This window comes from Rhodamnia argentea, chromosome 6 (genome assembly GCF_020921035.1).
Source record: "Rhodamnia argentea isolate NSW1041297 chromosome 6, ASM2092103v1, whole genome shotgun sequence".
In the NCBI taxonomy this organism is placed as follows: Eukaryota; Viridiplantae; Streptophyta; class Magnoliopsida; order Myrtales; family Myrtaceae; genus Rhodamnia; species Rhodamnia argentea.
The window spans coordinates 30468162-30604291 of NC_063155.1; the positions used below are offsets into that span (position 1 = coordinate 30468162).

At 40.3% G+C, this 136130-nt stretch overlaps 11 protein-coding genes, 3 long non-coding RNA genes and 1 pseudogene across 20 annotated transcripts; 8 read left to right on the top strand and 7 right to left on the bottom strand.

The window, feature by feature from the left end:
- The first annotated feature begins 1746 nt into the window (after window positions 1–1746).
- LOC115752266 lies at window positions 1747–4486 on the top strand. Of its 3 annotated transcripts, none has more exons than XM_030690378.2 (2): window positions 1747–2023; window positions 2663–3125. In XM_030690378.2, exons 1-2 carry the CDS (start codon window positions 1805–1807, stop codon window positions 2774–2776), a joined length of 333 nt encoding a protein of 110 aa, XP_030546238.1. In that variant the 5' UTR covers window positions 1747–1804; the 3' UTR covers window positions 2777–3125. The 3 variants fall into 3 exon arrangements, with proteins under 3 accessions (XP_030546238.1, XP_030546235.1, XP_030546236.1); XM_030690375.2 differs by lacking the exon at window positions 2663–3125 and adding an exon at window positions 4079–4486 and having other exon boundaries at window positions 1748–2023; XM_030690376.2 differs by lacking the exon at window positions 2663–3125 and adding an exon at window positions 4082–4414 and having other exon boundaries at window positions 1752–2023.
- A 3788-nt stretch (window positions 4487–8274) lies between these two features.
- Window positions 8275–9328, top strand: LOC115752200 (WUSCHEL-related homeobox 3-like). Its single transcript, XM_030690276.1, has 2 exons — window positions 8275–8800; window positions 9068–9328. The coding sequence occupies exons 1-2, from the start codon at window positions 8366–8368 to the stop codon at window positions 9326–9328; spliced, it is 696 nt and encodes a 231-aa protein (XP_030546136.1). The 5' UTR covers window positions 8275–8365.
- An 8149-nt stretch (window positions 9329–17477) lies between these two features.
- Window positions 17478–23601, top strand: LOC115752161. Of its 5 annotated transcripts, none has more exons than XR_004016693.2 (4): window positions 17478–17914; window positions 18106–22329; window positions 22845–22995; window positions 23132–23601. XR_004016693.2 is itself a non-coding variant. In XM_030690210.2 (3 exons), the coding sequence occupies exon 2, from the start codon at window positions 18214–18216 to the stop codon at window positions 22315–22317; it is 4104 nt and encodes a 1367-aa protein (XP_030546070.1). In that variant the 5' UTR covers window positions 17478–17914; window positions 18106–18213; the 3' UTR covers window positions 22318–22329; window positions 23132–23600. The 5 variants fall into 5 exon arrangements, 3 of the variants coding, with proteins under 3 accessions (XP_030546070.1, XP_030546067.1, XP_048135802.1); XR_004016694.2 differs by having other exon boundaries at window positions 22933–22995; XM_030690210.2 differs by lacking the exon at window positions 22845–22995 and having other exon boundaries at window positions 23132–23600.
- Window positions 23602–26512: 2911 nt separating this feature from the next.
- On the bottom strand, window positions 26513–33630 carry LOC115752162 (kinesin-like protein KIN-5D). The gene is made up of 23 exons (XM_030690211.2): window positions 33457–33630; window positions 32752–33000; window positions 32502–32631; window positions 31940–32095; window positions 31378–31854; window positions 31090–31187; window positions 30842–30998; window positions 30632–30701; window positions 30428–30504; window positions 30258–30311; window positions 30089–30169; window positions 29885–29996; window positions 29344–29430; window positions 29091–29266; window positions 28846–29007; window positions 28651–28758; window positions 28395–28553; window positions 28218–28301; window positions 27894–28099; window positions 27641–27742; window positions 27444–27553; window positions 27194–27345; window positions 26513–27011 (listed from the first exon to the last, which is right to left on the bottom strand). Exons 2-23 carry the CDS (start codon window positions 32922–32924, stop codon window positions 26787–26789), a joined length of 3156 nt encoding a protein of 1051 aa, XP_030546071.1. The 5' UTR covers window positions 32925–33000; window positions 33457–33630; the 3' UTR covers window positions 26513–26786.
- Window positions 33631–38511: 4881 nt separating this feature from the next.
- On the top strand, window positions 38512–40683 carry LOC115752241 (annotated as a pseudogene).
- Window positions 40684–41042: 359 nt separating this feature from the next.
- On the bottom strand, window positions 41043–48008 carry LOC115752185 (calcium-transporting ATPase 4, endoplasmic reticulum-type-like). Its single transcript, XM_048279969.1, has 10 exons — window positions 47849–48008; window positions 47574–47669; window positions 45650–47169; window positions 45258–45330; window positions 45031–45155; window positions 44024–44305; window positions 43519–43896; window positions 42894–43003; window positions 42020–42248; window positions 41043–41914 (listed from the first exon to the last, which is right to left on the bottom strand). The coding sequence occupies exons 3-10, from the start codon at window positions 47060–47062 to the stop codon at window positions 41330–41332; spliced, it is 3195 nt and encodes a 1064-aa protein (XP_048135926.1). The 5' UTR covers window positions 47063–47169; window positions 47574–47669; window positions 47849–48008; the 3' UTR covers window positions 41043–41329.
- A 27091-nt stretch (window positions 48009–75099) lies between these two features.
- Window positions 75100–76025, bottom strand: LOC115731271. Its single transcript, XM_030661922.2, has 3 exons — window positions 75859–76025; window positions 75421–75749; window positions 75100–75122 (listed from the first exon to the last, which is right to left on the bottom strand). Exons 1-3 carry the CDS (start codon window positions 75990–75992, stop codon window positions 75100–75102), a joined length of 486 nt encoding a protein of 161 aa, XP_030517782.2. The 5' UTR covers window positions 75993–76025.
- Window positions 76026–91440: 15415 nt separating this feature from the next.
- On the bottom strand, window positions 91441–99023 carry LOC125315640. Its single transcript, XR_007198911.1, has 3 exons — window positions 98883–99023; window positions 98081–98653; window positions 91441–91470 (listed from the first exon to the last, which is right to left on the bottom strand). It is a non-coding gene; the product is annotated as an uncharacterized LOC125315640 (long non-coding RNA).
- Window positions 99024–101161: 2138 nt separating this feature from the next.
- On the bottom strand, window positions 101162–101582 carry LOC125315421. The gene is made up of 2 exons (XR_007198672.1): window positions 101502–101582; window positions 101162–101363 (listed from the first exon to the last, which is right to left on the bottom strand). It is a non-coding gene; the product is annotated as an uncharacterized LOC125315421 (long non-coding RNA).
- A 5061-nt stretch (window positions 101583–106643) lies between these two features.
- On the top strand, window positions 106644–107403 carry LOC115752242. Its single transcript, XM_030690335.2, has one exon. The coding sequence runs from the start codon at window positions 106731–106733 to the stop codon at window positions 107118–107120; it is 390 nt and encodes a 129-aa protein (XP_030546195.1). The 5' UTR covers window positions 106644–106730; the 3' UTR covers window positions 107121–107403.
- Window positions 107404–110109: 2706 nt separating this feature from the next.
- Window positions 110110–113965, bottom strand: LOC115752192 (receptor-like protein kinase HERK 1). The gene is made up of 2 exons (XM_030690266.2): window positions 113875–113965; window positions 110110–113771 (listed from the first exon to the last, which is right to left on the bottom strand). Exon 2 carries the CDS (start codon window positions 113034–113036, stop codon window positions 110541–110543), a length of 2496 nt encoding a protein of 831 aa, XP_030546126.2. The 5' UTR covers window positions 113037–113771; window positions 113875–113965; the 3' UTR covers window positions 110110–110540.
- Window positions 113966–123535: 9570 nt separating this feature from the next.
- Window positions 123536–125224, top strand: LOC115752202 (uncharacterized protein At1g24485-like). Its single transcript, XM_048280778.1, has 4 exons — window positions 123536–123602; window positions 123707–124229; window positions 124384–124907; window positions 125088–125224. The coding sequence occupies exons 1-4, from the start codon at window positions 123536–123538 to the stop codon at window positions 125222–125224; spliced, it is 1251 nt and encodes a 416-aa protein (XP_048136735.1).
- A 16-nt stretch (window positions 125225–125240) lies between these two features.
- Window positions 125241–125758, top strand: LOC125315607. Its single transcript, XR_007198822.1, has 3 exons — window positions 125241–125424; window positions 125523–125594; window positions 125687–125758. It is a non-coding gene; the product is annotated as an uncharacterized LOC125315607 (long non-coding RNA).
- A 106-nt stretch (window positions 125759–125864) lies between these two features.
- On the top strand, window positions 125865–126692 carry LOC125315561 (the record flags this gene model as incomplete). Its single annotated transcript, XM_048280779.1, has 2 exons — window positions 125865–126087; window positions 126432–126692. Coding segments are annotated over 2 exons (420 nt in total), but the record flags the coding sequence as incomplete, so codon positions are not given.
- A 3257-nt stretch (window positions 126693–129949) lies between these two features.
- Window positions 129950–132010, bottom strand: LOC115752172 (cytochrome P450 76A1-like). Its single transcript, XM_030690220.2, has 2 exons — window positions 131038–132010; window positions 129950–130705 (listed from the first exon to the last, which is right to left on the bottom strand). The coding sequence occupies exons 1-2, from the start codon at window positions 131956–131958 to the stop codon at window positions 130094–130096; spliced, it is 1533 nt and encodes a 510-aa protein (XP_030546080.1). The 5' UTR covers window positions 131959–132010; the 3' UTR covers window positions 129950–130093.
- Between the last annotated feature and the right edge of the window lie 4120 nt (window positions 132011–136130).

Consider the following 136130-nt stretch of genomic DNA (forward strand, 5'->3'; position numbering starts at 1 on the left):
GGCCGATCACTTGGTTGTCGATCGTTACAGGTGGATGGTCGAACATTAGACAGTGCCGGCCGTCGATTGGTCACGGGGTAGCCAATCGTTGACCTGTTGTCAGACGCTACCGGCGAAGGAAGAAGGAAATCCGGTGATTTTCTAGAAAAAAAAATAAAAAATTGAAATTTATAACACATAATTTGTTTAATTGGATTAACTATGAAAGTGTTTTATTTATATGGGTTGGGTCGGTATTAATCACTAGATTTGTATTGCGTAAAAATGAATTAAAATTGGTTAAATCGGTCAATATAGGTAGATCATTTTTGACTTGATCCATCCGTTTGTGAGGCTTAGTTCAACGAGATGCCAAAGCCTTGCGATCACCATTGAAATCGTAGGCAAAAGACTTGTACATGGACAAAGCACATGGATATCGAATCCCCCGAGAGCATATTTTATAGCTCCAATCTCTCATATCTATAATTAAATTGGGAGAAGGGAACTATTAGGTCTAGATCGAGATAGAAGAAAATATGAGAAAAGAACAAGAAAATTCAATCAAAATAGATTAGGAAAGGATAGCTTTTAGATTTAGAACTAGATCGGAGAGTTTAAATTAAATAAAATAAATAAGAGAGGGAGGGGAGGGTGAGACTAGCTCAAATCCTCTTTATGATTGAAAGTTGAAGAAGATATGGAGAGTGAGAAGGGAGCGAGAGAAAAGGATTTCTAGCCTGTGTTAACTTTGCTACAGGTGTGTTGTGTAAAAGAGTTTTTTTTGGTCGAAGTATAAAAGAGTTTAGGGAAAATTTCAAAAAAGAATCTGAAATCCTCTCATTTTCTCAAAAAAATGCCCAAATGAGCCTTATTTCAAATGAGGGCTTGAAGTGCCCTTATTTTTTCAAACAAAAGTCCGAAGTGAACGTTGTTTCAAATAATGGCCTGAAGTTGCCATGAAATTTCAAAAAGGGCTTGATTTTGAGGGTATTTCGATCTTTTTCTATATTTATTTTTTTTCTTTTTTGTTAAAATTTTCTTTTTTTTGTTTCTTTAAAATTCAACAAAAAATTTCTTTAAAAAAAAACATACAAAGTTGGGAGGCTGCTCCTCCCGCCTCTGGCCGCCACCCCACCGCCCAAGGGGAGGGGCGGCGAAGGTCGGCGGGGTCGCCGGCGCCTCGGCAAGGGCCGGCCAAGGAGAGGGTTGGGCCCTCTCTAGGATCTAGGCGAGGGGTCGCCGGCCCTCGCATTGACCGGGGGAGGGGCGACGACCCCTACCTAGGTTAAGGCAAGGGTCGTCGATCCCCATCCCGACCTGGGCCGGGGCCGTTGGCCTTTGCCGCCCTCGCCAACCCCCCACTAATGGTGGGCCGGCTGCCATAGGCGAGAGGGGTAGCCCTCTCATCGGTATGGCTGTTTTTTCATTTTTAAAAATCAAAAAAGGAAAAAAATAAAAAAATAATCAAAGTGAGAAATAAAGAAAATGCCCTTGAGGTCAAATCATTTTTTGAAATTCTATGGTAATTTCATGCTCTTATTTAAAATATATTATTCCACTTTAGGTTTTTATTTAAAATAAGGTTCACTTGAGACCTTTATTTGAGAAAATGAGAGGACTTCATGCCTTTTTTTGGAATTTTCTCAAGAGTTATTAACGCAAAAGAAAATAGATGGTATCTTGAAAAGAAACTGCAGAAAAAATTTATGAATGACGCCGGATTGGAACGAAAAACCGGTTCTTTCGGTCCGACCGGACAAGTCAGCTTACTGGGAGTGGGATCTAAACATTATCGAAGTGGTGCTGTTGCAGAGAGAAGGCAATGGCCATGGAAGTTGCAGTCTCCACCAATTTCTGCGGATACCCCCGGCGTAATCCCTTCGTCATCCACCGTCAACGACCCACAAGTACGGTCAAGGGTTTTGGACAAAACTCCATCATTCCGAAGACGAGGATAAGGAGGTCTTGTCATGTTCTTGCTGCTAATAATCCCAAAAGTGACGATAAAGGTTCAAGCTGTGGGGATTCTTACACCTCCCAGGTTACTCTCTCTCTCTCTCTCTCTGCGAACTATATTTGCTACCGGACTTTGCAATTGCGCATAGTTTCTGAAAACTCTAGAATTTTTCTTGTCTGAAGTTGGGGGGTAAAGTGCAAGTAATGGCCAGCCAAGCTCAAAATTATCTCAGCACAGGAGATAGGAGGGCGATTGGGATTAGTAGTCACTTGAATTTGAGGTTCTAAATTCTAAATTTGAATTGCAGTTTTGTGAGGTGGGAGTTAATTTTTTGACCTGAGAGAGAGAGAGAGCAGGAAAAAATGCATTGCTATGTCCTGATCCTGATTGAAAGGTAGCTACAATTGGTTTTGGTTCAGTGCCCCAAAGAGGTGGGATTTTCAAACTCCCATCACTACCTTTAGTTTGAGAAAGAGTCCATCACTTGGTGCCGGTAAGTGTTCCCTTGTACTGCGAAACCCGGGTTCGAATTTCTATGCTCGAGTCTGAGCCCTAAAAGGATTTTCATGGCCATTTGGTGATTCCAAATTTAGCCCTTTCTCCCTAACCCTGCGACTTGATGACACTTGCATGTAGGCATGGATCAGACCGAACCCATTATCGCGTTTGTGTGAGTTATCTAGACAGGTTTGGTTACCGTTAGTTTTATTCTATTCTCCAAAGATATCTATATGTGATACTACTGTACAAATGGGTAGTGCCGCAGACCCATTATGTGGAGGAGAAAGGGGTGGTAATGGTGAAGTAAGCATTCTCATAGGAGGACAGAAGGATTAGAGATGAGTGTTCCTCTTGTAAATGAACATTCGGTAACCAATTTATTATCTTTGCATATTTATGTTAAGTAGTTAGACATTAACTGTATGTGTACACAAAACTGTTGTTGCATCGCCGCCTTCTCATAGCCTTCTCTAGTGTTAGCTAAAGAGTAACTGAACATGGTCAGTTAGAGGTTTGTCTGAGGCTCTGCGGAGCCTGTTGCCGGCCTCTGCTTCCAAAGCTCGACACAGCTTGATAGCATGGACTGCTCAGGCTTTGTCTGAAGGGAAGGACTTGGAAAGTAGTGAAGTTCTTTGTGCTGTTACATTCAAGGTTGAGCATATAGAAAACCAGAGAATCATTTTTTTTGGTTAAACTAGTCTTCCATTACATGCAGTAGATGAAGTCCGAGTCTGTGGGACGGCTATTTTTAATTCTAGGAAAGATGGCTAACATTGTAGAATTCAGATCTGGATTTGACGATATTCGACTCTTCATCAGTTAAGCTGCATTTGATTCTGATGCTATTTTAATATTTGTGGGGTTAGCAGGACGATATGACTGTGTGTACACAAGACTTTTAGTTTTATTCTAATCTCCGAAGACATCTATATGTGATACTACCATACAAATGGGTAGTGCCATAGAGCCGTTATGGGGAGGAGAAAGGGGCGGTAATGGTGAAGGAAGCATTCTCATAGGAGAACAGAAGGATTAGAGATGAGAGTTCCTTTTGTACATGAACATTCAGTAGCCAAATTTTTTATCTTTGCATATTTATGTTAGGAGTAGTTACACATTGACTGTATGTGTACACAAAACTGTTGTTGCATCGGCGCCTTCTCATAGCTTTCTCTAGTGTTAGCTAGAGAGTAACTGAGCATGGTCAGTTAGAGGTTTGTCTGAGGCTCTGCGGAGCCTGTTGCGGGCCTCTGCCCACTGTTCTCCCAAAGTTTGGCACCGCTTGATAGCATAGGCCACTCGGGCTTTCTCTGAAGGGGAGGGCTTGGAAAGTAGTGAAGTTCTTTATGCTGTTGCATCCAAAGTCGACCGTATAGAAAACCAGAGAATCGTTTTCTTTTGTTGGTAAGGTGGCTGAGCTTCTGCATTTGAGATATAATCAACTTAAAATAAGATTTGAACTAGTCTTCCATTAAATGCGGTAGATGAAGTCAGGGTCTGTGGGGCTGTTGTTAATTCTAGTAAAGATAGTGAACAACAGACATATTTCAGAATTCAGATGTGGATTTGATGATATTGGACTCTTCATCAGTTAAGCTGCAGTTGATTCTGATGCTATTTTAATATATGCGGCATTAGCAGGAGGATTTGAACTATCTCTGGAAATTAGGAGCCGGTTCTATTGCTGGTGCCGCTGTAATAAAGTATGGGAGCATCCTTTTCCCTGAGATCACAAGACCCAACATTGTTGAAGCTCTAGGAATGATATCAATTCCTGTCGTTGTAGCAGTGTTACTCTTGATCAAGCAAAGTCGGGCCGAGCGATGAACCTTGATGAGTATGTGCACTCAGGTTGCGTTTGCTTGCGTTGTGTACATTGAAATTGAGTCAGGATTCAGGGAGGCTATTTTCTGGGTTTATAAAAGATCTGCCATCCTGATTCCTGTGGATTGCCAAGACGTGCACTGAATGCTTATCAGACATGAAAAAAAAAAAAAGAGGAAAAAAAAAAACTGATAACCATGTATACTATTCCTATTCATCTAACATTTATCTTTCATAATCCAACCAATTCTGTAGGAACGGACAGTACTTTGATATGTTGAAAGGGAACGCTGTGTTCTTTCGTTTTCTTCTTCTGGTTTCCTAAACTGTGAGATTTGTTGTTAATTGTTCCAAGGAATCTCCTGAAAGCACAAAACAAAACCTTAAACATTTTTCAGCTCACTTCTCGTTGTCATTGCGTTGGGACTTAAAATTTGTCACGAGTGGAGCCATCTCCTTAGACTTAGGGTAGCATAAAACCTCAGGCTAGGCCCGACTGTTCGGGCTTGGCTTTGCTGCTATCTCAAGTCAAATCACTCTCGCATAACCACTTGCTAACGTATCTTGCTTGCTCCCCATCGCCCACCTGCCATGCATGTTCTTTGACCCGCTCTTGGTTTCTTCGAAACCTTGAAAAAACAGTGCAGTTCAGTCCAAGTATTTTCGTGGAAGAAGCATACTAGGACTCAGGAGGCAATAACACGCGAACCCCTTTTATATGGTCGCGAAATGACGTCATCCTTGGGGAAGGTACAAGTATGACTGAGGTATGTAATTACAGAGAGAGGAGAGAGAGGCAACTGATGATTTGATGCTACAAGGACATCGAGATAAATTTCAGAATAGACCACTCCTTATCCAACATGTTGATGGCTGGGTAAACAGATGACTTGGACGAGATTATAATAAAATTAAATTAATTATGGACAAAGAATGATCTATTCCTGATAAGACTTTCCAATCATTTTTGGGGTTTTGTTTCTTTTCATTTTTGTTTTTGTTTTTCCTGTGCTGCTCTCTTCCAAAGTAGCAATTAATGATGAAGTGGGACTAGACAGTTAAGCGAACAGTCGAAGTTGTACACCATATTAAGAAAATGGCAATTACAAATCCTGTCGCGTGTTCTTATCTGTGTTAGAATTCGTATCCCCTGTCGCGTCCTTTCCTATAGTACCTCAATCCTTGGCACATATATGTTGGTAAGAATGTGATTATTTTGAAAATTTGTGAGTAAATTATAGAGATGGTCCGTTTCAGGTTGGGCAAATTCCCACCCTGAAATTGGGAATAAGACTAGAAGGATTGGTTCTTCATTTGTGGAACCGGCTCACTTGATCCTAGACCCATCCAGGAACCGGTCATGTCCCAGAAATGTTTTGGCACAAGCAAGTGGGAATATCAATATTGTCTTTTTCTCCTATCAACGTGAAAAGAAAACATGTACTATCACAAAAACATGGCAAATCCATTCGTGTTCGAGCCTCCAAAATCCGTTGAATAGCAGATTCACTAGCCCTTCTTACTTCTACCGGAATATCTAAGGAGATTCCCATAACCGCTCCTAGTTCCTGGACTTTCGGAAGAAACGCGCGACTCATTAATCGACACGTCTTTTGCAACAAAATCAACGAGTTTGTAGATGAAGCGAGTGCATAATCACTCCGAGCAAACTTTGCCCAACAGCAAGAACTCATAAATTTATCTCAATTAACAAGGACATGCAAAATCCCTAATCCATTATCGTAGATAGAATAGAGAGAGATGCTTGAATCGAGAAGAGGCGTAACTGACGGTGAGTGTCGTGAGCAAAGCTTTGAGAGTAGAGAGGTGTGATTGAGAGTCTGAGAGTGAGCGTCGTGAGGGAGAAAGGCCTGAGTGAGTGACAAAGTGAGCATCATGAGTATGAGAGAGGCGTGAGTGAATATTGGGGCCATTAGGGTTTCAACGTGGGAGAGTGAAGAATGGACAATTGTTTTTAGATTTGTAATAAATTACTACCAATAATAAGAAAAAGAAAGCATGGGTGGGTGTGTCCACATCTAGAACTGGCGGTTAAAGTTGTTGTCCTACATCGCCTGATAATAAGTTATATATGCTCTTTATATTATTAAGCTTTTTGGTCGGACTTTCTAATATGGTATCATAGCAATCTCTCTTTTTTGAGTTGGACTTTCTAACATGAAATTAGAGCAATCTCTCTCTCTCTCTCTCTCTATGCATCCATTCTATTATCCATTTCGCTAAACCTAACACCGGGAACCACCCAAAACCGCCTGGTTTTGTTCATACAACTTAAGATGAATGCACTTGTATTGAGTTGTCGAAACCAAATATTTCAGAGCATCTTGAAGCGCAAAGTTTTAATTATTTTACCACTCGGTCGCTTGCTTAAAGTTGAACGCGCGCTTCACAGACATGCTATGATAATTTAAGGGCCCTTGATGTGCTGCATAACGTCTTCTACCCATCTATCGTGTACTTTTTTTTTTTTTTTTGGTCCAAATCTATCGTGTACTTGTATGTATGAAACCAAAGGACAAATTTATGTTCATCTTAATTTGATCACATGTGCTGCTGAGTTTATGATGTAGCTGTACAGATTAACAGCTACTTTGTATATTCTTGACGTGATATTCAAATTGCAACAACTAATTATCCTGCAAGAAGTTCAACATGCAATGGAGGAGAGAGAGAGAGAGAGAGAGAGAGAGAGAGAGAGAGAGAGAGGGTTTTAGCGGTAGCGGCCCCCCATCGACGTGCATGAGCGGGACCTCCCTGCAATGGTGAATCTGGTAATAGTCAGAGAGACCTTGAATTGTTAACGTCAGGACTACATAATACAGTAGTCAAAACTTGGACCCATACATGTCCCAGAGAGAGAGAGAGAGAGAGAGAGAGAGAGAGAGAGAGAGAGAGAGAGAGAGAGAGAAGGGAAAAATGGACCTGTTAAACAGTTTGGAAGCCGTAATGTAAACAGGGAATGAGATCAAACCAAATCTCAAATCATAAATAGATGGTTTTTCACTTGCCTAACTTTGTCTTTACACGCATGACATTCAAAATTTGATCCGTCCTACGCAGCAGTTGTTCACCTGTAGTTGTGGGAGACAGAGAATTAGTGATCGTCCACTTTCATTGTAACTTCATACTATGTGAAAAATCTTTTACCTTGAATGTATACGCAGCCTTTTCTTGTTCCCCCAGCAGTTTCTGAGCTTGCATTTAAGTTAATTCAATGAAAGATAATGCTGTGAGGCTCATCAATACACTAATAGGACTCCCTCTCAAATCAAGACATATTCCCCCTCATTCGCGTTTTCACACAACAGAATAGCATTATTGTCTGTTGAAGTTTTGATAGTTATGGATTGATCTCGAATAGGCTTGTACTGTGCATGAAGATCAACAACATGCTTATATGAATCTAATGTCAAGCGCTAGCTTAACTAGTTTCAGATTTGGCAATCGCAGATGTCCTCTACAACATGTTTCATCTTCGTTGTTGGAAAGAGAGGAAGAATAGTTGTGTGCGATGAGCGCATGTAAGCTCGGCGTGCGTGAGCTGCTTGATTCGGCAGGCCTGCACGAGATCCGTATGATCGATATGCTCCATGCGTCGAGCTCGCATGATTCGACTAGGTAGTAGAATTGATCATGTATGAGCTGATAGTCCCTTAAAAGAGAGGGGGGAAGGGGGAAGAAAAAGGAAACGACAGGGAGAGAATGGACTGGGAGGAGAGAGAAAGGACACTTTGTTCAAAATAGCAAACTCTACTTTTTGCTTTCCTTTTCATTTAAGTCGATACAAGCTTCTGATCCCCAACTTACTCTTTGTCTGCTTCATTCTGTGGAGAAAGTTAATGATAGGGTTATGATGATACTATCATCATTCAATTACACTTTCTCTCTCTCTGTATGGATATTGAATCTCCACAGTGAAGGCCGCTCTGAGAAGACAAGCTTATAATGCTCTCTTTTTAACCTCTCCTTTTGAGCCCCTCTTTCTCTTCAATCCTTCTTGTCCCCCTCCTGAATCCCCACAACAATTCCTCTCAAGTACCCAAAACCCCAAACAAAACCTAGGATTTTGCAAGCAATATCATGTCTCCTTCAGCTTCAACAAGGTGGTGCCCAACACCAGAGCAACTGATGATCTTGGAGGAGATGTACCGGAGTGGGGTGAGGACGCCGAATGCGGCTCAAATACAGCAGATCACAGCCCACCTCTCCTTGTATGGCAAGATAGAGGGCAAGAATGTGTTCTACTGGTTCCAGAACCACAAGGCCAGGGACAGACAGAAGCTCAGGAGGAAGCTCTCAAAGCAACTCCACCACCACCACTGCCAACTTAACACCAGCCTCCTTTGTAATCATCACCATCATCCTCACTATGATCACCAACACATGATGATGAATAACCACCACAACTATCACTTCCTGAGCTTCCTTCATCCTCAGTCCCTTCCTCCTCCTCCAGCTGCTTCTAATGACCTGCAACTTGCTTATTATAACCCTACTTCTAGCTTGATTCCCCAGGTAAACACCCTCTTGGTTTCTTCAATTCAATTGTTCAAAAACTTACCACGCGGGTTTTATCTTCTAGTGTTTCTTGCACTTTAGGCAAAGATGAAAGAAGGGTATCTAATAACATGGAAAAAGCACAAGATTGTGATGTGACTTGGTTGTTCAATTTGTGGCTGCGTATTGGTGTGCCCCTTCTCACACAAATAGGGTTATCATGTAGTTTTTTTGGCCTTTTGGGATCCAGTAGCCAAGACGGTAAACCTTTTCTCTTTCGTTTAGGGAGGATTTGGTGGTGCAACAACGCAGGTGATGAGTACTAACAAATGGACGACAGAAATGTTGGAGAAGACGACGGTGGAGATGGAGAGGCTGTCCAAGAAAATGTACGGCGACGACCACAAACCGATGACCACAGTGGCAGAAGTGGGTTCGACCCTCCCCGGCCGTCTCTCCAGACCATCCCTCAAAACTCTAGACCTCTTCCCAACCACGGCCACCAATCTCAAGGAAGAGCGGAACAACCTCGAGCTGAGCATCTAATTCCCAACCAAGGTCGCCATCGACCATCTCGTAACCGTTGAATCTGATGGATCTGACTGGACTTAACAAATGTGACCAGGCGCACGATGGGTCAGGCCGTCCTATTAACCGAAAAAAACAAAGAAGTCTCTTAAAAATTAGCTGTTCTCTCTCTCTCTCTCTCTCTGCTAGATTAATAATAGGGTAGGGTTTCCATCTGCGATGCGACTTTTCTGTTGGTTTTTTTTGTCTTGGTTTCTGTGATGTATTCTGTGAACTCTAGAATGAGAAACATCTCAATTGTCTAATGAGTAATGAATGAGTGGTGCAGTGTCCTTTTCTGTCCTGCTGCTTAACCACCACCCAATCGCTCACTCCCTCCTCTATTTCTGCCTTGGTTTTTTTACCCCTTGCATGCATGCTCTGCTTCTTTGTATCGATCATAAAAGGTTTTGTCACCATCCCGCTCGTTAAAAGCTGCTGTCAAAAGTAGAGGACTTGGTACCATTGTGGCGCTCGAGACTACACATGGTGATTCATGCATACGTTTGAGGTCTAGGTATATTAAAGATCGTATTTTGCATTGGGAAAAGGCCTTCAGAGAAGGGATCGATGAATCAATATCCCAGAACAGATTTTGGTTATGCAGATGTAGCATCTGTGTGACTACGGGCCCTAGTAAGTGATTATCATAGGATGAGAAAGATGTCGTATATCAACACAACATTTTCTTCGAGAAAATTATCAAAAAAAAGTCCTAAACCAATTACAATTGTGTTAATTTAGTTCTAAATATTTTTTTGTTGATTCAATTATAAGCCTTTGCAATAGTGTCAATTCAATCCATTCGAGAAATTTTGGGTCAGCCGACACCAAGCGTCTGGCGACTTAATATTTTTTTTTATTCATGTATTTTCTTTTCTTCCCCTCTCCTCCTTCCTCTAGCCGGAGGTAGCGGTCCATGAGGCTCGACCTCGCCCGATCTAGGTTGGCAAGGCGAGGTTTGGCCTTGCCGGCCTCTGGCGAGGTTGACCTAGCCCTCGCTAGTGGCCAACGGGGGCAAGCTTAACCTAAGGCCAACGATGTCACCTTTGGCCAGCGACCGGCCAGAGGAAGAAGAAGAAGAAGATGCAAGAAAAAAAATAAAATGAAAAAATGAAAAAGAAAATAAATAAATAATAAATTATTATATCGTCTTACGGCGGGTGTCAACATCAGCGCCAACCGGCTAAAATTGGCCGGATGGAATGAATTAACACAATTGCAAAAGGTTGAGGACTAGATAGGCAAAAAAAAAAAGTTTATGACCGAATTAACACAATTACAATAGACTTAGGGCTTTTTTGATAATTTTTCCCATTTTGGTCCGAAAGAAAAATCAATAATGGGGTCGGGCGATGGGAAATTACTATCTCAACAATGCATCTCCCTCTACATATCGGTGACAAGGGTGTGCCAATTGAGTGAGTGATGCTGGACTTAGTAAATTAGTTTTACAGAATTGGTTTATTGAGTGATGCATTAGAGTGTGAATGGCCCTTTCAACAGGTGGACCATATCACAAAGTCAATGACAGACAACAGCTCGATTTATCAATAGACCGATTTTGTAAATTGATCTTAGTAAGTCCAGAATTTTCCAGATCGTGCATCGGTTTCTTCGCTTACCGTTGATAAGTATAGATGAAGGCGATTCTTGATTTCTCCTCGAGATGGCGGTCTATATAGATGATGATTGTCGAAGAGATGTACATGGTGAGTTTAGTAGATAGGTTGTTGAGGAAACCCTAAAATAAAAGTGAATGGTCCAAATAACCTTATCATTAGTTTGAAAGTCAAAAACTCAACATAGGTGTTCTCAAAAGATCACCTCTAAATGGTCCTAAGACCAATCAAAATCGATACGTGAATGGTCTTTCCACCTATTGTGAAGTTTACAAAAGGATTGTTAAGGAACACGTTTTTCAAGCCCCTAGAGTCGAGAAGTGCATTGATATATACATTGGGGTACATACGACAATTGCCTGGCCAATTTCGAAGTGCGGGTGTAATTGTACAGTTAAAGTTGGAAAATTTTGAGTATCAAATTCCATTTTGGGTTTACACCACAAGAACGCTAAACTATACTCGTTGCAATATAAAAAAAAAATGATAAATCCTGTCTATCGTGACACCAATTCCTCAAATTTTGTGTCATTAAAATTTCCAAACTTATACTGGTTTGACGAAAACTGCCTACTAATGTTCCAGTGGACAACATTCAGGATTTCTAGTGGTAGTTTCCCTTATTTTAATTGGTAGGGAAAAAAAAAAGACTCTATTTCTATAAAAAAAAAAAATGCTTTGGTGGTCGAAAATTACAACCTCAAAATCGGTCGACTGTATACAAAAGACTACTGGGCTTGGAGATTTGGAATGGAGTGGGAAGAGATCCACCCAATGTCCACTTCTAAACGATGCTATATTTCTCTTGCCAACTTTTCTCTAGTGACAGTCAACCTAATGCAATTTCCTTATCAATGTTAAGACATCCATTTGATGTCTTTATTCGATAAATTCGTTTCGTAATTCATCAAAACTCTTAGTTTCTTATTAAGTTCTTGATTATCATATCTTTTCTTTGAAACATTAACATAAGCGTATGCAAACAAACTTACATTATGCATCAACTCATTTTTTCCCTTAAAATCTTCTTGTAATTTCTGTGGACAAGTTTTCTTATATATTTTGTAAACGGATGATTCATAAAAATATTTTATGTACTATTTACATGAAATACAATCCCACGTGATTAAAGAAGGGGATGGCTGACCGTTCAAATTAATAAAAATGTCACGTCAATATTTTTCATCGGCCAAATTCATAAAGTTAACGGGCAAACTTGATAAACCAATTTGACAAGTTTTATGACTTAATTGCACTTTTGAAAGGGTTAAGACTTTATTGCGCTTTCTAACCAGTTTTAGAATTTCTGGGGGACTTGCCCTTTTTAAAAATCTCTCGAAAACGGTTCGCCAAATCCCAAACTACTTTTTATATTTCCAAAATGGAGTTTCTTTTTACCCGCCCTTGATAGATACCGCAAATTTACACAAAAACTCTAAAGTATGCTCATTGCAACATCACTACTCAAAACATTTGTGTCATGAAAACCATAAACTCTGCCTAAGTGACACCAATACTCCAAATTTTATGTCATTAAAAATCACAAATTTGCTCCAGTGTGACCAAAATTAGCCTCCATCTACCGCCGAGTACCATAAACTATGTCTATTGGACTTTTATTGGTGTTTTTCCTTCTTTATTATTGGTAGGGATAATGACACCAATAGTCAATGAATTTTGACTCAATATGTAATATAGTCCCTAAATTTTTAATTTGACCAGATGAGTCCATAAACTTTAACTCAATGTGTAATTGTGGTCCCTGAATTTTACGATCTTTGAACTTTTAAAACATGTTCAACTTAATCCTTGAACTATATAAAGATGATCAATATAGTCTTTCCATTTATTCAAGTTCGGGGAATAAGTTGAGCATGTTCCAAAAGTTCAGGGATCATATTGGTCAAATTAAAAGTTCGGATATCACATTGCACATTAGGATAAAATTCAGGGCTATATTAGTCAAATTAAAAGTTTAAGGACTACATTGCACATTTGGTCAAAATTCAGAAACCATTTGTGCCAAAAAAAAAAAATCTATGTTTGGGTTCATGGGCCTGTGTTCGGGCTCATTGACTAGTGGCCAGAAATTACAACCTTGGGTCGGTAAAATGTATGCAAAAGACTATTGGGCTTAGAGACATGGAATGGAGTTTGGGCTTCGAAATTCCATTCACTTACATTGCCAGCGTTTTTCTGGTGACAATTAAGCTGATGTTATTTTATTATCAATTATAAGACATGTAAAAATATCTATTGTCATCCTAAAAATTATTTAGACAAAAAGAAATGGGAAAATTGCGAATTTTTTATGTCTTCATTCCTTCTATCCGCTTCTTAATTCATCAAAACTCGTAATTTCTCATTAAATTCTTGATTTTCATATTTTTGGTTTGAAACATTCAACAGAACGTATGTAAATAAAATTGCATTGTCCATGAATTAATTTTTTCTCTTAAAATCTTCTCGTCTTTTTAGTGCACGAGTTTTTTCATATATTTGTAAACAGATGAGTAAGACCATAGAGAAAGTAAATAACATTGTAATAAGATCCTCGTGCTCCACAAAAACCCAACTTGAATGGAACTTTCACCTTTCGAATCTCCGAAATATTTTCATAATAATCTTTTATGTACTGTTTACATGAGACATAATCCCACGTGATTAAAAAAGGGGTTGAACGGCTGTTCAAATTAGTAAGAAATTTTCCTTATCATGCACAATTTGAGTTAATTTTTTCCAACGGAGAATGAATTTTCAGTTCAGTATTTATTGAAGAAGCCTATTTCGAAGGATAATTATCAAAAACAATGTTTCTTAAACAGTTTACCTAATTCCAAACTAATTTTTTTTATTCCGAAAATGAAGTTTCTTTTTAACCCTCCATGTTAGATACCACACATTTACGCCCAAAACCCTAAAGTATGCCCACTTCAACATTATGACCCAGAACTTTTGTGTGTGCAACAGAAAATTCATAAATTATGTTAGTACCCCAAATTCTGTGTTGCCAAAATCTCCAAATCCATACCCGGGGAACAAAATTATAATCCGTTTACCACCAAACATCCTAAGCTATGCCTAATAGTGACAAGAGGGTAAAAATTACGATTTTCGGTGATATTTTTCATTTGGGCCTATGTCCCAGCTCGTTGACAACAAAAAAAAAAAAATGTTTTGGTGGCAGAAATTTTGACCTCGAGGTTGCTCAGCTGTGTACAAAGAAGACTACTTGGCTTAGAGATTTGGGAATGGAGTTTGGGTTGAATTACGCCCAGTATCCCCATCCACGATGGTCGCTTCCAAACAAAGCAGTACTTTGAAATTCCATTCACTTGCCTTGCCAACGTTTTTCTAGTGATAGCTTTTTTTTTTTTTTTGGGGGGGGTCAGTAGTGATAGTTAACCTAATATAATATTTATTTACACACAACGAATAGATAATCTTTAAATTTGTTTTATAGCCACTTCATTCCTTCGATCTCCTTAATTCATAAAAAAAAAGTCCTAGTTTGTTATCAAATTCTTGGTTGTTCATATCTTTGCTTTGACACATTCGACGAAACTTATGTTAATGAATAGCCGATTTTTTTTCTTTCAAATACTCTTGTCTTTTCTGTGCACGAGTTTTCTCATATATTTGTAAATAGATGAGTAAGATTGTAGAAAAAATAAAAAACACTATAATAAAATCTTGGAAAATTTTCAAATAAGAGTCCGAAGTGTCTTTATTTTCTAAAATAAGAGCTTGAAGTGGAACTTATTTCAAATAAGTTCCTAAGTACCATCATTTTCTTAAATAATAACATTGAGTGGACCTTATTTCAAATAAAGATCTAAAGTGACCATGTGTATCAAAAAAGAACTTGACCTCGTCGGCCGGTAAAGGGCATTTTCGACATTTTCTTTTTTTTTTTTTCTTTCCTTTTCATGGTGGCCGGTCTCGGGCGATGGCCGACCACCACTGTTCCATGCAAGAGGGTCGAGTGAGGCCTCCTTCAAAAGCTAAAGGTGAGGCCTGGCCTCACCTAGGCAATCCTTGCCGCCTACAAGCAAGGCCAACCTGTGCCCAAGACTTGATTTTTTGCTAATTTTATCTAATTTGACTAACAAAAAATTCTCACATTTTTTTTCAATATTTAATCTCTCTTACGTGGTGTACTATGAGGCACTAAGGTTAACTAAAGTAGTAAAACAATATCGTTTTGATTCGAATCCTAATTTTTACACAAAATCTTAATTAAATTATGTTAATAAATTCAAAAATATTTCCACAAAAAAATAAGAAAGCCAAAACTTTAAAAAAAACACAAAAATAAAAAAAATTAGCAGGAGGGCTAGGCCCTCCCCTTAGGACTGTCCACAGGCGGTGATGGCCGACAAGGTGACCTTGCTAGAATTGAGAGAGGGCATGCAAACTTTGGCCAAACTTGCCAACACCCCACCACCCCACCAGTGGCGGGTAGAGGCCATAGTCCTCCCACATGTACTTTTGTGCTTTTACTTTTATTATTCTTAATTTAATTAAATTAAAAATTATCTTTGGACAAAAATGCCCTTGATCACCTGGAATATAGAGCTAGCCGGTTAGGTCATGCCCTTATTTGAAAACAGCCATGGCCATTTCGGACCCTTATTTAAAACAAGATTCACTTTAGGCTCTTATTTAAAAAAAATGAAGGCATTTCAGGATCTTATTTATGATTTTACCCAAAATCTTTGTACTCCATGAAAGGCCAACTTGAATGGAAATTTCACCCTCTGATTCTCCAAAAAAATGTCATAAAATTCTTGTGTGTACAATTGGCTGAATGACATTTCAAATTAATTAGAAATTTTCCTTATCATGTACAATTTAAGTTAACTTTTTCCAATATAGATTGAATTTTTGGTTTAGTATTTATTAAAGAAGCTGATTGTGAAGGATAGTTTTTAAAAATAACGTCTCGAAAACAGTTTGCCAAAATCCAAACTAATTTTCTATTTTAAAAAATTTGAAGTTTCTTTTTAACCCGCCCCAATAGATACCGCAAATTTGTAGGAAAAAAAATCTAAAGTGTGCCTGTTTCAATACCACTACTCAAAGCGTCGTCGCAATGGGTAAAGTTTAGGATTTTTAGTGACATTTTTTTTATTGGTAGGAAAATTATAAAAAAAAAAACTCTATATTTGGTTTCATGGGCCTGTGTTTGAATAACCCATCCTTTGTCATCTTATAAATTATGTAGACATAAAGAAATAGATAACCTTGCATTTCATGTCTTCATCCCTTCTGTCTATTTCTTAATTCATCAAAACTGATAGTTTCTCGTTAAATTCTTGGTTCTTCATATCTTTATTTAAATGCATTCAACATAATGAATGTAAAAAAAACTTGCATTATGCATTAACTAATTTTTTTTCCTTAAAATCTTCTCGTTTTTTCTGTGCATGAGTTTTCTCTTGCATTCGTAATCAGAAGGGTAAGATCATAGCAAAAGTGAAAAAACATCATAGTAAGAACTTTGTGCTCCACAAGAAGCCAATTTGAATAGAAATTTCTTCCAATGCTCCTGAAAATTTTCATAAAATCATCTTATGTACTACTTTAGATGAAATATGGTTCCACGTTATTGAGGAGGGGATTGGATGACGGCTCAAATTAGATAGAATTTTTCTGATCATGCACAACTTAAGTAGATTTTTTTTCCTAATATCGACTCGATTTTAGAGGTGAGGGGTTTCAGATTCATTATAGGTACCATCCGAAACTTGGAACCTACCCGTCAAAATAGGTTCATCGTTTTTTTAGAACCTCAAACTTGGAACCTATGCTGTTACAGGTTCAAGGATTTACCCAGGTTTTTCTTGTATTATTAATTAAACGATTACGGTGAATCATCACATTTAATGATAACCACTTGTTGTTACAATCCACTGACCACAACCATAGCTCATATTTAAGCACGCGTATGAATATGAAATATTAACAAAGTAAACATCTCAGTCATAATAATTGCCACAAATGTAAGCTCATATTCATGGTTTCAAATTACACACTCATCATCGGAAGCTATGAAATATCGCGGGATCACACGAATACTTATACCAATAAAAACACGAAATCTTGTTACATGTTCCACGTTCTAGGTTCTATCTACCTAGAACCTATCCTAAGGAACGTGGTCTTTAATTTTTGGAACCCGAGATCTCCCCTACATATCTTAGAACATGGAACCGGACAAGTTCTCAACATGTTCGATTCTAGATTCTAAGTTCCATCCTGGAATCCTGCTCACATCAATTGAATTTTCAGTTCCGTATTCATTAAAGAAGCTTATTTTCAAGGATAATAATAAAAAAAAAAAACAAACATCTCTAAAACAGTTTGCCAAATGCCAAATTATTTGTTTTCCCCGTCTCTGTTATCCCATCACATGAAAATAGAGTTTTCTTTTCATATAGGATAACGCACAACGGCGGCAAAACGACGTAGGCTGCTACTCTCGGCTGCAAAGCGGAGATCACCCGCAACCGTGAAACGGGACTGGCTTGTCTCGCCGACTCGCCGAGTCACCTCGGTGACTCGGTGAGTCGTCTCTTCTCTCTCACCGAACCCTTTTCCACTCTCTCTCCACCTCCGAGCACACGCCTTCTCTTTCCCCTTGTTCTCTCTCTCCGTCTCCCTCCCTCTGTCGCTAGCCCTTTTCAGTCTTTTCACAACCCCAATCGCACGGCCCTCGCCTCTCCACGTCCCATCGTCTTCTTCATCCCTTTGTCATCGGACTTCATCATCGTCCTCATCGTTTCTCTCTCTGTATCCTTCTGTAGACGCATACCCACGCGTTTTATTGGGCCTCTCTCCTCTAGGGTTTGCTCACATTCTCCTCCTCTGACCCTGTTCGACGCCTCAAGCTTCAAGCTTTGGTATTCTTCTCCGTGAATTCTGCATCATCTCCAATTAGGTACTTCTTGATCGAGTTTTAGCTTTTTCGTTTTCCTTTCGTTTTCGTTGCTGGTCATAATTCCGTATTTTTTCGATGTTTATGCCATAGTCACTTTGTGTGTTCTTGATCGACTTTCGGATTTTGGTTTGTTAATTTTTACTCCCTGGAGTGGCAATTTTGAACATTGGTTTGCGTTTTTCTTGCCGCAGTCGGGGATGGTTTTGGCTCCAGATTAGCGTAGTTGAAGTGTTTTTGGAGTTTGTGGACAGTGAGTGGGATAAATCTTTGGTTTGGGCTGTTATTGGATGTGATGGGCCATGGCAATTGAGAAGAATAGTTTCAAGGTATCGCGGTTCGATTCGGATTTTTCACCTGTCAGTAGGGAGAGTATGTCGAGTGATGAGGATGAGATTCTTCATAGGAGCTCAGCTGCTGAGTCCGATGAGGATGATGAATTCGACGATGCCGATTCCGGGGCAGGGTCTGACGACTTTGATTTGTTGGAATTGGGCGAGACTGGGGCGGAGTTTTGCCAAGTCGAGAGTCAGACTTGCAGTTTTCCCTTTGAGCTGTATGATCTTCCTGGATTGGAGGATATTTTATCTGTTGATGTGTGGAACGAGTTGCTTACTGAGGATGAAAGATTAGGCCTTACAAAGTATTTGCCTGACATGGACCAAGAGACGTACATGCTTACCTTGAAAGAACTCTTCACAGGCTGCAACATTCATTTTGGTAGCCCTCTAAAAACGGTGTTTGACATGTTGAAGGGAGGTTTGTGTGAGCCAAGGGTTGCCCTTTATAGGGAAGGATTGCATTCTTTTCAGAAGCGTCAGCACTACCATCTTATAAGGAAACATCAGAACTGCATGGTTAGTAATTTATGTCAGATAAGGGATGCATGGAAAAACTGCAGGGGGTATAGTATCGAAGAGAAGTTACGGGTCCTAAACATAATGAAGACTCAGAAGAGCTTGATGTCTGAGAAAGAAGACAGGGACAGTGATCCTCCATCAGGGAGAGAAGACTTGGGTGAAGCATTGTGGAGTAAGAAGGGCAAGGACAGAAAGATATCACAGAAAATGGCTCGCAATTCTCCATACATGGCAGCTCCGACTTTTGAAACGCCCTTGCAAGAGCAGGTGGTGGCTCCTCAACGAAAAAAAAATCCTAAAGGGACACTGAAGTTGGGACGTTCAAAGACACCTTCAGCAAAAGAACTAGCAGGCGGCTTTCCTTCTAGTGACCAAGGTACTGATTATAGGGCTGGTCCATATGGTTCAGTAGTTCCTTCTCGTCTGAGTAAGGCTGCAGGGTTTGATAAAGGGGCTACCCTGAGAAAAAGAGACCAGATAAGAGGCGATGATGAAGCTGAGGACCCTATATTTGGTGCAGGTCCTCGAAGAGATCCAAGCATCTCTAGAAGTGTGTTGATAGACAAGCCTGCATTTGTAAAAGCTGAGAAGAAGAATGATTTTCTTAAAAGTGACAATTTTACTGCTGACGGTTTTGTGGGTTTGCCTCTGTCCTCCAAGGGCGATTTGCATATCTATAGGAGGAGTAAACCTATTAATCAATCTCCAGTATCGAAAACATTAGCTGTAAAGCCGCCTAATTTGAAAGTTTCGCAAGACTATGCCAAAAAATCCATCTTCCTTGAAAATATCGAGAATTTTGCTGCTGAAGATCAGAACAAGTCTGTCAAAGGCCGTGGTCGACAACTGCCGTTTAAAGGAAATCGAGCGGACTTTTCTGGTCGCAGGACTAAGGGAGAAGCTTTATCTACAGATTTGCAGTTCAATGAGGGTAATGCTAAGAGCAAGAAATGGAGTGCGGTGAGGGAATCCCCTGACATTAGTTTGAAACCTCTGACAGATTATTCACCAAGTTTCAACCATCGGTTCTTATCTTCTGATGTCAAAGGAAAGTTTTCACAGGGGAAGGGCAGAGGGAGTTCTAGAAAGAATAAGGGACTGGATTTGGCAGTATTGAGAGGCAATAGCATGGGACTCAATGGTGATGTCACGGAGTCAGACTCATCAGATCTCTCTGATGACGAAGACAGCGATCATTTGATGGGAAGTGAGTTTGCTTATCCAGGAGGTGTCATGGATGTTTCCCGTTCTGCTGGGGTGAAGTCTGTGATGTATGGTAAAAGGGAGAACCTTTTTAAGAATGACATGGAAGAAAATCCACGGCCATTTGAGGGTACCATGCATGCATATAATGACTTCGGTAATTGGGGTGAAGAGATTTATATCCCAGAGGAAGAAAGCTACACTCTGAAAGCAAAGCATAAGGGCAAAATGCAAGATAACCTTTCTGTAAAGAATTCTGCTAGAGTCATGGATAGCAGTTACAATTACGGTTCTGTTGACGATGATAGGAGAAAATTCCACGGCAAGAATGGACGAATGCAGGGCGAACCTGGTGAGAGGCACAACTTTTCGTCATCGAAGGCATACCCATCTGGGAGAAAGCAGAGAGTTGATGTGAGCCATGGTGTTTACATCGTTGAACAAGAAGATGAAGTGATAATGGAGCAACGTTTGTCACCAGATAATGAGTTGTATCAATCTGGGAATAAAGGTAAGAAAGCTGAAGCATATTTGAATGATCGTCATGAAAGATTACAGGGCACTTTCCCTGGGTCCAACTCAATGAATAAGAAGCGGAAAATAAAGGAGGATGTTGTGTACAGGGACGATCGCAATGAGAATGGTGGCTTGCAAGCTGACGTTCATCAGCAAAATGATGATGTCAGCTCTTCAAAGAGACGGATAAAAAAGAAGCCAGATGCTGATAATGGTCCTTCAGATAATGAAATTGCGGATATGCCCATCATGGAGATCGGAGTTACAGATGTAGAGTTTGAGAGCAAACCAAAGAAAAAGACATTTACTTTGATCACGCCAACGGTACATACTGGGTTCTCATTCTCCATAGTACATCTTCTTTCAGCAGTTCGAATGTCGATGATTACATTGCTTCCAGAAGACTCCATAGCCATCGGCAAACCTATGGAAGATCAGAATGGGGAACATGAAGGTGGGGACAATGAGCCGCTCTCTCAGAAGAGTATGGCTACCAGTAATTCAGAGCATGCTGCAGACGGTAATGTTCCTTCTCTTACCATCCAGGAGATTGTGAATCGTGTGAGATCAAACCCTGGGGATCCTTGTATTCTTGAGACACAGGAGCCACTTCAGGATTTGGTAAGAGGTGTTTTGAAAATCTTCTCATCGAGAACAGCACCTTTAGGGGCCAAGGGCTGGAAGGCACTAGTAGTGTTCGAGAAATCCACGAAAAGTTGGTCCTGGATTGGCCCAGTGTCCTTTAGTCCATCGGATCATGATACCATTGAGGAAGTAACTTCTCCTGAGGCTTGGGGCCTGCCACACAAAATGCTTGTCAAGCTTGTCGATTCGTTTGCAAATTGGCTTAAAAGTGGTCAAGAAACCTTGCAACAAATAGGTAGTCTTCCTCCCCCACCTTTGGTCTTGCTGCAGTTTAATTTGGATGAGAAGGATAGGTTCCGCGACCTTAGAGCCCAGAAGAGTCTCAACACTATTACTCCTAGTTCTGAGGAAGTGAGAGCTTATTTTCGTAAAGAAGAATTCTTGAGGTACTCAATTCCTGACAGAGCATTCTCTTACACAGCTGCTGATGGTAAAAAGTCTATTGTTGCTCCTTTGAGAAGGTGTGGCGGTAAGCCAACATCAAAAGCCCGTGACCATTTCATGCTCAAACGTGATCGTCCTCCGCATGTTACTATTTTGTGCCTTGTAAGAGATGCTGCTGCCAGATTGCCTGGAAGTATTGGCACCCGTGCTGATGTTTGTACTCTGATCAGAGACTCCCAGTTTGTTGTTGAGGATGTTTCTGATGCGCAGGTTAATCAGGTTGTTAGTGGAGCCCTGGATCGGTTGCATTACGAACGTGATCCTTGTGTACAGTTTGATGGCGAAAGGAAACTGTGGAAGTACTTACATAGGGAAAGGGAAGAAGAAGACTTTGAGGATGATGGTACATCATCTACTAAGAAATGGAAAAGGCCAAGAAAAGATGGCCCAGAGCAATCTGACCAAGGAACGGTGACTGTCGCTTACCATGTAGCTGATGAACAAACTGGATTTGATTTGTGTTCAGATCTTAACGCCGAGCCATTTTGTGCCGAGGATGACAAAGCGGTGGAGCCTCTGTGCGATGACATGGGACAGGATGTAGATGATGGCATATGTAATTCTACTGAGCAAGCACATATCCATCAAGGTCCGTCAATTGGATGGGAAAGTCTGGACTTCAACCCAACACAAGAAAATAAATTGCTGTGTCAAGAAAATTCTACCAATGAAGATTTTGACGATGAGAGTTTTGGGCGAGATAGGGCAGTTGAACTCTTAAGTTCTGGCTTGTTTTGAGGAATATGTCAGGTACTTTTTGTTGTCAGATTGCCTTTATCGTAGAACAATGCAATATCAGATTATATTATGTAGTTCAACTCGACGTTACTGTAACCAATTGGTTTACGTGTATATTGATTAGGAATTCCCCTTTTTGGTCCTGTTGCTTCTCTCTCTCTCTCTCTCTCTCTCTCTCTCTCTCTCTCTCTCTCTCTGATTGATCTTACTATGTCTCTCAAATTTATTCTATGAAGGCCCCAAATTGGCCTCATGTTTACAGTGTAGGTTATGAGTATGTATGTGTGTGTTAACTGAATGATGTCATTTGGAAAAAAAATGTATTTTTGGTAGAAAAGGGATAACTACAGTTGTATCAACATCTTTCAAAAAGAAAATTTTGTGATATTGCTGCTGGTGTGACCTACGAGGTCTTTCTTGTATTTCAAACCCATCGTGTTTGATTTAGCATCTTGAGGTTGAAATGGTGAACTTTTGTAGCATGGGGTCAAGAAGCAAGTGATTTACTATCCTTTCTTCATTTGCAGTCTTGCGTGGTGCCTTTGTGCTGCTAGTGTACTTGCTGTTGCTTTGGGGTTAACGTAATAAAGCAAGCAGTCCCTGATGCATTTGCAGCCTTCAGGTTCTCCTATGCGAAGAAGCATGGTCTTTGCCATTGAGGGTGATTGTTCAGTAAAGGTGCAAAACTTGCATGTTGATCTATTTTAGTTTCTGGAGTACCTGAATGCGTTGTTTGGGCTTACAGCTATCCTTATACACCTGATCTTACCAATACTTTTGCTTCTTTCTGATTTGTTTATATGATTACTTCCAGCCCACTTCCAAGTCACAAAGGTTGACATGTTGCATTCATGATGAGAGAAGCTCATGGTATTCAACCACTTGTGGAGATGGTTTACCATGTAAATATTTTTGACATCCGTAACATGAGGTCACTAGTGGGACAAGGCTTAGTTTATTATTGTTGTTGTTGTTAACATGAGGTGACCGGGCCGGGGTTATGCAGAAACCTTGAAGCTTCCAGATTCGCATGTGTAGTTTGTTAGGAGATTCTCCATGATGCACAGCAATTTGAAGGACGGAGAGACATCGTCTTGGTAAAAGGAAGATGACTGTTGGGTATATGCTAGTGGTAGTTTCAGTAAGGAAGATAACTGTTTAGACGCCTCACCTCGGCATCTCTTCGAGTTTCTTTCTGCACTCGGTTCACATCCTCAGATGTCCAGTGCCATAAGTTGCAAATATATTTTGCCTGCAAATTTTAACCAGGCAATACTGATTCTTTCTACATTGATTACGAATAGTTGTCTGTCAATAGGTTAATGAGACAACAGTGAACAAATTATTTGTCTTTTTAAGGTCGTTTTTTACCCTTTTTTGTTTTTTTGGTCGGACTTTCTTTACCATTTCAATTGGCGTGATCTTGGCGATAAAAAAAAAAAAAATTGGCGTGATCCTGTGATCATTGGAGGGACTGCCACTCTAGAGTCTGGAGTGGAATCTAATGTTGGGCTGGCTGGGAATTTATTTGTTGGGCGGGGAGGGCGGGAATTTTATGTTCATAGTGGTTAGTCGAGACTGGGGGTGTGCATGGTTTGGGCCAATCCGGTCTCGATATGGAATTGAGGAATAGGATTATTGAGGAATGGATCAATAATCTTGGTACTCAAATTTTCAGGACTGAGGATCGGACCGGAACGGATCGGACCAGGCGGTCCGGTTCGATTTCGATCCGGTCTTAATGAGACCATTAACACCAACTGCTTAAAGAAATCTAACCATTAGATCTAAATTAACAACTTTCAATATCAACCGTCCAACTTAATAAAATAAACACATGATTATCATACAATTATCGCATGAGTACTTATAATCCTAAATTAGGAAGAAAAATGCTTAAAATAATTAAAATTGGATTATGCTCGTGCATCATTCTTCTCAAAATGGAAAGAATCAAGCTCAAAATAAGATTATACTTGTACTTCACTGAATCCAAGTGCAAACAAAACAATGGGTTTGTATAATATAGTCAAGATAAAACATGATCGGAGATTGCATATTGATAAAAGCCCACTTAATTACTAAAGATTTAAGAAGTCAAAAGTTCGAGCACAAGATGGGGAAATTAGGTTAATTAGTTCTTCAAAAATTTCTAATTTTTTTTCTAATTGTTTTTGTGTGTATGTATATTCTAGATAGTCCGATTTGGGAGGTCCGGCCTGGTCCCATCCACCATGGAACCGGAGACCGGACTGCCCGATCACCGATCCCATGTATTGGGACCGGGGACCTGACCGCCCCCTTAAGGACCCGACCAACCCGACCTGTTCAATCCGGTCCGGTGCGGGTCTATCCGATCTAGTTTACTCACCTCTAGTCGAGACACTCAAAAGTATCCTAGATACCATATCATTTTGTGTTTTTTTTTTTTTTTGGTCGAATAGCTCATTTTCTTGAAAAAGGAAGAAATTTTTTGCCTTTATATTAAGGGTGTCAACAGGTCGGCTTTCGACCGGGACTGAGCAGGCCCGAGCTCGAATTACATATCCCTCAACTTTTCAGAGCCGAGTCGGGTTGGATTCTTTTTTTGTTTTTTGTTTAGAATAAAAAACACTTGACAAACTCGTCGAATGAAAGAATATAAAAAAAGAAAAAAGAAAAGAAAATAAATTAAAAAGAACATGTAGGTGTCAAAAAAATCGGAGCCGGCCCGGCTGAGCCTTATGCGGACAAGATCGAAGCCTAGCCCGAAAAGGCTCGGGCTTTTTTGATAGCCCCACTTTATATGATCTACCATGGATCAAGTGAATCATATAAATCATTAAATGTCGATCATGTGGCTGTCCCTTCTTTTTTCTTGTAAGAGTAAAGGGAATTTATCTTTCCACTCTCCAATGGGAAAACAAAATAGATTGCCCCATGAGAAAAGTCTTACGTTGCAGCGTAATTGGCCTAATACGAAAAAAAAAATTTCTACTTTAGCATCTGTCCAATTATATTCAAATTTTTTATTTTATAAAAAATCATTAATTTTTATTTTTGTTTAAATTCTATTGATAATTTTAGTATATGTCTCGATTATATTAAAAAAAAATTGTCTCATAAAAATTTTCAACTTTTACTTTTATCTCAATTCTACCACCATTAGCGTTCTGTTCATAATCACCACTAGTTAATCCCATGTAATTCAAAATTTCATGCCCAACTTACCAATGAATTTTCGGAGTTCAAAAACAGCGAGTTTCATGAACGACAAGATTTGAGATCATTTGTTCAAATAATCAAATCTTCACGTCTAATCATTCTTTGAGCTGTTGAGTGCCAGGAAGAATTTAGAACATGCTGCCTTTGAGTGTCTCTATATCTCCCCATCAATGTGTAGGGGAAGAAATAAATAAAATAGAAGTTGGGGTTTTTTTCATGTTAGTTTTGCTAAAATGTAATTCATTAATAATGCAAAAATGTCACATAAGATTAAATAACTGTGATTATGGACGGAAGGCTAATGGTGGTAGGATTAGGACAAAAGCAAAAGTTGAGTATTTTTTACAAGACACAAAAGTTAAAGTTAATATCACGAAAAATTTTAAACTAGTACACCTATGACAAATTTACCTTATACTATTTTTTTATCACGAAAAATTTCAAACTAGTGCACTTGTGACAAATTTTCTCAAATTATTTTTTTGACCACGTAAAATTCAAAAATGATATTTTCGTAACAAATTTACTCTCTGTTAGTTTCCCCGTTTAAAAAAAAAATTCCTAAATTGATACATCTTTGATAAATAAAGGGTAAAAACCTTGAATGGGTACACTCGTCAACTGTCATGTGTTATCTAACTCAACAATTTGACTGCAAAATTTAACGGAAACTAACGGATGGTAAATTTGTCACATGTGTACCGGTTTAAGATTTTTGGCGGTAAAAAAAATAGTTTCGGATAAATTTGTCACAAATATATCAATTTGAGGTTTTACGTAGTAAAAAAAAAAAATTTTGAGTAAATTTGTTACAAGTGTTAATTTGAGATTTTCGTGATATTAACCCAAAAAGTTTTGAATATAATTGGGACAAATGCTAAAATTAGAACTTTTTTTTTTGTATTGGGCAAAGCATAATTGGTAGTTGCATGGATTCTCGCTGTGTTATTTTCCTTGTCGACAATAACTCCTAAGAAGCCATGCTAGCAAATTGAAAAGAGTAATGTGAATAATCCACTAAAAAAGTCCGTGTATGCAAGAAATCCTTGCTAAGAATGACCTACCAGATACTATATATGCACAGGAACTGGAATTTCCTCGTGCATAAAAAATTGAAAGAGAACATGCTGGTACATACTCCTCCTTTTCCAAGAAGAAAAAACAAACATAGGACTAAACAATAAATGAACTTGGTCTGGGTAAAAAAATAAAGAGAATTTATATACTATATACACACAATCATCAACTTCCTCTTCCCAAGCTCTTCAGTTGATAGCTGTGAGTGGAAGTCTGGAGTCCCTCACTGATTGTGCCGACTCATTTAGACCCAGAACGTACTTTGTGTCTCCGTTTGCTTGCTTTGAAGATTTCATATCCCAGAATAATCTGAGCAGTTCCTCGAAAGCAGGAGTTCGCAGTTCTTCAATGGACGAAATGGTAGGTAAATTAAACTGTCTCCTTCTTGGTGTTGAGCAGGTCGGTTCATCCACCTGCATCACAGCCAAGTGTTTAGCTGCTGAATGAGCAAAAAGATGGCAAAAGATACCTCTTATGTGTTACAAATGCACACTGTGCAAACATGCGCAGAACAAAAATGCACACGGACTCCCACGATGTGCACAGGCCTGCGTGGGCGCCCGCATGCAGGGAGAGTGGACACTGAAACCCTTACCTCATATTCCTCGAGAAGACATTTCCCTGAATCTTCCGTGATCTCCAAAATTTTGTCGTAGTGGCCACCCTTCAATTCCCCCATATGCCCATAACAAGGGGCAATTACAGATTTGAGGTTTGCACATGCATCTTGGTCAAGCTGTAGTGAATCTGCACAGATGGACACTCATGATGAATGATTAATTATCTGGAGGGCAGAAATGGCTACACAAATAGGAGATGGTGCATTCATGAAACTGAAGACTGACCATTGATTGATGACAGTATGTCACTGTTTGCAACATCAACATCATCAAGTGTAGCAGACAAAGTAGAAGAAAATTGAGCACGTAGGTTCTGATTGACTTTGACAGCTTTCCTGAGAAGAAAAGCCCAAAAATGCCAAATAATGAATTGGGAATTTGTAAATGATTTAGAATGAAAATGTTTCTGGGAGGAAGTTTACCTAACAATGGAATCGACAGAAGCCACATTCCTCTTCTCTAGACTGATCAAAGATTCTTGGGCATTCTTCCATTGTTCTGCACCCATTTTTGTCTTCCTAAAACTGCACGGCCAATTGTCCGTTAGTGATACTTAAGAAGACACAGAAGCCAAACAGAAAAAAGAAATCACAAGGAAATGAAGATGAAAGCGAAAATACTGGAAGATATTATGCAGCACAATGCTAAAGTAGTGTTAGCTTCATTGAACCATACCAGTTCTGGAGCACTTCCTCCAGAGCCTTTTTCCCAACTTCCACAGCAGAGTTGTCCTCATTATATTGTGACTCTGTCTTTTCCATGTGCACGGTCCATTCTTCCTTCACAGTTGAAGCGGAATCTACCATAGTTGACATTTCCTCTTGCAGTTTGGCGGCTCTGCTAGTTGCACTCTCCCGAAGATTTTGCACAGCCATTTGAACCTGTCAATAGAGAATCACATGTTTGATATTTGTAGGCAAATAAGAGGTGCTGCACGTATAGCTACATAAACTTGAAGAAAACGTTGTCCCTCCAATGAATCTAATAGTCAGCTAGTACCAGCTTTTTCTTCCTTGCATTTGAACTTGCAAACAGCTCTGCTACTTTTTCTAGCATTTGCCTTTCTTCATTGGCAGCACATTCCTATAAGCACCACAACCGAAGTAATATTAGTCGTATTCAGGTGGTTCTGTTTCTTTAATACCCAAGGGACCTTGAATATAGTACATTAACCACCTCAAATTTCTTCTCAAGTTCAGACAGCTTTAGATCATTTACAGTTTGTGCATCTTCCACGATCTGGTTTAGCTTGGTCGCATGCATGTCCAGAGTCTCAAAGAAGTTGACTGTGATTTTAGAAACTGATCTTGCAGTTTCCACTGCTCTTGCATGCGCCTGTTCCATTACAATTAGAAAGAAAGATCTGTTAAGACTACGAATTTGAAATACTGAAGCTACTCGAGAGTTGAAGCATAAGCAACAAAGTAAAAACCTTGCGTTGTTGCTGTGCATTCGATATCAGCATCTCCTCTTGTTTGAGAAGACTATTATGAAGCTCATTTAGTAGTGTATCAGCATCCGAAGCAATTCCTTTGAAGAGCTGCACCGTGCACATGAAGGCTAATCAGATCACAGTAGACAATAGGAAGGTGTAATCCAAGATGGCAATTATGGAGTAGATAATTACTTCTTCAAGTCTACATGAGTGCTTAGAAACCTCAGAATTGAGACTTGAAAAAGTGGATCGAGAATTCTCATCAAGCTCCCCATCTATATTGTCCAAATTTTTTACACCAGAATCATACACCTCTCTGAGTCTTCTTAGTTGTTTTCGAAGTTGTTGAGTGACCTACAAAATATCAAATGCAATGTAACTCACTTAGGTCAGCTACAATGATGAAGAATTTATGCGCTCACCCAGCTAGATCTAACCTCTGATTTTGTGGACACGAAGGACTGCATATCTTCTTCCATGTCCTTCAGTTGCTCCTCTTGATGTGTCACAGAAGCGGCCACAGTCTTATGCAATGCTTCAAGCTGTTGACTGAGCTGGGATTGAAAATTCTGTATGAGTATTTTGTTTTCATCTTCAATTTTGTCCTTGCGTTCTGTAACAAATGTCCCCAATAAGTACAGTCTACATTACAAGACTACAGAGAATAATGAAGTTAACTTCAACACTAACCGATTTTGGCAAATAAACTGGAAACATCCGATGCGGCATTCTCCAACTCCGCACGTATCTCAAATGCGCGATCAACAAGTACTCTTTCTGAAAACATACAAGTAATAATATTTGAAATGCTACCATATAAAAATTGATCGCACTTTATCAGAGCTAGAAGCCTTCAATTGAAATTGACAACAGCAGAACTGATAAAATAGAACGAAGATAGGTTTGCTGAAGCACCTATGAAGAGGAGAGGACTTCCCTTTATTTGACTGTAGTCGTGACATACCTTGGTAAAGTAATTTTAGCAGATAAACAATTTTTCTTTGCACATTTTCCCAGTAAAGTAAGATTGACAAATATACCATTCTAGATTTATTTTAGCGTAAAAGATTGAAACTTAACTCAAATCGAAAATGGATTCTCAGTCATTTATAATCATCTAGACGAATGTATTCATCAAACGCCTCATTCAGACAAATGACGCATCTCAATGCAGATCTTCAGTTGTAAAGGTAACTTTGTACAGATAACTAATTGAAAGAGAATGCTTTACCAGATTTAAGGAGATTCAATATCAGAAATTCCTTCTCTTTTATTGTTGCATTTGCTTGTCTGTGCTTCTCCTCAAGGTCAAAAAGTGAATGTTCAGTTTCCTCGAGTTTTTTCTGTAATTGAACAAGAACATCAAAGTCTTGAACAGGTCAAAGCAATAAGGCATATATAGATTCTATGAAATAAAACATAAAATGCATGATACCTCAGTTCTTTCAAGTTTATTGCCCATCTCTGCGGCCAAAAGTAGCTGAGAATTGTAGAGCTCCTGGACCTCCATGAATTGCTGCTCAGATAACAAGACCCATATGTCTGTTCAGTGCCATCGGACTGCATTTAATGGTGGTGGAACATACCCTTCATTGAATACTAACCTTCTCTTTAGATTCTGTTTCGAGTTCCATCCGTTCTATCTTTTCAGCCATAGCCTGAGAGACATAGAGGACCAAGTTAACCACCATAAGTTTCTTAAAAACGTATAGCTTCGTAATGGAAAGCCCGCTCTACAGAATACTGGTGCAGTATTATGATGATAAGCGCAAACCTTTTTTTCAGCCTCTTCAAGAAGATAGCGGTCTCGTGGTATATAGATTCCGTTTTTCTCTCTTGCAGCATATACCTCTATATTAACATAGGAAAACATTTGTGTGGTCAAACATATTATCAGCAAGTCAATCATTTCTTATAGTATCAGTATGCCTTTAGCCAAAAAAAGGACCCTTTTTGGAAAAGCAATAAAGAAGCCTACCTTGCTTAAGACGATCGATTTCAGAGTATAAGTCCTTGATCACTGCAGATTTCATCATCTTCTGATTAACCTGACACGGAGCCCCATTCAAACAATTAAATGAGTGCAAATTATATAAAATAAAAAAAATTTAAAGCATTTTACTGTAAGACTAAAAGAATGAAGGTAATTATGAGTGACCATTTTAAATGACCATTTTAAACTACTAACCTCCGGCTTATTCTTGATATTTTTCGCTCGATGTGCATAATCCAAAGTGCTAAGTGTCTCTTCCAAGCAGTGGACGGATGGTGATATCGTAGCAATGATGCATGTCTTCGTTTTTCCTCCAAGGGAATCCCTCAACAATCTTGTTAGTTTGCTATCCCTGATATATCAATCAATGTCTTCAGTGACTTGAGCAGCTAACTTATGCAAAAAAAGGAGTTCCTCTAATACACCATATGTCTCACTCTCACCTATATGGAATGTGACCAGAGTGCTCAACCAGTGCATTAATAACTCGTCCGAGTGTGAGCAAGCTTTTGTTGATTTCCCCAGCTTCCCTAGCTCTGCCCTGCAAGAGTAAGCACCTTTACCATGCCGGATAGGTAATTTGTATTATCTTGCATGGCATACAGAGTATAGATTGCTGGATTGCTCAGCAAAGCTCAGCACTTAAATTCATAAAACGTGGACAATATTTATGTCTTCAAGTAGATCCTTTCATCTTTTGCTTTCTAGTAAGAAGTCTCCTGTATATGTACCTCTCTGGCACCAGAACGTGAAATGTTCTCAGAACCAGCTAGATCAACTAGATTTAACTTCCCGCACTTAATCATCTCCTCTCCCTCTGGAGTACATTCTTTAATATGGATTGTAATTGAAAATATGGAGTGTGAACGACTGCTTTGCTTGTTGAGAAGAGTCTCAGCTGTGCGCCGCTTGGCAGAGCCCTTCTCCAGTATCTTGTAGATCTCGTTTGCCGAATACACTATCTCTTCTTCTAAGCCTCTAACAAATACACCTCCCTTCCCATCTTCCATAAGAGCTATGGGTTTCTTAGACTTGTCGTCAGTGAACTTGGAACATTCTTCAGGAGCTAACAGATCTGTGATCTCCTCATTGTACAGCTCTAGGAATGTAACTTTCATACTGTATTCTGCATTTTGTGCTTCCAGTATATTAAATATTTGCCTGACTGCTCTAGGAATAACCCCCGCATCAACTGGGAATTCTCCATTCTACAGAGTACATGAGGAAAAATCAGAAAGAATTTAAAAAATAACCACATCTTTGTACTTTCACCAGTCATGCTCAAGGCTCAACCTTTTTTCGGGCACCTCCTTCCATTGTGTATGTTTTCCCTGTTCCTGTCTGACCATAGGCAAAAATAGTGCAGTTGTATCCCTCAAGCACTTCAAACACAGTTGGCGACACAGCTTGATCAAACAAGTCCTTTTGCTGGGATGTGGGACCAAATACCTGTGAAAGGAATTAGTCAATCTCTACACTAGGAAAATGCAGCCTCAGCGCTAGGACAGTGTACATATTCACTGTATCCTGTTCCACCATTCAGCTGCAGGTGAGAAGATTAGAGTCAAGTGCAAAAAATAGATCAGGTAAGTATTGAAGTAAAGTCAGTCTAACAATCCAGCAAATTTCAAGCTGAGGTAAATCCTCTGGATATGTCAGTAATATACCACGAGTTTCAAGTACCAAACTGAAAGCTAATGGCAATTGCATGCATGAATACACGGTTGTCTGTAACTAGGAGTGTGAACCCACATATAATCAGCGAAACAGAACCATTAGCATTTCTCTCTTTGTTTTTTCTGTTCGAACATGAAGTACACCAGAAGAACAGGAAATTTGAAGGATTTATACTAACCTTGTCAAACATGAAGGTTCTATCAATCTGCTTATTGGCTATAGTCTGGATGGCAGAAACCTCTTTCCTACCCTCATTACATGAGACCACCACGGGTGTATGTATTCTCAACTCATCATCATTCAGTGGCCTACAAAACCAAATGCAAGAATTTGCAAGACCGGTCACTGAATCGTCCACTTTGTGAGCTAATAAAGAGGTGAGAGAGAACAAAATCAAATCTAAATAATGAGAACTTGAACAAACTGACCTGCAACGCACTATAACCTGCACGTTTACACCCTTATCCTTATCATACTTGTTGCTCGAATTGGAGTCGGCTGAGCGCAGATCCCGCGCCGACTTATCACTGGACCTCGGAGTCTGTGATGGGGAAAGGGAGACCAAACCTCCCCTTCTCTGCAGGGACTGAGCAGAGTCCATACCTATAATGTCGTCCCACGTACGACTTATAACCTGGTTCCTAGCGAGTCAGCTCAAATGACCGAAAATCCTTCTCCTGAAAGTACCGAAACAAGTCAAACACCTTACATAACGCTGCTAGAGAAGGAAATAACAGCAAATAGCAGAGAGCTGAATTTAAAAGACAAACACCGAAATGAAGAAAGGCTGTGAATCAGCACAATGCGCGTAATCTAAGCACTGAATTTGAGGTCCGAAGCTATGCTAAGTTAGAATCTGGAGCTGAAACGATCCAAAAACAATGAGCATCAGCTCGCAGAGTCGATCAAAGTCTCTAATCTACGCAAATCTCCATCCGCAAACACCGTCATTGCTCCCGGACACAGCCAAAACATCGATCTACATCTCAGCAACGAAGAATGAAGCGTTCACATATCGGAGTTAGGTACGATTTGCATCGTAAGGCCAGAGATTCTCCGAAACGGACGATCGGAATCTAAGAAAACGCAAGAGCAGCAAGAAGTCAAGCAATCCAAAGACGAGAAGAACTTACTGATTATAGCAATGGCCGGACAGCGAAGAGCTGAGCTCCTGATTGGATATCGCAGAAGAAGATGGAGAGAGAGAGGAGGAGAGAGAGGGACAGTATGAGACAGTGAGGTGTATGCAAATGGTGATAGTGTAGAGAGAGAGAGAGAGAGAGAGAGAGAGCAATGGCGTTGTGCGAGTAGAGAGAGAGAGAGCTCAGGAGGAGGAGAGAGGAATGGACGGCATTTGACGGCCGGCCTTGACGGCGTTAGCGCGATTTTTATTTTCGCATCCGACCGTTGAAGAGCCACCTTGGACGAGAGAGAGAGGGCTTGTTAATCATTTTTGAAAATTTTTGAAACCCGTGTCAACTGGATAATGCCCTTGTATTTCCTCATATTTGTACTTTTGACCTCTCTTCACCGTAAAGTTTGCATTACGGTTCGTTTAATATAATGCGAAGAATGGAATCCATTAATAATGCTTGGGCAAGTGAACTCTCTGAGCCTGTGCCTTTCCTACGTATCAGGAAACGTGGGGCCCCAGCGGAACGAGTGGGGTCCAGTGGCAGCATATGAGACTGTGGTCATGTGTAGACAAAGATGTGGTCATCTGTTTGATAACTCTGTCTCAAAAACCAGGAAGACAAAATTGACCATGTCTTGAAGATATGTTTTAAGGGGGTTTGGAGTGTCTTCCAAAACTGGCGAGGATTGAATAGGTTCATCTGTGCAGGCCCATCATGGAGCAGAAGCGGTACGAGAATCATTTGAAGCTCAAGCATGGCATTTACAGAGAATTGATTACGTAACTATTTTTAAGTGACTACACGACTAACAGCCTATTTCAGATCACAAAACAAAAATTAAATTATAATTAATCAAAATTATTATGGGGCTCGCTTTTTTTAAAAACTTGTGACTCACAACATACTGTTGTTCTCACAATCACTCAAAGACTGTTATGCTAGCAAATCCTACATTAGGTCATCAAGTCCAAGAAAGTGCTCACAAGAAAGGACATAAATGCTTTGCATTTCATTGAATGCTTTCAAGTAGGATCAGAGTACTGAGGATCTTCAGTTAACATATGCTTAGTCTACAATATGTAAATGCATCTTCTGGGCTGGTGGCTTTCTGGTTGGGCAGAGGAACAGAAAAAAATTGCAGCTTGGACCCATCTTTTCTCATGTGCTGTATATAGAGCATGAGTCTTGTACCTAGAGAATTGATTGCCATCGAAACCTGAAGCGCGAGCATCGGCAATAACTAACCGAGAGACTTATGTTTAGGGGGTTGAAGCATAGGATTTCGCTAAAGATTTTGAGGTCGTTAGAAAACTCGCGTGTCTAATGATCCCACCGAAACTTGGTAGTCGAGATTAGGCGAAGCCCATGGCTGGCCCCGCTCGAGGTCCACAGGTGCAACACTTGTCAAAAAGATCTGAATTTTTTCTCACAATTGCTCTGTGTCTTTGCAAGAGTAGTTTGCAAGGAAGAAGCAATTTTTCAGGGCAAATGTCCAAAACCAAAGCAAGTGTAAAGTGGTGAGGAATTGGGTGATTGGGGGAAAAGGAGAGAACAGGTGGGGATTGAGGGGGGTGTGATGGCAAAGTTGCCCCACGTGATAAAGAGTGATGGTGAGTGAGCACATGATTTTGGAGCCTGCTCGGTGCCCTTTCTTTCCGATTTCTTTTTTTTTCTTTTCATTTTCTTGGTGTATAATTTTTTACATTTATATGATTTATTTATCAATTGGGTGTGCAAAAACTGTTTTGGCAGCCCTCACTTTTCTCTGTAATTCAACTGTCACTGCCTCATAATTCAGTAGCTTCTGGTTGAAACAAACCCAACACTCTTTGCCTTTTCACAGTCTGTGTTTTACCTTCTTCTGCCACAGACAAGCATTGGTTACCTAACAAGCAGTTGCTTCTGGCAAGATTGCGAAACTGGCAATGTGTGCTCAGGCCCCTCCGAGACTCTCGGTTAGCTCAGGCTTAACGGAAAGATGACAACTTTGCTTGCTTTTTTGTCTGAAAAACAACATAATCAGCATGTCATAGGCGAAGGGGCTCCCCCATGTACTGAATTTGTACATCGATCGAACCACTCGAAACCTGCCATGTTTTGAAGATGACAAAATAATCAAAGGCTACTAATATGTTCATTGGTTAAGTAGAACCAGGTGAAAGAAGCATAAGCCATTATGCAAATGGTGTATTAACGGAACGTTCGAAAGCTATGAGTTATCTATCAATGGTGAACAAGGCATTGGGCGTAGAGGTGTCTACAAATTTGAGGTACCTAATTAGAAGGTGAACAAGCTTAGAACGGGAAGTTCGGTAAAGCTTGGAAGGACCTTGGATAGGTAAACAACGAGGTAGAGCCGCAATTGCCAATATACTTGGAAGGACCAAAAGATGGAGCTCAAGATACTACTTCTAAATTATGCATTCTGAAGACCGATTTCTTTTATGAAGATTGTTCAGACACAGCGAAGTATTCGGATGTAGAAGACTATTTATGCTTCTGAAGTCTATTTCTCAAGATCGTTCGAAAGCTGCGAGATATATTGTTTCCAGATTTTGAAGACCCACGGCTAACATATATCCGTTGTTACTAAGATATTTATAGAAGTTTGTAATCTTTGATTGATAGGATTATTTTATAGCATAATTGATAGAATATCCTTGATTGGAAATTACCTTCTATGGGACAAGAAAACTTCTATATTTGATGAACTCCACCTATGGAAATTGAAGATTTAATTGTATGGGCGACTGAATCTGAAAGATTTGGATTTTGCACCAACGGTCACCAAATCTCCTTAGATATAGTCTCGCTAAATCAAAATTGATAACGTCCAATTAGCTATTGAAGAGCGATCCTTTGAAGATTTGTCCAACGGCTAGTTTGGAGGTGACGGAGTATAAAAGGATATCCATGGTGTTTCTACGGAACATGATAAGAATCATAAATTTCAAGGTGCTAGAGTTATTCAGATTCATATTCATCTTTGTCATCGTGAGCTTTATATGAAAATCATCGAGAGGCTTTGTAAGGATAGCGTGATTTATCAAAGAGAGTATCATCACTTGTTATAAACATCTATTGATTCATCTAGTGGAATCCAGCCAATCAACTGTTAGCGTGAGAGAGTGGACGTACGCTTGATCTAAATCGAACTACTATAATTATCGTGTGCAATATTCTCTATCTCTAAACTCTTATCATTTTGATTGATAATATTACATATTTGTGTTCATATTCTGAATCTGCATATTTAGAAATTGCATACTCTTGTTCAGAATCAAAACTGCACATAGTCAGATTCAGATTCGGATTCTATGTACATTTTGACTTGATTCTTTTAATTTCGTATTTTCTAGTCAAAATTATTTAGAATCACCTACTCACCCGCCTCTAGGTGATATTGCTAGATCTAACACCATCAATGTCAAGGACGGACAGAGGAAAACTGGCGAGGGACATCGACCCTATTAACTGCTTTGGTGTTTGATGCAATTTATGCCATATCTACATAACAAACAGTCCACAAGATTCATGAATCTGGCGCTCGGACCGGGTATGGCAACTTGGTGTTTGGAAGACATGTGCATAAAAATTTGGAAAATTTCTCACCCATCATTCTTTCCTCATGGATACTCTAGTCTAAGCTCAAGAAGCGTCACCTGGTCAGCGCCTGTCTCAAGTAGGGCGTAGACACGAAGTAGCTCTCACTTTCTGTGGCGCCACATGGGGATTGGCTTCAGGCGTACTCCATGTATTATGCGGCTTATGCTTCACTTCACTCCTGTTTTTAACTTCTCATCGCCTAACTCATAACTCGCCGAGAGATCCTTTCACTGACAATTCTTTCGACAGAGGAATCGATTCTTTCCTCTCAAAATTTGTCGTTGTTTCATCGAACTCTCGAGTCTCCTTTAGGAAGGAAAGACCACGAAGAAATATTTCCGCATTCACCCGACCGCACCCCTGCGAAACTGATGCACCCGAGCGTCAGATTTGGCAAGAGTCGCATGATCCAACGACTCATGTGAGTAATAAACGGGCGGACATTCGAGCCGAATGCGGCTAATGAGGATTGGATCAGCGAGGATTCACGTTGATTAACCCAACTTGCAGCATGAGAAATGAAAGGTACAAAAAAAAAAGAAAAGGAAGTGGTGAATCAATTAACGAACTATAAATATCCTAAAGTGATAAGGCGGGATGTAATTATGCCAGTAACGTGTGATCAATGATGATTTGACACTCGGAATGTGAAAAAGCGGTCCCAAGTAAAGAAACATGGGCCTACGCTTGTCCACCTCGGCGTCTAGATGTGGGCTATTGCGAGGACCTAATTAGATAATGGGCCAACACGTACTGTACTCTAGAAAAACAAGGGAAAAATCTTCAACATAAAAAAAGACAAAACAGAAAAAAAAATTAGCAATTTTTATTTTTACTGTCTTAGCAATCGATTCGGTCTCTTCCTGAAATTGGACAAGATCGACAATCGATTCGGTGGCCTGAGACGTTGAGATCACTATAATACTAAGGTTTTCTATCGAATTAGACTGTAATAGAAAGAAATACAATAGCGAGAACGAAAGAAATCAATACTAGTCTAGCCGTGACTTGAGAGCACAGCATGCCTAAACAACTATTAGAGCAAATGAGCGTGAGCTTGGGCATCCGACGAGGCGCTTTTTTATATATTCAAGAGTGAGTAAGTTCTTCCCAAATCTTGTTAGAGTAACTTCCTTTCACAACAACGATAAACACAATGAGGATAATCGTCTCTAACTAGATATCTTCCGATGCACCAATTGAACATCTCGTCATTTCTTCGCAAGATAAGCATACTCTTTGGACCTCGAAAACTTTCGCAGCACTTGTCTTCTTGGAGTGTCAGCAAAAGGAATGTGTGAGAACAGCTGGTTTTGCTGCCTTGACCTTGCTTAGTACGACAACATCCGGAATGAGTCATACCCCCGCAGGAAAATGTCCGGCTGTCCCGTCCAAAAACTGTCCCGGCAATTGCCGTTTCATGTCTCGACAGGATTACACATGGACTGAGCGTCCCTTCATGTTTTGGTAGGTGACACCCTTCTCGAAACATCAGGGGCAAACTACGAGCTTTTCTGTCTTCTTCGGATCCCGTCCTCGTAACCAGACTCTCGAGTCATCGATGGATATTATTGGCCAGAATATGCCGCAGAATTCGGGCGTCAAGATTCAAGATGCATTACGCTGTTGACGGACACGGACAAGAGTTAAACAGTCACGATGGACTCTGCGTCCTGTCCGGGCTTGGTTTCACGACAGCTAGTGGCCAAGGAAAGTGCTACTTCTGGACATCCCTCGGTGGCTAAAACTAAAAAGCAGCTAAACATTAATTGCCAAGGATGAAATCAGCCAACACGTTCAGGTCCCTCTTATTATATAAAGAATCTGCAGATGGCGAACTGGTGGTGAGTTCAGAGTGTACACACTACACAGAGCAAATATGGAGTTTCGCAGTGCACTCTCGAGCGCTATTTTCTCGCTCTTCCTGTACGCTACCCATGGTGAGCGAGTTTCGTGTTACTAGTTTGAACGATGTTTAATTTTAGCCGTCCCTACCATAATAAGTGAGCGCTTATGGCGACTAAAGGTGATTATTCAGATGGTTATAGCGATGAAAAAATGGTATGTCAGGCAGGGAGGGGGAGGAGAAAAAGTTGTTAATCACCGAGTAGATTCCTTACTTTTCAAGTGATGAACTTGAGCAACTGAGTTTGCATTTTAGTCTAGTGGTTTCTGCCATTTCTTTCCGGATGCTTCATTTCTCATTGAAGCTGTGATTTGCAGCCGCCAACTCCAAGCTCTTCCGCAAGTACATTGGAGCAGAATCGGGTACGATCCAACTATCTGACATCCCTGTGAACTCGGAAGTCGAATTCCACTTCATCCTCGCCTTTGCAGTCGACTACATGAGCGAACACAACCCATCTCCGACCAACGGAAAGTTCAATGTCTTCTGGGATACCAACCATCTGACCCCCTCAGCCATCACTTCTTTTAAGCAAAAACATCGGAATGTCAAGTTTGCCGTCAGCTTGGGCGGAGACAGCACAGGAAACAGCAACGCCTTCTTTGATCCAAAATGCACGAACTCCTGGGTTCAGAATGCAACATTGTCGCTGACAGGGATGATCAAGGAATACCACCTCGACGGAATCGACATCGACTACGAACACTTCAAAGCAAGTCCTAGCATTTTTGCGGATTGCATCGGGCAGCTCGTGACAAGGCTCAATAAAAGCAGGGTAATCTCATTTGCGTCAATAGCTCCGTATGAAGACATCCAAAATTATTACTTGGCTGTGTGGAAGAAATACAGGAGTTTCATCGACTACGTCAACTTCCAATTCTACGCGTACGACAGCATCGGTGTTTCGCAGTTCCAGAGTTACTACAAACAACAAGCTTCTAATTTTGAAGGGGGGGCAAGTCTTGGCCAGTTTCATGAGCAAAGGGGGAGGAGGACTCCGCCCTAGTGAAGGGTTTTTCCAAGCCTGCAATCAGCTGAGGAGCCAAGGAAAGCTTGGAGGCATGTTCGTATGGTGTGCTGATGATTCCATAGGAAACCACTTCCAATTTGAGAAGCAATCACAGCAACTGTTGGCTGCCTAACCATGGTGGTTCCTTTTTTTTTTTCCTGTTTTTTGTTGGCTTTCCTCATTTTCTTTCACGTACTTCTTGTTCGAGGCAGGTTCACCGGACACGGTCATGTGTGCGCCGAGTCTAGGCAATCATATTACTACCGTGCGCGCGAAGTCTAGGCAAGAAAAAACACCTGTTATCAGCTGTGCTTGAGCTGCATGCTGATAGTGACTGGCTATTTTTACCAGCTTGCTATTACTCAAGTAAAGTGGCAATCTAAGCATGAAGCACGAATGAAATAAATCTTCCCTTCAAGTTCAGGACAGTGGAACTGTTTCATTCCAAAACCTGAAAAGAAGATTACCTCCTGCACAGCGGATCATTTTGGAAAATAGACCCCAAGTTTGGCAACAGAGATTGAAACATGAAATCGTTGCTTCCAACCAAAACGTGGGAAAACAGGACTCAGAACCATATGTAACCGTAGATAATAGAAGCTTGGCCCCATAAAAGAAATTCGTAGATTCCAAATAAGAATGGAAGATTCATCCAGCCAACTTGGTTCGAAAAAGTCGTTTCGCATACAAGGTGAAGCCCCAAAGGGGAATGCCGTGCAAATTTTCACATTCATGTGCTTTGATGTTAAGTCTTAGATTCAAGATCTTCCTTTCACAATGGGAAAAAATCAACTCAAAAACTTCTAGAACATTTAAGTAGGACTCACAGATGATGAATACGTCGAAAACATATCGTGCCGGAACCAGATACTTCAGGGTCCGACCAACTGGCTAATGGAGACGAATGCGTAAGTCTGGTTCACTTTCAAGGCTTAATTCAGCATTTCAGGCTCAATCAAATAGAACCAAACTGAACAACAGACAGTCGTGTGTACCGAAGCCTCAATCAAGCTTCAAGAGACAGTCAAATTGATCTACCGCACAACCAAAACATGGGCAAAATAACTCAAAACAGCGCATTGAAAAAGTTTTCTTCAGCTTTGAGGAGAAGAAAAATATCCACGTATCTTAAAAACGTTGACAGATGAGATAGGGGTAACTACATGATCTAAGAAACTCCTACCGTTTAAACATATGACAATGCTGCCATTGGCAGTAAAGCACTAAACATGCAATTTAAGCTCAATGCCATACTAAAAGGGAATGGAGCCAACAGCCAGAGAAAAAGTCATTCTTAATTACGGCTGGGCAAAAATTCCACATATCCCAAGTCTTCTTTTCCACGATTCTTATTCTGCTTTATGTTTTGAAGATCTTCGTGCACCTGAATACCGCCATCTGCTCGTGCACCTTCCCACAAGCTTGAGAACCTCATCAATTAAAATCACAGGCAAAGAAACAGCCAACACCAAGAGCCACTCATTCAGGCTGAGAGGAACGATGCCAAATACTTGAGCAAGGACCGGCACGTATAATATCAAGAAGTGCAAGCCAAATGAAACAGACATAGCCAGAAGAAGCCAGGGGTTGACCCACGGCGGCATGCTCAGAAGGCTCCCATCCTCAGAGAGGGCATTAAGGGAATTGAACATCTCAATGGCAACCAAGACAGAAAGGGAGAGAGTCGAGGCTTTGATTTTTCCAGCACGGAAATATTCACATGGATCTGACTGATTGTTGTAGACATTAGACCCAGCAGTGAAAGGTGTGACCGTAAAGCCTTCCCAAGAATGGCACTGATCCCAATTAGCAAGCTGTGAGTAAGTCACGAGGCTATGGCCATCTCCACTCAAATCAATGCCCAGGAATACATCATGAGTATACCAGATGATGAATACGCCTACTGTTGCTATCCCAACATAGAGCCCAATCACCTGTGGGGCAAACAAATTGCAAGGAATATGGAGTTTATATATTAAGCTGCACTATAATATACATAAAAACAAAGGTTCAAATAATTCATAAAAAAAGGCTCATACCAGATAGCGGATCAATATCCAAGCAGTGATCAACGAGTCATCGCTTCTTCTTGGAGGCTTCTTCATTATATCATTATCTGGAGGGTTAAATCCAAGGGCTGTAGCTGGTGGTCCATCCGTAACAAGATTAACCCAGAGAAGTTGAACAGGGATCATGCCTTCAGGTATGCCCAATGCTGCAGTAAGGAAAATAGAGGCCACCTCTCCAATATTTGACGATATCATGTACCTGAAATTTTCATTTAAGCAAGAATGATAAAGTCGCACTTTCATGAAAGGATTAATTATTTCTCAGCTAATACATAATGGAGTTATAGCATTGCTCCCGTTAAAAATCTATTTCCATAGAAGACATACTAGGGATTGATTATGCGGATTTACATAAACAAGACATGTCTATGCCCCCACAAACCTCAGCTGTCTCTAACTAATTTCCCTGAAAATAGTAGCAAGACTAATTATCTAAGATGTTGGTGCATTATATTCCATATGATCAACAGCCAGTTCTACTTATTTCCTGAGGTTTTCAGGTACTGTGAAAGGTGGTTAAAAAATAATTGCAAGAAGAGAAAAGAAGAATCAACGCAATATTCTAGTCCTCTTTTGTTGTTTCTTTACTTGCAAAATCGAAAGCGTCCTGCCCATATTTTGCCTAACATGTCCATGAAGTAATTTTACTTCCACCGTTATAATCATTTGCCATGAGTAATTTTCAAGCCTCCTTTTTATATGACTGACTACCAACTCACTTATAGCTCATGTAATAAAATTGATTCTTTAAGCAGGGACTTCCACAAAAATGTGGCATCGATGCTGTTATGTTAATTGTAGAATGTAAGTTCACAACTGATACAAAACTAAAGCGAGAATAAACCTGATGAAAGCCTTCATGTTGTCGTAGATTGACCTGCCTTCACCAACGGCAGCTACAATAGTGCTGAAGTTATCATCTGCTAGAACCATATCAGAAGCTTCTTTTGCCACCTGCAGCGATTCCACACAAAGTTCTGTAAGAACTTAGAAAAACGAAGAGATACAAGACCACAAGATCGTCAACTAGTAGTTAATTGTTCTAGCTAACTGATTAGCAGAGAGTAAAGCATCAAGCAAAGTTTGCTGGGCAACAAAAACTTAACTAGACACTGCTGAGATCAGGCATTATTACAGTCCAATTCAACGTCAATATGAAACAAGAAAGGAGAATCACCCTACCAAGAGGCTGCAATCTCCATATTAAGGTCAATATAAATCGTTTTTCTTTCTTTCTTTTTTTTTTTTTTTTTTGGGGGGGGGAGGGGTTGGGTTTGTTTGAATACCATCCACAGAGTTGGTCACTCATTCTACGTTGCAGATTTACTAAGCCCTGTGCATATTACACACCATTTGTGCTTCTGCTACTCAGTAAACCACGTTAACCATCGTCTCACCCGAATGTTGTCAACCCTAGAGATATGTTCATCAAATTACATTTGAAGATGGCAAAAATATAAAAGTAGTACCTCTGTACCAGCAATGCCCATTGCAATACCAATGTCAGCCAATTTCAAGGCAGGTGCGTCATTGACACCATCACCAGTCATTGCAACAACTTCACCGTCCTCCTTGAGCAACCTCACTATTTCTTGCTTATGCCGCGGTTCAGCCCTCGAAAACAATAGCCCTCCACTTTGTCTTAGATGATTTTTCTGATCAGGATGATCCATGAACTCTCTTCCTGTTATACTCCTAGAGCTAATGCTTTCGTGTGATCCAAACACACCGATTTCACGACAAATAGCTTCAGCTGTATCCTTATTGTCTCCTGTAATTACCATCACACGTATTCCTGCTGCTTTGCAGTCCTCAATTGCTTGACGGACTTCCCTCCGAGGAGGATCCTTCGATATAAGTAATCAATTAGAGTGTCATGCTTGTGAATTCATGTAAACAGAAAATTTAGAAACTATTCACCCTAGAGCAAATAAGGAACCAAAATATGAATGAGTAGCAATGAGGCCACTTTACCCTTAGCCCAACCAAGCCAGCAAAGATGAGATTACTCTCAATTGAAGAATAGTTGTTTGGATTACGTAAAAGCTCATGAGCTGGGTGATCTTCATCACCATTGTAAGTAGCAAACGCAGGGAGGTCATCCTTGTATGCAAAGCCTAGACAACGCAGCGAGCTAGTCGACATTTCTCGGAGGCTTTCTAGAATTTGATCCTTGCCATACTGATCCAAATCTACCACAGAACCGTCCAGGAGCTGAACAAAGGAGCTTCTTTCAAGAAGATTTTCCACAGCACCCTGTCATATCTCGAAAAAATAAGTGAACCACAGAAAGAACTTGACAAACGTGAGTGTTTCAATCGTCCCCATCATTCATATAGTACATGATAGCATTCCCAACAGAGAGAGGGTAGGTGCATGAGATGAGCCTCCCTCTCTCCCTTTTACTCTCTTTTCTCCTCACCAGCTTCCCCAAAATAAACACACGACATGTGACACCAACTAAAAACCTACAATTGTTAGTCACCAAGGAAAACTAAGTAACATTGTAAGAATATGAATGCAGCAAAAATGATATTCTCCTTGACACAAAAAAATTCCATGAAATCTATTTGGCAGATCCTTGATTTGCAATAATGCTTCTATTCATCGTGTATTTTCCTTTAACCGCAGAACTTCACACAATTTCCCATTTTTCTTTTAAAACGAGATCATCTATCTCAAAGTTACTGAAAAGAGAAGTTCCAAACTAGATTTCTTACACCATACTATACATTTGGAGAACATATAAGACTTGGCATGTAGCCAGATGGTAATACTGGTACTTGGAGAATAAGTTCATCATCGTCCACGTATTTCCAAGAGAGAGGTGCAAAATTTTTGGCAGCTATAGCACAATCTAACATTATGATTTTAATGAAGGAGCGTTATTTTTTTTATTCTTCTCCCCTTTGTTGGGGGTGGAGAGGGGTGTGTCGGGGAAGGGAGGGAGGGAACTCCAAAACACAGAAAGATTGCAATACCTTCACAAGCAGCATCTTTTTTTTTGCAGAGCTTGAATTTGCAATAACCCCCATGGATTTTCGGTCACGATCAAACTCAAGAGTAGCAATCCGTTGTTCGAGTTTATTCCACAGTCGGCAACAACCTTGACAAAGGGCATTTTGTTGAAATTACAATAAGAAAAAAGAGTGTGTCAGTGCCCGTGAACAGATCAAGAAACCATCAATACAATGATGAGGAAACATACGTAGTACATCACTATCACCAGAAGATAAGCCATCCTCAATGCCTCCAGGAAATCCCATTTTCTCAACCAAAACCTGTTTTAAGATAGAACATACCAGTGAGAATGTAAAAGACAACCATACCATCTCCAGGAACTGTATTAGCTAATTCAAGCAAAGCCTGTTTCCCCATAAAACTACTAGTAATGCCTTGCTTTTTCCTATTTGGAAAAAGAACAGAGAATTTCCTTACATTTCCCATTGAAAGATGAATACCCAAATTAAAATAAATTCAAGAGTTCGCAAGTTCAAAGAGAGAAAGACATTGCCCGGTGCTTAATCCAAATCTGCTAGAACAGATTTTAAGCCAGAGAAAGAAAGCTTGAAGCAAGAATGGATTCTTCTAAAGTTTCACCTTTAATGCTGCCTCAGTGGGCATTCCACTGGCTACAAAATGATTTCCAGATTTTTCCACACCGGCATCATTGCAAACAGCAGCAACCTTTGCGATCATTTGAAGATTAGCATCCATCCGCCCCATGGGCCAGTCCTGAATTTTTCCATCACAAGGATCATAGGTCGTCCCTTCCACAGTGAATGCCCGCAGATTACCACGCAGAGATCCCATAGCAATAAGCTTTGTTGCTGACATCTGATTGGTGGTCAGAGTACCTGTTTTATCAGAGCATATGACTGTCGTACAGCCAAGAGTCTCGACGCTAGGCAACTTTCTCACAAGAGCATTCTTCTGTGCCATTTTCCGCGTGCCAAGTGCCAAACATGTTGTAATAACAGCTGGCAAACCTTCAGGAATTGCAGCCACTGCCAAGGCAACTGCTATCTCAAAGTAGTACGTGCACTTCTCGAAAGAGAACTTGAAATTTTTAGGCCACCCATCCACATATTCCCACGTGAGAAAGTATTTCACATTAATAAGCCACACGAGTCCACAGATCACTCCAATTATCAATGTTAAAGTCTCTCCAAACTCATTCAGCTTTTTCTTTAAAGGGGTATCCTCCTCACTCTGTGATGCTTCATGGATTTGTGAGTGCACCTTACCTATCTCTGTGACCATTCCTGTCTGAGTAACCAAGCAAATACAATTCCCATTCACAACAGTTGTCCCAGCAAAAACCATACACTTCTTTCCCTGAATATCTGAATTCTCTGGAACTGCTTTAGCAGTCTTGCTAACTGCTTCACTCTCTCCAGTGAGAGATCCTTGTTCAACCCTAAAGGTCGAGCTTATAAGACTCAACACCCGCATATCAGCAGGAACCTTATCGCCAACCTTCAGCTCCACAATGTCCCCTGGCAAGAGTTCCTTTGCAGGCAAGTTTGGTATCTTCTTTCCACCCCGAGTAACAGTTGCCTGCTCCGATTGGATCTCTTTCAATGCCTCCAGTGCTTTCTCTGCATTGTTCTCTTGCCAAATTCCAACAATGGCATTCACAATCAAGATCAAGAAAATTACAAGGGGCTCCACAAATGCGGTTATTTTCATCTCTCCACCTTCCTCACCATCCAGCCAAGCCAAAACAAACGACACAACAGCAGCAGCAAGTAAAATCCTAACTAAGGTGTCACTAAATTGATCCAAAATCAGTTTAAAAATCGAGACACCCTCATGCTTCTCCAACTCATTATACCCATAAGTCTGTCGTCTCTTTTCTACTTCTTCAGATGACAATCCTACGTCACGGCTAACCCCGTATTTCTCTTCACACTCTTTCGGGTCTTTAGACCATGCTGGAAAAATTTCTCGGTCGGATGACGGAATACTTGAACTTTCGCCCTTCCCATAGTTTTCGCCTCCCTTGCCCATTGCCGATCAGGTTTTTACGACTTCTTAAGAAACTTGGGCAAACCTATTTATATCCAATCTGACATGGAAATTTCACCTGGAACCAATATTATGGGAACGATCATTACCTGTCCACACACAAAGAATAACGCTCAGAATTAGCGATTGCTGGAAACATCTAGCAATCTGAGAAACGGAAATATAAGAACCCAAAAGAAAAGGCCAGTCTATCGTTCGACAGATCCAGAACACTTCTCCAGCACCTAGGTGCAATTTCTTTCTCGGTGCAGAGGATTACAAAAAAGAAAGAAAGAAAGAAACTCGCGAAAAGAACCGCTAATTATGAATAACGATGAAATGCACTAGCAAACTTAAAAAAAAAACGCAAAGTCCAAGGTACCTGATATTACATGAATGCTCCGATTAGAAGCAGAAGAAAATCGAACACAAAAATTATAACCGCTCTCAGGTGACAGCGCACTACTCGGAAGCAAAACTTGACCGGATAATTCAACCATAAAAAATGACGAACCCGAGAAAGAGACCCGAATCGAGAGAGATCTACCCACCCGATTTCCACGAGCAGAAGAGAGCGAATCAACTGGATTTCAGCTTAGGATTCCGAGATCTACTCAATCGAAGGGGATAGATGAAATTATTGGCCTTTCAGTAATAAACAATCGATCGCGAAAACGACCGCCACAGAAAGATTACCGATCGGGTGACCCCACAAGGGAAATGCGAGGAAACTCACTCACACACAGAAAAAAAAGGAAACTCTGATTCAGCGGCAACAAATCCACTCACTCCGCGGCGGGCGAGAGCTGAGAGCCTGAGACAGACCAGTCAGCGAACGGATCTGGACTGGAGGACGCCGCTCTGCGCACGGGACGGTCACTGCGGCGACGGGGGGAGCGATTCGTTTGCTTCCTCCTCGACCTCCCAGTGCTAAATATTTGTCCTCGCTCCGATAATTTTTGTGGAAGTATCTAGATATCACGCGCGCGACGGGCCAATGGGGGAGCGCCACGTGGGAAACGGTGACGCAAAGCCTCTTTTGCAGGGGGGGAGGTTGAATGCAAAAGCCTGCTTAATCGGGGGGAATTCGGAGAGTCCCTTTCGACAGGCGGCTACGAGAGTCTTAGGTCGGGTTGGGGAGGCGCGGCGGTACCACGGATTAGTCTTGGGGACGCAAGAAATGTAGAGAGACGAGAAGTGATTAAATAAGTAATTAGGAGAGATTGATTCTGATTTGGATATTAATTAAGTAATTAAGTAGTTAGACCATTCGGGCCTTTCGGAAGGTTCCTGGAAACCCCCTCGGGGGAACTTTTTGCTGGCTGTGGGCATCCCCACCGTGGGACTCTCGGCGTATTCTCTTTAACTTTACTTTATGCTCGTTCTTTTATATTTTATTTATAACATATGAATGTTATTGCTTTGACAATTATTTTGATGGATGCGTGCTAAAGGGAGGGTATCGTTGTGGAGTGGTCTGCTGGACTTATTTAAAGTGCGGATGACAACCCTTACCCTACGTTTGGAATCGAGGGAAGTATTTTCTTTTAGAAAAGAGTTATTCAAATCAATTATTTTTTTACGAAATTAATAGAGCCTTGGACTTTTTGAGAACAGTAATCTCAAACCCGAGAGAAATAACTTTTTTTTTTTTTGTGTGAAGTCGATAACATTTCATCGGTTGAGGATCTCCGGTCACAAAAGTGCTCATCCTCTCAGCGAGTCTCGATCACTTGTGAGAATTCTATTTCTGTTAATCATCCGTTTGGGTTTGGGTATGTTGAAGTATCGAAGGAAGTACCACGCGAAGTAGAAGATTCAAATCCTCGGTACACATACACCCAACTTTCCAAGAGGCCGTGAATTCTTTATTTGCCCGGCTTGTCTCGATCAGCATCGCGTGCGTACGAACAACTACTCGCCATAGGATTTTCAACAGAAAACACAAATACAAACCCCGAGTCTCCATCGAGGCTAAAACGGGAAGTGCAGCCAACATGGCTGGATCAGTACTCAGTAGCGCTCTCTCTCAGCCGGCCCTAGCTCTCTTCTTTCCCTCTTATCTCCACAAGGCTTTCTTCTACGACTTCCATGGAGGGGAGGGTTCGAACTAGATTCCTCCCTTCCCTCCTCTTCTTCTCAAGTTGTTTTGGTACTTTATTTTCTTTTCTTGTTTTCTTTCAGTTTGGATTTTTTTCTTTCCTCTTAGGATTTAGTCTAAATCTTGAAGTTTCTCTCTCGCGTTTCGTGGAGATTTCAATTCTGATATAGTCTAGATTTTGGGATTTTTTGCGTGTATGTTTTACAGATTTCTACGGATTTCGTTGGTAAATTAAAAAATCAGAAGAGTTTCGTGAATGTTTCGCTCTTAGAGGAGTCGGATCTATACTTGTCCAACCTTTTTACTCTGCTCGGTGATAGTGTGTGGGATGTCAATTATAGACGCGCATAATCGAAAGACACGGTTGCGGCATCGGATAGAATTCTCGATGTGTGCTCATTATTGAAGAAGGATTTGGTGATCGGCCATCGATTTTGATGTGAATAAGTTATGGGTGTGCTATATGAACGTGTGACCTATAATCTTATTAAGATGTTTTCTTTATTATTTGGAGCTTGTTTTGGTTTGAAATTGTCTGGTACTTATCTTGATTTGGAGCTAATGCTTTTTAAACTTGAGACATTTCTTTTTTATATTTCGATCAAGAAAGTGGATAAAATGTTATTTTGAGAAAAAAAAAAGGACGGGACTAAAACGTCGAAGTAATTTCGTGAGTCGCGATAAAATCAAACACATGGTCAAACTCGCTGAACACGTAAACTTTGTTGATAAGTAAAACATGTCAATCATACCATATCATGACTTAATTAAAGTCTCCTCCCCAATGTTTTTGAAGGTCAGATAAAGTTTCTTCCCTTGACGTGACTGGGAAGTCATTTCGAGCACGCAAGAATTCATGCCGTCTTTCATCGTCGACTGGAGGTGCGAACGCCACGGGGCTTTTGACATATCAAATCGTAGAATTGCCAACGAAGAATAGTATTCTGGGGTGTACGAGAGGCCATCGACCATTGTTTGTTGCCTTTTCGTCCCCTTCTTTTTGGCAGCGGTCCTACCCCGTGCCTCGTCGAGAAAAAGCAAGTGCGGCGACAAGTAAAATATGCATTTTGTATTAAAAAGTTTCTTGTAATTTCACTTCATCTTAATTGTTTAACGAATAGTTTGTAGACATTCCATATATATATGGATATAGATAGAATTTTAAATCTCGAATGCTCATTAAAGGAGAATTGGCCGAAACTTATTTTACGGTTGTCAATTCGATTCTAAACTTTTTAATTTAATCGGTTTAGTTTTAAACCGTTTGATGATTTTCCATGCAGTCTTTTTGACAAATTCAAGTCTAGAAATTCTAACGTGAAGATCTAGTTAATTAGTGCTAGCAATTCTATGTGGCAAGACCTTGTATTTGGAATACTTGGGCTTTATTGCAATGGCAAGCCCGAGCCACTTGATCTAGTGGACTCGAGCTTTGTCGCCAAATCGAGCTTGAGGCCCGGATCCGGTGGCTCGAGGTTCGTTGCGATACGGAGCACTCGGATCTGGTTCAACTCATTCCCATGGTTTGACATGGAGGCTTTGAGCCGATCATTTGGTGTACGTGGTTTCGGGTTCTAAAATATGCAAAGTAGATTTCGGGTTTTAAAAATTGGAGTACTTGTTCCGAGGGGTATGCTCAGTAAACTTGAAACTTGTAACCTGTAACAAGTTTTTGTGCTCTTCTTAGTATATGTCATCGTGCGATCCCGAAACCTTTATCCGTGTTTTTGTAAATTTTACGGCATTGGATAATAAGTGTGTAATCTGGAACTACCAGTCTCAACTTCCATTTCCAGCAATATTTATGACTAAAACTTTTATTTTATTTATTTTTTTGTTTGGTCAAATGACTTTTACTTTGTTAATGTTCTATAGTTATTCATATATCTAGATTTGAGTTGTGGTTAGGGGATTGTAGCTGCAACAAATGATGATCGTTAAATGTGATGACTTATCGCAATCGTTCAATTAAAAATATATGTGGAACCTAGATAGACTTTGAAACCTACCTATCAACTTGTGATAGGGTACATTCCACATTTTAGAATATGAATTGTAGATTTCAAATTTCAAAAAATGAGGAACATGTTCTAACAAATGGATTATATGGAACCCGAAATCACTCACCCGTACCGATCATCGTTATTAGAATTTGAAGACTAGTTGCTCTCAGTTGAAAACAAACAATTTGAGTGACATCCAAATCGCGAATTTGAGTGGTGAGGACGCAATTTCTGCGGTTATTACGGAAAATAAAAACTTGACCAAGCAATTAAAATGGTGTTTTCTCTGTTGTTTCTTGTACTTCTTTAATTTTGCAGTAACCAAATGAGCGAATCGAACTAATAAAATAGAGATATTTTGTTTTGGTGGAAGTTGATTTTACATTCCACTGAACCATAATGCTTCTTTGTTGTCCATGGAGGAGCTCTAATAGTGCCACCACTAGCTTAGGGTGCACATGGCAACACTTCTCCTCCGAAAATGAAATTTTTTTTATCAAAAATTGATTTTTCTACTTTCGCTTTTGAGCATAAGTTGATTTTTCTACTTTTGGAGAGAATTATTTTTTTTTCCCGAGTGGCTCCAAAACTACTTCTTGAGCAAAAAAAATGCTCCAGAAATAGAAATGTGAAGTTGTGTAATCAAACGAATATCTGCTTTAGAAGTTGCATTACCAAACAAATTTCTGCTCTCCCGAAACAGTCATGGAGCATAAATTCTACTCCGTAAATGTTGCCATTTCTTGAAGCTTGCAAAAAAATGAAAAAGATGTTGATCATAACCAAATGCAAATGATATAATCATAAGAAGGAGAAGCTTCGGCAAGAGAATGGATACCAAACACGATCCACCTTTGCTCGAAGCTCTCTTCTCTTGTTAGAAATGTGTCTCGAGTTTAAGCCCAAAACAAAAATTTGAATTTCGAAATAATTATATCTTGATCGTGAAAGTTATCTTAAGGGATGTTATTTTGAATATGCGATCAAGATTGGATACAGCTTGTTTTGAACCCACGATAATTATCCTCCATTCGGTGATATCCCAAGTTGGAGAATAAAAGATATTTCGGAGGATATCTTGCGAGGCGAAATTGTAAATATTTTGAATCGAATATTTGTGGCTATAAAATCTGTGAGCAAGATTTGTAGGGGTCTGTCGTGGAGATATATTCCATGTTCGGTAGTCGAAGATTTCCTGCATTGTTAATTAAGGAAAGGAAATTAAAAAGAAGAAGAGATGAGGTCAACAGATAACAACAAAAGACGAAGTGATGAACTTTTCTTCTTGGACCGGTCAAGTTGAATATATTGGATATATATTCTGTAGTGGGAGCATATTTTTTGGGCCGTGGCTTTCTTGCATGAGTTTTTGCAATTAGCGCCGATTGTTGATCCAACGAAGAGGGACTTTTTGAAGCGCCGTTTGTCGTGTGCTTGCTCGTGGGGTTTATTCCGTGGAATTACATCAAATATTCAATTGTCAAAGCGAATTAAATTTTGTGAGTCTAAGATTTGTTTTAATTCCTTTGCGAGATTGAGAGATTATTTCGCTAGGAATTGAGGGCTAAACACTGCGTGCATTCTTGAATGTAATTGGGGCCGTGAAACACCGAAAGTGTTTGAGTTACTCGAGTTTGGTTTGTAATCTCCATGTATCGCTCGTTCTATAGTGGAATTCGTTGCTGCTCTCCCTGTGGATATAAGTATCTACGATCGAACCACGTACATCCGATGTCCAATTTATTTTCTTGTTCTGTCTTTTTATTGTTCGATCGCTTGTTCCACGCAACATCTCCTTCCTCAAAAGCATGCAAGAATTCCATTTTTTGCATAATACTATGAATCATGTGCTTTCTATTTTTTATATTTTTCGTGATTGGTACCGATTGATTGTTAACCGATGTTAGAGATATATATATTTTTTTATTTTTTATTTTTCTTGATTGGTTTTGATTGATTGTTAATTGACATTATGCTACTTTAAATAGTCATCTCGTAAGCTTATAAATAGGCTCATGTACTCTTCATTCGATAGTATACAATAATTGCACTTTCTCTTTCTTTTAGCCACATTCTCCGGGCTCAATAGCATGTAATTGCATAAAGAAACTAAATAGGAATTATAAAAGTCAAAATAAAGAGCAAGAGTTTGGGCCAAATATGCAAGCCGACGTAGTTTTGCTTAACTGTGAATCTCGAGTCCCGGTAGTCTAGTAGATGCCTTGCTTGTCCGGCCTGCTTGTAGCTAGTTCGATAAGCGGGATTCCTGCATCCGGCTTTTTGCTTTCCTTTTCTTTTGATTTTGTCATTTGGCCCCTTTTTACTCGGTACGAATGGAGGACGACCGACCAAACTATCAAGACCAAAAAAAAAAAAAAAATTGAGCGACCTGCACAACTAGATGAAGGTACTGAGAAATTCAATCGAGAAATATTTTTCCGAAAGAGTTGACTCGACTGTGTTATGCGCGAGTCCTAATCCTATTTACGGGCACATCCGACCAAAATTCGTCGCGCCGATTCACAAATTAACTCCGTTTTAACTAGAAACCCCCATCGTGCTCAGCCAAGCGAGATCCAATTCGAATTCTCGCAGCCAATCTGTCTCGGGTTTTCGCAATAGAAACGCAAAAATTACGTGGTCAAGCTCGGGCACGAGTTTGACCGAAAAAGGAAAGCACGGGCACGGGAAGTTATAGAAAAAAACAAGAGGGAGCGAGGGTACTTGAAGTAGTTGTCAAAAGTCTGCTGGGACCTTTGACGTCATCTCGCACCACCGGCATAAATTTCTATGGCCAAAAGTCTTGACCTTTAAACTTGCTTGGTCATCCAGACTGCATACTATTCAAGAAGGCTCGCAGAACTTTCTTCCACGCATCATCTCTCGATCATCGAGCACGCCAGCAAGTTCCGCGAATACGTTTCGCTGTCCGAGGAAGCAGGTGCCACGTGGCCTCTTTGCTTGGCCGTTGGGAAACCATCGCCGGTAAAAAATTGGCGATCAGAACGCAAATTGCTGTTTTGCAATTATGGATTTGTTAAGAGGAGCAGAGAGTCAGCTCCAGATTTCGAAAGGCTGTGCGTTTGCCAGTCGTTGCGTCAACATTGCACGAGGGTCGATGCGGATGAACGTTCCATGAAGTTGCCCAGGCGCCTCGACCCGATCTCTGTCTGATTTTCACTTAGTTTTTTTTTTTTTTAAGGTTGGGGTGTGATGCAGGTCGATGGACTTGTAAATGAATACCAAGGATCGGACCAAACTTTATTGCTCAAGCCTCACCCATGCCACGGTCCGCTTGGATTAAAATAAGCACATGAACTCAAAACCTAAAAGGTCATATTCGAATCAGTTTCGTGTGGACAGCCTTATTAAAAGTACAACCTTTGTTTGTCCGACCCATCTACCATAAAACAATGAAGCCTAATCCGCAACCAATTTTAGGGCATGGGCCTTTAAGTTGAGTCGGGCCTCCAGATTAGGTTCTAATTTTGGGTTGCATTTTTTGAGGAAATGCAAAAGATTTTATGTTAAAAGAGGTTTTTCAAATTGGATTTTCCCGAAATGAAAATAGAGTTTGGTAAAGTGTAATTAAAAGTGCATTGAGAAATAAATTTGATTTAAACGGTGTTTCAACAAATTACACTTGTCAAGGGCTTCTCTACCAAGAGCAGGAATGCTCTGTTGCTATGTATTGTAGACTACTTGGTTGATTTACGACACTTTGTATAGAAGTTACGATATGCAAAGAGGTATAATTCATTATGATTCCATAATCTGTTCCTGAGTGACCATAGTAACTGCCCATATATTATGAGAAGCAATTTCATAAACTCTCCAATGCAAAAATTATTCATTACATCGAATATCCAATGTTGTACGGTAGAGTAGACGGTCTATCACCGTGCATCATTCAACACACAAACATGCATAGAACCTTCCAAATTTGTATGCATACAATAAGATGAGAAAAACAACTGTAGTTTCTCTCTCATTTTTAGTCTGGACACACTACATTATATTCCATCTTTTTCTTACACAGAGGGCAAGTATACGAGATAGAATCGAGTCTTCCTCTACCGCCCGCATGACGGACAATTATCTGGGCACGAAATCGGGATGTCCTTCTCCCACCTCCAGATGTAGTAGGAAAGGAAAATATGGATGCACACTAGCAGCGACTTGGGGGATGCAGCAGGTGCCGAGGTCCTCCTCCAGATGTAGTAGAAAAGGAAACCGCAGAATATGATGATAACAATGACTAGGCTGACAATGACCCACGTCGGAGTGTTATTGTCGTTGGACGATACAGAATTTGGATCGTCCCATGCCAATGGAGGAGGAAAGTACTGGGAACACGGATTAGTTTTTGGACAGTTACTGTTCTCCATCAAAAAAACTCTGCACAGTTCAGTGCTAGCGGTGAGTTTACAAACATATTCTGAGGCATCAATTCATAAGGCCATAACTTTGTTTCATCATCAATTCATAAGTAGTTGCTTGCACATACCTGATACCTTCACAAGAAGAACCCAGCAAACCAGGGAACGATGTGGTTGCTCTAATTCTTACTCGACCTGCAAAGAAGTGAGAATTTTCCTTTGGGGCCTCTCGGTACAATGGCTCTCTATCCCTTCCCCATGTGGGTGGTGTGTGTCTTGGTCAAGTCATCGCTTACTTTATTACATGTGATCATGTACGTGAGATGTAATGATTGAAGACGACAGGGCAAAGTGTTTGGTCAATTTCATATCCCTTACCAAGCAGTCTTGATTTGAGATTAACTTAATCACTTGCAGATACAAAGCATAAGGACATCAAATCCCGGACGGTGCTTCGACGGACTTGAGGGTGGACACTTTTACTCTTTGAGTCTTGACAAAGGACGCCAGAAATGTGAAGCATTTTAACTCCAAAGGTTCTTTAGTCAAGAGAGATTATCACTATCGTTCATTGAATTTGAGAATTTACACATGCTCATCACAATCATCTTTCTTCGTGGAGCATATGGTAGGAATAGTGGGAAAATTGTCCAAAAAGCGTTTTGCCAATTCAATTCTAAACCTTTTAATTTTATCGGTTGAATCATAAACTTTTTCACATTTTGCCAATTGAGTCCATCCGGTTAATCTTGATCGGAAATTGCTGACATGGACGTTGGGTGTTCTACGTGGCATGATTGGTGTTGCTAGGACAATTCTTAATGATATTTTAATATTTTTTAATTTCTACTTTTCTTTTCTTTGATCTTTTTTCACAAAGTGGCCGGCCATTGGCCCCTCACCGGCTGTTGGTGAGGGCCACGATGCTCGAAAAACAAAGAAAAGAAAAGGAAAAAAAATAAGAAATTTAACTTTCATAAATTTGAAAAAATGATCGCTTAAGTGCCATTACCGATTTGCCATGTCGGAAATCCTACGCGGACGTTGAAAAATCTGACATGGCATCGCCGAATTATTATTATTTTTTAATTTTAAATGTTCATGTGTATTTTTATTTTATTCTTTTAGTTATTTTGACTTTTTTTTTTCCTTTCCCCCTCTTGGTTGGCTAGCCCAAGGGCGAGGGCCCTAGGCAACAACTGTCGCGGCCCCGGCCATGAGGGAGGCAGCCCTCGACCAGACCTAGCAAGGGCCAGCACACCCTCGGTTGTGGTCAACGAAGCCCCTTCGACCTTGGGCGACGACGCGACAACCCTCGCCCTCGCCCACGACCGCCGGGGTGCCGACGACTATGGTTGGCGAGGGCCCTCACGGTGCCCCTTGCCGACCATGGGTGAAATTCAAGCTGCTGCTTCTTCTTCTTCTTTCTTTTTCTTTTTTCAGATAAAGGCCAATGTCGAAAAAAAAAGAAAAGAATAAAGAGTAAACAGTCCTTTCTTTTGGGTGGGTATCGTCATGTGGCTTAGTCCCGATCGCTTCTTCGGGAATAGGAGACAATGGTAGAGCAAATCTGTCATAGTACACCTCGAGCAACAATATGCTCTTTTACCATGTACGTGAATTACTCAGCTGATTTACGGAGCTGCGAAAAAATTCAAAAGAGTAATTTATTGTGATCCGAAAACCTATGTCGCAATTAGACTATAGAACTCGTCAAGTCCTCCAACACAAAAGTCATTTATTGCATCGAATTTCTAAACTTTTTAATTTAGTTAGTTTAGGTTTAAACCTTTGGATGATTTTCCATATAGTCTGTGACAACCCCATTTTTTTTTCTTTTTATTTTTCTTTTTCGACAAGTAGACTTATAAGCGGAATGGTATTTATCGGGTTTGGAAGTATGGTAAAAGTGAATTTCGGGGGGTTTTAATATTTTAGTGTGGTGGATTATAAAATGCGATTTTATGATTGAGCATGGTGGACTATTTGAGCTAAGTATATATTTTAGGCACGGCAATTTTTATTGGGATCGTTAGCAAAATTTTAATCGAACAAGAAGGTATGAAATCGGTCCCGATGCTAATTTATTTCGCGTGTGAACCGCGAAGGCCTTTTATAATGAGACCCCACGCCCATGTGTCTTTCATACCACCCATCATTTTCCCCAACGTGACACCTTTCCCACTCATTTTCTCTTCCCCACCGCCTAAGAACCCCACGACCAGCTCCCTCCTCTCATCTCTCTCTACTTGGGTGACAACTTCAAAGAACCATCTCCGTCTTCGTCTTTTCTTGGGAAAAGTACACTAGAAATGCCATAACTTGTGTACGGCGTTCACTTGAGTGCCATAATTTTCAAAACGTTCACTTAAGTGCCATAACTTTCAAAAATCGTTCACTTGGGTGCTACGACGGAGCAAAATCGTTCACTTGAGTGCTGCAAGAACTTTTCCGGCATGCCACGTCGGTTTTTCGGTGTGCCACGTCATCTTTCCTGCGTCTACGGTAATTTTTCCGGCGTGCTACGAGAACTTTTCCGGCTGCCACATCAGCTTTTCCGGCTGCCACGTCAACATGGCACTCAAGTGAACGATTTTTAAAAGTTATGGCACTTAAGTGAATGTTTTGAAAGTTATGGCACTCAAGTGAACGCCGTACAAAAGTTATGGCACTTCTAATATACTCTTCCCTCTTTTCTTTGTTCTTTTTCACTTTTGGCAATTCCTTCACCGAGCGACTCCATCTCGCTCGCGAACTCTCTCAGGGTCGTGCGAAGAGGAAGGACGAGCTCGACTACGAAGGCTCGTGGCGTTGGTTCGTAGTTGATTGGTGCGAGGAATTAAGGTGAGCCCGATGCTTGTGGCGGATGTGCGCGACGCCCGGACGCATGGAATCGAGGCAAGTTGCTCTCTAACCCATTTACTAGTTTTTCCAATGGGTGTCGGTAATGGAGAGCTAGACGGCGGGTGAACTATTGGTTGTTCTAAACTTTGAGTTGGCGGTAGTAGGGGTTGATCAAAGCGTACCGGTGGCATTTCAAGGTGAGGCAACATGGGGTGGCGGATAGTCTCGGTTGTGAAATTTGGGATGGCGTAATAGAGTAGGGTGTCGGGTGATTTCCAGCAAGTAGTTAACAAATCCCTATTACTAGATTAGCTTTTGTTCGCCAATTGGGTGATAGTCGGCATAAATTGGTTCCTCGTATTGCCGAGAATGAAAAACTTTTGGTATGGCTGAGGAAGGTCTAGTCCTGAAGCTTGGGTGTGTAGTGGTAACCATTATTGTGGCAACGGAAGCTGTGTTGTTGTGTGGACAGTGAATAGGCCAGGAAGCTTATAGCAGTAGCGGTGCTCCATGGGCTTATTTGTGACGATGGAGATGTGAAGTGAAAAATAGTGCACATGAGTTGGAGTCTCGTGAGTTTTGGTGGTTGAAGATTACCATTTGTTTGGAGTAATCAAGTTCATGAACCTGGAGTAATCAAGATCATGGTTCATGAGGGTGAATTCACGGGGTCCTTGGATTGTGGGTCATTGCTTGGACTGCAAATTCAATGTGCTATGACGTTTGGATAATAGTATATCGATTTAGTCCTAAATTGCCGTTTATTCGAATGCTTGTGTGTGATGCTAGGCTTAGCTACATCAGATTTGTTGGTAATCTCTTCATTCGCTAGATATGTGGTGTTTCCTTGCGATATTGATACTAGTAATGGCTGAATACTACATGATATGTCACAAAGACACGCATTGATACAAAACATGGCATGAACATACTCATCATGAACATGATCTCGCATGCTTTGTTTATGGACCAATTGTGGTTCGTGGAAATGAGCCTCGTGCTCGGTTATGTATTAATACCCCATGGAGTTTATGGGAAGACCCTGCTGTGTGACTGGGTGGCCTTGCTGTGTGACGGGGCCGGTCTCTGAGGCGGTACGAGACGTTACGGTAATTGCATAATTACAATGCTCGGAACATAATAACGATGAGTAGCATATTACATGTGCATTTTGCCATAATTCTATCTCATTGCATAGCAATACTTGTGTGTTACCGGCTATAGTGAATACCAAGTGTGGACTGTTTTGAAACTTGATGCTTTCTTGAATTACCGATACCTATCTTTTTATTGGATAGATTAGTCGATGATTTAGAGGATTAACTTGTTGAGTTTTATCTCACTCCATTATCGTTGAAAATTTTTAGGTAAGTGACGTGCACTTCTTAAGGTGTCGGAGCCGAGGTTTAAGGCCGGGCTACTACCGAGGCGGTACCAGAGGAGGTTGATCATGGGAACGGGTCGTCTCACAATCGTTTTGGCAAATTCAAGTCGAGAAATTCTGACATGAAGATATAATTAGTTAGTGCTGGTCGTTCTACGTGGCACGACCTTGTATTTGGGATACTCGGGCTTTATTGTAATGGCAAGCTTGAGCCCCTTGATCTAGTGGACTCGAGCTTTGTCACCAAATCGAGCTTGAGCCCCGGATCCAGTGGCTCGAGGTCCGTTGCGAAATGGAGCACTTAGATCTGGTTCAAGTCAATGCCCATGGTTTGACATGGAGGCTTTGAATCGATCATTTGGTGTAAATGGTTTCGGGTTCCAAAGTATGCGGGGTAGATTCCGGGTTTAAAAAATTGGAGAACTTGTTCCGAGGGGTATGCTCAGTAAACTTGAAACTTGTAACCTGTAACAAGTTTTTGTGCTCTTCTTAGTATATGTCATTGTACGATCCCGAAACCTTTATCTGTGTTTTTGTAATTTTCACAGCGTTCGATAATGAATATGTAAGCTGGAACTACTAATCTCAGCTTCCATTTCCAGCAATATTTATGACTGAGATTTTTATTTTATTTATTTGTTTTGTTTGGCCAAATGACTTTTACTTTGTTAATGTTCTATATTTATTCATATATCTAGATTTGAGTTGTGATTAGGGGATTGTAGCAGCAGCAAATAATGATCATTAAATGTGATGATTTACCGCAATTGTTCAATTAAGAATATATGTGGAACCTAGATAGACTTTGAAACCTACCTATCAACTTGTGATAGGGTACGTTCCACGTTTTAGAACATGCATGGTAGATTTCAGATTTCAAAAAATGATAAACATATTCTAACCGATAGATTTGTACGGAACTTTGTCGCGATCTAAAAATTAATTTAGGTTAATGGATTATTAGGTTAGTTAGATGAATTAACTAACCTAATACGGACTCTCCCAAGCCCCACCAATTCGCAACTTAGGTTTGATTTTTTTTCTTTTGTAGGAGCCGCCACTAATCTTTTTTGGTAGGTAGATTAGATACCTAAATAAAGTATGGGAGAATACTTTATTTTCTGCTAACCGGAGATTTAGGGTTCGGGGACTTGATTATGTTAATTTTTAATTAACACTCTTTCGATACCAAATTTCATGAAAATGCCTTTTCCCGATTGATGATTTGTGATTTTGATTTCCCTTTTTTTTTTATTTTCGAATTTTCCATTTTTTTTATTTTTCGAATTTTTGAATTGAAAATGATGAATTTGAACAAAATTAAACAAAAATGCCCATAATATACCTTTAAATCCGATTTTCCGATAAATCTTCTTGTTCCCGAAGATTCGGGCCGGAGCGAGATTTTATCCGCTACATTCTCGAAGATTCGAGCTAGTATGCGGATAATATATAGAAATACAACATCCCTTCTCGCCAAATGGCAGAATACGAATTTCTATATTTAAATCACCATCACATTCCACGAGATCGTGGCTAAGGCGTGTGATTTAATTTTCCGACGGGACAAGGCACAAGGGGAGCATATATTATGGACATGTTTGTTTAAAGATGTGCAAATATTTATTGAATTTTTTAAAATCCTTAAGGGATTCTGAAATTTTCAAGGAGATAAGCTCCTATCCACAAAGGATTTCATATCTTTTAAAAATTGGAAAGATTATCTTCTGAAATTTTTCAAAGTATATCAGATAATTTCCCGAATTTTAAAGATGCGCTCAATATCTAAAAAAATTAGATTGGATCTTGAGTTATTTGAATATTCCGAAAATATATCAATATTCTACAAGATATGATTGCCTCAAAATCCAATGTGATCTTATTCTGCAAGATTTTATTTTTTGAATTTTTGAATTTTCCAAATCAAATTAGGGACAAATCCGAAAAACAAGGGATATACTTCAATTCGGCATCTATCAATCCAAACAAACAGATATCCGAAAATTCCCCTCGTCCACAAACATTCAAATCAAACAAATAATTTCCAGCCCAAGCATGGCAATTTGCACGAATTTGATGAACAATTTCAAAGCAATCCGACTGAATCTATGCATAATAACATAACAAAACGTTTGAGCTCCGTCTAGAGGACATGGAACATGCAAAACAACTAAAAAAAACGTGCAAACAATGCATGACAACAACACAAAGTAGCAATTTCGATTCTATAAAAAACGTGACAGATTAGTGATCATGAAAACAACGAACGCATGCGTGTTTTTTTTTTGCCTTGAATCAAACGTGCACATGGAAACAGCATCAAAAACAGCATGAATCACGTGTAGAACAGCATCTAAAAACAATCAAAGACTCGCCTTTTAGCTCCCGCAAATTCCTGCATGAATTAGTTGTCACAGAGCATGCGAAAGCAAATATTTTCAAACCAAACAGCATGCCATAGTAATAGAAACAGCATTAAAACAGCAAACAAATCACCCAGAAAACATGCTTATTTCAACCCCAAAAGTGCGCGAGAGTTACCTTGATTCGTTGGACGAGACTCGAGCTAATTTGATGCAAAAAACTCCACTGGACAGCAGCGAAATAAACCCAAACAGCAGCGTATTATCCTTGGACAGCAGCAGATATTTTTGAATTGAACAGCCGCACGTCGTGAGGTTGAGCAGAAGCCAGCAGAGCAACAGGATCGGACTCACAACAACGTCGTTTTAACCTTTTGGAATTGTTGAGCTCCTTCTCTTTCTCTAGCCTACCTCACGTGAATTCTAAGTATGTGAGTAGAAAAAATTTTGCCGACCCCCTTAACCCTAGGCATAAAGATGTATTTATAGAGAAAATTAGGGCTTTGAGTTGTAGGGTTTGAACCGTTAGATCAAAAGCTTCAATTAGATATTGATCGTTAGATCCAAAATTCTAATCTTGAGGAGTCTTATTAGACTTAGACTCTTACAATTTTCGGCCAAATGAATGAGGAGGGAGAAATGGGCTATTTTTCAATGTTTTATGGGCTCGTTTTGTGATTCCGGACTCATCTAGACCTTAACTAATAAAATGGGTAATTAATTAAGGCCTTTTTGCAATTTTAAGATCTCAAACGGGCTATTTTGAGTCCAAAATCATAGTAAAAAAAAATTCCGCACCCTCCCTAATAACTTTCGGGTCGATTTTAACTCGGTCGTCCGTTGGAATCATGCTCAATTGACTCATCTCTGGACCTACCCGACATGACGAAAATTAAACATGCAATGCATGAAAATTTATTTTTTGTGAGAATTATGAATAACTCTCATTTTTATGAATGATTTTCTAAAAATCAAAATTTAGGTGTCAACAAACTTGAAATCATTCACCCATACCGATCATCATTATTAGAATTTGAAGACCATTTGTTCTCAATTGAAGACCAACAGTTTGAGTGAGATCCAGATCGTGAATTTGAGCGGTGAGGACTCAATTTCTGCGGTTGATTACGCAAAAAAAAAAAAAAAAAAGACCATGCAAATAAAATGGTGTTTTCTCTATTGTTTCTCTTCCATCTTTAATTTTGCAGTAACCAAATGAGCAAATTGAACTAACAAAATAGAGATATTTGTTTTGGTGGAAGTCAATTTTGCATTCCACCGAACCATAATGCTTCTTTGCTGTTCATGGAGGAGCTCCGACGGCGCCACCAGTAGCTTAGGGTGCTCATGGCAATACTTCTACTCTGAAAATTAATTTCTAATCAAGAATTGATTTTTCTACCTTTGCTTTTGAGCAAAAGTTGATTTTTCTACTTTTGGAGAGAAGTAATTTTTTTTTTATTTTTTCGAGTGGCTCCAAAACTACTTCTTAAGCAAAAAAATGCTCCAGAAATAGAAAAGTGAAGTTGCGTAATCAAACGAATATTTGTTTCAAAAGTTGCATTAGCAAACAAATTCATGCTCTGGAAACACTCCTGGAGCTCAAATTCTTCTCCAGAAATGTTGCCATGCACGCCCTTAACTTTCTTGAAGCTTGCAAAAAATGAAAAAAAGATGTTGATCATAACCAAATGCAAAAGATATCATCACAAGAAGGAGAAGCTTCGGCAAGAGAATGGATACCAAACACGATCCACCTCCGCTCGAAGCTCTCTTCTCCTTCCTCAAAAGCACGCAAGAATTCCATTTTTCGCATAATACTATGAATCACGTGTTTTCTATTTTTTATATCTTTCGTGATTGGTTCCGATTGATTGTTAACCGATGTTAGAGATATTTTTTAAAAAAAATTTTCTTGATTGGTTCTGATTGATTGCTAACTCACATTATGCCGTAAATCTATAAATAGGCTCATGTACTCTTCATTTGATAGTATACAATAATTGCACTTTTCTCTTTCTTTTAGCCACATTCTCCGGGCTCGATAGCATGTAATTGCATAGAGAAACTAAATGGGAATTATAAAAGTCAAAATAAAGAAAAAGAGTCTAGGCAAAATATGCAAGCGGACGTAGTTTTGCTTAACTGTGAATCTCGAGTCCTGGTAGTCTAGGATATGCCTTGCTTGTCCGGCCCATTTGTAGCTAGTTTGATTAGCGGGATTCCTGCATTTGGCTTTTTTCTTTCCTTTTCCTTTGTTTTTGTCATTTGGCCCCTTTTTGCTTGATACGAATGGAGGACGACCAACCAAGCTATCATGACCCAAAAAAAGAAAAAAATTGGGCGACCCTGCACGACTGAATGAAGGTACTGAGAAATTCAATCGAGAAACATTTTTCCTAAAGGGGTGACTTGACTGTATTATGCATGAGTCCTAATCCTATTTATAGGCACATCCGATCAAAATTCATCACGTCGGTTCACAAATTAACTCAGTTTTAACTAGAAACCCCCATCGTGCTCACCAAAGCAAGATCCAATTCGAATTCTCGTAGCCAATCTGTCACGGGTTTTCGCAATAGAAACGCAAAAATTACGTGGTCAAGCACGGGCACGAGATTCGACCGAAAAAGGAAAGCGCGGGCACGAGAAGTCGTTATAGAGGGAGCGAGGGTACTAGAAGTAATTGTCAAAAGACTGCTGGGACCTTTGACGTCATCTCGCACCACCAGCATAAATTTCTATGGGCAAAAGTCTTGACCTCTAAACATGCTTGGTCATCCAGACTGCATACTATTCAAGAAGGCTCGCAGAACTTTCTTCCACGCATCGTCTCTCGATCATCGAGCACGCCAGCTAGTTCCACGAATACGTTTCGCTGTCCCAGGAAGCAGGTGCCACGTAGCCTCGCAAATTACTGTTTTGCAATTGTGTATTTGTTAGGAGGGGCATAGAGTCAGCTCCAGATTTCGAAAGGCTGTGCGTTTGCCAGTCGTTGCGTCAACATTGCACGAGGCTCGATGCGGATGAAAGTTCCATGAAGTTGCCCAGGTGCCTCGACGCGATCTCTGTCTGATTTTCACTTAGTTTTTTTTTTTTTTCAAGGTTGGGGTGTGATGCAGGTCGATGGACTTGTAAATGAATACCAAAGATCGGACCAAACTTTATTGCTCAAGCCTCACCCATGCCACGGTCCGCTCGGATTAAAATAAGCACAAGAACTCAAAACTTAAAAGGTCATATTCGATTCAGGTTCATGTGGACAGCCTTATTATAAGTACAACCTTTGTTTGTCCGGCCCATCTGCCAAAAAATAGTGAAGCCTAATCCGCAACCAATTTTAGGGCATGGCCCTTTAAGTTGAGCCAGGCCTCCAGATTAGGTTCTAATTTTGGGTTGCATTTGATTCGGCTTTGGTGGATGTTTTTGAGGAAATGCAAAAGACTTTATGTTAAAAGAGGTTTTTCAAATTGGATTTTTCCAAAATGAAAATAGCATTTGGTAAAGTGTAATTTAAAAGTGCATTGAGAAATAAATTTGATTTAAACGGTGTTTCAACAAATTACACTTGTAAAGGGTTTTATCTATTTTGAAAAAATAAAAACGAACTCAAAAGCATCACCGGACCCCGACGACCTAGATTTGGCATTGACAGCAACCATGCGAGAGCCACTTGGGGTAGCGCGACCTCGATGAGGGGTCGCCGACTCCATAGTTGGCTTGTCGGTGGTCATATCGAACATCGCCGGTGAAGTCACGAAAAGCAGAAAATAGTGAGCTTATTTTTGGAGTTTCATAAATTTAGCGAGGACAAAATTGAAAGAAAATCCAAAGCTCCTACAAACTTGCCTTAGGATAAAACACTCTAGAGGACTCAGAGTGCGTGTGGCTCAGCATTTTGAAAGTCCCTTGGGAAAAAATTAGGATGTTTGACAATCATTTTCAATGAGTTTTAGGAAAGCTGGCCTTGGGAAAGTTGAAAGCTCAATACTGCTGGACTAGCATTGAGCTTTCACAGCATTTTCGGAATGGTGAAGATCCCTAATTAATGAAAATTAATCGGTTATCGATTTTTTTTCTCAAGAACTTATTAAAAATTCATTTTTACCTTTTAAAAAAAAAGTGAAACCCTAGATCCACTGTTTATCTTCTTGAGCGAGGGTGGTTGACAAGGCCAGATTTGGCCGGCGAATGTGTGATGAAAAGCTGGCGAGGTCACATGACCTAGGTGACCCTCAGCCGACCTTTGAGCCCTTCATCGGAGGGTTCGATTTTTTTAATAAGAAAATAAAAATTACAGCAAAGAAGGCCTTTGAAATTTTTTTTTTCCCGGACACTACTGAACTCAAAATTGCTTTACAATGGATTTTTTTACCAAATATAATTTGTATATTTCTAAAGCCTTTTAGGTTAATAGCCATTGTATTTTTTCAAGGCTCATTTTCAAAGCCGTAACGAAGACAGCCTTAACCACTTTAGAGAAAAAAAAAAAAGACTTGCCAAATGCTTTAGCATGTGTCCAAGGCAGAGGGCGAAGGGCCTTTGCCAAACGCGACCTAACACTGGTGTGTATAGCATGGCCACACCATCAACTGGTTATGTGCCTTCAAACCACCATGTTTAGATGGACGTAAGAATGGCCCGTGTATAGCACACGCCTTGTAATTCGGAGTTTGTGGCGTACCCTGTTGGGTAGAAGAGGGAGCTTCTGCTTTTGTTGTTGTTCTTCGTGGGACTAAACCTCTTTGTACTCTTCTTGCGGTTAGTGGGGTTCCGTCGCCCCCATCATTTTCGCGTCTTCAAGCGATAAAGGTTTCCATGTAAATCTCTGTGTTGTTATCCTCTTTGAATCCTTTTCTCGTTGCTTCCATTAGTTGTTGCGGTGGTTGTGGGTTGCCTTGGTTAGAAGGGTACTTGCTTCCTGACAAGTGGGATCGAGCGCAAGGTTTGGTGAGCACTAGGTGTTTGTGAAAATTCCTAGGTGATGTATGGAGGTGAAGACTAGTAGAATGGTGAGCCTTGAATGGTGCCGCCTATAGAACGTGGAAGGACAAGATACCTGTTTTGCTTTCTTGCAAGGAAATGCATTATCCTATAGACGGCGATGAGGCTAAGCCTAATTACATCCATGAACAATGGAAGGTACTTGAAAGGGAGTGTGGGGCTTCATTAGGCATTGTCATTGCCATCCCTGGGCTACTTTGCTCTTTTGGTTCCCATCTCCTAGCAAATGGATGACCGTTGCCACAACAACACCCTTAAAAATTAAGAAACCGTTATGCCAGCCAGATCTTGTGAGAAACAATTGATATCGTTTTCCAACACTAGGTGGAGTTGTGAAGTTTCTTTTTAATCTATTGATATCGTCATCCATTGATCACAAGACTTTCAAGATTTCGTGTCACTATTGCGCTTCCATTCACTTAGGAACACCTTTCTAGATATGTCTTTCCCTAGCACTTCATTTGGGATAGGGATTAACAATTCCCCCTTGTATGGCTCGGAGCACGTAAAGCCCATCTATAAAGTGAATAAAAGAAGCCATCATTTTCTATGGGTATTGCACTGTGGCTTAGTCTCGATCACTTTCTAAAGGGAACGGATCTCATAAACATATGCAGCGGAATTATTCTAAGTCAACAAGCCGTAGATCATCTTGAATCACCGATCGGATAAATACATCACGGAATAGATGTATCTCGGATTTTCACTGATTAAATATCTATAGCGCAGTGAGAGAATTCGTCCCGATATCACGTTCAGAAGAGGAGAAGGGAGAATCGTCGTTGTCATCCTCTTCTTGTTCTTTGTTCTTTTTGTTGGAAGAACATCTAAACAACGCCTGACGTTTAGAATGAGATAACCGCCTTTTTGACGGTTTATCTATAATGGGTCAAGGGTCGTGATTGCCTATGTGAGCGGACTACGGTCCTTCCCATACTCCCTCATTTTCTAACATCTCCCACTTGCCCATGAAGGGCTATCTATAACTCTCATTTGCCCACGAAAGATCAACAACTTACACTCACCCACGAAAGGTTAAACATAACTCTCTCTCTTTTCTTCAAAGTTCATATTGACAAATAATCCGTGCGACAAGCATACTGCGAGAGCTCGTTGCTATACATCTATTGAGAGTATATAGCAGCTCAAAATATGCATATTAATTCGGAGTATATCCAGTATGCAATATCCTAGATCAATCGGTCACATTTACATCATATCGCTCTCGATCTTTTTGAGTACTCAGATACAATACATTGTATTCACAATCATGACTAAACTCAAATAATCATAATTGATTAACCTGTGAATACAAAGATTGAATGTGACATCAAAATAAATTGATCTTCCTCTTCCCTTAAACCTCTCAATCCCAATTCAACTCGTTTTTCTAGAAATGTCCCATTAGATCGAATCAATCTCATGACCATCGGTAACACCCTAAGATAGCGAACATCGAAAAGAAATCTTGAGAATAAGTAAGAGTCGTGAGGGGACTAAATTGAGGAACTTTTATCCTTAAGAGTCTTACACGACTATAAAGTTGAGATCAAAACTCTTGCCAAACTCCTTTTGGTCCGCTCATGCATACGTAATATGAAGTACGTATTATGGTATTTTCTCCTTTCCCATAGACCGTATGTCTTTTCTCTTAATATTGTACAGATGATAGTTTAGACATATCAATGTCTAACTTGAGTTCACAAATTTACGTTTTTTAAAAGAATCAATCAGAACTCACATCCGGCATTAAAGACAGATAAAGTCAAACATGTGAGTTATTTCACTTTCGGACATAATAAATATTGTAACCTCATCTTGACACTCTATCAAGGCGACATTTGTACTTTAAGCTCGAGCTCTCAATTATTATATAGATAATGAGCTTAAAATTTTCTCATATCTATTTATCATAAAGTAAATAGAAGCGATTGCCCGTGTGAGTAGCCTAATCTTCATGTGTCCGACATACCTTATCAAACAATGCACTAAGCATTAATATGCACAAATATCATACAAACTCATAGGCATCAATAATGATAATATATACCATTAACTGTGAACTTTGGGAAATATAAATATCTACCGCCAAACTAAATATATAGACACGAAGTATGATTTTGTTAAAGACATGTTTATATGAAAGATGTGAACATACAGTACATATCTATGCATAGAATAATAGCAGATTTTTTGATGAAGTTAATTCCTAGAGATATTTTCATTAGTCATATCACAATTTATCAATAATTGGACCTATAGCATCCTTACCAATACCTCATTGATTCAAATGTCTCTTAAGCCAAACACTCTATTGTACTGCTGCTAATAACACCACGAGATCAATTTCTATTGTGAATAAGGCTATACACGTTTGTTTCTTACTACTCCATGATATGACGCCATTGCTTAGTAAGAATGCAATCCCGGAGGTAGATTTCCTCTTATCTAAACCTCTTCCTCATTCAACTCAATAAAAATCAGCAACACTTTTCGGATACGTCGAGAATCTCTTGATGGCAATCCAATGTGCTTGACCTTGATTGGACTGGTACACTTACCATTCCAACTGCATAACAATTATTAAGTCTAGTACACTTCATAGCGTACATTAAGCTTCTAACAACACTAGTATACAGAACACTTTCCATTTCTTCATTTGCTTATGGAGTTTCAGGACACATCCTACAGCTCAAACCTTCACCTCTTACAATAGGAGTATTTTGGGTTTATAATTTTGCATACAAGAACATTCAAGGACTTTAACTGCATAAGTCTCTTGTGAAAGAAATCATAATCTCTTTGAATAAAATCTGGGAATCTTAATTTCAAGAATGTATATATATTCAGCTATATCTTTTATCTCAAAATTGGAACATAACCAATTCTTGAATGTATTAGTAAACTCCGTATTGCTTCTAGCAATTAGTATATCATCAACATATAATTATAAGATCACTTATTGATCTTAGGATCTTTTGATATATACACAATGATCCTCATCAGTCATTACAAAATCATTTGCCACTATAGCATTACGAAAAGGTATATATCATTATATCGAAGACCGCTTGAGGCCATGTGTCGATCTCAAAAGTCGATATTCGTTTTGTTCTTGGCCTTCTGTAATAAACCCAATAGGTTGTTACACATAGATTTCTTTTTATCAATTCTCCATTGAGAATCGCAGTTTTTTCATCTATTTGATGTAATCCAAAATCCATACTAATCACCATTGCCAAAAATAAGGTAAATTGATTATATCATTTCACCACAAGGTGAGCCTTATATCTCTTAATCGAGCCATTAGCTTTGGGCTTTATTTTGAGAACACACTTGCTCCCAATGGCTTTACATCCACGCGGAAGATCAATCAGTTTCTAAACTTGATTTGATTTTATTGACTCCATCTCTTTTTCCATTGTTTATATCCACTTTTCCTTATCGGGACAAGTCAGAGTCTCATTTACATTTTTTAGCTCATTTTCTTCTCGTGGAGTAACCATAAAAGCTTTGCCTTCAATGTCTAAACATTAACAAGTTGACGAAGAAAGCTTTTTGCGACTTGTTCACCAAATTGGAGATTGTACACTTAGTACATCATTCTCCATTATGCTCCCATTCGGATTAGAAAATGACGACATCTTCGCATCAAGTGGTTGCAATTGAGACTCGTTCAAAACAAATTCCCCACTTCTCACATTGCTTCCACTTGGATGAGATGCTCTAGTAAAAATATTATCGCTATCCAAGATTTCAAACAGAGAATAATTTTTCACTTATCTCACCTATATTTGAAAATTCATTCACTAAGAATGTGACATCCGGTGATTCCAATTCAGTTACACTTTTACTTTCTTGCTCACCTATAACATGTACCCTTTTGAGTGCTCTTAGTATCTCATAAAGATACTCTTTTTGTCTCTAGAGAACAATTTTCCATACTTGTGGGAAAATCGGGGGTATAGGCAACAAATCCCGAAGGTCTAAGAAATACTGAAATCTTATTATCGACTTATCCACAACTCATATGGAGTAGAGGTAACTGATTTAGAAGGCATACGGTAAAGTATCTAGATAGCAAAACAACAAAATCTCACCCCAAAAGGTAATAGGGGAATTAGCTTGTGCATCATAGACCTAACCATTTTCATTATGACATGTTTCCTTTCTTTGCAACTCCATTTTATTGAGGAATCGTTGGAATAGTCAAATATCTTTCTATTTCTTTTTCATCACATAAATGTCTGAACCGATTAGATAGATTTTCTTCACCTCAATCGGATCATTCATTTTTTTTAAAATATGATTTTTTTAAAGCTCGAAGAAAATTTTCTCAAAGCAACTCATGCCTCGGAGAAATAAAAAAATGACATGTCCGAATCGAGTGTAATCATTTATAAATGTGATGAAACAGTCTCATACCTTACTTTCACATTCATTGAATCACAAATGTCCAAATGGATCAACTGCATAGGAAATTCAACTCTTGTCCCTTTTTCAAATGCTTTCCTCTTTATTTTTCCACTAGGCATGCTCACAAATAGGCAAATCGATATTTTCAATAATGTCCAATAATCCCTATTTGATTTACGTAAATATTTGCTATCGGTCAATGTGATTCAGCCTAGCATGCCACATATCCACATCATTTTTGGATATGTAAATTCACGTTAGTGTATTCGACAATCAGCATAGTGAAACCATTCGGAAACATAATAACTTGATCCCAACAACAAGTTATCACCATTGTTATGAAAGTTCAAACTGAAACTCGGTTTAACCAAAACTAACACGGAAACTAAATTCCGTCGAGTTTTTTGGAGCATATAACACAATATGTAGAAACATGGTGCGACTACCGCACGTACTCAATTTGCAGGTGCCAATCCCTTTAACTTCTACTTATGGATTGTTTTCCACATTTATTCATTTGCTCCATGTGAAACTCGTTGAAATTCCACTAAGGAATTTCTGTTATTCACTACATGACCCGTAGTACCTACGTCTACAATTCACAAAGAATGAGATTCAGTTACAATGACTAAACTGTAGACATAAGTAACACTCTAAAATGCACAAAGGATGTCTAATTTCTTTGGCTCACAACAATTGTGAGCAAAGTAACCCTTCTTGCCACAACTAGAGCACTTCTCTATTGACATGTGTTTCTTGAAAGGACGTTTTCCTTTCTAATATTCATTAAACTTTGATTTCTATCCAGAAGGGTATATTCCTTTGTCCTTTCCACTTCTTAAACCCACCTTGATGCTTACACTTGGAGCACAAAGCCCTATATGAGCTAGAACCAGCATAACAAAAGTCAATCTCTAGTTTAGCCGCCATAAAGCAAACCAACTCTAGTTTAAAATGCCGCATAGCATCATCAAAAGTCTTTACTTTTTATTGTGGATTAAGTGGATATTCATATACACATAGCTATGGTGTAAAGAATATATTACTGCTTGCACTTGCTACTCATCAGTATTCAAAATATGGAATGTATCATACAGTTCACTTATCATGTTTGACACACGCCACAAAATGCGATTTCATATTTTGCCCATGGGGCATCATATATAAGTGTCAACTCTTATAGTGATCTGTCTCAAGTTGGTGATCGATGTCTTACTAAACTTAATTTTCAATGCCTCCCACTTGACTTTGGCATTTTCAGAAATGCCTAAACTCACACATAAAATCATTCTTCATGCTGCCCAGCGGCATGAAGCGTACAATGGAATTCATCATTTTCCATGTAGCAAATGCTTCTTTTTCCCCTTCCGAAATTGTGCAGTATTCCAAACTTCAAGTTCTTTCATAACTAGGTTAATAGCTCTTAGTGCTTCTTGCTCTTCTAGCACATACCGGGTCCTATTCCAGTTTTCATAATTTTCACCATTCAATTTCTCTCATTTGTCATGCTCAGCTACGATATTCTAGGAAGCTAAAGCCATTGTATTTGAGCACAAAGTTCTATAGACATGTGTTCATGAACTATCAATGCCTAACATTTATACATCTATTTTACATTAACTAATTATATTAATGAATAATTTCACATAAGGTCTCAAATTCGAAAGTTCACTATATTCCCAATTATCGTGTAAGAATCCTCGCTTAAAATTATCATTAACATAATCATTTATGTAAAATTGAGTTCACTAAAGTTACTAAAACTTTATATAACTCCCTACTCGAATAAAGATCACAATTCATATTATGATCTCTATATCTTATAATCACAACATGGCATAGTATGATTTGAACTAATATATAAATAATCTAAGCATCAAATCATATACAAATTACATGATATAAATAGCAAGTACCTTAAACATTATACATGCTATCAACAAAATATGCTCTACACAATATGGCTATCTACATCTAAGCGATCCTCCATATATATATATATATATATATATATATATTAAACATGAAAGTCACCCAAAAAAAAACGTGCATCATGGACTTTAATACGCATTTTAATAATTTTATATTTAGAAAATATGTCCAAATAATATATCAAATCAAAGATAATTTCGAGACGAATGCAACGGTACCTCATATGCCCCAAATGGAGCTCATATGCATCCACACGAGCAGGTCAAAATTTTTACTTTGACTAGTCAACGGTCGGTCAACATAAAATTTCTCAAAAATTCGAGGATCGAATCGTAATTTTCAAAAAATCCAGGGACTAAATTGTAATTTCAAAAAGTATGAGGACCAAATTGCGATTTCTAAAAACTTCAGGGACAAAATTGAAAATTTTGGGTATCAAATTGCAATTTCGAAAAATTCAAGGACCAAAATGCAATTTTCAAAAAGTTGGTCCGACCGATCAACGGTCGACAGTTGACTGTTGACGGGGTCAACGGATTGGGTCCTGAATCGGGTTGGAAGAGAAATCGGGTCCGCATAACCGCTCGATGACGTCATCATGACGTCGGCAATGGGTCGGGACGTTTCCGGGCATGTGCATAGCACGTGGGCGTGTGAGTCCCACGCGCACCGCACCCCTCCGGTGTGTGCGGCGCGTGCCGCCTCCTCCGGTGATCTGTGACGACGGTCAAACTCTCGAGATGATCGTCTTGAAGATACAAGTATGATGGTATGTTTATTTTCCATTTTCACTGGCGAAATTGCACGAAATGGCGACGTTTCGTCGCTTCCCCGGGAACCCCATCCCACGGTGGCGCATGCCACGTGTGCGGGGTCGTCCGGCGTTGCCTCGTGGCGGCGACCTCTCCAAATTCTCGTCTCGCCGAGCCCGTTCCATTGATGTGCTCCAAAATCATTTTTGTTACATGGACCGGAATCGTTGGCCGATGAACAATACCTCGGAAAATCGATTTTTCGTGTTCAAATCGACTATAAAAATACAAAATGATCAGGAAACAAGAGCCGATGCTCTGATACCAATGAAGGGAACGGATCCCATAAACATACGCAACGGAATTACTCTAAATCAACAAGCCGTATATCATCTTGAATCACCGATTGAAGAAATATATCACGTAACGGACGTACCTCGGGTTTTCACAAATTAAATGTCTACAACGTAGCGAGAGAATTCGTCCCGATATCACTTTCGGAAGAGGAGAAGGGAGAATCGTCGTTGTCATCCTCTTATTGTTCTCTGTTCTTTTTGTTGGAAGAACGTCTAAACAACGTCTGACGTTCAAAATGAGATAACTGCCTTTTTGGCAATTTATCTATAATGGATCAAGAGCTGTGATGGCCTACATGGACGGACTACGTTCCTTTCCATGCACCCTCATTATCTAACACTTTCTTAGAAATATGAGCTAATGATAGAGCGAATCTGTCAAGGGGTTCCCTACCAAGAGCAGGAATGCTCTTTTGCTATGTATTGTGGACTGCTTGGTTGATTTATGACACTTTGTATAGAAGTTATGCTATGCAAAGAGGTATAATTCATTATGATTCCATAATCTATCCCTGAGTGACCATAGTAACTGCTCATATATTATGAGAAGCAATTTCATAAACCCTCCAATACAAAAATTATTCATTACATCGAATATCCAATGTTGTACGATGGAGTAGACGGTCTATCACCATGCATCGTTCAACACACAAACATGCATAGAAGCTTCCAAATTCATACGCATACAATAAGATGAGAAAAACAACTGTAGTTTCTCTCTCATTTTTTGCCTGGATAGACTACATTATATTCCACTTATACTAACACGGGGCAAGTGTACGAGACAGAATAGAGTTCTGCTCTATGCTCGCATGACGGACAATTACCTGGGTTCGGGATGCCCATTGGCAGCGGCTTGTGGGGTGGAACAGGTGGCGGGTCCGGGATCTCCTTCTCCCTCCTCCAGATGTAGTGGAAAAGGAAAATCTGGATGCCCACTAGCAGCGGCTTGGAGGATGGGATCCTCCTCCAGACGTAGTAGAAAAGGAAACCGCAGAATATGATGATAACAATGACTACGCTGACAATGACCCACGTCGGAGTGTTATTGTCGTCAGACGATCCAGAATTTGGATCGTCCCATGCCGATGGAGGAGGAAAGTACTGGGAACACGGATTAGTTTTTGGACAGTTACTGTTCTCCATCAAGAAAACTCTGCACAGTTCAGTGCAAGCGGTGAGTTTACAAACAAATTCCGAGGCATCAATTCATAAGGCCATAACTTTTTTTCATCATCAATTCATAAGTAGTTGCTTGCACATACCTGATACCTTCACAAGAAGAACCCAGCAAACCAGGGAACAATGTCGTTGCTCTAATTCTTACTCGACCTGCAAAGAAGTGAGAATTTTCCTTTGGGGCCTCTCGATATAATGGCTCTCTGTCCCTTCCCCACATGGGTGGTGTCTCTTGGGGTGTGTCTTGGTCAAGTCATCGCTTACTTTATTGTGATGATGTACGTGAGATGTAATGGTTGAAAACGACAGGGCAAAGTGTTTGGTGAATTTCATATCCCGTACCAAGCAGTCTCGATTTGAGATTAACTTAATCACTTGCAGATACAAAGCATAAGGACATCAAATCCCGGACGGTGCTTCGACGGACTTGAGGGTGGACACTTTTACTCTTTGAGTCTTGACAAAGGACGCCAGAAATGTGAAGCATTTTAACTCCAAAGGTTCTTTAGTCAAGAGACATTATCACTATCGTTCATTGAAATTGAGAATTTACACATACTCATCACAATCATCTTTCTTCGTGGAGCATATGGTAGGAATAGTGGGAAAATTGTCCAAAAAGTATTTTGTCAATTCAGTTCTAAACCTTTTAATTTTGTCGGTTGAATCATAAACTTTTTCACATTTTGTCAATTGAGTCCATCCGGTTAATCTTGATCGGAAATTGCTGACATAGACGTTGGGTGTTCTACGTGGCATGATTGGTGTTGCTAGGACAATTCTCAATGATATTTTAATATTTTTTAATTTCTACTTTTCTTTTCTTTGATTTTTTTTTCACAAAGTGGCCGGCCATTGGCCCCTCACCGGCTCCTAGTGAGGGCCACAATGCTCGAAAAACAAAGAAAAGAAAAGGAAAAAAAATAAGAAATTTAAGTTTCATAAATTTCAAAAAATGATCGCTTAAGTGCCATTACCGATTTTCCATGTTAGAAATCCTACGCGGGCGTCGGAAAATCTGACGTGGCATCGCCGAATTATTTTTTTTTTAATTTTAAATGTTCACGTGTATTTTTATTTTATTCTTTTAGGTATTTTGATTTTTTTTTCTTTCCCCCTCTTGGTTGGCTAGCCCAAGGGTGAGGGCCCTAGGCGATAGCTGTCGCGGCCCTAGCCTTGAGGGAGGCGGCCCTCGACCGCACCTAGCGAGGGCCGTCGCACCCTCGGTTGTGGTCAACGAAACCCCTTCGACCTTGGCCGACGGCGCGACGACCCTCGCCCTTGCCCATGGCTGGTGGGGCTTCAAGGGCCCTCGCCCACGACCGCCGGGATGCCGATGACTATGGTCGGCGAGGGCCCTCACGGTGCCCCTTGCCGGCCATGGGTGAAATTCAAGCTACTGCTTCTTCTTCTTCTTTCTTTTTCTTTTTTCAGAAAATATTAAATAATTAAAATTAAAATATCAAAATAAATATAAAAAAATATAAAAATTCACGTGTCATTGAAAAATAAATAAAATAATAATAAAAAGTCGACGTAAGACTACTTGTCAGAAATGATACTTAAGTGAACGGTTTTGCTCCGATGTGACATTCAAGTAAACGAAAAAGAAGTTATAACATTCAAGTGAACGTTGTACAAAAGTTAAAGCTCTCTCGATGTATTTATCTCAAGATAGATTGATGCTTGACAATTCGCACTTAATTTTTAAAATAAGAACTAATAATTCTTCCCGTACGGATTGGAGCATGAGTATGAAAGGCCAATGTCGAAAAAAACAAAGAATAAAGAGTAAACAGTCCTTTCTTTTGGGTGGGTATCGTCATGTGGCTTAGTCCCAATCGCTTCTTCGGGAATAGGAGACAATGGTAGAGCAAATCTGTCAGAGTACACCTTGAGCAGCAATATGCTCTTTTACCATGCACGTAAATTACTCGGCTGATTTACGGAGCTGCAAAAAAATTCAAAAGAGTAATTTATTGTGATCCAAAAACCTATGTCGCAATTAGACTATAGAACTCGTCAAATCCTCCAACACATAATTCATTTATTGCATCGAATTTCTAAACTTTTTAATTTAGTCAGTTTAGGTTTAAACCTTTGGATGATTTTCCATGCAGTCGTTTTGGCAAATTCAAGTTGAGAAATTTTGACATGAAGATATAATTAGTTAGTGCTGGCCGTTCTACATGGCACAACCTTGTATTTGGGATACTCGGGCTTTATTGTAATGGCAAGCTGGAGCCCCTTGATCTAGTGGACTCGAGCTTTGTCACCAAATCGAGCTTGAGCCCCGGATCCAGTGGCTCGAGGTCCGTTGTGAAATGGAGCACTTAGATATGGTTCAACTCAATGCCCATGGTTTGACATGGAGGCTTTGAGTCGATCATGTTGAAATATAACGTGTGGAAACTAGCCCAGGTCTTGTAAATAAATCAATGCGAAAAGCCTCGAGAAATAACAATGAACAATAAAGGACACCAGAGATTACGTGATTCGGTCCAAATATCGGTACCTACATCCATGAGAGAGCCAGCAAAAACAATCCACTATAATCGGAGAATCAGAATTACAATCGCTCAATATGCTCGTGTTTCTCGCACCTACATTATATCCAAACCCTAAGTATTCACAAATAAATAACTTAATTAGATATAATAAAACTCACACACAAATCCCTCTGCGGTCAAAACCCACCCTTTGTACAGCCCGAAACCAAGAACACACAAAGTTCTTGGTTTTCTCTCTTCTTCTTCTGCGTACGAAGGCTACGGTGCGGCGTCCCTTGTTTTCTTGATTTGCGCAGCTTCTGCAGGTTTCACAAAAAGGGGAAGCAAACCCTTCCTTTTTTTTCTTTTATTCCTTTCATCCACCCACGCTGGGCCCACAAGCCTTCTATTTGCACGCATAAAGAAAGAAAGTCCAGTATCTTTCTTTATGCTAGTCAAAGATATCCAAGACCATTTGACTTGGTCAAATCTTCTTGAAACACCAAATATAGATAAGCCCATCCAACAGAAAATACAAGAACTTGAGGTACAACCAATCTTGGATATTTATCCAAATTATGAAAAAAAACTCGAGACATAATTAACAGATCATTTGGTGTAAATGGTTTCGGGTTCCAAAATATGCATGGTAGATTTCGGGTTTAAAAAATTTGAGAACTTGTTCCGAGGGGTATGCTCAGTAAACTTGAAACTTGTAACATGTAACAAGTTTTTGTGCTCTTCTTAGTATATGTCATTGTATGATCCTGAAACCTTTATCCGTGTTTTTGTAATTTTCATGGCGTTCGATAATGAATATGTAATCTGGAACTACTAATCTCGACTTCCATTTCCACCAATATTTATGACTGAGATTTTTATTTTATTTATTTGTTTTGTTTGGCCAAATGACTTTTACTTTGTTAATATTCCATATTTATCCATATATCTAGATTTGAGTTGTGATTAGGGGATTGTAGCAGAAGCAAATGATGATCATTAAATGTGATGATTTCTGCAATTGTTCAGTTAAGAATATATGTGGAACCTAAGTAGACTTTGAAACCTACCTATCAACTTGTGATAGGGTACGTTCTACATTTTAGAACATGCATGGTAGATTTTAGATTTCAAAAAATGATAAACATGTTCCAACCGATAGATTTGTACGGAACTTGAAATCACTCACCCATACCGATCATCGTTATTAGAATTTGAAGACCATTTGTTCTCAATTGAAGACCAACAGTTTGAGTGAGATCCGGATCGTGAATTTGAGCGGCGAGGACTCAATTTCTGCGGTTGATTACGCAAAAAAAAAAAAAAAAAGACCAAGCAATTAAAATGGTGTTTTCTCTATTGTTTCTCTTCCTTCTTTAATTTTGCAGTAACCAAATGAGCAAATTGAACTAACAAAATAGAGATATTTGTTTCGGTGGAAGTCAATTTTGCATTCCACCGAACCATAACGCTTCTCTGCTGTTCATGGAGGAGCTCCGATAGCGCCACCAGTAGCTTAGGGTGTGCATGGCAATACTTCTACTCTGAAAATCAATTTCTAATCAAGAATTGATTTTTCTACCGTTGCTTTTGAGCAAAAGTTGATTTTTCTACTTTTGGAGAGAAGTAATTTTTTTTTTTTCGAGTGGCTCCAAAACTACTTCTTAAGCAAAAGAATGCTCTAGAAATAGAAAAGTGAAGTTGCGTAATCAAACGAATATCTGTTTCAAAAGTTGCATTAGCAAACAAATTCATGCTCTTGAAACACTCCTGGAGCCCAAATTCTACTCCAGAAATGTTGCCATGCGTGCCCTTAACTTTCTTGAAGCTTGCAAAAAATGAAAAAAGATGTTGATCATAACCAAATGCAAAAGATATCATCACAAGAAGGAGAAGCTTCGGCAAGAGAATGGATACCAAACACGATCCACCTTCGCTCGAAGCTCTCTTCTCCTTCCTCAAAAGCACGCAAGAATTCCATTTTTCGCATAATACTATGAATCGCGTGTTTTCTATTTTTTATATTTTTCGTGATTGGTTTTGATTGATTGTTAACCGATGTTAGAGATATTTTTATTTTTAATTTTTCTTGATTGGTTCCGATTGATTGTTAACTCACATTATGCCGTAAATCTATAAATAGGCTCATGTACTCTTCATTTGATAGTGTACAATAATTGCACTTTTCTCTTTCTTTTAGCCACATTCTGTGGGCTCAATAGCATGTAATTGCATCGAGAAACTAAATAGGAATTATAAAAGTCAAAATAAAGAAAAAGAGTTTAGGCAAAATATGCAAGCCGACGTAGTTTTGCTTAACTGTGAATCTCGAGTCCTAGTAGTCTAGGAGATGCCTTGCTTGTCCGGCCCATTTGTAGCTAGTTTGATTAGCGGGATTCTAGCATTTGGCTTTTTTCTTTCATTTTCCTTTGTTTTTGCCATTTGGCCCCTTTTTACTTGATATGAATGGAGGACGACCAACCAAACTGTCATGACCCAAAAAAAGAAAAAAATTGGGTGACCCTGCACGACTGAATGAAGGTACTGAGAAATTCAATCGAGAAACATTTTTCCTAAAGGGGTGACTCAACTGTATTATGCACAAGTCCTAATCCTATTTATAGGCACATCCGATCAAAATTCATCACGTCGGTTCACAAATTAACTCAATTTTAACTAGAAACCCCCATCGTGCTCACCAAAGCAAGATCTAATTCGAATTCTCGCAGCCAATCTGTCACGGGTTTTCGCAATAGAAACGCAAAAATTACGTGGTCAAGCACGGGCACGAGATTCGACCGAAAAAGGAAAGCACGGGCACGAGAAGTCGTTATAGAAAAAAACAAGAGGGAGCGAGGGCACTAGAAGTAATTGTCAAAAGACTGCTGGGACCTTTGACGTCATCTCGCACCACCAGCATAAATTTCTATGGGCAAAAGTCTTGACCTCTAAACTTGCTTGGTCATCCAGACTGCATACTATTCAAGAAGGCTCGCAGAACTTTCTTCCACGCATCGTCTCTCGATCATCGAGCACGCCAGCTAGTTCCGCGAATACGTTTCGCTGTCCGAGGAAGCAGGTGCCACGTGGCCTCTTTGCTTGGCCGTTGGGAAACCGTCGCCGGTGAAAATTGGTGATCTGAACGCAAATTGCTGTTTTGCAATTATGGATTTGTTAAGAGAGGCAGAGAGTCAGCTCCAGATTTCGAAAGGCTGTGCGTTTGCCAGTCGTTGCGTCAACATTGCACGAGGCTCGATGCGGATGAAAGTTCCATGAAGTTGCCCAGGTGCCTCGATGCGATCTCTGTCTGATTTTCACTTAGTTTTTTTTTTTTTTCAAGGTTGGGGTGTGATGCAGGTCGATGGACTTGTAAATGAATACCAAGGATCGGACCAAACTTCATTGCTCAAGCCTCACCCATGCCACGGTCCGCTTGGATTAAAATAAACGCGGTCCGGGGCTAATCATGGATGACATGCACTCAAAACTTAAAAAGGTCATATTCGAATCAGCTTCCTATGGACATCCTTATTAAAAGTACAACCTTTGTTTGTCCAGTCCATCTGCTATAAAATAGTGAAGCCTAATCCGCAACCAATTTTGGGGCATCGGCCTTTGAGTTGAGCCAGGCCTCCAGATTAGGTTCTACTTTTGGGGTGCATTTGATTTGGCTTTGGTGGATGTTTTTAGGAAATGCAAAAGACTTTATGTTAAAAGAGGTTTTTCAAATTGGATTTTTCCGAAATGCAAATAGCGTTTGGTAAAGTGTAATTTAAAGTGCATTGAGAAATAAATTTGATTTAAACGGTGTTTCAACAAATTACACTTGCAAAGGGTTTTATCTATTTTGAAAAAAAAATAAAACGAACTCATAAGCTTCACCGGACGCCGACGACCTAGATTTGGCATCGACAAAAACCTCATGCGAGAGCCGCTTGGGGTAGCACGACCTCGATGAGGGGTCGCCGACACCAGATCTAGCTTGTTGGTGGTCATATCGAACATCGCCGGTGAAGTCTCGAAAAGCAGAAAATAGTGAGGTTGTTTTCGGAGTTTCAAAAATTTAGCGAGGACAAAATTGAAAGAAAAAAAAAGCCTTAATATTAGGAAATGCTAAGGTCCAAAGCTCCTACGAACTTGCCTTAGGATAAAACACTCTGGAGGACTTAGAGTGCGTGTGGCTCAGCATTTTGAAAGCCCCTTGGGAAAAATTTAGGATGTTTGACAATCATTTTCAATGGGTTTTGAGAAAGCTGGCTTTGTGAAAGTTAAAAGCTCAATGCTGGTGGACTAGCATTGAGCTTTCAACATTTTCGGAATGGTGAAGACCCTCAATTAATGAAAATTAATCAGTTGTCTATTTTTCTCTCAAAACCTATTAAAAATTCATTTTTAACCCTTTTTTAAAAAAAAGTGAAACCTTAGATCTACCGTTTATCTTCTTGAGCGAGGGCGGTCGACGAGAGCCGACGAGGCCAGATATGACCGGCGAAGGTGCGATGAAAGGCTGGCGAGGTCGCATGACCTAGGTGACCCTTAGCCGACGATCCGAGCCCTTCGTCGGAGGGTTCGATTTTTTAATAAGATAATAAAAATTACAGCAAAGAAGCCCTTTGTGAATTTTTTTTTTTGCCAAACACCACTGAACTCAAAATTGCTTTACAATGGATTTTTTTACCAAATACAATTTGTATATTTCTAAAGCCTTTTAGGTTAATGACCTTTGTATTTTTTCAAGGCTCATTTTCAAAGCGGTAACGAACGCAGCCTTAACCTCTTTAGAGAAAACAAAAAAACAAAAAGACTTGCCAAACGCCTTAGCATGTGTCCAAGGTAGAGGCCGAAGGGCCTTGCCAAACGCGACCTAACACTGGTGTGTATAGCATGGCCACACCATCAACTGGTTATGTGCCTTCAAACCACCATGTTTAGATGGACGCAAGAATGGCCCGTTTATAGCACTCGCCTTGTGATTTGGAGTTTGTGGCGTACTCTGTCGGGTAGAAGAGGGAGCTTCTGCTTTTGTTGGAGTTCTTCGTGGGACTAAACCTCTTTGTACTCTTGGTTGCGGTTAGTGGGGTTCCGTCGCCCCCATCATTTTCGCGTCTTCAAGCGATAAAGGTTTCCACGTAAATCTCTGTGTTATTATTTTCTTTGAATCCTTTTCTTGTTGCTTCCATTAGTTGTTGTGCTGGTTGTGGGTTGCCTTGGTTGGAAGGGTACTTGCTTCCTAACAAGTGGGATGGAGCGCAAGGTTTGGTGAGCCCTAGGTGTTTGTGAAAATTCCTAGGTGGTGTATGGAGGTGAAGACTAGTAGAATGGTGAGCCTTGAATGGTGCCGCCTATAGCACGTGGAAGGACAAGATACCTGTTTTGCTTTCTTGCAAGGAAATGGATGATCCTATAGAGGGCGACGAGGCCAAGTCTAATTACATCCATGAACAATGGAAGGTACTTGAAAGGGAGTGTGGGGTGTCGTTGGGCATTATCATTGCCATCCCTGGGCTCCTTTGATCTTTTGGTTTCCATCTCCTGGCAAATGGATAATCGTTGCCACAACAACACCCTTAAAAATTAAGAAACCGTTATGCTAGCCGGATCCTACGAGAAACAATTGATATCGTTTTCCAACACTAGGTGCAGTTGTGAAGTTTCTTTTTACTCTATTGATATCGTCATCCATTGATCGCGAGACTTTCAAGATTTCGCGTCACTATTGCGCTTCCATTCACTCAGGAACACTTTCTAGATATGTCCTTCGCACTTCATTTGGGATAGGGATTAACAATTCCCCCTTGTATGGATTGGAGCACGTAAAGCCCATTTATAAAGTGAATAAAAGAAGTCATCCTTTTCTGTGGGTATCGCAACGTGGCTTGGTCCCGATCACTTTCTTAGAAATATGAGCTAATGATAGAGCGAATCTGTCGAGGGGTTCTCTACCAAGAGTAGGAATGCTCTTTTGCTATGTATTGTGGACTGCTTGGTTGATTTACGACACTTTGTATAGAAGTTACGATATGAAAAGAGGCATAATTCATTATGATTCCATAATCTGTCCCCGAGTGACCATAGAACTGCCCATACATTATGAGAAGCAATTTCATAAACCTTCCAATACAAAAATTATTCATTGCATCGAATATCCAATGTTGTACAGTAGAGTGGACGGTCTATCACCGTGCATCATTCAACGCACAAACATGCATAGAAGCTTCCAAATTCGTATGCATACAATGAGATGAGAAAAACAATTGTAATTTCTCTCTCATTTTTTGTCTGGATACACTACATTACATTCCATCTTATACTTACACAGTGGGCAAGTATACGAGAAAGAATAGAGTCCTCCTCTATGCCCGCATGCCGGACAATCACCTGGGTACGAAATCGGGATGCCCATTGGCGGCGGCTTGGCGGGTGGAGCCGGATCCTTCTTCGGGCCAGCAGCAGGGGTCTCCTTAGGTGGAGCCGGATCCTTCTTCGGCGCAGCAGCAGGGGTCTCCTTAGGTGGAGTTGGATCCTTCTTCGGTGCAGCAGCAGGGGTCTCCTTAGGTGGAGCCGGATCCTTCTTCGGAGCAGCAGCAGGAGCCGGTGTCGCTGACTTTGCGGCGGAAACAGATGCCGAGGCCGCTCTTTTCCGGATCTTCTTCACCCTCCTCCAGATGTAGTAGAAAAGGAAACCGCAGAATATGATGATAACAATGACTATGCTGACGATGACCCACGTCGGAGTGTTATTGTCGTCGGACGAAACAGAATTTGGATCGACCCATGCCAATGGAGGAGGAAAGTACTGGGAACCCGGATAAGTTTGTGGATAGTTACTGTTCTCCATCAAGAAAACTCTGCGCAGTTCAGTGCGAGCGGTGAGTTTACAAACATATTCCGAGGCATCAATTCATAAGGCCATAGCTTTTTTTTCGTCGTCAATTCATAAGTAGTTGCTTGCACATACCTGATACCTCCTCAAGAAGAACCCAGCAAACCAGGGAACGATGTGGTTGCTCTAATTCTTACTCGACCTGCAAAGAAGTGAGAATTTTCCTTTGGGGTTGGGGCCTCTCGATATAATGGCTCTCTATCCCTTCCCCATATGGGTGGTGTGTGTATTGGGGCGTGTCTTGGTCAAGTCATCGCTTTCTTCATTGTGATGATATACGTGAGATGTAATGATTGAAGACGAGAGGACAAAGAGTTTGGGAAATTTTGTATCACTTACCAAACGGTCATGATTTGAGATTAACTTTATCTCACGCAGATACAAAGCATGAGGACATCAAATCCCGGACGGTGCTTCGACGGGACTTGGGGGTGGACGCTTTTGCTCTTTGAGTCTTGACAAAGGACGCCAGAAATGTGAAGCATTTTAACTCCAGAGGTTCTTTAGTTAAGAGACATTATCACGATCGTTTACTGAATTTGAGAATTTACACATGCTCATCACAATCATCTTTCTTCGTGGAGCATGTGGTAGGGATAGTGGGAAAATTGTCCAAAAAGCATTTTGCCAATTTAGTTCTAAACCTTTTAATTTTGTCGGTTGAGTCACAAAGTTTTTCACATTTTGCCAATTGAGTCCATCCGGTTAATCTTGACAGGAAATTGCTGACATGGACGCTGGGTATTCTACGTGGCATGATTGGTGTTGCTAGGACAATTCTTAATAATATTTTAATATTTTTTAATTTCTACTTTTCTTTTCTTTGATTTTGTTTCACAAAGTGGCCGGCCACTGGCCCCTCACCGGCCGTTGGTGAGGGCCACGATGCTTGAAAAACAAAGAAAAGAACAGGAAAAAAATAAGAAATTTTAAAAAAATTAAAATACTATTAAATATTATCCACGTCGGTGTCTATCATGTTATGTAGGATGAACAGTGTCTATGCTAGCGATTCCCAATCAAAATTGATTGGATAGACTCAAATAACAGAATTAAAAGGTTTAATACTGAATTGGTAAAAGTGCAATAGATTGAGAACTTTTTGGACAATTTTCGCTTGGAGCAGGCATTCTACTCAAATTATAATGTGATGATACATTCCAAATTCGGTGTTGTGAGCTTGAATAGCATATTCATAGAGGAAATATAACTAAGCAGAAATATTTTGGAGATGTTGCCGCAGAGAATCCTTGCCTTTTCACAGGTAGACCATGGATGAATGTTGTGCTAGTGAAATAGAAGTTTGGCTTTAGATTGCGGACATATATATCTATATTGCAAAATGTTTGATATTTAATCGACTCATAATTCAAAAAGATTATAGCTTTTAAATGGGATTGACCAATCTAAGCATCTTTAACGTGGGTTTTAGAGGTAGATTGAGATAAGTACACCGTGAGTGCCATAACTTGTGTACGGCGTTCATTTGAGTGCCATAACTTTTTTTTCGCTCACTTAAGTTTCACACATTTGAAAAAATGATCACTTAAGTGCCATTACCAATTTGCTCTGTCGGAAATCCTACGTGAACGCCAGAAAATCTGACGTGGCATTGCCGAATTATTTTTTTTTAAATTTTAAATGTTCAAGTGTATTTTTATTTTATTCTTTTAGTTATTTTGATTTTTTTTTTTTTTTGCTTTCCCCCTCTTGGTTGGCTAGCCCAGGGGCAAGGGCCCTAGGCGACAGCTGTCGCGGTCTCGGTGGCCGCAGGTGAGGGCGCGAAGTTCCTTGTGGATCCGGGCGAGGGCTCTCGCGGTCCCGCTATTGACACCTAAATGTAGATTATTTAATAATTTGCATAAAACTAGGGATTAATTTTAGTCCCCACAAAAATATAATTAAATCATCTTGCATATAGTTTGCACTTAGTTCATTTATTCTTATTTATTTTAACATGTGTTCACATTTTACATTTGAGTCGGACCGATGTTGGATGAACTTGATTCAATTCGGATTAAGTCGATATTATTCTCCATATGGTCCAACATTGCGAAGGATTTCGCGATAGAACGGGATCTTTGAGGGGTGTGTACAAAGAAAGGGGTATGAATAAAAAGAAGAAGAAGAAGAAGATGAGCCCATACAGTTAAAGATATTCAAGCGTCCATATATGCAGGGGAATGAAAAAGGAGATTCTGGCTTGATTTGGTCATTTGAAAAGTGGGTAAAATAACAACGAATGGAGATTTCAACGGGATTGTTTTTAAAAAAAAAATCAATTCTCCCACCGCTTAGAAAGCGCACAGGTGCGTCGGCTATAAAAGGGTGCAACTCTCACTTGAACAAGGAGCTTCGTCCAATGTAAAAAAAAAGGTTAATACCACGGAAAACCCCAAACTGGTACACTTATGATAAATTTACCCCAAATTATTTTTTTGATCACAAAAAATCCTAAACTGGTACACCTATGACAAATTTATCCTAAACTGGTACACATGTGAAAAATTTATCCTCCGTTAATTTTTTTTAAAATTTAACTGTCAAATTGCTGATTTGGTGACACGTGACGGTTGACGGGTATATCAGTATGGGGTTTTAACCCTCTGTTTGTCATAGGTTTAACAATTTGGGATTTTTCGTGATATTAAATCAATTTAACGGGAGGGCGGGTAAATTTGTCATAGGTGTACCGGTTTGGGGTATTTCGTGGTCAAAAGAATTGGTTTAGGATAAATTTGTCATAGATATACCAGTTTATGATTTTTGAAAGTCAAAAAAATAGTTTGGGGTAAATTTGTCATAGGTGTACCAGTTTGGGATTTTTCGTGGTCAAAAAAATAGTTTATGGTAAGTTTGTCATATATATACCAGTTTAAGATTTTTCATGGTATTAACCCTAAAAAAATAGGGCCGTGATTGTACAAAAGGGAGCAGAAAAGTGAGAAGTTGAGGAAGCTCCACAGGACTATTGAGCAGAAGAGTCAGGGGGTTCGTCCAAGAAGAGTGAGGTCTAGAGTGAGGGGGACGAGAGAGCAGAAAAAGCATAGAGAGGGAGGGAAAGAGTCCACGGGTCCTTCATCCACAATTCGCGTCAGAATTTTGACGACAAAAACACACACGTGAAAGAGGGGATTGGAATTTTTTTTTTTAGAGCACCACCGTTTGAGAGTATTTTTTTTGTCAGAGTCCATGTTTTGTCGTGAAGGAAAAAGAATCAGTCTACACTTGAGTGCTTTCCCCTCATCTTCCAGGCCGCCTATGTCCAAATCATCCATACTAGCCACGAGTCCTGATAACAATCACCAACGCTGCGATATTCGTGTGCTAATTCAGCGAACCATCACGACCACAACCTCTCATCCTCGTCGTCGTTGTCCAACGCCATCATTGTCTCTGGATACCAGTGAGTCTCGTCATCGACGTCGCCACAGCACATCCGCGGAGCTGCTACCAGTGTCCATTGTGAGCACCCCCAAAGTCAGTCGCGAAGTCCTTCACTGTCTTCGTTCAGCCAGTCTCTCTAGCGAGCGTGATCCGTGAGTTGTCCTCGTCAACCGAGTTCAAAAGGAAACAATATCGGGGCAGTTCAGATCAGGTAAAAAGTCTAATCTTAATTCAATTTGCTTGATTTTATTTCCTAATTTTGAATTCGCATGGCTCTCGAATATGTTCAAATTGGGTACTTTTTTTTTAATGAATATTTTGATGTATTCTAGCTGCCTATTTTAAATGTTCTAGAGCTTTGCATATTTTATTGGACTTTAAAAAAAATCGAATTAAAGGAGTGATTCCTTATCGACAACGTTTAAATTCGGATTAATCTCGACCTTGAGATTTGTCTCGATGGCACGGGGATTAAGGTATCTAATCTTAACCACAAGATTTGATTCCTTGATCCAATCCGTCATCTAATTTGAATCGAGAAATATTTTCGTAAAAGATCATGCATGATTTGATTTGTTACGTAAAAAAAGTAAAAATAAAATAAAATAAAAATAAAACACCAAAAATATCTCATTCATGTAGATTGCATATAGTTTAGAACATTCTATTCATGTAGATTGAACACATTCATTTTACATATGCACGTTGTTTAGGCCTAGTAGCATAACCACTATGTCATTTTCATGTCGCATTGATTAGTCATGTCATATATTTTGCCACGTTATTAAAGTTTGACATATCCTATAGTCCGGCATGTCATTTTGTCATATTATTTTCACGTGTCGTATTATTCATCATGTCATAAACTTGATAAGTTATTGATGTCATGTCACGCTCATACGTCATTTAGAATGATGCTCGTTCTTTTTAAATCACTAGATTAGTCTAGTCTAATGCAACATGTCATTGAGATTAGATTCATGTCATTTTTTTTTGCATAACATGTAGATTAGAAGTCATGTTGTTCTGCATGTCACTAGGATTAAAAAAAAAAACATCCTGCATTCATGTCATATTAGAGTAGTTGTCACTAGAATAATTGTATTCTCACAATACAATTACATTCATGCATTGCATCATTCATTTAAATAAAAAAAAATAACTTCACCTTTGGAACTTTAAAATCACAATCCTTAGAAATTACTGACTCAGATAATTTTCATTGAAAAGAAAGGTACCGAAATGGCGTTAATAGAAATATTAGCGTAACCAAAATTCCCAAACTCAATGAATCTACGGTTCGTAGGAATAAAGTATTTCTCCCGATACTTTATTTAGGTGTCTAATCAGCCTACCATAAAATGATTAGTGGCGACTCCAATTTGAAAATATTTTTGATTGTTAAATAACGAACCCTAAGTTGTGATTTAGCATGGATTTGGGAGAATCCGAGTTAAGTTAATTAGATAATTAGCTTGATAATCCATTAGCCTAGAAATCTGATTCTTATGTCGCGACACCCGCCGACCATGAGGGAGGCAGCCCTCAACTAGACCTAGCGAGGGCCGTCGCACCCTCAATTGTGGTCAATGAAGCGCCCCTGACCTTGACCGACGGCACAACGACCCTCGCCCTCGCCCTCGCCCTCGCCCTCGCCCATGGTCGGGGGGGCTTCGAGGGCCCTCTCCCGCGACCGTCGGGGTGGCGACGACTGTGTTCGGCGAGGGCCCTCACGGTGCCCCTTGCTGGCCATGGGTTAAATTCAAGCTGCTTCTTCTTCTTCTTTCTTTTTCTTTTTTTAGAAAATATTAAATAATTAAAATTAAAATATCAAAATAAATAAATAAAATTCATAAAATATTAAAATATTAAAAAAAATTCACGTGTCACTGAAAAATAAATAATATAATAATGAAAAAGTCCACGTAAGACGACTTTCCAAAAATGACACTTAAGTGAACGGTTTTGTTCCGATGTGGCACTCAAGTAAACGGAAAAAAAGTTATGGTACTTAAGTGAATGTCGTATAAAAGTTATGATCTTTCCGGTGTATTTATCTCAAGGTAGATTCTTGCTTGACAATTCGCACTTAATTTTTAAAATAAGAACTAATAATTCTTTCCGTACGGATTGGAGTATGAGTATGAAAGGCCAATGTCTAAAAAAAGAAACAAAAAATAATAAGCAGTCCTTTCTTTTGGGCGGGTATCGTCATGTGGCTTAGTCCCGATCGCTTCTTCGGCAATAGGAGACAATGGTCGAGCAAATCTATCAGAGAGTACACCTCGAGCAGCAATATGCTCTTTTACCATATACATGAATTACTCGGCTGATTTACGGTGCTGCGCAAAAATTCAAAGAGTAATTTATTGTGATCCAAAAACCTATGTCGCAATTAGACTATAGAACTAGTCAAATCCTTCAACACAAAAGTCATTTATTGCATCGAATTTCTAAACTTTTTAATTTAGTCAATTTAATTTTAAACTTTTGGATGATTTTCCATGCAGTCATTCCGGCAAATTCAAGTTGAAAAATTCTGACGTGAAGATTTAGTTAGTTAGTGTTGACCGTTCTACGTGGTACGACCTTGTATTTGGAATGCTCGAGTTTTATTGTAATGGCAAGCTTGAGCCACTTGATCATCGTTATTAGAATTTGAAGACCATTTGTTCTCAGTTGAAGACCAACGGTTTGAGTGAGATCCAAACCATGAATTTCAGCAGTGAGGACGCAATTTCTGCGGTTGATTACACAAAAAAAAAAAAAAATTGACCAAGCAATTAAAATGGTGTTTTCTCTATTGTTTCTCTTCCTTCTTTAATTTTGCAGTAACCAAATGAGCGAATCGAACTAATAAAATAGAGATATTTTGTTTTGGTGGAAGTCGATTTTGCAGTCCACCGAACCATAACGCCTCTATGCTATCCATGGAGGAGCTCCGACAGTGCCACCACTAGCTTAGGGTGCGCATGGCAACACTTCTACTCCGAAAATGATTTTTTTTTTATCAAAAATTGATTTTTCTACTTCTATTTTTGAGCATAAATTGATTTTTCTACTTTTGAAGAGAAGTAATTTTTTTTTAAATTTTTTCGAATGGCTCTAAAACTACTTCTTGAGCACTCCAGATATAGAAAAGTGAAGTTGTGTAACTAAACGAATATCCGCTTCAGAAGTTGCATTAATAAACAAATTTCTGCTCTCGAAACAGTCATAGAGCCTAAATTCTAGGCCAGAAATGTTGCCATGCGCGCCTTTAGCTTTCTTGAAGCTTGCAAAAAAATGAAAAAGATGTTGATCATAACCAAATGCAAAAGATATCACCACAAGAAGGAGAAGCTTCGGCAGGAGAATGGATACCAAACACGGTCCACCTTCGCTCGAAGCTCTCTTCTCCTTCCTCAAAAGCACGCAAGAATTCCATTTTCCGCATAATACTATGAATCACGTGTTTTCTATTTTTTTTATATTTTTCGTGATTGGTCCTGATTGATTGTTAACCGATGTTAGAGATATTTTTTTTTTAGTTTTTCTTGATTGGTTCTGATTGATTGCTAACTCACATTATGCCGTAAATCTATAAATAGGCTCATGTACTCTTCATTTGATAGTATACAATAATTGCACTTTTCTCTTTCTTTTAGGCACATTCTCCGGGCTCGATAGCATGCAATTGCATAGAGAAACTAAATAGGAATTATAAAAGTCAAAATAAAGAAAAAGAGTTTAGGCAAAATATGCAAGCCGACGTAGTTTTTGCTTAACTGTGAATCTCGAGTCCTGGTAGTCTAGGATATGCCTTGCTTGTCCGGCCCATTTGTAGCTAGTTTGATTAGCGGGATTCCTGCATTTGGCTTTTTTCTTTCCTTTTCGTTTGTTTTTGTCATTTGGCCCCTTTTTACTTGATACGAATGGAGGACGACCAACCAAGCTATCATGACCCAAAAAAAAAAAAAAATTGGGCGACCCTGCATGATTGAATGAAGGTACTGAGAAATTCAATCGAGAAACATTTTTCCTAAAGAGGTGACTCGACTGTATTATGCGCGAGTCCTAATCCTATCTACGGGGCACATCTGATTAAAATTCATCGTGCCGATTCACAAATTAATAACGTTTTAACTAGAAACCCCCATCGTGCTCAGCCAAGCGAGATCCAATTCGAATTCTCGCAGCCAATCTGTCTCGGGTTTTCGCAATAGAAACGCAAAAATTACGTGGTCAAGCACGGGCACGAGATTCGACCGAAAAAGGAAAGCCTTATTAAAAGAACAACCTTTGTTTGTCTGGCCCATCTGCCATAAAACAGTGAAGCCTAATCCGCAACCAATTTTGGGGCATGGGCCTTCAAGTTGAGCCGGGCCTCCTGATTAGGTTCTAATTTTGGGGTGCATTTGATTCAGCTTTGGTGGATGTATACGAAAGACTTTATGTTAAAAGAGGTTTTTCAATTGCATATTTTCGAAGTGCAAATAGCGTTTGGTAAAGTGTAATTTAAAAATGCATTGAGAAATAAATTTAATTTAAACGGTGTTTCAACAAATTACACTTGTAAAGGGTTTTTATCTATTTCGAAAAAATAAAACGAACTCATAAGCTTCACCGGACACCGACGACCTAGATTTGGCATCAACAGCAACCTCATGCGAGAGCCGCTTAGGGCAGCACGACCTCGATGAGGGGTCGCCGACACCAGATCTAGTTTGTTGGTGGTCGTATCGAACGTCGTCGGTGAAGTAACGCAAAGCAGAAAATAGTGAGGTTATTTTCGAAGTTTCGAAAATTTAGCAAGGACAAAATTGAAAAAACAAAAAGCCTTAATATTAGGAAATGCTAAGGTCCAAAGCTCCTACGAACTTGCCTTAGGATAAAACACTCTAAAAGACTTAGAGTGTGTGTGGCTTAGCATTTTAAAAGTCCCTTGGGAAAAAGTTTAGGATGCTTGATAATTATTTTCAATGGGTTTTGGGAAAACTGGCCTTGGAAAAGTTCAAAGCTCAATGCTAGTTTCAGCATTCACTAGCATTGAGCTTTCAACTTTTCCGGAATGGTGAAGATCCCCAATTAATGAAAATTAGTCAGTCATCTATTTTTCTCTCAAAAACCTATTAAAAATTCATTTTTACCTTTTTAAAAAAAAGTGAAACCCTAGATCTACTTATCTTCTTAAGAGAGGGCAGTCGACGAGGCCATATTTGGCCGGCGAAGGTGCGATGAAAGGCCGGCGAGGTCGCACGACCTATGTGACCCTCAGCCGATGATCCGAGCCCTTCATCCAAGGGTTTGTTTTTTTAATAAGAAAATAAAAATTACAGCGAAGAAGTCTTTTGCAATTTTTTTTTTCGCGACCTAGGTGACCCTTAGCCGATGATTTGAGCCCTTCGTCAGAGGGTTCGATTTTTTTAATAATAAAATAAAAATTACAGCAAAAAAGGCCTTTGCAATTTTTTTTTTTTTTTGCCAGACACTACTGAACTCAAAATTGCTTTACAATGGATTTTTTTTACCAAATACAATTTGTATATTTCTAAAGCCTTTTAGGTTAATGGCCTCTGTATTTTTTCAAGGCTCATTTTCAAAGCCGTAACGAACGCAGCCTTAACCTCTTTAGAGAAGAAAAAAACAAAAAAACTTGCCAAACGCTTTAGCACGTGTCCAAGGTAGAGGCCGAAGGGCCTTGCCAAACGCGACCTAACACTGGTGTGTATAGCATGGCCACACCATCAACTGGTTATGTGCCTTCAAACCACCATGTTTAGATGGACGCAAGAATGGCCCGTTTATAGCACTCGCCTTGTGATTTGGAGTTTGTGGCGTACTCTGTCGGGTAGAAGAGGGAGCTTCTGCTTTTGTTGTAGTTCTTCGTGGGACTAAACCTCTTTTTACTCTTGGTTTGCGGTTAGTGGGGTTCCGTCGCCCCCATCATTTTCGCCTCTTCAAGCGATAAAGGTTTCCACGTAAATCTCTGTGTTATTATTTTCTTTGAATCCTTTTCTTGTTGCTTCCATTAGTTGTTGTGCTGGTTGTGGGTTGCCTTGGTTGGAAGGGTACTTGCTTCCTCACAGGTGGGATCGAGCGCAAGGTTTGGTGAGCCCTAGGTGTTTGTGAAAATTCCTAGGTGGTGTATGGAGGTGAAGACTAGTAGAATGGTGAGCCTTGAATGGTGCCGCCTATAGAACGTGGAAGGACAAGATACCTGTTTTGCTTTCTTGCAAGGAAATGCATGATCCTATAGAGGGCGACGAGGCCAAGTCTAATTACATCCATGAACAATGGAAGGTACTTGAACGGGAGTGTGGGGTTTCGTTGGGCATTATCATTGCCATCCCTGGGCTCCTTTGATCTTTTGGTTCCCATCTCCTGGCAAATGGATAATCGTTGCCACAACAACACCCTTAAAAATTAAGAAACCGTTATGCTAGCCGGATCCTACGAGAAACAATTGATATCGTTTTCCAACACTAGGTGGAGTTATGAAGTTTCTTTTTACTCTATTGATATCGTCATCCATTGATCGCGAGACTTTCAAGATTTCGCATCACTATTGCGCTTCCATTCACTCAGGAACACTTTCTAGATATGTCCTTCCCTAGCACTTCATTTGGGATAGGGATTAACAATTCCCCCTTGTATGGATTGGAGCACGTAAAGCCCATCTATAAAGTGAATAAAAGAAGCCATCCTTTGCTGCGGGTATCGCAACTTGGCTTGGTCCTGATCACTTTCTTAGAAATATGAGCTAATGATAGAGCGAATCTGTCCAGGGGTTCTCTACCAAGAGCAGGAATGCTCTTTTGCTATGTATTGTGGACTGCTTGGTTGATTTACAACACTTTGTATAGAAGTTACGATATGCAAAAAGGTATAATTCATTATGATTCCATAATCTGTCCCTGAGTGACCATAGAACTGCCCATATATTATGAGAAGCAATTTCATTAACCCTCCAGTACAAAAATTATTCATTGCATCGAATATCCAATGTTGTACAGTAGAGTAGACGGTCTATCACCGTGCATCATTCAACGCACAAACATGCATAGAAGCTTCCAAATTCGTATGCATACAATAAGATGAGAAAAACAACTGTAATTTCTCTCATTTTTTGTCTGGATAGACTACATTATATTCCATCTTATACTTACACAGAGGGCAAGTATACGAGAAAGAATAGAGTCCTCCTCTATGCCCGCATGACGGACAATTACCTGGGTACGAAATCGGGATGCCCATTGGCGGCAGCTTGGCGGGTGGAGCGGGATCTTTCTTGGGCGTCTCCTTAGGTGGAGCCGGATCCTTCTTCGGCGTAGCAGCAGGAGCTGGTGTCACTGACTTTGCAGCGGAAGCAGATGCCAAGGCCGCTCTTTTCCGGATCTTCTTCTCCCTCCTCCAGATGTAGTAGAAAAGGAAACCGCAGAATATGATGATAACAATGACTACGCTGACAATGACCCACGTCGGAGTGTTATTGTCGTCGGATGATACAGAATTTGGATCGACCCATGCCGATGGAGGAGGAAAGTACTGGGAATCCGGATAAGTTTGCGGATAGTTACTGTTCTCCATCAAGAAAACTCTGCACAGTTCAATGCAAGCGGTGAGTTTACAAACATATTCCGGGCATCAATTCATAAGGCCATAACTTTGTTTCATCATCAATTCATAAGTAGTTGCTTGCACATACCTGATACCTTCACAAGAAGAACCCAGCAAACCAGGGAACGATGTGGTTGCTCTAATTCTTACTCGACCTGCAAAGAAGTGAGAATTTTCCTTTGGGGTTGGGGCCTCTCGATATAATGGCTCTCTATCCCTGTGGTGTGTGTATTGGGGTGTCTTGGTCAAGTCTTCGCTTACTTTATTGTGAAGTACGTGAGATGTAATGATTGAAGACGACAGGACGAAGAGTTTGGGAAGCTTCATATCACTTACCAAACACTCACGATTTGAGATTAACCTAATCACTTGCAGATACAAAGCATGAGGACCTCAAATCCCGGACGGTGCTTCGACGGGACTTGAGGGTGGACGCTTTTACTCTTTGAGTCTTGAGAAAGGACGCCAGAAATGCGAAGCATTTCAACTCCGAAGGTTCTTTAGTTAAGAGACATTATCACTATCGTTCATTGAATTTGAGAATTTACACATGCTCATCACAATTGTCTTTCTTCGTGGAGCATATGGTAGGAATAGTGGAAAAATTGTTCAAAAAACATTTTGTCAATTCAGTTCTATACCTTTTAATTTTGTCGGTTGAGTCCTAAATTTTTTCATATTTTATCAATTGAGTCCATCTGGTTAATCTTGATAAGAAATTGCTGACATGAACATTAGGTGTTCTATGTGGCATGATCGGTGTTAATGGGACAATTCTTAATAATATTTTTTATTTCCACTTTTCTTTTCTTTGATTTTTTCTTCACAAAGTGGCCGGCCACTGGCCCCTCGCTGGTCGCTGGTGAGGACCATGATGCTCTAAAAACAAAGAAAAGGAAAGGAAAAAAATAAGAAATTAAAAAAAATTAAAATATTATTAAAAATTATTTACGTTAGTGTCTATCGCGGGGGGGTCGTGACGGCCTTAGGCGACGGTTGTCGCGGCCTCAACGACTACAAGTGAGGGCGCGAGGGCTCTTGTAGATCGGGGCGAGGGCTCCCGCGGTCCCGTTGGCCATGAGGGAGGCGGCCCTTGCCTAGACCTGGCGAGGGACGTTGCACCCTCGGCCGTGGTCAATGAAGCCCCCTCGACCACTACCGACAATGCCATGGCCCTCGCCCTTGCTCATGGCCGGCGAGGCTTCAAGGGCCCTCTCTCGTGGCCGCCGGGGTGACGACGACCGTGGCCGCCGAGAGCCCTCACGGTGACCCTCGTCGGCCATGGGTGAAATTCAAGCTGCTGCTTCTTTTTCTTCTTCTTTTTTTTCCCAAAAAATATTAAATAATTAAAATAAAAATATCAACATAAATAAAAAAATTCCATGAAATATTAAAAAATATAAAAAAATTTCACGTGTTACTAAAAAGTAAATAAAATAATAATAAAAAGTTCATGTAAGACGACTTGCTAGAAATGGCACTTAAGTTAACGGTTTTGTTCCGATGTGACACTCAAGTAAACGGAGAAAAATTTGTGGTACTCAAATGAATGTCATACAAAAGTTATGGCTCTCCCGGTGTATTTATCTCAAGGTAGATTCCTGCTTGACAATTCGCACTTCATTTTTAAAATAAGAACTAATAATTGTTTCCGTACGGATTGGAGTATGAGTATGAAAGGCCAATGTCAAAAAAAAAAAAAGAATAAACAGTCCTTTCTTTTGGGCGGGCATTGTCATGTGGCTTAGTCCCGATCGCTTCTTCGGGAATAGGAGACAATAGTAGAGCAAATCCGTCAGAGAGTACACCTCGATCGGCAATATGCTCTTTTACCATGTACGTGAATTACTCGGTTGATTTACGGATCTGCAAAAAAATTCAAAAAGTAATTTATTGTGATCCGAAAACCTATGTCACAAATAGATTATAGAACTCGTCAATACCTCCAACACAAAAGTCATTTATTGCATCGAATTTCTAATGTTGTACAGTAGAGGAGACGATCTGTCACCGTGCACCATTCAAGTTTCAACACATAAGCATGCGTAGAAGCTTCCGAACTAATTACATGTTGTCCTTTTTGTCTGATTTATTGTCTGGATACACTAGAGTGTATTCCATCTTCATACTTGCCCAGAGGGCAGGTATGTGAGAGAGAATAAATTCCTCCTCTATGCCGGCACGCCGGACAATCGCCGGGGAACGAAATCGGGATGCCCACTGGCGGCGGCTTAGCAGGTGGAGCCAGATCAAGCTGGCTTTGCCGGTGGCTTTGCGGCCGGGGCAGGTGGCGCGGCCGCTTTTCTCCAGATTTTCTTCTCTCGCCGCAGGATGAAGTAGACAAGGAAACCCAAGAATATGAGGAGGACAATCACTATGCTGACGATGACCCACGTCGGAGTGTTGCAGTTGTCGTCGTCGTCGTCGGACGGCGCTGAATTCGGATCGATCCATCCCGATGGAGGAGGGAAGTAGGGGAAACCCGGATAATTCGGTCGAGGGTTATTCTCCATCAAGGAAACTCTATGGATAAATGCAAGCATCAGAGTTCACAAACATAACACAAAACATCAATTCATACGGAAAGAAAAGGTAATAACTCATCAAGAACATGGTACCAAATGAGCAAAGAAACCCTTTTCGATCGCGACGCGAACCGAGAAGATTATACGACCCGAGCGCGAGATGGAGATGATCGATAACAGGACTTCAACAAGATTAAATATAGGTGGAAGGAGGTGCTGGCACTCACCTTAACAAGAAGAACTGAGCGAACAGGGGTGGTGATGTTATTGCGATAATTCTTCCACAACCTGCAAAGATAAGCGAGAGTTTTCGTTAGGTGAGCTCTCATTGTAGTGGGTGGGTGTGCTTTGGTCAGCTCGTCCACACTTTTTTCTTATGGTGAGACGCAAGACGTGATGGTTGAAGGCGACAGCAGAAAGACTTTGTTTGGGAAAAATTTTATATCACGCAACAAACGGAATGATGTTTTTCATAGATACAAACAAACGAGGAAAGCATCCAATCCCGGACGGTGCTTCGACGAAGGACGCGAAACGATTGAGGTTGGACTCTTCCGAGTCTTTGACAAGGAACGCTAGAGACGCGAAGCATTTTAACTCCACAAGCTCTTTATTTGAGTGACGTAATTACGATTTTTCCATTGAATTCGAGTTTTTACACAATCTCATAATCGTCTTTCTTCACGTAGCATATGGGAGGAATAGGCCGAGAATCGGAAAAGTTAAAAAAAAAGTCATAAACTTATTGCATTGGTACCAATTCAGTGCTAAACATTTCAATTGGACCAATTTAATCTTAAACTTTTTTGCATAAAAAAAACCAATTTAGTTTATTCGGCTAATTTAGGCTGGAAATCGCCGACGTAGATACCAATCATCTTACGCGGCATAACCGGCGGTGCCGTCATTTTTTATTTTTTGAATTCTTTGAAATTTTTTCCATTCCCCTTTTCTTTTTGCTAGTGGCGGGTCGTCGAGCCTCGCCCTCGCCCATGCAGGGGGGCTCGAGCGAGGGTCGACCTTGCCGGATCTCGAGAGAGGGCCTTACCAAGGCCCCGGTGCAACCAGGCAACGTCGATCCTCCTTGGGCGTAGCCTATGGCCGGTAGCTAGCGACCGACCACCGGCAATGCAAAAAGAAAAGTAGAAAGGGGAAAAAAAGAAAAAAAAATTATAAAAATTATAAAAAAATGTCAACTTTTGCGCCGATCATACCACGTAGGATGACCGAATTCCACATCAACGATTTTCTGCTTAAATTGGCCGAATTAATTGAATTGGTACAAACCCAAAAATGTTTAAAACTACATTGATCAATAACACAATAGCCTTTTTGAATGGGATTGAGTACAAAGATGTACAATATGGTCAGCACTGATTTTTGTATATGTGCTATTACTCCAACAATATGTCATTTGGACAAGAGTCGTGGAAGGAAAAGAGTTAAAGTAAGAATTTAGGATAATGATACAAATAGTCCCTGAATTTTGGGCCAATGAACAATGTGGTTCATGAACTTTTAATTTATTCATTATGGTCCCCGAACTTCAACCTAATTGCATGTGTTCCCCTGACCTTTAATTTATTCGATATGGTCCATGGATTTTTTATGCATGTTCAACTTGGCCCTGAACTATATGAAAATATTCAATGTTGTCCTTCTATTTATTCGAGTTTAGGAATCACACTGAACAAATTAAAATTTCAGGGATCATATTATAATTTTGGGTCAAAATTCAAAGATCATTTGCACAATTTTGGCAAAAAATTTGTACTTCGGCATGAATTGCTTCCTTCTTTTTTATGTTGCTGTGACTGCTCGGTGCTAGTTGACAATGCACTAATCCCCCGAATGTGGCAGTTTCCATATCTCTACCATATCGTCTAATTAGTCACACACGCTATGACTATTGGAGATGACACTGAAGAAGTGATGACAGTAGGGCCGAATTGAGTGGCTGTAGGATTAATTATTTCTTGGAAATGCTTAGGCTGCGTTTGATCGTTCGGATAAAACTAAGTCTTAGTTGATTGTACCATTGCTCTTGGCAGTTGTTTTGATGTTGGAAGAAGGGACCTCAATTACCAAATGATGAAAACTCGTGCTCTCTTCCGTTCATGCGTTTCTTTACTTCCCCTAATTGCATGAATCGGACGAGAGCTGACAATTTTATACCACAACAAGGAGAGAAATGAGAAATTTGAGAACTACAGTGTACTTCAGTTGTGCCCAGTTTTATTTCTAGTCGGGGTATTGTACGTGGACTCCAACTTCTTTCCTATAGCTACACGATAGGCATCTGAACTTCCCATGATACAACCCTCCGTGGTATGGACACGACGGACAAGTACTTGGCAGCACCGGCCCTGCACCACAACAAGGACCGGGCCCCTTAACTGTCAGAGCATGCGGTTGCGGTGTCTTTGTAGCTGGCGGTCTTGCTGATGACGACGTTGTTGGGGCTGGCTTCGCATCATCGGATGTCGAAGACAGGGTTGTCTCTTTGTCGCGACGTTTCAGGAATATGTAAAGAATGCAGCAGAGCAAGAGAACGGCGATGCCTATGGCCACTTTGACCCACGTCGGCATTTGCGACGTTGACGATGAGGCCGACGAGGGATTGAGCCATGCCGGTGTTGGTGGCGGGTAGTTTTGGAAGCTGGGAGTTTCAGGTTGGCAACAAGTGTTCTCCATGCGAGCTTTGCCACCTGGAGATTGAAAGGGAGATTTCATTTTCTCTTCCAAATCAAGTCGAAAAACCCTTCTCCGATAACAGTCAGCAAATGCAAACGCGCATGTTTACTTAAGAAGAGAGAGAGAGAGAGAGATGTGGGAACGGAACTTACAGAGAGCGGTGCAAAAGAGAGAGACACAGAAGAAAAGTCAACTCGAGGAGTTCTATGAGCTCCCGCAGCAGTGACATGTTCATACATTTGACGAAGATGATGAAATTAAAACAGTGGGATGTTGATTAAATTTTTCTGGGGATCTAGGACTCATGATTGAAGGATTTCCACTAGAAAAGGCAACCCAATTCAGAGTTCGTTCCACGGGGTCAACGAGTCCATGTTAGGATAATCCCATTAGCCAGCTAGCCATCTTCCCCATTGATTAATAGGGACGACGAGAAGGCACATGCATGCATGGGGATCCCGGAAAGACATTTTAAGGAAACTGGGAAATGCACTTTCTTATTGCTTGTTAATGGTTCGTCTCATCCATTACCACATGCCGTAATAATGAGAGATTCAACGCATGCCTTTTCTTAATGTGTTGCAGGTATTGAGTATGGACAAATTGTCTGTGGTCCCAAAGCAAATCATTTCCAGATGGGAAGTAAGTTTCTCCTCCCGTCCAGAAGAGTTGAATCCATTTGAGCGTGATCTCTTCTCTTCACTCGACTCTTCCACCAGTTTGGTCAGCAAATGATAAAGAGTAGTGATAAGATGATGGTTCTTAGAACCCCTAACTTTTTTCAATTTTGTTAGGCGGGCATTATTCGATTCTCAGTTATCGTCATAGCGATGCGCGTACAATGAACTGACATAAATCTTATGTCAAAAGCCCGAAACGAATTTCCTAGGTGTGGGAGCTGATCAGCTAACTAGACACACTATTCGATCCCATCACGTTGATCGGATAGTGACTAGGCAGCTGGACATTCACTCGCGATTGAGATATTTTCATGTCATGGAACAAATTTTTTTCCAATACACGCCATTCTAAAATTAGAAACCCCAGTACACTTTCACATTGCACGCAAAATAATAAAGGATAAACGGATTAGAAGTCCTAAAACTTGTCACGGAGATATAATTAAATCTTAAAACTTATAAAAAGTGCAATCAAGTCCTAAAACTTGTCAAATTGGTGTAATGGAGTCTTTCCGTTTACTTCGTTCAACTTAGCTAACAAAAAATGCTTACTCGACTCTTTGAAAAAAAATATTTTCTCTACCTCACGTGGCAATGACGTTGTCAAATAATGAAACATAATGCCAAAACAATATTGTTGTGGTCCAAATCTGATTTTTAATATAAGTTTTATTTAAATTCAATTAAATTAAAAATTAAGCTAAATTAAAAATGAAGAAAAAAAATGAACCTTCGCCCCACCATTTCAAGAAGGGCCGGTGAGGGTGGGGACTACTAGAGGGCGTCATCTAGCCCTAGCCATGTGCCGGCGGCCTGGCGCCCAGTGGTCCCCCTTTTTGGTTTTTGTTTTTTTAATATAGCTTCCTTAAAATTTAATTAAAATAAATAGATACTAAAATTAGATTTGGATCAAAATGACGTCATTTTAAACAGCATTTTCCTTTGCCCAAATCGGACAGAGTTAACGGAAAGACTTGATTCAATCAATTTCTCAAGTTTGAAGACTCAATTACACTTTTTACAAGTTTTATGATTCAACTGCAGTTTCCGCAAGTTCTTAAAACTCAATTGTAGTTTCTTGACAAGTTTTAGGACTTTCAGTAGACTAATCCAAAAACAATAATGCGGCAATTTTAAAATACAACACTCTTAGCAGGTTCTTCTTCGTGGCAAATGCAGGACAAAGCTAAAAACCAGTAGCTAAATTTTCAACTGGAAGCATGTGCTGTCTTTGTTTATTGAAAGATTCTCGATAATCAAGCCGACGTCGTTGACCCACGACCGGTTGCATTAACAAAAGATTCTTATTCCATTGGCCTGCATGGGAAACTTATCTCTGGACTGACGAAGCAAATGTCATCTTCAATGCTTTCTGTCCGAATCGTGCGCTGTGAAAGAGGGCCCGAAGCTGCACTGTAGGTCTAGGACTTGAACCAAAATCGAGTTGTTCTTTGTCCTTCCTAGTAATAGCTTAAGGCAAGTTTTTTAAAACAAGGGAAAACGAACATGCTGCCCATTTGTTTTGTGTAGTGGTTTGGCGAATATAAAGTGGTTGGGCACGTAAAATGTCGCCTACCGAATAGACAAAGCATCGGATCAAGGGAGTTATGGTCGTAAACAAAAACAAAAGAAGGGACTGCTGCTCTTTTGCGAAAGTTTGAAGCTTCCCCGTTGTCGGCCGGCGTTCGATATAGGTATAGCCAAAACACGAGCTATTCAAGTCGTTCCCTTCTTGATGTTTCGTAACGAATCAATCTATCCCGCTCCACCTAACTCGTCATCATTTGTGTCCACATGTGACAAATTATTGCGCCTTCTCCTATTCGTGTATGTTTCGTGCACGGAAAGCTTTCTAATGGCAAAGATGGGCAGGATGTGAAAAATGTCAAAGTTTGTATACCGGCACTTACTTTAGTGCCAAACTTTTTCACCGGCTCACTTAAATGTCAAATCAGGAAAAAAACGATCACGTAAGTGCCAACAACTAGAAATTTCTTCCAAAAAAGTATACGTGCTATTTAAAATTAAAACATTTTAGTTACATGGCATTTATAAATAAAAAAAATAAATCTACGAGGTAATTTTTTTTAATAAACCATGTGGCAATTTTTTTCGAAATTCAATCTTTAACTTAAAAATAAGATGAAAAAAAGTTAGCGAATATAAAGGGGGTTGCAGCAATGAGGCTTGCATAGCCCTCATCGTTGCCGCCCCACCATGGCCGACGATGGGTGGGGGGCTGGTCGCAAGCCTCGTGTCGTGGCCGACGACCCCCGCCAACCATAAACGAGAGTCGCGGGCATCGGCCGGATCTAACGAGGGTCGCATGGTAGGGTGGCAACGGCAAGCGCAGCAAGCCATCGTCGCTGCAAGTCCTTTATTTTTTTAACTTTTTTTTATTTTCTTATTTTTTTTCAATACAGTGAGCAAATTTTTTGCTGATTTTTTTTTTTTGGAAATAAAAACGCTGGAGATTGCCATTGCTGGAGATTGTCATTTGCAGATAAAAATTCTGCAAGTTCGAATGTTTTCGCTATGTTTGAACTGTTTTTATCTTTTAAAAGTTTTTAGCTTATTTTTTAGTCTTCTATTGTTGACTAGATTTTCCAATGAGCCACGTAGGCTTAAGTCATTAATAAGAAAAAATGCCACATAGGATTTCTGGTCAAGCTGACCGAAGTTAGCACTAAAGTCATCATTTTTATAAAAAATTGACAATTATCCGAAAAAAAATTTTGATACTAAAATGAGCGTCGTAGACAAAATTTTGAGACTTTTTGTGTCCTTCTATCGGCAAAGATGTGCATAACTATAGAAGCCGCTCTTTTCACCCCATTTATTACTAAACTACAACTTTGTAAATAGTTGATCAAAATTCCCTTCAAATTAAAAACTTAGTTTTTTAACTGTTCTTCCTTTATTTCCTCGCGGCAGGATCTCCGTCTCCTTCATTATGTTGATGCTTTTGCAGTAACTTGAAGTGCTCTTTTCTTTTTTCCTCGAGGAAGATGGGTTAAGACTTAAGAGGTGCATAAGAGAAATGTCACTTGCGTTGCTGCCACCTTCGATGAAACCATCCCTAGTCACCACCAAAAGACCGCCACTACGTTCGACCGCCGCCGCCACTCTTTTCTGTCCCTTGTTGTCCTTACGTGCTCCCCTCTCTCTCTCTCTCTCTCTCTCTCTCTCTCTCTCTCTCTCTCTCTCTCTCTCTCTCTCTCTCTCTAATGCCCTCTCAACCCTGTGCTAGGTCATGGTCATGACCTTGAATCAGCAATGATCTTGAGTCAAAGGTTGTAAGAAGAGGGATGGTCACGCTGCGACGGTAGAGGCCAGTGATCGAGAGTGATGTGTCCAATGACGACGGTGTTGGGCTAGGCATGAGGGTAGGGGCGGGGCCCCTTTTGGGCTTGATTTGAAACGGGCTTTAGTCAGCAGACATGTCTTTTCTTTAAATTCACAGAAAGCCCATATACTTTTCTGGGCCTTTTCTTGTTTGGTCCATGAGCCCATGAACTTGGTTTGTTTTTGTCAGCTTGGATTGGAACCCTTATATCTTCTTCTTCTTCTTCTCCTCGTCTCCTCTCTTTTTCTTTTTTTACTATTGTTCCCCATTGCTTCCAAGATAATCCTTGAAAATCAATGCTTATCGCATAAACCTGCGCACGGTTGCCGGAATTTGATGTATCTAGGCGGCCGCGGCACCCCCTGCCCACGAGAATCCTGATGAAGGGTTAACATCTATTTTAATCTACCTTGACTCTTTGGATTGATTGATGTTTCCTTTTTTCCCCTATCGAAATTCTCGATCCACTGTCGGAATAAAATGTTGTCGCCATAGGTGTTGATGCACTTTCACAATCTAATGAGTTTTTCGTTCTATATGTAAAACCAGCGACACGAAGTCTTTTTTGTTGACAGTATCACGGTATCAACATGCGAATGTTTTACGAATTTTAAATTGCGCAATCAATAATAATAATAATAATAAAACTAAACCAATTTGGAGTCCAATAGAAGTGCAGAAAAAAATACCGTAATTATATACTGAAGTCAAATATGGGTTGTGTGCTCATCACCGATAATGATCGAGTTTCGATGATCGGCCGTCGAGTGTGCTATAATGTAATAACAAATCCGTTCTTATGAAAGGAGGAAATTGTTACAGCTAGTACAAAGTTGATTTATTTTTCAGATTTGCACTTGATTGTAACGCTTTGCGATTGGTTTTGTCTCGATGGGATTCCCAATCTCTTCTTATTGCGAGAGTATCCGATTCCGATTCCAATTCCAATTCCAATTCAAAATCCCACTTAATTAAGCCAATAAGAGTCAATACAAGGAAAGAAGAGTAAAGAGCATGTTACTTAGCACTTTCTTTAACGGAGAGGCGTAGCACTTTCTTTAACGGAGAGGGGAGGCTGCTTTCCCCCTTCTCTAATGTGCACGAATGGACCGTGACGACTTCATCCCTATGCTTTTAAATATTTAGCAGATGCGTGCATTATCTTGGCTCTAACTTCAGAGGCATTCAAAAGTTTTAAATTCAGCTTCCACATGCCACCCATCCATTTGCGCACACATTCACCTTTCACCTACAAACCCGTTAAAGCACAAACCGACCCCGCTATAAGAAAAGCCAAGTACAGATGCCAAGCCCCCTCCATAAAGTTGCGCCCGGCACCTCTGGAAACGCTCGCCATGGCAGCTTCCACCTGCATGACAAGTTGCATCGTGGACGGCGACGCCCGGATGGGGTTGAGGTATGTGAGCCTCCGCAAGGGGCCGGGACCGGGTGGTGACAGTCTCCCAGCAGGGCTTGGGTGGCGGTCGCACCCTGGAGTGGTGGATGGGATATCTTGCAGGCAAATGTACCTGAGGAGCTACCCTTTCTCCAGGAAAGAGAGTGTGCCCGAGAGGACCAAGAAGTGCTTGGGGAGAGTCAAGAAGGGAGTGGCTCGCGGGAAATTGGTGGTCCAGAGGGCTAAAGAGGTGTCCTGCTCTGCCTTCCTGGCGATATTTCATCGCCTTCTCTCTTGCACGGCCAAGATCGATGTTGCTGATTATCATCTCTCCCAGGGAGACTATTGAGCATATACGACTGTTTCTCTTCGCCTTGAATCTTTTCTTCTGTCTTTTTCTTTCTTGTTCTGGGTGTTATGTGCTTCATATAGGGAGAACTGTGTATTATATCCATGATGGGATGGTGGGTCGAATGCAAAGATCAGGGCAGAAAGGTGGAAGCTGTGACACGATGATCGGTGTTATGTTCTATGAATTTCTCGTCTTTTCAATTTTTTTGGAAGATGAAGTTCGTTTTTGTGAACTTGTTACTTCTTACATTAATTCACAGAGGTTCTTTGATTTCCGCTTCTAGTTTGTGTCTGAATTTGTTTGTGAAGGGGTTTCGGGATTGTTAAAGCGCAGCGAAATATATTTATAAACCAAAACCCTAGACATGATCCATGTGTATATTGAAATCAATAGGAGTTCAAGATGTACAAAGATAAATTGACAATTGATTGTGTCCGGATTAGCACCTCAAGTGTTGCGCTTCTACCGGTATCTACACACACACGAACCGAAGTCTCCAACGATCTAAGTGCTAGCTTACGGATCTTGGAGCTCCTCTTGCTTGATTGCATTTAATCTTTGAGACTCTCTCAAAGATTTAAGAACAGAGAACGATTCTCCGTATTTTGCTCCTTCGGAATAAGACTTTCTCAATTCTATGAGGCGTCTCTAGGGTTTTCACTATCTCAAGGGTTTTTTTTCTTAATAATTGGCTATATATAGCCTCAATATTTACACGTAACAAAACAAGAAGAAGCGGGGCTGGGCGATTCGGGTCCGCCAAACCGTTTATCTCTAATCGTGCGTTTAATCGTTATCTCATAATATGCACGATCGCGTAAATATTTAGAATAGAAGAATAAATTAAATCTACTTCTTAAGTAGATCAAGGTGCAGAGAAAATACGAACTCGGTTCGTTATTGTGTACGATCCCGTAGATTTACTAAACATTAATAGTGTGCTTAAAATCATTTTTGGCCCACAAGTTATAAGTGATTTTTAGCAACACATTATGACCACCTAAGTATAGTGAAGGTCGTTTTTCAATACAACATAATTTACAATTGATGTTAGAGTATCAACCTTGATTAGTTCCTAGGGCAGACTGCTAACACTTTGGAGAAAAGAGACAAAATTCCACTACTTCCAAATTCAACAAGGAAAGCAAGATATGACCTTGCATTCAGCGACAACACTCAATTTCGCAAAACCAATTCCCAAGTCTAATTCAAACAGGAGGGTGAAGAGAGAGGACTAGTACGGATCGGGCGTTTGCTCGAGCATTGCGAGTCTCGATATAAATATACGCATGACATAATTTTAATGGAGGATCTTTGTATAAGTTAAGTGGTCCTGGAACTTCACAACTTTTTTCCTTAAGGAATAAATCACTATATGTCACGAGCAAGTATAGGATAAGAAAAAAAATGTCGGGACTCGTCATCCGAAAGGTGGGACATAGCTCCATGAAAGCTCATGCCTGGAGTTTATTTCGGAGTTAATTCCGGTGAGTGAGAGCGAGAGAGAATGAGAGAGATGTGGGTAGTTGTAAGTTGGGAGGGGTAGGCTGATGGTGGGATCATCACTTTGGTTTCTGTCTCAGCTTTCATGGGGTCATTATCATTTGATTGACGCTTCTCTTGACAGAAACGCGCACTTAGGAACGATGCTGAACAAAGGCAAGCACCATTATAAAACTCATCGAACACATGTTTGAGTTTATACATGCCATGGAACATGAGACACGACGCTGGATCGGGTGCGTCGATCATGATGAGCTTCTGATTTCAGGTTCTTTATATCTTCTTAATTATTGTGTAATATCTTAATACGTCCATGAAGTGGGTGGATGTTATCTCTACCCTTACCAGCAATTAGCAATACAGTTGGGTTTAATTAGTCAATTAACATGATGATGACATCAATCCACTTAAAGCAGGCGTAATTTGTGGACCAAATTCAAAAGGCTTTTCAAGTCTGGCCGAACTGGTCTTGCTGAATCCTACCCGTAACCAACTTCTTTTTTGTGCACGAGATGTGACTCAAGGCCAGATTACCGGTGAGCACGGATAATGTGTGCCTGAGCTGATACTGATAGACATCAATTCGGACAGAAATCTCGACGGAGATGACAGATTTGACGTTAGCTTAAGGATATTCATTTGTTTGTTGTCAGTCAAAAATCAAATTTAAATTCCACCTTAATATCGTCTGGATGAACTATGAAGCGGATCATAGCAGGAATCCAAGGAAAACCACATTGCATTCCACGAATGATTGCCGCAATTAAACATGTCAAATTTGGGGTGGACATGGCTCATCGCATAATGAAATACTAGCTCTAATGGAATAATGAGAAATGGATTAACAAGAAGAGCAGATCTAAACTAGAGCACTTTCTTGAAGCCTTGGTCTGACTTCGCATACGGTTTTGGGAGGTCAAGCGATGGCAAAACTTCAGCATCTGAGTACTCGATTTCAGGACATGAGGAGAGGATGATCATGCATGCGGGGGAGGAAGAGATGGCTGGGAACGTTTTTGGTGGCCGTTGAGACTCGAGACAATGAATGGGGATGGCCGGTGAGGTTTTCCATGGTGGCCGTATCAAGTTGTCCGCAGAGGCAGAGACAGAGACAGAGACAGAGACAGAGACAGACAGAGAGAGGAGGGAGGCGGGGGGGGCGGTGTTGTTCTGCTTCTGCATTAGCGAAAGAGAGATGCCGTAGGAAGAAGATGGGGTCGGATAACATGTACGCAAATGTTGTCTACTTTCAACTTTCCACCAACGAAAACGTGGGCAGCAGCCAATGTGATCAGCAGATAGTCTGTGCACCTCCAACCGTTAAACATATACGACAGGCGACGATCAAATGCAGCAGAAATGGAGAAGTAACAGGATTCATTCATGTGCACAAATGCAGCAGAAACATGAACTTAGGAAATCATTGTGATTTCGACAGGAGACGATAAAAGCGATGATTCACAATTAAAATCCAGCCAATAGGTTCAAAGAAAGGTGAAATAAATGAACTTATAAACATTGCTGTGAAGTGTGAACACGGAAAGGAACAAGTAAACATGACAAGAAAACGATTCAGATTCAACAGCTTTTATCAGTAATCAGATTCATTGCTATCAGTCTCCTAAAACAGACACCAGTATTCTTTCTGTTTAAAGTCAGGTCCATCCGTAAGCAAACTCCATCAACTGAGACATCAATGACACATGAAACTAGGTGGGTTCCTACCCTTCTCCTGGTCCCTCGACTCAACCAAAGTTGCATTGTGGCACACCCAAATGGTCCATTTGCATGAAGCAGCAGCAGCACTAGCACGCCAAGCTCATCGATGCAACTAAAGTAAATCATACCTTACCATGGTCGGTTGGAGAAAGAATCAGAACAAGAGGCGAGCAAGATGAATCAACCTAGTTTACATCATCTACCCTCGGAGTTCACAAGCTGCGAGAACACTTTACTCATCGAGAGGTCGTCGACACTGGATACTTCAAACTGCGCAGTGGAAATTGTTGGATCGACATTGCTGAAATTGTGGACTTGAGGAGACAGCTCACCGATCACGTTAGTACTGTTTTCTTCAGGGTCACCTTGCACAACCGCCTCTTGAAGTTGAAGGGCATATTCCAGATTCCACAGCACATCTCCCATTGAAGGCCGATCAACCCCGAAGTCGGCCAAGCACTTCTCAGCCGTTTCCCCAAACTTCCTAAGAGAATCAGGTCTGATTTTACCCACAAGAGTAGGGTCTATGATCTGATCCAATTGCCCTTTCTTTTGCCACTTCATTGCCCACTCCGCCAAGTTCACCTTTTCCCTAGGGAGTGATGGATCAATAACGGGTCTTGCACAAAGGACTTCGAGCAGGACCACCCCAAATGAATACACATCGGATTTTTCGGTAAGTTGTTGCCTTCTGAAGTATTCCGGATCAAGGTATCCGAAACTCCCTTTCACTGCTGTACTCACATGGGTCTGATCAATTTCCGGCCCTGTCTTGGAAAGCCCAAAATCAGCAACTTTTGCCATGAGGTTCTCGTCAAGCAAAATATTTGCAGACTTCACATCGCGATGGATGACCGCTTTTGCATAGCCAGTGTGAAGGTAGTGGAGCCCTCTAGCAGAACCAATGCATACCTCAAGCCTCTGCTTCCAGCTCAGGCTAGGATGGTCAGAGCCATAAAGATGGCTCTTCAGTGTGCCGTTCTCCATGTATTCATAAATCAAAATCATCTCACTCTTTTCATCACAATACCCAATCAAAGAAACCAGATGGCGGTGGCGGAACTGTGAAAGCATCTCGATTTCAGTTTGGAACTCCGCAAGTCCCTGTTGGGACCGAGGATTACCCCTCTTAACAGCTAATCTTGTTCCATCATTCAATTCTCCCCGGTACACTTTTCCAAACCCGCCAATACCAATGACCCAACTCTCATCGAAGTTGTTCGTGGCCTCTTGAACAGCCACAAAGGGAAAGCGATACCCAAGATTGGAAGCAGCGCTAAGGGTTGTTCCATTAGAGTATTTACTCCCCATGGTGTGAGAATTGCCTCCATTAGTGGATAATGGCATCCATGTCTTGGACAGCCCCTGCTTTGCAAGTCGTTGTTGCCTTCTTCGGCACCACCAAAAGAGAACTCCAGCCAAAAGTGCTGCAATTAATGCCCCAATAGTAATACCCACTACAACACCGACATTTTTTTTTCCAGAGCCAGGACCTGAAGATATTCCTGCCGCCACCCCATTGAGGCTGCCATCAGAATTGTTCATTTTCATGATCTCTAACCCATTCAAAATGGCATTAGGGTAAGCGCCATTTGCCGTATATGGACCAACACTTACACGAAGCTTATTGCTTACTGATACCCCTGAAACTAGATCGAAGAAATAGGGAGCAGCCAAAACATTTTCCAAGATACTACTCAAATCAAGGTCACTAATAACAACAGATGAGTCAAGATAGACATTGAAGTAGAGCTGGTTAAGCGATGGGCTCACTATATCACAGAAGTGAAAGCGAATAAGGTGTCTAAATCCAACATCTACATCAAACTCCCAGGTGACATTGAAATTGCTATTAGGATCACTTCCCGAGTTCATCTCAGTTGCAGTGCCGTAGACTGAAGCGGGAGCAGTATCCTGCGTTGGCCCACCCGGTACATACTTAACTGCTCCAACCTTCGACACATTTATCGCCAGATTAGGTTGGACTAGAAAATCATAGTCAGGATCCCAATTTCTCCAGAGAGTATCATTCATAGCGGAAACTTGTTGTCCACCCATGTTCAATCTCCAGACTGTCTCAAGAGCCTGCGACAAGAGACCTTGAAACTTCCCCGAAGGAAGAGTATTTGCATCATCCTGAATTAAAGTGTCGGGCATGGAGACAACTTCAATTGCATTCAGAAATGCAAAAGAGTTATTGGAGGGGGTGATGGTGACAACAAGATTACTCGACGTTACGTTCAGGGAAAACTCTTTCATGACACTGCCACTGGCGGTAAAATTACTGAGGAGAACAAAGTCTTGGGCTGAAACAGCAAATTTAGCAGTGCTCATCTTGTAAGATTCATAATCAAAAGGAGAGAAATAGAGCCGAATCCAGTGCCTACCACCCTGGCTGATGGGAAATGTGTATCTCGTGGAACCGGTAAAGACTCTCGCGGTCTGATAGAGCTGGGAGACATCAGATGAATTAAGAGAGTTTGAAGCACTGGCCAGAACATTTTGCGGGGTGGAAAGGAACTTTGAGGCTTCCTTATCGGCAAGAAAAACACGGCCACTTACAGTGGTATTGGTTGAGGATCCACAATCTATTAGGTAATTATCTGGAGGAGAATACCCATTTGAAGACCGAGACAAACACAAGATTGACAAAGCCCACAGAAACAATTCAAAGCTTGTATCGCACTTCATCTACGAACTTAAGCTAAGGAGCTCAGCAATCAAACTACCTTTGAGCTAGGCAAAGCTCAAATCTTGATTTCTCATACAGGAAGCAGCGAACGACCGGGGAGGTACAGGGGTAGAATCACAAAGGGCAAGCACTCGCGATCATGAACTAACCAGTAAAAAAAAAAACAATACAGAGATAGCAACTTCAAGATCTTATCTAGAAGATATGAGATTTGTAAAGAAGAAAAAGAGCAACCGATCCCAACCAGGGAGACGATCAAGATCAAAACCCTATTGACAGAACTCAACAGGAAACGTTAAAGATGGCACCTTTATAGCGGATAGAGCACCAATACAGAGAAAGAGAGAGAAACGCACAAGCCCAGCTTTGAATGGCGAATCAGACGAACACGGTGGGAACGTTTGAAGAGTCCCGAAACACCCAAAAAGACTTTTAAGAGGGAACAAACGGGGATTGCAGAGAGAGCACCCAAAACTGCGAGGCACTATAGCTGGTGTGTCCTCGGTGACAACCCAAGGAGGAAGACAGATTCATAGACTTGTTTATACTTTCTACGATCACGAAAAGAGAAGCAATATGTACGAAAAGCTTTAAACAAGTGGGAGTCAAAAGGGGCTGGAGTCGGAGCAACTATATTCTAAAAAACAAAAGCATGAAAGCAACCCAGCTACGGTTCAGCATGTGGTAGAGAGCTGACCTCGTCTTTAAAATGAAACCGGCACTTCATGGGAAAGCTCAAAGCTGCAAGGGGGAATACGTCAATGGAGACGGCAGGGATTATTTTTTCGAAGGGTGTGCTGGGGATTGGAGAAGAATGAGTTACGTAAAGAATTTTACCCTCCAATCGTGGATGATAACAGTTGCGACTACTACTGCCGTTTCTGGGGTACGTTAGCTGAAGAGTTTCTTTCTAATTCTTTGCAGTTTCAACCTTTCGGGGATTGAGTGCTATCTATCTTTTCTTCCTTCTTACGAATCATGTAATTGTTCGACCTAATCATGACTTGTCATGTCATGAGGGTCCCTATTGTCTTACTTGAGTGGTTGTATCATTGAACGAATTCCCGAATGTACAGTTTTTTCTTTTTTTTTTCCGTAGTTCTCATACAAATTATTGACATATTCACAATCTTGCAAGGTTTTATGGGAACGGACAATGTTTACTCTCTTTCTTTGTTGAGATTCGTTTGCCAAAAATTCTGAAGGGCCTGCATGATAATAATTCTACTTTAAAAAAGTAATTTTAATTAAAATTATTTTTTGTAAAGGGCCATGCAGGCCCGAAGGACATTGTTAACTGTTTGAGGAAAAATGAGATATGTCCGGAGAAATAAGGTAAATTATAAGGTATTTGTGGAAAACAGAGAGAGAAAAAGATACGTAATTTCCCTTTACCCAAAAAAATATATATATGTAATTTCCTCCTTTTTTTTAATCTTTCGTTCCCGTACAAAGTAGAAGCGGCTTGTATGGTAAATTTTGATCCATCCAAGATAGTAAAGTAATAAGTGCCTTGTTTTGGGAGAAATAAGCACGTGAAAAAACCCCATGGTAACATTAGGTAAAGATTGAAGAGTCCTAGGCCGTCTCTCTCTTCAAATTGAAGATGGGAAATTGGGAATGGAGAGAGAGAGAGAGAGAGAGAGAGAGAGAGATATGAAAACAAGAAGGTACTTCTAGGGCCGGTGGTTCGATATTTCTATCTGCAACATTGAATATTTATTTTTTTCCTCTTCTTTGATGGTGCAACTGCAGCACAAGCTGGCAACTGGAAGCACCGCGACCTTTTCCATGTATGACTTGATTGTTGGGGGGACGTTGTCGGCATTCAATGAAGAAAATATCAAAAACCTTAGTGTCCACATCATGATTGTTGAGGGAAAATTGCCATGGAGTTGAATCATGTTCTCCTTTTTCTTTTCGTAAACTCACCCTGCGCTATTAAACTGACGAACGTCACTTTCTTTAACCCTATCCCAAGTATTAGACCCAAAAAAAGAAAACCATGTCACGGGTAAACCCGTGAACGGATAGATCTGATCGGGGTTGGGTCGGCATTGCATTGGTCGAACCACGTTCTACCTAAATTGACCCGTTTAATCGGTTTTGACCAATTTTCATGCAATACAGATATACTCAGTCATTTTCGACCCAATCAATACACAACTCATATCGGACTTGACTCAATCCATATTGTTAAAGCACCTCCATATCTAAACAAATTTAGAAAAATACATACGCAAACTAACGTGAGAGCATAGAGTGAGCGAACGCGAGATCGAGTGACGACGAGAGAGTCATAGAGGAGGATTATGTCTAAGTAAATTGTGAACCCGTTTAACACCGGTATTACTTTGAGTTTTACTATTCTAAACATATTGATGGGGAAAATTGTCAGAAAAGCCCTAAACCTACTACACATTTGTCAATTTAGTCATAAACCTTCTGTACTTGTGTCAATTCAATCATAAACCTTTTGCATTTGTGCCAATTCGGTCCATCCCGCCAACTTTGGGCGACTAGCGCTAACGTGGACCCGATCGATCTTTATGGGATTATTTTTAATAATATTTCAATATTTTTCCAAAATCAATATTTTTTTCTTTTTTTTTCATTTTCTTATTCATCTTCTTCTTCTAGTTGTTATCGGATCGGGGATCGAATGGAGGCAAGGGCTGACCTTGCCGGCCATCGGCACCACCGTCGCTAGGTGAGATCGGCGACGCCCAAAAGAAAAAAAAATAAAAAATTTTGAAAAAAAATTAAAATATTATTAAAAATTGCCCCATTAGCGTCGGCCTACTAAAGTTGATCAAATGGACTAAATTGACACAAATAAAAAAAAATTTATAACTGAATTGAAAAAATTAAAAGGTTTATGACTGAATTGGCAAAAATACAATATAAGGTTTAGGATTTTTTTGACAAATTTCATATATTTATGATCGACCTAATTCATATAATAACTCAGCCTGTTAAATATGGATTAAGAAATTGATTTATTACTCGTTTTTTTGACAAGTCTAGTCACAAGATCGAGTAAAGTGTTGTTATGTCGCCACCGTGTCTATCCAATGTTGATCTTCTTTTTATAAATGATAAAATATGTTATTTACGTTCTTAACCAGAGGGCACATGAAGAGAGAATCCTTTCCAATAACAGCACGACATCTGTATAGTATAGGGATGCAATAAAGAGTTCAAGACCCGAGACTACAGGACAAGGGTTGATGTAACGGACGGCTAGGTTTTTTCGCTTTCTGAGCGCCTTCCATTTGGGCATCGCCACATGAAGCTCGTCACGACCACCCACGTCTACACCAATTAGTTCCCATAAATCAAGGTGGCCAGAACGAAAGAGGCTCCGAATCGACAGGGAAATGGCCTTGGACGGCCAGTGTTCGTGCCGTGTGAACAGGGAATTGCTTTGTACATCAAAAGCTTTCCACATCGAACATTAATGTCATGGAGTTGACCGACTGCTATTCGAATAAAACAAACAAGAATCGTCCGGAGTGACGACGTGAGGAAGATTTGGCCGTTTGTTACGCTGGCAAATCCGCCATCTACTCGGGGAATTTACAATTGGAAAACAAAGATAGTGGCGACTGTCGTCATGGGTGAACATGTTTGCACTTTCAATTTAAAGGTTCGCAAATATATATATGTAGATATGTCCTATATGGTTTTCTTAATTAAAAGTGAAGATAATGCTTTAGCAAGATACTTTGAAAATGGGAGAATTATAAATTTTAATAAAGTTAGTTACTTACAATAGGAAAATAATGATTTTGAAATCATATTAAATAAGACTTAACAAATGTCAAAAGTAGGGATGAGCAAACTGGACCGGTCCGGACTGCACCGGCCTGGACCGAATAGGATCGACGGGATTGGTCCGGTCATTGAGGACAAGACCGAACCCCTCAAAATATATATACAATTATAAGAGGGAGATGAGAGAACTAGGGCCGATCCTTAGTTGACCTAATTTTCCAATCTTCTGCTCGACACTTACTCCTCTCGTTCAATGCTCACGTCTCGCCTTTGCAACACGGCCCCTAATCATGTTTGTCGATATGCGATCTTCAATCATGTTTAGTCTTGACTCAATCTGTATTTTGCCTTGACTATATTATGCAAACCCATTGTCTTGTTCGCACTTGAATTCGGTGAAGCACGAGTATAATTTCACTTTGAGCTTGATTCTTTTCGATTCGAGGAGAATGATGCAAGAGCATAATCCTGTTTCATTTGTTTTAAGTGCTTTTCTTCCTAAGTTAGTCTTTTCTCATTATTTTAGGATTAGAAGTACTCATGTAATGGTTGTACGATGGTTATATGTATGTTTTATTACGTTGGATGGTTGAGATTGAAAGTTGTTGTTAGCGGTTCCACCGGGATCGGACCGGACCTGATCGAATTGCCGGTCCCGGGCCGATTTGGTCCCAATTCGATCTCCGATTCCGAAAATTTGGGGACCGAAACTATCGATCCGGTTCTCGGTTCCATATCGGGATCGGATCGGCCCGAATCATGCACACCCCTAGCCAGAAGCCAAAAGGGCACTCCTCAACATTTTTCATTCTAAATTTATGTAATTCTCCATTATTTTGGTGACCTCGATAAAACACGAATTAAAATCTCCAAAAGGGGCCTGAACATAAAAAATCCATACTTGGTGGTGCGGAACCGATTTCTTGTTGGGTGCCTAATCAAACTCGGCAAGCAAATCACTTAATACTTTTTTGCTCTTTGTCCATTCTCAATTTTGAGAACCGAGGAAAAAAATCCTAGCTAAATACATTTTCAGAATCAAAGACTTCACTTTCGAGAGTATTATAGGAAAATATAAATATCATTTTAGGAAATATTGCTAAGTACCTTTTTGGTTTTTCTTTTCTGTACTTCCCATTGGAGTCCGCAGAGAAAACTTCCAATTCTTCGGTCAGCTCAAATCACACGAGGCAACTTCAAATTCAGAACTCAGAAGTGTCTCTCCCCCTCTCTCTCACTCGTTCGGCCCTAGTTCTCTCATCTCCCTCTTATTTTCGCAAAGCTTTCTTTTTTTTAATAATCTCCATGGGATGGTTTGAGCTATATCTCTCCCTCCCCTCCCTTTCTTTTTAGGTTGTTTGGTTTCTATATTTCCTTTTCTTCTTTTCCTCTTATTTGGGAGTTTTGTTCCTTCTGATTTAATCTAGATCTGGAAGTTTCTCTCTCCCCGTTTCGGTGAGATTTCTATCCCGATCTAGTCTAGATTCGTGGTTTTTTGTGTCGATATTTTTGGGATTTCGCTTTCTTCGAATTTCGTCGATGAACAAGTTCAATTTTGAAGGAGATCGGAGGAGTTTCGTGAATGTTTCACTCTCACATGTATCGGATCTATGCTCGTTTAACCTTTTTACTCTGCTAGGTGAAGGTGTTGGCTGTCGAAAGGTAATGTCGTAGCATCGGATGGAGTTCTCGGTTTGTGCTCATTACTAAAGATGGATTCGGTGATCGGTCGTTGATATTGATGTGAATAAGTCATAGGTGTGCTCTTTAAGCATGTGACCTACAACCTTGTTCTGATAATTTCTCTTATTATTTGTAGCTTGTTTTGGTTTGAAATGGGATTTGTCTTGGTTTGAAGTTATGCTCTTTGAACTGATATGTTTCTCTCTTATATTTCGATCAAGGAAGTGAATGAAATGTTATTTTGATTAAAAAAAAAATCGCACAAGGCAATTCAATCCCGAAATATCTAGCATGATAATTCACAAGATTGATGTGAATGAAACACTAGTTGAGGACCTGTGCAATATGCACGGCATCATCTCCAGAATGCATCAGTAATCAAAACTATAACTAAGACGGTATGCTAATTTATATTACAATAGATAAACATTGCAAAATTCGTCTTTACTTTCTCAAGTACATCACAAGGTTAGTGTTTTGTAAATATGATTTAGAACAACCTTAAACCGTACATCAATGAATCTTTTGAGAAATTAAGAAGCTAAAGCATAATTCATTAATGACTCGTATTTAAAGATCAAAATACTAAAATGCTCCTAGGGTGTAAGAAATGGTAACTCGTAAGAAACTTTTTATATATCGCTGGGAAATAACCATTTTCATATTTTTCTCGGACTTCAACTAATTTGGCATCATACCAATCCCAATTCCATGTATGTATGCCGCTTGTGCCACGTGTCTAGCCATAATCATCGAATTTTGAGATTCTAGGGTCGTGCCCTACTGCATCTACTTTGCTGCTCCATGTTGGAGGAATCACGATCGGTCAATATCAATCTTATACACATCAAACTTTTTGCTGGCTAAACATATGTCGGTCATAATTCGGTAATTTCACAAGAGAAGTGCCTTTAGAGAAAAAAAAAACAAGGCAAAAAGATAAGCTCAACTCACTCATGTACCAAAGCTCATCAAATTCAACTTAGTTCTTAACCTTCGTGTTTAAGTAATTTGTGAACTCTTTATAAGTCTAACGGGAATTATGACATTAATTCTCGATCAACACAATTTTCGGGAGCACACTCACGGAGGCCTAATGCCTATTGTCGGAGAAGTGCAGGTGGGTCCCACTCGTGGGGCCCATCGGAAATAAAGAAGAGAGAATGACACGCACCGACATTAAAGGCTCGCAAGCTAACACCAACTACCATTTTGCCGCCGAGGGTTCTTGGGAGTCAGTCCTGGGCCTCGCAGGATTACATTTGACAGAGAGCCCAATCGGCCGATGTTATGGGCCTGACGAGTTCCGTGTTTGGTAAAACCCGAAAGCAACCCGTGGCGATCTCGGCGTCGCTCGTGGAATCCTGTACCGGTCACAATAATCATCAAAATTCGCATTGCCTTCTTTAATTCTGTCTGAATACTAAACCCATCAAACAAATGGGCCGGGTCGGGTAAAAGACCCATTTTCATGTTTTATATATATATCAAACGATCCATATTCGACCCAATTTATATCCGACTTGACCCATATATTAAAATACTTTCATATTCAATTCAATCTAGGAGATCTAGTAACAAAACCGAGGTGAGAGCACGAAGCGAGCAAGCGCAACATCAAGTGAGAGCGAGACAGAATGAACAAAGAGTCATAAAAATAGGTTACGAAGTAAATTGTTAACCTATTTAACACTTATATTATTTTGGATTTTACCATTTTAAATCCATTTATGACTCATTTACTTAAATCTATATAACAATTCAGCCCAACAAATATGGTTAAGAAATGGGTTCATAACCCATTTGACCCAACTTGGTTCTCTCTTTCTTCTTTTTCTCTCGCTTATTGAGATAGATGGAAGTTAGGAAAGCTGCACAGGAATCGAATTCATCGGATTAGACTGGACCTCGATTATAAGGCTTTGGGCGTGACGTCACGTCAATAACGAAGACACCAACTCTTCAACTTCAGGCCATGGCAAGAAGAAGAAGAAGAAGAAGAAGAAGAAGCTTATAATAGTAGTTGTGGTGGTCGCCGTTGCACGTTTCATTCTTTTCTGGGCTTTAATGGCCACTCTACTCGTAATGTTCCAACCGAGAAGAAAGGCTGCAGGTAAACCAAGCCAGCTATTCAGCTTCTAGTATTAGCTTAGACACTCGCCAACTACACCTTAAGAGCGAGAACATTTCGCATTTCAGAAATATCAAATTTTCAAACCTTTCCTTCCTTTCTGAAGTTGAATTTCCAATTTATTCATGTTATTTGTTTTCAAGTCCCTTTATTTCTCCTTTTGCGAGATCGTAAGCGTCGATCTTTCTAACAAACATTTCGTACGTTTCAAGCCCATGCATATGTACCGCAGGAGCACATCAATGTCGACCGAGTATAAAGGAGTGACACAAATCAAATCGTAGTATCGGTATCAGTCGGATTATACGACAGAACGCGGTTTGTATTAAGAGATGCATGTGCATTTTTTGCAGCGGTCAGTGCCTAATGCGTAGCTCTCCGTTTTGATCATATGTACATATACAAATCATATATAGAAGAGGGAACATGCATGCACGTGGAGGTGAAAACCCCAATTGACATTGTAGGTATCTCCTATTATAATTATGAAAATTCAAGCTAAATGATCAAACATTTACCGCGTTGGAAGAAATCACTAAGGAAGGATTTGAAGCCTCATTTCATCGCTTGGTCAGCGTGGACCGCCATAATATATATGATGAAGACTCGTTACGTGCTAAGATAAGAGTAGACGTACTAATAAAACCATGCCCAGCCGCATATATATTGCACGAATTGACATGACTTGCCGCTAAGTCTTCTACTATTGTTGGTGGGAATAAATTAATCATATTCATCGATACTTTAATGAAGACTTTGGGACTAAGCGGAAGAACAGGAATGATTCTTTGAATGGAGATGAAGTGCTGAGCTTGATTGCTCAAAGTGGCAATCATTGTAACTCGTCATTCCAATTCATCACCTTGTCATCAATTACAACCACAAAGTCGAGCAGCTTCATTCAGCACAGTATTCTTATGACCCTACCCAGCAAAATTTTGCTCGATAGGGATAAGTAAATGGGCTGTCAAGCCCAGGATCAAGTCTATTGATCAATATGAATCAAAACTCGAGGGCAAACATAATTTAGAGTGCATTCTATCTGGTCCATGAGATTCGAGATACTTTATGAGGTTGAAATTTACCGGTTTAAGTGACTTTTGTGAAAAATTATTCAAAATGTCCTAAACATATTATACGGCTGTCAATTTAATCCTAAACTTTTTAAGTTGATCAATGTAATTTTAAACATTTTTGAGAAATTTTCCATGTAATCTATTCGACTAATTTAGGTCAAAAATAGCTTATGTGGTCGTTTAGTCAGCCGGTTGTACTACTTGTCACAATCGGTAAATGACGTGTACAACCTTAAATGAAATCACGTAGTTTTCATTTAACTCACTTGTGGCTGGTGTGGGTCGTCATCCATTGTTGAGACCTAAGCAACCCCCGCTACTCTTTCGTTCCGGGAAGATGAGTAGTGAAGAAAAGGAAAAAAGAAGAAGAGAAAATCAAGTAATTTATAACACCAAAATGACTTTGTTTGGAGTGGAGTCGAATATGTCAAATTGCATATCATGCCACGATAGCTGTCGCCGACTAGACCACCACACTAGTATTTTTATGTCTGAATAATCTAGAAAAATTATGAAAAGATTTAGGACTACGTTGGTCAAATTGAAAAGTTTAGGGCTGAATTGGCAACTGTATAATTAGTTTATGATTTTTTGGATAATTTTTCCAGGGTTTTCATTATACAATGATCAACAATTAATTTTCCTCTGCTAACCCGATCCCAATGGAAATCGCAGATTATCCACGGCGATACCAAGACCAATAACCCTATAGGATTGCATAGTTGATTTGGGGTATCAAGAATTTCAAGCTCCAGAAGTAGAGGTTGCTCGTTAAAATCACACCAATTGCGTGCAAATAATCCGGAGTCGTGGGTCATGACCCATTAAATGAGTACCTTTTGTTCTCCCATGCTGGCATGTGAATAAATATGAAGCCGAAAAAAATTCTCAATCTGTATTTTGAGTTTTTAATTGGTCATTGACTGACTAATTTGGCTCATCTAGGTCAACCTCGACTCTGGCATACTCAAGTCGTTGGCCGTAAGATTCTCAAATTCTGACTTTCTAATTGGACATCTGTAAGTGATTACTTGCTAATTGCAGCCGCAAAATCAGGGTTGACCATAGAAGGCCCCAAGTCAAAGTCAACTGCCAAAGCCCAAGTGGCATTACATAGTGAATAACTTGGTCGTGGGCGGTACCATTTGAACCAAAGCGTACCCCGTACAAAAGTCATACATTTCTGAAAGAGGTGATGAAGAAGTGAGCTCTTGCAACATCTGATCAACCGATCAATATGAGAGAACATGTTCTTGTATAAAGATGTAAATGAGCGGATGAATTGTGCCCGATAAGATGTATGACGTGAAAAGTCACTATATAATTAAATCTGAACTTGAAAAATTAGGAAATTGAGTTTCGATCTCAGTTTACGTCATCAAGCAAGATATCGAGAGAGGAAGTCGAATGGGAAATCTCCACTTTGTCGAGTTCCATTTACCATGTCTTGTGATTAGGAGTTTCTAACCTATGAAATAAGTCATGGATTTGTGAACTATATGATGAGTCATATGATACAAAATTGGATACGGTGCGAACAGAAATTCACTCATACGACCTAAACACGGTCTCGGTGATGCTAAATCCACTTACATGGTTTCGTTTCTTGATAACTAAACCAGCTCATTCAAGCAAACAATGATCTTAAATTTTTCTGGTCCAGATATTCGAATAGAGATTGGCATCCATGCACTGGAAATGACAAGGAAGGTGATGAATAGGAAAATCTAAATGTGCAGAACACACAAGAAAGTCAAACTTCATCCTCATATATGAGATACCCGAGTCACGTCTCTTTGCCATCCATCTCCTTAGAGCTACGCCACGCACCATGGCAATGGCAAGCCATCTCTCTCTCTTTCTAGTTGCTCTCTCTACCATTTCTGCATCTGCTGATGGTACGAGCTTTTTCCCTCTCTTTCTCCTTAACCGACGCTTAGTCACCGTTTTTGTGCTTAGCTCCCATTGATCTTTCTATTACCTTTTTCTTCTGTTGTGGCAGTTCTTTGGAACGTCGACTGTGGATCATCCGGCACCTACGTCGACGGCAATTTCATCGGGTGGATGGGGGACAGCGACCTCATACAAAATGGGCAGTCCGAGGTGGTGCAATCTAGCAACTCGGTCGACCATGTGATGAGCACGTTGAGAGTGTTCACGACTCGGAAGAAGAACTGCTACTCTCTCAAGGTCGAGAAGGGAGGCCAGATATATGCCCGGGCGAGCTTCTACTACGGGAACTACGATGACAAATCAGCTCCCCCGACCTTCGACTTGCACTACGACGGGAATTACTGGGACACGGTCGAGACTTCGAATGACAAAGTCGTTTACTACGAGACCATCTACGTGGTCAAGGGAGACTACATGAGTGTCTGTGTCGCGCAGACGCAGCGTAACCAGTACCCCTTCATGTCGGCTCTGGAAGTGCGTAGCTTGGGATCCAACATGTACAAACACGTCGATTCCAACTACGCTTTGTACTTGAAAGCTAGGGTTGCTTACGGAACAAATGCAGACGTTAGGTACATAATCTACAGTTCTGTTCACATCCAAACTTTCTATCTGACCCAAAAAAGGAAATTTTAACTATCGTGTTCGAATGAATTGCATGTTGGATATTCAAATTCTTCTCCATTCTAACTGACAGTGATGATGATATTATTCATGGGCTCGCAGGTACTCAGCTGATGCTTATGACCGGATCTGGCAACCCGCGGCCATAGGGACCGGATTGACTGTGGTCACAAGTGATGCATCGATCGTAGATACAAGCGTCGATGATAATCCTCCACAAGCCGTGATGCAGAATGCAGTCACCACCTCTAAAGCATCCAACCCCATTCAATTGACCATTGATTTTCCGGCGAAAGCAATCCCCATCTACATGAACTTGTACTTCTCCGAAGTCACTCAGCTCGACACGACTCAAAAGAGATCATTTGAGCTATACGCCAATGACAAGCCTCTCACGAACCCGGAAATTATCGTCCCGCCTTACGGAACCGTCACCGAGATGTGGCTCACTAACTTGAGCGCGTCTTCCAACACTTCGTTTTCCTTGGTGGCAACCTCGGATTCAACTCTTCCGCCACTCATAAACGCCATGGAAGTGTTCTACGTCGATGTTCTCACTGATGGAACGAACAGCAAAGACGGTCGGTATTCTTCAACTGATTATGGACTCTATGAGTTATTATACTGTAAAATTTTTTCCGTTTATTGAAAGTTATAAGCTTGGGCCATAATCAATATCATTGGCACAAAGAACTCATTTCCTTTTTCAATAAGGACATGAGACTCTTGACTCCTTAATTCACCATCAGAATGCTGATTTTACCTTCAATATCTAATCTCATGTGTTTTGCTTGTGGCTTCGTCAGTGGATGGATTATCCTCTCTTCAAACTGAATTCACCAACTTACAAGACTGGTCTGGTGATCCTTGTCTCCCTTCTCCATACACCTGGGATTGGCTCAACTGCAGTGGCGATGCCACGCCTCGCGTGACGGCATTGTAATTTTTGTTGAAGTTTCTTTTAATTCTAATTACTTATGGAGCCTTCTTTTCCTAACTTTGTGCCATCAAAGGATTTCTAAGATATATAAACAAGGTAAAGCAATCATTCGGTGAACATTCCTGGGTTTTCAGGTATCTGAGCGGATATGATCTTTCGGGACAGCTTCCAGATTTCAGTTCCATGGATGCCCTCGTGACGATGTGAGTCGAGCAGAGAATACTAATATAACATGCCGTGGTTATCTTTTTCCATGTAACATTACTAACAGCCTGTGCTTTTTTGGTGATTGTGTTCCCAGAGATCTGCACAACAATAGCTTGAGTGGATCCATTCCGGATTGTCTCGGCACATTACCGAATCTCAAAGAATTGTGAGAATCAGGAAAAACTATGCAATTCTTCACAAACTTTGTTTGATTTGTTTGAGGTAATAGTAACTGAAGATTGATGCATTTCTTTCTAGGAACTTGGCCAATAATAAGTTGACTGGACCGATCCCTTCGTCGCTGTCCAAAAACAACAAAATTAAATTAACGTAAGTCAACTTTGTGTTACCCTTTGTGGAAACTTCTGAGTTTTTGTTAGATTAAAAACTGATCACTCATTCTGTTGCTAACTTAATTATTAGTGTATCGGGTAATCCGGAGCTGTGCGTGTCGGGCAAGTCCTGCAAAACGGATGTGACAAGTACTGGCGGTGGATCGTCGGACACGACATTGACATCCTCGGGCAAGAAGAGTAGCAAGCTCCCTGCGATTCTTGGTGGCACGATTCCCGCTTTCTTCATCTTCTGGATTATTGTTGGGGTCGCGATTGTCCTACACCAGCAGCGTAAAAGAGCAGCTATCGCTTCAATGACTGCAGGTGTAATCACAAGTTGAAACTTTATAACTAAAACCAGACACATTAATTTTATTGACACTCATCCATTATGATTGAACCTTTAACGGGTTCTCAATTGTCGAATCACATGTCTAATTAGTATGTACTGTACGCTGCCGATTAATAGTCTCACTATCCTTCAAGTACACAGCAGTTAAAGAATCAATACTATAAAACTTTATTTATATGGACACTGTATGTTGCATAACTCACAGTTCCTGCATGATGATGATAATTAGCTCATTTTTCATATGTAAATAGAACCTTCTTATTAGTACATTGTGATCATCCATCAGCTGATGCTGGTCTCTCTTTTCCAAACTTAGGGCAAACAGGAGGAGCGAACACGGGTAATGGTGGACCGCAGGCAATGGCAGACAATGGCCAGATGGGAGGGAAATTAGGGCAAGTAGCAATGAATGAGTTCAGAGTCAACATGGAGCAACAAGTGAGCAACGAAATCAGCGAGTTGATCCATGAGCAAGTTCAAGACAATGACAACCGTGGCATCCGAAACAACTGAATTTAAATCCATTTTTCTTTACCAGTTCAGTAATAGTGCTCGTTCCATTTTTTTCGTCATTGTTCCAACCCAAGAATGTATTTAAGTTTATGGTTATGTTAAGCTCTCTTGAGCAAACGGCAAAGCTGTATGCTAGCAGGTTTTCTTCTCTGTTTTCACTTGCTCTTTCTTCCAATATGTACTTATAAGTAATCAGTAGCTATCAGAGCTGGTGATGCATCGAGATTCCTCTGTTTTCCTGCATTTGAAATTGATAATTGCTGGTTGATATGTGCTCTATGGGAGCATCCTTAATCTTTGTGAGAAATGGCCTAACCTTGGATATATGAATCGAAATTCTGGCGAGCTTCTTGTCGAGATTGTTATCCCCCTTATCGGCATTCAGGCCGCCCATTAGAACTTTAAATACTTTCTAAGCACAGTACAATATCTGTTGTTTCCATATACCTTCAATCGTATACATCCATACTGAAAAGCAGTAACTATAAAGCATGCATTGACATTATTTGGAGTGAGAAGATCCAGGATATGTCCAACTCCTAAGCTCTGAGACAGCAGATAAAAGGATAAAAAGGGTAAAAAGGGTTTGTTTCTGGAAGTTCAATTTGCTTTCCACGAGAAACTATGTCTCTGTCCTGTCTTGATGTCGGTCGAATCTTGAATTATTAGGACAGCTACATCAAAAGATGTAGCAATTATTGTGTCAACTAGGGTTTGGATTTCCAATTCTCAATCTGCTTTCTTCAAGCGAGGGATTCCCCGCGTCTACCAAAAACGGAAATATGCATGCATTCAAGATAATGACGGATAACTTGTGAGTCAAGTAATATTTCTTGGGTTGAAAAAATTGTATATGCTATCAATTTCGGGATCTATCGATCACAATTTTTGGAGAAAAATTATCAAAAAAGTTATTAATATATTACAACTGTACTAATTTAGTTGTAAACTTTTTTTAATTATGTCAATTGAATTTTAACATTTTAAAATTTTGCCAATTGAGCTCATCCTATTAATTTTAGCTGGAAATTGATAACATGGATATTAGCCGCCCTAAATGGCATTGCAAGCAATGAAGTGAATTTTTAAAATTTTTAAAATTTTTTCTTTTCTTTTTCCTTTAGTGCTAAGGGCCAGCAGGAGGACGTTGGATATCTCTAGAAAGAGGCCATCCGGGCTAACCCTCACCAAAGGCCACGAGGTTTGACCTCACTAGGGATTGGGCTGGCTAGGGTTAGATCGCCGCAGCCTAGGTGAGGCACGATCTCACCGGATCTAGCGAGGTTGGGCCTCGCCCATGGCTAGGGAAGCTCAACCCTCGCCAAATTCGGTGGGGGCAAGCCTTGCCGGCCCAATTGTTGATGAGGTCGACCTCACCCAACCATAGTAAGAGTCACCAGCGACCTTGTCGCCCACAATGAGAAAACGTTAAAAATAGGAAAAAGGAAAAATCATAAAAATTGTAAAATAATAAAATTATAAAAATTGTCTATATTAGAACCAGTGATGCCACATAGGACTACTAACATTCACATCGGGGATTTCAGCCAAATTGACCAAATGGACTGAATGGGCATAAATGGAAAAAAGATTTATGTTTAAATTGGCAGAATTTCAAAACATTTATGAATTTTTCAGTAATTTTTTCGAATTATATTTAGTTGGAGTGGGAGCTCCTCTGTCTATCTCACTTATTGTGGCGCTTTCGATTATGGCTGGGTGTTGTTTGTCGACACTATCATCTAGAGGAGGTGAATAGGTTATTATGTTCAAACTTGATAAAATAATGCAGAAATAAAATGTTCAAGTTTGATAGGAGCAGATGTAGTTAACGGAACCATACAGTGCTTCTATCGGATAATAAATAGATGCAAGTAGAGAGTAGAAGACAATGCACAAGAGATTATAGTGGTTCGGCTTTGGTAAAGCCTACGTCAACTCTTCTATACCAACAGCCTACTCGCTAGATCCTACTATGTAATCAAATGAGACATAAATATGTGGTGACTCAAACACAAATAAATCTTTGACCAAACAAAAAAAAAAACACAAATAATTCCAAACGAAGCAAGTCTTGCTTCTACCAAAACAATCCTATTCTACACACTTGTTTCTGTATTACACCTCTCACAAGATTTCCCTTTAAGTATGTAGATAATTGAAACATATGAAGCTCTCTTGAAATATGGATATTGATCACTTGATCTCTTTTGTTTTTCTTCGAACTTGGTGCTGCTTATATACTCCTCGTCTTCCAAGCTTTTAGCTGGATAGAACCATTATGAGGATCAATCTCCAAAATTAGTTGTTGGTTGGTTGTCGAACAAAGACCATGTAACCATTGATGTAAGAGAAATCATAGATTTGAGAGGATTTGCTCGCGTATACAATTAAATCCTTGACACCATAAATCAAGCTTCTAATAAAGAAAATTATTTACAAGTTGATTTAAAATCAATTAAGATTCATCGTGTGGAAAATTACGAAAATATCTTTAGTATTGTTGGTCAATCAATATAACTTAGCAACAAAATTCTAACCAGGTAATTGACCATAAAATTCTTGTATGAGATTGTCTCTATCCACGAAATCCTAATTCTATCAGAATAAAAGAGTTGAACATATTAATACAGAAGGCATAGAAATATATTTGTAAATCTTATTCAAAGTCTAAATCAAAGTCTTTTCAACAAAATATGATAATTTTGCTTTGTTCAAAATTAAATGTAATTTTCTCAACACTGGGCACGTCAGATCCACGTCTCCAAGCCAGATCCGGTGTGGCCGACAATGGGTGACCCCACCACCTGAGACTGAGCATCGCCGCAGGTCGATCACACCATTAGCGGTGGCCATGAGGCCGCAAGCATAATGCTCGAGAATGGAGACTGGACAGACCTGGTGGGGCTTGAATGGACGGCGACGACAGGATGACGAAAGGGTGCACGACGATAACTTGGAGGCAAGGTGACGCCAAGGCGAAGTGGTGGGGCAGTGGTGGGGCAGTGGTGGGGTCGACTGTGCTGTATCAGTTGGGACTGCATAAAGAGATATGACTCTTGGTTTCTCTTTTGCTCTAGTCTTTATATATACACAAATTTCTTACTATATGAGCACGTTTGGGCCTTCCAGGAGACAATTTTAGACTCTGAAATTACCCAGAATTCTAGACGATCTCAATCCTTTCAAAATACTTGATCCTTGCATGCAAGATGACGTGATAAATATGCATGAATCCTCAATCGATGTAGTTGCATGTACAGTTAAGTAAACTTATTTATTGATGCATGAATATAACTTCGAAAATTACATAGTCTGTCTGATTTTTGACTTGTTTAGACTTGGGATTAGTAGGAACATAGTATTTTTACGAGGAATGTCCAGGCGGGGAGTAGCATTTGAGGAAGCAAAGAAAGGTTCTGACCAATATGTGGAGCAAGCAGAAATTCCGAGCTGAACCAAGTCTCACATTGCCCTTCGTTTGGGCACCACCAGCAAGGGGACATACTTCCTCATGGTCATCCCCACCCTATCTCTCATGTCGATCGTCTTTGCATCGGTACAGCCATCGAACTCCCAATCGAACTCATGAAGCAACGAGCTCAGAGCCAGATGAAGCACGCGATGTGCCAAGGGCAAGCCGGCACACATCCTTCGACCTGCTCCAAACGGAATGAACTCGTAGTGTTGACCTTTATAATCTAACTTTGATCCAATGAACCTCTCGGGCTTAAAAGCCATAGGGTCTTCCCAGACATCCGGGTCTCTACCAATCGCCCAAGCATTCACAAAGACCTGCGTGTTCTCGGGTATGTCATACCCCATGAAAACGGTGTCGCCCATGGCCCTCCGTGGCACGAGGAGTGGGATTGGCGGGTGGAGCCTGAGGGTCTCCTTCACAACTGCTTGCAGGTAGGGGAGTTGGTCTATATCAGCTTCCTGGACCTTTCTGTTGGACCCGACGACCCGGGACAGCTCTGCTTGGGCCTTGACCATGGAGTCCGGGTCCCGTAGGAGTTCTGTCATTGCCCATTCGATGGTGCTGCTCGATGTTTCCGCACCGGCCAAGAACATTTCCTGTGATGTCAAGAGGCGAGTACGTGAGAGCAAGCATGGCAAAATTTCACGAAATGGAGCCATTTCCATAAGCTTTTCTAGGTTAAGGCAATGAAGCCATAGCCATACCTTTATTCAAATGGGTAGCAACTGTGGGAAGTTAGTTATACGAAATAGGCTACCAACTTACCATAGTACTTTACCAAAATAACCATAACCAAGTTTTCACACGTCTAAGATCCATTTTGACAGGTTTGCGGTTTTTGTGTTTATGCAAGAAAACAAATCACGCAACATATGCATTGGACATAGGAATCCTTACAGAACTGGCAATTCAAAGGTTGTGGTCGTACCAGTATGAATGTATTGATCTGCTTCTCAGAAAGCTTGGCCGGCTCGTCCTTACCGTGCCCTTCGAACTCAAGCAACACATCCAGAAAATCCGTCCTGTCATGGTCTCCCCCGATTTTCTTCTCCTCAATCCTCTCCCTCACGAAATCCGAAGCGATCCTCATGGCCTTCCCCATATCCCGATCCATCTTCCTCCTCAGCCCTTGCGGCCCCAACCACCGCAGCCACGGGAACAGGTCCCTGACGGTCACGTGGCCTGACCACTCCATCATTCCGGTCATTGCCGCGAAGAACTCGGATCCAACCTTTGAGTCTGGATCGAGCAAGTCTCGGGACAGCATGAGATTCCCTAGCAGATTGAATGACATGAGGAACACGAAGCGCGCGAGATGAATACCTTCTCCGAGCCGGACCTTGTCAGCCGACGCTGCATCCCCGATCCATGTCAACATGGTGTCAAGACACTTTCTCCGGATCGGAGCTGTCTCGTTGAGCCGCTTGGCGACTAGCATGTCCACCGACAGCAACCGCCTCGACACCCGCCAATATGTGCCGTATGGGGCTAGGGCGACGGATCCCTTGTCGTAGTCCTGAGATCGCATGAGATCGGTGATGGTTCGCTCCGCAAAATTGAGGTCTTGGTTCTTGAAGAACTCGGCGGCAACTCTGCTCGAGAGAATCACCATGGTGTCTATGGAGCCTAGTCTAACCCAAACTAATGGGCCATACTTCTTGCGGAGGCCGGCTAGTGATCGATGAGGCATCCTCCCGAGATCGAACAGGTTGCCGAATATCGGCCATCCGGAGGGTCCGGGAGGAAGCTGATGTGACCTGGACTTTTTCCGGCGAAAGGAAAGAAACAAAGTAGCGGACACAAAGAGGATGCAGATCAGTAGTAGAACTGAATTAGTAGGTTCAGCCATGGTTTCGATCAGCACAAGTGAGTTCTCCGATGAGCTCGTTCCCGGTGAACGTGACTGATGTAAGTGGCAAAGTCAACTGCAAGTTTGGAGTCTGGAACTTCCGGTGCTCGTGAAATGGATGTTCATTACTCTTTTTATTTTTGTTTATTTTAGTATCTATGCGGTTTGTGGCCACCGTGTGAATGAAGATGTCGACACTAGTTGACTTATCCCTGTAGGTGAGGAATACGATAGATGTAAAAAGGTTGGAAACTAATGAATTTGTCTCCAACAGCTGTACTTTGGACTTGCCGAAACATATTAAAATTACGTCTAGTCCGAGACACGATCCTGATGATCCGTCCATTGATTGGGACAATAGAAGGAGAAATTACCAAAAAAAAAAAGTCGTAAACTCTAAACTTCATTTTTAATTATGTCAATTTAGTCTTATGTATTTTAATATTTTGTCAATTTAGTCAATCCGATCAATTTTAGCTAAAAATTACCGAAGTGGATATCGGCCGTCCTACGTGTTTGTCGCCGGTTGTGCTATGCCTATGCGTTAGGAGACGAGAGATGAAATTTAGACTTAAAACAAGCATGCACCTGACATTGGTGGTCTTTTTGTTTTGCCGAAACGGAGCTTTTTGTTCATTGAACATCAAAGGACAACATGAGTTACGGGGTTTTAGAACACAAAAGATCGCATAAACGTAATGGTGATACCGCCAGCTAAGAGATCTCGTGTTAATTGGCTGAAGTAGAGAGATATAGACACTAAATTCTTTCATGCTAACACTGCGCAGCGTAGACGGCAAAATAAAATCTCCATACTGAAAATTGATGACTCGATTCGATGTCGCGAGGAAAATGAGCTGAAAAAGCATGTGACTGAGTTTTATTTGCGCCATTACAAGCTCTAGAAACTCGCGCAGGGACAGTGAATGAGGTAGTCGAGGCACCGATTGAACCGAGTCAAGTTATTTGGGCTCCACAAGGAAAAAATCATCTGTTTTCTGGTCAACATCGAGCTCCTTCACAAATTAATAGTTCTCGAGTCTACTTAAATATCTCGATTTTCCAAGCCGAACTTTTTAATGACCGATCAATTTCTGGCTAAGTTTCTAACATCGCGCACGCGAGTCGAGTCGAGCTCGAGTTTGATCCTAGATCGGCCAGACTCAATTCAATTACACCGCTAGCAGTTCGTCAGTCAATGAACCGGGTCGGGTCGGGTTTTGTTTCGTATTACCCAAGTCAAGACCGGGTTAATTTTAGTCAGGACCCTTTTCTCACGGCCTATCTACTATTTTCTTCCCGTGAGTGTGAATCGCGCTGAATTTAAGAAGACTTGTGCTTTCTTTCTTTATTTTTTTTCTACATTACTTTGTGGGACTTGCTAAGCATAATATTTTTGGGCTACTGTGAGAATAACACCATGTTCTGAGCCACAAATTCGTGAAAGGTGGACCTCGCAATAATTTTTAATTATTTATTTATCTATTTTTAATGGCTCAAAATACACTGTCATTCTCACACGGTACATTAAAGACAGTGACATAAGCATTTCTTTTACTTGATGGGTCAATTTCATAGACAAGGGCTACTTCTTCTCATGGGAAAAGGCTCATATCATAATAAGTCCACAAGAGGCAAGAGGGGTTGAAAGTTGAAACCCAACTTCAGAGGGAGAGAGTTGTGGAGTTGGGCTTTGACGACCCAACAGCTTTTTTACTTTGGGTCTTTAGAGCAATGGGCCAAGTGGAGGGAGGGGGGGCAATTTGGTCAACACGTCCCTGCACTCTTTGATTAGCACCTGTTCCTCCGACTTCGGTTGCTCGACTTATCAGATTCTTCTTTCATCATATTTTTCTCCCACCAATTCTTGAACTACTTTCATGCAATTCGCGGGAAAGAGTAAAATTAAGATGGAAAATGTCCAAACACTACCCTTCTTCATAGACTTGGGATCGAATGGTTTCCTCGGCACCAAGAAATAAACATAGGCAATGATCAGCAGCATCAGGGAGAGTAAAGTAAACCAGTAGCCAATCCAAATGTCGACACGAAGCTCTCTCTCGTATTTACACGGCAGTTCACGTGGATGCTGCAAGAGAGGTAAGTGAGCCCTTACAGATAGCATTGCGTGCAAAAAATGTTATTCGGGTTCAGTTAGACTGCTTTCTTTAATTTCAATTGCTTGTCGTTAGTGATACTCTTAGGAATGTAGCCGGAGAAGTCGTTATTGCCGAGAACTCTACAGGAGACGACAAAGAAATGTTTTTCTAGGCCACATAAGGTACTTAAACCTAATTCGCATGGTCAAGAATTATTCTTCGCCAAAGACTTGAAGACTCGCAGTAACTTGAGATACGGCAATGTGCCGAGGAATTCAGGAATTGGTCCGTCGAGGCTATTATTTCCCAAGTCTCTGAAACGAAGAGACAGAAGCTGATCATCGTAAGCACATTGAACAACATTCCGATGAAAAAGAAGACACAAAATTTTAGTAATCAATCCATTCAGATGACCGACATAATCTCGAGTGCTTGCATTTGGCTGAAGTAAGGAAGTTGACCGGAGAGACCATAAGCTGTAAGATTTCTGCGTTGTCATAGCTCAATGAACATTTGGAAGCTCATAGATGCAAAGTCGTACAGATTTTTGGTCATCAGAGAAGCCACAGATCATCAGTCTGGTTATGTAATTGAAGGAAACGAGCTTTGTCGATGAGTTTATTCATGGAAGTAACCCTCGGAGGGTCGTAGCCTCGGCAAGATATCCTTGGCCATGTAGTATCGCTTGGAAGACATGCGTCGCCGCTCCATCCTTGCAGTTGCTCAAATGTCTTGACAAATGCTCGTAACCCTTCCACTGCAACGATTGGACCATCACCTTACATGAGCACATAGAATACGAACTAGAAGTGTCTGAAAGCAACAAAAGAGGGTGATTTACAGTCATCCTGGGATGTTCTTCTGGTGACAAGAGGATGGGTTGTCGCATAAACTTCGGTGGCGCTGATTATAGGCGGTAGATTCGTATCGACAGTTGGTAACAGTGAAACGCAGATATCTTCGTCAGACGCCCGGATCAACTCGGTAATAACTTGAAAGTCTGTGCAAGTCTGGCACTGCGGGAAAGTTTCGTGATGTACATCCCTCCTGAAATGTACAAGTCGGACGATCGAGTCTCATTTTCATTCAGAAAACGTGTCTCAAGGAAGTACAAGGCCATGTATTTGAAAGGTGGCTCTTCCATTTGTCTCGAAAGAGAGTGTAATCGAGGATGCAGGATCTGGGGCTTCGATCGCGTCGAGAATTGCCGAATCAGGAGGATATTTTACAATCAGTCTATAGAAGGAAGGGAAGCCCGCATGCACGGCCTTCGTGCCCTACGGGATCATAGGTTGCCATTTCCGGTTGAAGTAATCCTGAGGATACCTGATTGAGTAGACTAGACAACTAGTTAATAAGTTTGCAGTCGCCATGACATATATAGGGCGGTCAAATGGGTGGCTTGGGTTGACAATCGTCAAACCCAAATTGATCAATTTTACCCGTTTTGACTCATGTATATGTACTACATATTTAATAACTCATACTCGACTCAACTCATTTACTAAAATACTTTCATATTTAATCCAATCTATGAAGATCGATATCCACCTAGTTAATCCACTTTAAGTATATATGTTATCCGGATAAAATAGTTTTTTCGACTATAAGATGCTAAAGAATTGCTTTCAACATTGCATAGAATTTTCAATTTTAGTATCGATTCACAATCAAGAATTAGGGGAAGTTAGTACTTGGTAGTGAATTTATAAAATTATAGCAACAAATAACGTTGAGGAATTGAGATTTTAAGCAAATGGAATGTAAGATATTGAAGAAGGTGATTTATGTTGACCATGGATCACAATGATAAGAACTAAGATCATAATATTACAAAAACAAATAAGAATGCCAAATGCAACCAAGTAAAGACATACTCCAATAACTAAGACGCGAAATTTTCCAGATTAATGAGGAAAAAAAGAAGCTGTCTTGATGCTTTCAATAAGGTTGAAGTCGAGCCCATCTTGCGGGCTCATCAAGACTTCTTTGAATTCAGAAAGATCCAACGAGTCCATTACCTTTCTCGGGTAAAGAAAGAATCACGAAGCTGGGTTGAGTCCGGGTAAACTG

Bases quoted from the DNA above. Each gene is read 5' to 3' on its own strand.
- LOC115752266 (XM_030690375.2), top strand. From the start codon at position 1,805: ATGGCCATGGAAGTTGCAGTCTCCACCAATTTCTGCGGATACCCCCGG. The intron at 2,024-4,078 runs GTTACTCTCTCT...ATGCGGCATTAG, and splicing joins GGGATTCTTACACCTCCCAG to CAGGAGGATTTGAACTATCT.
- LOC115752200 (XM_030690276.1), top strand. From the start codon at position 8,366: ATGTCTCCTTCAGCTTCAACAAGGTGGTGCCCAACACCAGAGCAACTG. The intron at 8,801-9,067 runs GTAAACACCCTC...TCTTTCGTTTAG, and splicing joins CTTCTAGCTTGATTCCCCAG to GGAGGATTTGGTGGTGCAAC.
- LOC115752161 (XM_030690210.2), top strand. From the start codon at position 18,214: ATGGCAATTGAGAAGAATAGTTTCAAGGTATCGCGGTTCGATTCGGAT.
- LOC115752162 (XM_030690211.2), bottom strand. From the start codon at position 32,924: ATGGACTCTGCTCAGTCCCTGCAGAGAAGGGGAGGTTTGGTCTCCCTT. The intron at 29,267-29,343 runs GTTAGTGTTGAA...CATTTGTTACAG, and splicing joins CAGTTTATTTGCCAAAATCG to AACGCAAGGACAAAATTGAA. The intron at 27,346-27,443 runs GTCAGTCTTCAG...CCATCTGTGCAG, and splicing joins CATACTGTCATCAATCAATG to ATTCACTACAGCTTGACCAA.
- LOC115752185 (XM_048279969.1), bottom strand. From the start codon at position 47,062: ATGGGCAAGGGAGGCGAAAACTATGGGAAGGGCGAAAGTTCAAGTATT. The intron at 45,156-45,257 runs GTATGTTTCCTC...CCCTTTGTCAAG, and splicing joins TGGTGATAGTGATGTACTAC to GTTGTTGCCGACTGTGGAAT. The intron at 43,897-44,023 runs GTAAAGTGGCCT...CTTATATCGAAG, and splicing joins CTGGCTTGGTTGGGCTAAGG to GATCCTCCTCGGAGGGAAGT.
- LOC115731271 (XM_030661922.2), bottom strand. From the start codon at position 75,992: ATGTGGGGAAGGGACAGAGAGCCATTATATCGAGAGGCCCCAAAGGAA. The intron at 75,750-75,858 runs GTATGTGCAAGC...TGAACTGTGCAG, and splicing joins TCTTCTTGTGAAGGTATCAG to AGTTTTCTTGATGGAGAACA. The intron at 75,123-75,420 runs GTAATTGTCCGT...ATATATGAGCAG, and splicing joins AATGGGCATCCCGAACCCAG to TTACTATGGTCACTCAGGGA.
- LOC115752242 (XM_030690335.2), top strand. From the start codon at position 106,731: ATGGCAGCTTCCACCTGCATGACAAGTTGCATCGTGGACGGCGACGCC.
- LOC115752192 (XM_030690266.2), bottom strand. From the start codon at position 113,036: ATGAAGTGCGATACAAGCTTTGAATTGTTTCTGTGGGCTTTGTCAATC.
- LOC115752202 (XM_048280778.1), top strand. From the start codon at position 123,536: ATGGCAATGGCAAGCCATCTCTCTCTCTTTCTAGTTGCTCTCTCTACC. The intron at 124,230-124,383 runs GTACATAATCTA...ATGGGCTCGCAG, and splicing joins GGAACAAATGCAGACGTTAG to GTACTCAGCTGATGCTTATG. The intron at 124,908-125,087 runs GTAAAATTTTTT...TGGCTTCGTCAG, and splicing joins ACTCTATGAGTTATTATACT to TGGATGGATTATCCTCTCTT.
- LOC115752172 (XM_030690220.2), bottom strand. From the start codon at position 131,958: ATGGCTGAACCTACTAATTCAGTTCTACTACTGATCTGCATCCTCTTT. The intron at 130,706-131,037 runs GTACGACCACAA...TTGACATCACAG, and splicing joins AGATCAATACATTCATACTG to GAAATGTTCTTGGCCGGTGC.